This window comes from Euprymna scolopes, chromosome 46 (assembly GCF_053919585.1).
Source record: "Euprymna scolopes isolate OS-2025 chromosome 46, ASM5391958v1, whole genome shotgun sequence".
In the NCBI taxonomy this organism is placed as follows: domain Eukaryota; kingdom Metazoa; phylum Mollusca; class Cephalopoda; order Sepiida; family Sepiolidae; genus Euprymna; species Euprymna scolopes.
This window is the reverse complement of record NC_136527.1, coordinates 138,962,403-139,106,581: the sequence shown is the minus strand read 5'-3', so window position 1 is coordinate 139,106,581 and position 144,179 is coordinate 138,962,403. Positions and strand designations below refer to the sequence as shown.

At 32.0% G+C, this 144,179-nt stretch overlaps 1 protein-coding gene and 1 pseudogene across 3 annotated transcripts; both read left to right on the top strand.

The window, feature by feature from the left end:
* Nucleotides 1–1,723: 1,723 nt before the first annotated feature.
* Nucleotides 1,724–2,720, top strand: LOC145270531 (eukaryotic translation elongation factor 2 pseudogene; annotated as a pseudogene).
* Nucleotides 2,721–37,437: 34,717 nt separating this feature from the next.
* Nucleotides 37,438–126,989, top strand: LOC145271434 (uncharacterized). 3 transcript variants are annotated; one of them, XR_013865873.1, is made up of 6 exons: nt 37,438–37,529; nt 53,471–53,541; nt 59,403–59,472; nt 75,904–75,982; nt 123,964–124,034; nt 124,746–126,989. XR_013865873.1 is itself a non-coding variant. In XM_080126964.1 (3 exons), exon 3 carries the CDS (start codon nt 54,569–54,571, stop codon nt 55,364–55,366), a length of 798 nt encoding a protein of 265 aa, XP_079983090.1. In that variant the 5' UTR covers nt 37,438–37,529; nt 53,471–53,541; nt 54,478–54,568; the 3' UTR covers nt 55,367–55,762. The 3 variants fall into 3 exon arrangements, 1 of the variants encoding a protein (XP_079983090.1); XM_080126964.1 differs by lacking the exons at nt 59,403–59,472; nt 75,904–75,982; nt 123,964–124,034; nt 124,746–126,989 and adding an exon at nt 54,478–55,762; XR_013865872.1 differs by lacking the exons at nt 59,403–59,472; nt 75,904–75,982; nt 123,964–124,034; nt 124,746–126,989 and adding an exon at nt 54,171–54,310 and having other exon boundaries at nt 37,441–37,529.
* Nucleotides 126,990–144,179: the final 17,190 nt, after the last annotated feature.

Below are 144,179 nucleotides of genomic sequence, written 5' to 3'. Positions count from 1 at the left end.
CCTTGGACACACCTGGCTCTTATATAGATAGAGAATTGCATCAGCAGTGAGATATCTACTGGATCAATAGAAAGATCCCACCATTTTTCCAGCAGCCTTGGCAACAAATTTGATGTACGTGTTCCATTTAAAATCAGGAGTAATTGTCAAGCCCATTTTTGAGTCAACTAATAATAATTAAGGAAACCGTAGATTGAGTTTAGACCTGGATTCATGAAGAATTAACCGATTCTTCGTCAAAAACAGGATTAACCACCACCAATAACACCAAACGGAAAAGTGACAGTATTCTATGACAAAGATGTAGGCGGGCAGATACATAAAAGACAATATGTGGATGGCATTTAAACTGCCTACCACAATAATGTAAAAACGTTGAATGGGAGATCTGTGGAGAAATGCAGCTTAACAGATCGTCAAGCATCTAGGAAGATGAATTATCATCAATAAGATCAAACTAATTTATTCGCATTAGACTTGAAGACGGTCATGTTATAGGCAGCTGAGCAGCAACATCATGGTATTATGTCTCACACATGTCTAGGAAAGAACTTTTGTTTAGTTTTAGACGCAGATAGAAAATAAAGGTATTTGCTGTAGCTAGACAAGTAATTATTGGTTTCTGTAATAGTAGGAGCACTAGAAACAGTGCTCCCACTGTTATAGGTATTATTTTGATTTTCTTCATCTTCCATATCCCTTTCAGCTCTCTGACTAGCTCTGTGTATTTGCTCCGTTTCTCCGTTTCTTTGATATTCACCCTGTGGTCAGCTGGAACAACAAAGTCTACGATTAGACAGGATTTTTCTTTCTTGTTAATTATTATGACATCTGGTCTTCTTGCTTGGATGGGTTTGTCCGTTTGTATGTCCATGTCCCATAGGATTTTGTGATTCTCGTTTTCAAGTACTGTTGCCGGCTGATGTTTGTACCACTTGTCTGTGCGTTCGAGATTTTTTTTTTTTTTTTTTTACATAGGCGTCACCACATTATCAAGGCCAAGAGGCCACTCAAGGATAAGGGTTAAAGAGTGTACAGTAGAAATTGGACATTATAGTAATCACTAGTAATGAAAATTTGGTAAAGTTGATAACTTATATGGAACGGCTCATCAAGAACTTATTTACGTTAGACTTGAACACAACCATATTGTAGTCAGCCGGAAAGCAGGAAAACGGAAGACAATTCCATAGGCGTGCAGTTCTAAGAAAAAAGCTTTGTTCATGGAATCTACGTTTAGGTTTAGGCACAGATAAAGAGTGGGGGGAATTATTGATAGTGTTTACAGCTAGACGAGTATTTCTTGTGAAAGTTTGGCGAGGGGGGACCATAGATTGAAGCTCATTCGAACACTTTCCATGAAAATAACGATACATCAGAGACAAACTCGCAACATCTCTTCTGTGAGATAAAGGTTGTAAGGAAGAGAAAAGGACATCTCCTACGAGGCTACGAAGTCTATTTTGAACTCTATCAAGGCAGGCCAAGTCCTTTCTAGCAGCTCCTGCCCAGATGTGGCAACAGTATTCCATCCTTGGACGTACCTGGCTCTTATATAGATAGAGAATAGCATCAGCAGTGAGATATCTACCGGATCGATAGAAAGATCCCACCATTTTTCCAGCGGCCTTGGCAACAGATTTGATGTACGTGTTCCATTTAAGATCAGGAGTAATGGTCAAGCCAAGAAGTTTGTCAAAACTTGAGGCCTCCTGAAGACGAGAGCCAGTTGCAGTTGTTTGCATTTTCCCAGAAGTCCGCCATTTGGAAAGCCGTTGTCTAACTGCTGGCCTTTCAAATCAAAAGCAATCCAAGATGGTGAACTTCACAATCGACCAGATCCGTGAGATCATGGACAAAAAAACGCAATATTCGAAACATGTCTGTGATTGCTCACGTTGATCATGGTAAATCCACCCTCACCGACTCGCTCGTCAGTAAAGCGGGTATTATAGCCTCTCAGAAGGCGGGGGGAGATGCGATTCACGGATACACGAAAAGACGAACAGGAAATGAGTATCACCATTAAATCAACTGCCATTTCCCTGTATTACGAATTGCCAAAAGATGATTTGGAGCAACTAAACCAAGAAGTTGACGAAAGCAACTGTGCTTTCTTGATCAACCTAATTGATTCCCCCGGCCACGTTGATTTCTCTTCCGAGGTGACTGCTGCCCTTCGTGTCACTGATGGGGCTCTCGTTGTTGTTGATTTTGTCTCTAGGGTCTGTGTCCAGACTAAGACCGTCCTGCGACAAGCGATTGCCAAGAGGATCAAGCCTGTCCTCTTCATGAACAAGATGGATTTGGCTCTCCTCACCCTCAAATTAGAAAAGGAAGAAATGTATCAAACATTCCGGCGTGTCGTTGATGGCCCAATGGGTGACGTCATGGTTGATCTCCAAAAGGGTAATGTTGGCTTTGGTTCTGGTCTCAACAGTTGGACATTTACACTGAAGAACTTTGCCCAGATGCTCTCGTTGTTGTTGATTTTGTCTCTAGGGTCTGTGTCCAGACTGAGACCGTCCTGCGACAAGATGTATTCGAATGTGTTCAAGATCCCTGTACTTAAACTGATGAAACGATTGTGGGGAGACAATTTCTTCAATTCCAGTAAAAAAATCTCATCTATTTTTTTTTGTTTGTTTGTTTTACTCATGTTCACCCCTATAAACATAAGAGATGGCGTAATGAAGTGTAAGTAACCAAATTACTTATCCTTGAACAATTATTTGATACGTGTAATACCCGTCCTAGGGTAGGTAATCTCTTTTAATTAACTGAAGTCAAATAAAAGAAAAACGAAAGGGTACTTGAATTCCTAAATTTTCTAGTAAATTCCACGTTGACCTCCATTTTTATTATTTTTTTTTGTAAACCCACTTTGAGCGGAAGGGGTTTATATCTTAAACTCTGTTGATTAGGAGTTCAGATGTTTCATAAGATCATCAGGAATTGAGCCAAGCGCAACTATGTTTATTGGCATGATGGAAGTTTTCTTATTCCAACAATCTAGCAATCTGATAGTCCATTATGATAATATTAATAATAATAATATTAATAATAATATTAATAATAATAACTAGCAGACACATGGAAATTCTACAGGGGACTCCTTCGCATGTAATCTATTGATGTTGCCATTCTGTAGATGTTTAGCATGGAGAGATGCAGCTTGACAGATCATCCAACATCTGGGAACATGAACCACCAGCGATAACATCAAACGGAAAAGTGACTGTGTTCTGTGACAAAGACATACAGGCGGGCAGATACATAACAGGCAATATCTGGATGGTCTGCCACAACAAAGTTTGTAAATACCTTCATTGGAAGATCTGTGGAGAGATGCGGCTTGACAGATCATCAAATCGAAAAGAGGCAACATGGAACGTGATCCCCCATTGAGGAGTGTTAGAACTACGCTGAGGTACTCTGTATTCTCGGGTGATGCCAGATAACTCAAGGATTTAAGATAGAGAAGATAAATATACATATTTTATTTCATGTCAAAATAGATATTGTTTGGAAACCAGAGAAATATATTTTTACGGCTAAAAGTTGACGACAGGAAATTTCACTTAGAACCTTGTTTGGCCTTACATGAACCCAGGGTCGGGTGTCAGAATTGACATCTGTCCTTAAAATTGGTGAAAGAATTTCAGTGTGCGAACGGTGCCCACCCAGGGACCTGGGGCTTTCGATTTTGTGGAGATTTCGTGGCGAGATCCTATTGGCTGGGGAGAATTTCCAACCCCATCCACTTACCTTACTATATATACGACTTTCGTGCGAAAATTAATCAGAAGAGCGAGAAGAGTTGAGCCAGAGAGAGTTTCAGATCAGAGTAGAGGAGAGACGTGACCCCTCCCCACCTCATTCATCCGTCGGTCACTGTCTGTGAAGAAGTTCAGACTTTGAAAAGAACTTACAAAATCTGAATGAGAATTGTAAAAACGTTTGTACATAATTTTATGAGAATTAAGCTTTTATAGATAGACTACAATCGTTGTCTTTCTTCCTGCCTGCCGCTTCAATATTTGCTTTCAGCATACCAGATTATGTAATAACCTCCGAGGAGCCTAGACGACCATGTGCCGAGATCCAGTGAAATAAGAGTCCCAGCCATCTCCTCAAGGGAGGCGTTACAAACATCTATTCTCAAAAGATCCATTAGATGGCATAATAAAGTGTTAGTCCTCAATCTTTTTTTAATTAACAGAAGTAAAATATAAAAAAAATGAGAACTTTTCTTTTCTCTGCTCAGCCCATTTCTCTCACTGGGCATACACACAAAAAAACTCTTTGGCACTTCTACATGAAATTTTGGAAATTCTAAAACTGAATTTCACATGAAAACAATGGTATCTACGTAGTCCTCGTATTTTTAAGATGATTATATCCAAAAATTACGAAAATCGATAAGTTAGAAAATTATTTATTAAAGAAAATAAAAAATAGAATTTGACGAAAATGATCGTAAAAAACACAGGAGTGTTCAAAAGGAAGGTAATTTTCCGTTTCGATTTAAACAAGATGGTCGCAATTTTTCACCTGCTAACACGATTAAAGTTGTTTTTTTTTAATAATACAGTAATATTCAGGCAATTTCGTCTGCATAATTTGGAAACTAACATTGTAACTTATTAGAATTGACAAAAAAAAAATCAGTTGAAACCATTTTTTTTTATCTTAAAACTCGGGTTTGTATTACTGTACACATAGATTCGAAAAAGTTGTCAAAAAACAAATATATAACAAATAAATGTTACCAAAGGCAAAATAAGTTACTTTTCTACCTAACTGGATAATTTTTTTGTGTATTTATTTAATGTAACATGTTTATTCGACTCGAAAAACATACAGTGTTTACCGATGTGTTGGAAAAAGACGGTGGTGGACTCTATGTTGAAGATGTTAAGTTTGGAAAAATGAGTTAAAACTAAAAAAACTATACAAAATACATTTTTTTTCTGAAAACTCCATTTATCTACTACAAAATCTCGTCCCAGTAATGTAGATGCACGCAATTTTTTGTTCTCGGTCAATGGAGGAGAAATCCTTCACAACTGAGACAATTTTTATTTGTGTTCCTTTTCTCCCACTTTAAAAACCGACCCTGGTGTCTAACTCTGCTCTCGTGGGGAGGCAAGTAAATAGGAACTGCTAAACATAATTTGTAACTTATTAGAATTGACAAAAAAAAAAATCAGTAGAACCCATTGTTTTTTATCTGCATTTATCGACAACAAAATTTTTTCCTAATAGTGTAGAAGCGCCAACACTTTTTTTTTCTGTTTTTATTTTACGATGTTGTAATATATTTTATTTTATACATTTATATTTATTTTTTTATTCACATATATATATATATATATATATATATATATATATATATATATATATATATATATATATATATATATATATATATATATATACTAGCAGTTAAGCCTGGCTTTGCTCGGGGCTATATAACTTAATGTGCATATATATATATATATATTAAAAAAGTGTGGCCATATATGGCAATGCCTTTCTATATCAAAGCAAAATTCAAGAAATTTCATAAAATCTACTTGTATAGAATGAGCATTAAATGATCCTTTCGTATCAAATAGTTCTCAGCTATTTCATAGCAATTCCCTAGTTATCCCGTATAATCGAGATGAACCTCAAATTATACCTATTTACTATGCCTCCCCACGGGACAGAGTTAGACACCAGGGTCGTTTGTTAACGTGGAGAAAAGGAACAAAAATAAAAATTGTCTCAGTCGTGAAGGATTTCTCCTCCACTGACAGAGAACAAGAAATGGAAGTGCAGCATCTGAAGAACAGATGGTATTTATTTGCTCCCCCACCGAGCAAATTAGGCACAAGGCCGATTTTTAATGTGAGGAGTGAAGGGAGGGGAAAGGGAAAAAGGGGACCAGCTCCCGATAGGTTGGAAATGGGAGCTGGTTAAAGGTCAGGCATGTGGGGCTTCCCCCACATCTGGTCTTTGCTAGTCATAGCTTGCAGTATCTGCCGGAACAGATACTACACTTTGATCTTGTTTATATATTTTATTGCTTTTTAAACAATTTTGAAAACACTACACTTTGATCTTGTTTATATATTTTATTGAGAAAGAAAAAATTGAACATAAAAAACGTACAAAAAATTCAATTCAACAAAATTAGGCACAAGGCCCTACAAGAAATTGGGAGGGGGAGGGTACAGGGTCTTTTTGACTACGTAACAGATGAGACTTTGAAGTCTTACTCTTGACTGGCAACATTTACCAAAATACCTCAATCACTCTGTGGATCCTAATCTAACTAATAACCCCAGCGTTCAATGTAAAATTTAACTATGTACAATTTGTATATTCATTTCTGTATGTTGTGTGTGCATTTTTTTTTTTTTTTTTTTTTTTTTTTTTTTTTTTTTGTGTGTGTGTGTATGTGTGAGAAAATAAAGTTCGATTTCATTAGAAAGAGTTCTTGAATTAATTGGCATAAAATGTTCGTGGAGTGGGAAAAAACTAATGAAAATGTTCATTTCAAAAATAAGGAAAATCTACTAATGTGTTGTTAGTAAGACCCCCCCTGTACTATTCTATGTGGCTAGATCCCCCACTGTTTTCCGGGGAACCGAAAACAAGCAGAGCATCCCTAATGGGGTTTGGGGAAGTCGCCTTAATGGAGGTGGGAGAAAATAAAGCAACGGATGGAGGGGGTAGGAAGGTGACCTCTGAGTAGGGGGATGATCGGGGGCATCAGAAAATAAAGATGAGGAGCAGGGGGGGTTGGGCAGACTCAGAGGTTCTCTAATACCAAAAAATAAAATCAGGAACAGGATCTCATTTGTACCACCAGTCAAGAGTTACTTTACTGAACTTATAATGCTAACCTAGGCGGGATGGGTTCCGTAGGACCCAGCACCGCCCATGCCATGCCTAAGGAGGGAACACGTATTGAAACTTGGCTCCTCGACGGATGCACAAACTAGTGCTGTGCACCCACCTCTTGTCAAATTCCACTCTAGGCAACCTCTTCCAATCGCATCTGATCTTTACTTTAAGCAAATGTTTAAAGTAAACGATCAGATCCCGATCAGGAACAGATGTCCCTTCGTGGACCAACTTGAGGCGCGCGATCCAAATGGTCATGCGCGCTACTGCTAGGATCGCCAGGAAAACCAAACTTTCCTCCCTGGGGAACGGCGGCTCCATGTTGTACACAAAAGTTCCTACGTCGAGATCGAGCAGACACTCGGCATCGATGCGAGCTGTTACCCCCTCGACATACTTTAATAGGGGCTGTATCCGGCTGCAACTAAAAAACGCGTGCTCGATTGTTTCGGGCTCGCGTTCGTCACAGCACGGACAGAAGCGACTGGTATGTTCTTTATACCGGAAAAGTACGTCGAAGAGGGGCAGCGCATTTCGGACCAGTCGCCAAGTCAGGGAGAATTCCGAGTTATTCAGAACCTCCCGTCCCGGCGCCCAACGCCATTGAGAACGGACAACCTCCATCGACCATCCCATCCGCCTACAAAGTGGATCCTTCGCGGTCCCCTCCACTAAATCCCGATACAGTTTCTTCCTTGGCTGATCGAGGACATTGGTCCCCGGCAAAGCTCTAAGAGCGGTTCGGCATTCGGAGAAGAACTTGGACTCCCCCTTCGGTCTACGACGACCTTCTACCGAAGGGTTGGGTTTGAGATTGGGAAACGAGTTCTCAACCACAGGGACCCAAGGAGCGTCTCCTTCAAGCGAACGACTCAGGAAAGCCAATCTCTCGGCGTTTCTATGACACAAGAGACTGGGCTGACCCAGGCCTCCCTCGCTCGGATTTTGAACACAGACCTCTCTGCAGACATAATGCTTACCCTCGTTCCACAAAAGTGAATCGAGGCGCCCTTGTAAGCGGGTTAGTCGTTCTGCAGGGAGAGGAAGTACAGACAAACGGTAAAGGATGAGCGGAAAGACGTATGTAGCACACGCCTCCGCCCGACCCTTCAAGGACAATTTCCTTCCAATCCAAGTCTTTACTGACGATTTGACCTTAGACTGTACTTCCGACCAATTCTTTTCCAGCTGAAGTCCCGGTCCAAACCAGACACCGAGAATGCGGACCGGTCCATCGGTCCAGCTGAAAATACCTGGAAGCGAGTTTACCCCGGTCCAGGCCCCCAACCGCAGGCCAACAGACTTGCTACGGTTGAAGATGGCCCCTGTTACTTCTTCGTATCGAGCGAGCGCCTCGACCACCGCTTGAACGTCCGTGAGGCAAGACACGAACACGGTGACGTCATCGGCGAACGCGGAAACCCTGGCTCGTGTGCCTCCAGGGAGAGCTATTCCGCGCAGGACTGGTGTAGCCGCCTCGTCCCTTAACTTGCGAAGGAGGGGTTCCAACGCCAGGACATACAACAGAGGCGACAGCGGACAACCCTGTCGCACCGACCGAGAGACAGCGAATGACTCCGACAGCTTACCGTTGATCTGCACCGCTACCGTCGGCCTGTCATACAGAACAAAGATCCACTTGCGGAAGTCCGGATTAAATCCGGTAGCCTCTAGCACAGATCCTAGGAACCGATGGTCGACCCTATCGAATGCCTTGGACTGATCCAAACTGATCAGCGCGGCTTCGGCGTCGTCTTCTGTCCCCTCTATGATCGAGCGTATCAAGTGCAAATTGTCTTGAATCGATTTCCCCTTCACAGCATAAGTCTGGTCCGGTTCGATCAAGTCAGTGATGACAACCTGCAAGCGATTCGCAAGAATTTTTGCCAAAATCTTTAACTCTGTGTTTAGCAGAGTCAAGGGCCTAAAATCATCAAAGTTTTCCCTCCCACCATGCCGTTGACCTTTCCTCAGCAATGTGATCACACCCTTGGTCACCTGTCCAGGGATGGAACCCTGGGCAAACCAATGGTTGAACATATCCTTCAGAATAGGGACCAACATGGGCGACAGCCTCAAGTAAAACTCGTAGGGTAAACCATCAAGCCCCGGGGATTTGTTATAGCCGACCTGCTTCAACGCAGTAATGACCTCATGTTCAGTAATAAGACCATCACAGCTAGCCGCCCGAGCCGCCGTGAGGCGGGGCGAGTCAGCCAAATAGCTGCCAAACTCATCAACCCTGAGTCCGGGTAGTTGGGTGAAGCGCACCGATAGATGCTCCCGAAACCCCTCGCAGATCTCCCGAGTCGATACTAAGGGGTGTCCTTCCAGGTTATGTACTTTACGAATGTACCCATCCGAACCGCGCCTTAAAGCAGCCTTACGCTCAACAGCGTCAACATTCACAGCCTCGTTAGAAACTTTCTTTAACCTAGCCCTAACTACTTGACCTTCATACCGCTCGCTAGCCAAGCGGTTGAGATCTTGTTTAGCTAGTGCTAACTCTAGGGGGTCCCCCCCCTCCACCGCCCGGGTCAGCTTATCCTCTAAACGCTTCTTTGCCTTAGCCTTATCTATCGCGAGGCGTTGGCTATACTGGACAGAGAAGCGCCTAATTTTGGCCTTGAGACTAACCCACCACTTACTCCCTGTAACCGCCCCCACTAAAGCCCGCTGAATTAGCTCAGTGACCTTCAACCGGTAGTCCTCCAGCTCCAACAAGGTGCTGTTGAACTTCCAGTATCCGGCCAGTTTAGGCCTAGCACTTAAGCTCAAACGGGCCATAACAAGTTTATGGTCCGAGTGTCCTAGCAAGTGGAACGTGGGGCAAGATAGGAAGTCTACATCGCCTCTTCTAACTAACATCCGATCCAAGTAAGTGCTTGGATGGGAAGGCACTACAGGATGCCACGTCCACATCTCCCGCCCCGGATGATCCAGACGAAATCTGTCGACGAGATCGCACGAGGCCATCAGGTCAGACAGACTGCTGTCACACCACGCCGACCCGCTAGTCCCCCCGACCTTATCTATTTTGGGATCAAGGATTGCATTCCAATCCCCCATTAAAACTAACCGTTCCGGATCCACTAAGAAGCCCTCCAACCGTCGAAAAAAGGTTGCCCTCTCTACAGCAGCATTGGGAGCATAAACAGCAACAATCCGAAAAACACTACAATTAACAGCAACATCAACAACAAGCGCCCGCCCGTCCTCGCCTGCGTGAACAACATTCACCGACGCTGACAGGGTGCGACTCACTAGCAAGGAGATTCCACGACTATAGGTATTGCCATATGCTGAGTAGACATCGTAATCGTTTACCAGCACCTGACAATCCGCGTCACAAACAAAGTGGGTCTCCTGGATAGCGGCAATATCTACCTTGAGGGACACCAAGTCTCTCACAACGCGCGAGGCCTTGCTTCGACACCTGATGCCCCTCACATTCAATGTAGCCAAGTTCAAAGACATGATCACTTACCTCAAGCACTGTCACAGACGGGTCTGAAATCCCGGGCAGTGAGGACATGGCAGGCCTGGCCAAGGCTGCCGGTAAGTAAATCCGATGAAGGTGATCCATCCTTGGCCACGCCCCCCACGTCCAGGGGGAAGGTTAGTTTGAGTGCCCTGTATAGCGATGGGTGTACATACATGGGGATTCTACCCTCACATTTAAAGAAAATGTTGGTCAGTGAAGGATGGTCCCTATCCACCAGCTGCTGGCCTGGGATCGCATTCTTCGCTGCCTTAATCATTGCCCACATTCCTCCAGTCCTACCGTCCTTGTTGACCCTAACGAAAGTGGTCAACAAGGGAGCGTCCTTGAATTTAGTGGGGTCTGTTACTAGGTCTCCACCGACTTTTTCAAAGTTTTTGAGTTTATTGTACCGGACCTTCTGTTGTCCTTTAAGGTCCGGAGCCGGTTGGAGAGGGTCTGTTTCACAAATCCTGCTTCCTGGCAGGAAGGGGAGCTTTTTGGTCCGTTCAGTGCGGACTTTGGGAGTGGGGGAGGGGACCTCTTTTGGTTGATGGGGAGGCTGAGCGCTTGGGGAGGGGGTAGCTTGCTCATTTTCTTCTTTTTGGCTCCTGTCACGGGATGAGGGGCGGGAAGAGTTTCTTGGGGCCTTTATAGGAGAGGGGGAAGGTTGTTCGGGTTGCTGGGGTGTTGGGATCACAGGGGGCTCATCCTGTGTTGTTGTTGCGAGGGAGTCCTTCTCAGTCTCAGTGGGGGTAGGAGGGTTTGCAAGTGTCTTGCGGCTTTTCCTCCTCCTGGCCCTCCTGATCTCTGCGCTCAGGGCCATAGAGACTGTTGTTGTCTCTTCCTCTGCCTCTGATGCAGCCTCCTCCTCAGATTCTGGTAGTTTCCTCTTGTTTGAGGAGGAGGGTGTCTGTGTGTTCATTTTCTCCGTCTCGCTCTTCGGTTGTTCTTGGTCTTGGGTGACTGTCTGCAAGGATGGCTGTTTGTTGATCTTGCCTTTCTTTACGACCGTCACCCAGCCTGTCGGTGCCTCTGGAGGATTTGCGGCCGGCGCGGGAGCAGCGGCTTGATTTGTTGTCACGCTTGTTCCCGCCGCTTTTGTGGGCTTCTTCCCTCCATTCCTCTTTGGACAGTCCTTCGCCATATGCCCTTGTTGTGTACACAGCCAGCAATGAGGCCTCCTCCCTTCCACTATAAGGGAGAGTGTCCACTCTCCGAACTTGAGTGTGGCTGGGATGGCGTAGAATCCAGCCTTGTCCAGGACCATCTGTACTTTGTAGTCCCCGGTCATGATGTTTCTTAATCCGCGGACCGGGGTGACTTCCTCTACGTCTCCATACTGGCTTAGGATAGCCCCCAGTTGTTTGGCCTCCATATAGCAGGGGACGTTTAGAGCAGAAACATTTGCTCTCCTCTTGTTCATATAGATTGGTTGGAGCTTTATGTTCCTGCTCTGATGGCAGGTCCTGGACAGCCTGACTGCGTCTTCGGAGGTGGGGAGCAGAACATCCCACTGTGCGTAACTCCTTCTACAGATGTAGTTGGCGGGAATGTTCTGCTCCAGCAACACGTTCATCATGGTGTCCTTGTTGACGCCCGTCAGACCCCTTGTCTTGGTGTCTGAAGTTATCAGCGAGAGCACTCTTTTCTCCAGAACTTCCACTTGACCCGGGAGGGGTTAGATGTTGTTCCCCTGGGTATACTCCTTGTAAGTGGAGTCGAAGAGTGCTCTGTAGTCTTCGGGCGTCCACTTCCCTTGCTGCTCTTTGGGGCCCCCTGCCGGTCCTCCATCCTGGTGGGTGTCAGCTGGACTCGGGTTGGGGTGCGTAGCTGGTGTTGTGGGGCTCTCCATGGTCATGGGCATTTTTGGTTTCGGAACGGGGCCGTTACCAGGCAAAGTAGGCCATTGTGTCTTAGGCGTTGTTTCGTCCTGGCTTGGTTTGCTCTCCGGGCCGCTCCCCTTTCTTATTTTCTTCCTTTGCTGGGTGGCTGTCCCCTTGGGGGACGGAGGTGTCTCCCCTTCTGGTGCCGTGTTCCCAGCTGGAGCCTTGGTGGGTACTGTCAAGGGTGTCTCTCCTTCTAACTTGCTTTTGTTACCACTGGCCGGAGAGCCACCCCTTTTCCGTATTTGGTCCTCTTGGGGAGTGTTGGGGGGCCAATCACTGTCTTCCCCGCCGAATAGTGAGCAGATGGAGGCTATTACGTCTTCATCCAGCGCCTCGGTTTGGTCCGCGGTGCTGTTTTCCTCCTTTTCTGTTGGGGAGTCGCCCTTTGGGGGAGCGGGGGATGGGTTCCCCGGTCTTCCTCCCTTGGTTCTGCCGTCCTGGGGTGCAGCTGGTTGGCTGGGTTCTGCACTTTCCCCAGCTAGTGAGTTAACGGCAGCTTTTTCCGCTGGGTTGCCCTCGTGGGGAGCGGTTGCAGGTGCTTTTTGGGGGGTCGCCGCGGGCTGCGGCCCTACCCTCCCGCTTTCTTCCAAGGTCGCCGCGCGCCGGGGCCCTACCTTGTTTCCTAGCGCCGTCTCGCCGGGAGATGCATCAGCTCCCTCACATAGGGAGTTGTTAGCAGTTGAGATGCTGCGCATTTGGGGTGACGTACCCCTCCTGCCTGGCATCGTGGCGGTTGCACTGGCCGCTGGCGCGGACCAAAGTGTAGTGGGGGAAAAGAAAACCCAGGGGAATGGAGGGGGAGGAGGGGGAGGAGCGGACTTTGAAGAAATTAGAGTTTTTGACTTCCCCTCACGGGGATGTCGGGTTAGCAGCTCAGATCCCCCCGCGAGGGGGGAGAGCAGAGAAGAAAGACGCAGTGGGTGCTAGCGGGTCAGAGTGCCGCGTCGCAATTAAGAGAGAGATGGGATAGGCATCCCTGCCCACAGAGGGGAGCAGAAACGAAGCACCCGCCCTACCCCACGTCACCCTACCCACTAACTTACCCCAACGGAAGCGAGAAAGAGAACCCTGTCTGCTCGATCCACTGGGAGAGCAGCGAAGATAGACAAAGTTTGGGCCTGGCAGGTCAGAGTGCTGCTCAGGCAATTAAGTGTGGAGGAATTAGACCATCCCCTGTCTCTAGAGGGAAGAGACCGGAACGAAGAAAAAACGCATGCAAAAAAAAAACAACAAAAGCAGGTCTCAACTACCAGCTAGTGGTGTTGGTCCCGAGATTCCAGTCTCCCAAAAAAGGGGATCGGTTTCCGGGTCCAAGCTCCCACAAATGTGGAGTCGGTCCTTTAGGTCCTGACTCCCCAAAGGAGGGGGTCGGTCCTTGCTAACGAAAGTTAGTATGAAAACACCTTAACCTAGCCCGAAAGCCCGGTGGCGGAAAGTTTAGTAACTGAGAGAACAGATACTACACTTTGATCTTGTTTATATATTTTATTGAGAAAGAAAAAATTGAACATAAAAAACGTACAAAAAATTCAATTCAACAAAATTAGGCACAAGGCCCTACAAGAAATTGGGAGGGGGAGGGTACAGGGTCTTTTTGACTACGTAACAGATGAGACTTTAAAGTCTTACTCTTGACTGGCAACATTTACCAAAATACCTCAATCACTCTGTGGATCCTAATCTAACTAATAACCCCAGCGTTCAATGTAAAATTTAACTATGTACAATTTGTATATTCATTTCTGTATGTTGTGTGTGCATTTTTTTTTTTTTTTTTTTTTTTTTTTTTTTTTTTTTGTGTGTGTGTGTGTATGTGTGAGAAAATAAAGTTCGATTTCATTAGAAAGAGTTCTTGAATTAATTGGCATAAAATGTTCGTGGAGTGGGAAAAAACTAATGAAAATGTTCATTTCAAAAATAAGGAAAAAACTACTAATGTGTTGTTAGTAAGACCCCCCTGTACTATTCTATGTGGCTAGATCCCCCACTGTTTTCCGGGGAACCGAAAACAAGCAGAGCATCCCTAATGGGGTTTGGGGAAGTCGCCTTAATGGAGGTGGGAGAAAATAAAGCAACGGATGGAGGGGGTAGGAAGGTGACCTCTGAGTAGGGGGATGACCGGGGGCATCAGAAAATAAAGATGAGGAGCAGGGGGGTTGGGCAGACTCAGAGGTTCTCTAATACCAAAAAATAAAATCAGGAACAGGATCTCATTTGTACCACCAGTCAAGAGTTACTTTACTGAACTTATAATGCTAACCTAGGCGGGATGGGTTCCGTAGGACCCAGCACCGCCCATGCCATGCCTAAGGAGGGAACACGTATTGAAACTTGGCTCCTCGACGGATGCACAAACTAGTGCTGTGCACCCACCTCTTGTCAAATTCCACTCTAGGCAACCTCTTCCAATCGCATCTGATCTTTACTTTAAGCAAATGTTTAAAGTAAACGATCAGATCCCGATCAGGAACAGATGTCCCTTCGTGGACCAACTTGAGGCGCGCGATCCAAATGGTCATGCGCGCTACTGCTAGGATCGCCAGGAAAACCAAACTTTCCTCCCTGGGGAACGGCGGCTCCATGTTGTACACAAAAGTTCCTACGTCGAGATCGAGCAGACACTCGGCATCGATGCGAGCTGTTACCCCCTCGACGTACTTTAATAGGGGCTGTATCCGGCTGCAACTAAAAAACGCGTGCTCGATTGTTTCGGGCTCGCGTTCGTCACAGCACGGACAGAAGCGACTGGTATGTTCTTTATACCGGAAAAGTACGTCGAAGAGGGGCAGCGCATTTTGGACCAGTCGCCAAGTCAGGGAGAATTCCGAGTTATTCAGAATCTCCCGTCCCGGCGCCCAACGCCATTGAGAACGGACAACCTCCATCGACCATCCCATCCGCCTACAAAGTGGATCCTTCGCGGTCCCCTCCACTAAATCCCGATACAGTCTCTTCCTTGGCTGATCGAGGACATTGGTCCCCGGCAAAGCTCTAAGAGCGGTTCGGCATTCGGAGAAGAACTTGGACTCCCCCTTCGGTCTACGACGACCTTCTACCGAAGGGTTGGGTTTGAGATTGGGAAACGAGTTCTCAACCACAGGGACCCAAGGAGCGTCTCCTTCAAGCGAACGACCCAGGAAAGCCAATCTCTCGGCATTTCTATGACACAAGAGACTGGGCTGACCCAGGCCTCCCTCGCTCGGATTTTGAACACAGACCTCTCTGCAGACATAATGCTTACCCTCGTTCCACAAAAGTGAATCGAGGCGCCCTTGTAAGCGGGTTAGTCGTTCTGCAGGGAGAGGAAGTACAGACAAACGGTAAAGGATGAGCGGAAAGACGTATGTAGCACACGCCTCCGCCCGACCCTTCAAGGACAATTTCCTTCCAATCCAAGTCTTTACTGACGATTTGACCTTAGACTGTACTTCCGACCAATTCTTTTCCAGCTGAAGTCCCGGTCCAAACCAGACACCGAGAATGCGGACCGGTCCATCGGTCCAGCTGAAAATACCTGGAAGCGAGTTTACCCCGGTCCAGGCCCCCAACCGCAAGCCAACAGACTTGCTACGGTTGAAGATGGCCCCTGTTACTTCTTCGTATCGAGCGAGCGCCTCGACCACCGCTTGAACGTCCGTGAGGCAAGACACGAACACGGTGACGTCATCGGCGAACGCGGAAACCCTGGCTCGTGTGCCTCCAGGGAGAGCTATTCCGCGCAGGACTGGTGTAGCCGCCTCGTCCCTTAACTTGCGAAGGAGGGGTTCCAACGCCAGGACGTACAACAGAGGCGACAGCGGACAACCCTGTCGCACCGACCGAGAGACAGCGAATGACTCCGACAGCTTACCGTTGATCTGCACCGCTACCGTCGGCCTGTCATACAGAACAAAGATCCACTTGCGGAAGTCCGGATTAAATCCGGCGGCCTCTAGCACAGATCCTAGGAACCGATGGTCGACCCTATCGAATGCCTTGGACTGATCCAAACTGATCAGCGCGGCTTCGGCGTCGTCTTCTGTCCCCTCTATGATCGAGCGTATCAAGTGCAAATTGTCTTGAATCGATCTCCCCTTCACAGCATAAGTCTGGTCCGGTTCGATCAAGTCAGTGATGACAACCTGCAAGCGATTCGCAAGAATCTTTGCCAAAATCTTTAACTCTGTGTTTAGCAGAGTCAAGGGCCTAAAATCATCAAAGTTTTCCCTCCCACCATGCCGTTGACCTTTCCTCAGCAATGTGATCACACCTTTGGTCACCTGTCCAGGGATGGAACCCTGGGCAAACCAATGGTTGAACATATCCTTCAGAATAGGGACCAACATGGGCGACAGCCTCAAGTAAAACTCGTATGGTAGACCATCAAGCCCCGGGGATTTGTTATAGCCGACCTGCTTCAACGCAGTAATGACCTCATGTTCAGTAATAAGACCATCACAGCTAGCCGCCCGAGCCGCCGTGAGGCGGGGCGAGTCAGCCAAATAGCTGCCAAACTCATCAACCCTGAGTCCGGGTAGTTGGGTGAAGCGCACCGATAGATGCTCCCGAAACCCCTCGCAGATCTCCCGAGTCGATACTAAGGGGTGTCCTTCCAGGTTATGTACTTTACGAATGTACCCATCCGAACCGCGCCTTAAAGCAGCCTTACGCTCAACAGCGTCAACATTCACAGCCTCGTTAGAAACTTTCTTTAACCTAGCCCTAACTACTTGACCTTCATACCGCTCGCTAGCCAAGCGGTTGAGATCTTGTTTAGCTAGTGCTAACTCTAGGGGGTCTCCCCCCTCCACCGCCCGGGTCAGCTTATCCTCTAAACGCTTCTTTGCCTTAGCCTTATCTATCGCGAGGCGTTGGCTATACTGGACAGAGAAGCGCCTAATTTTGGCCTTGAGACTAACCCACCACTTACTCCCTGTAACCGCCCCCACTAAAGCCCGCTGAATTAGCTCAGTGACCTTCAACCGGTAGTCCTCCAGCTCCAACAAGGTGCTGTTGAACTTCCAGTATCCGGCCAGTTTAGGCCTAGCACTTAAGCTCAAACGGGCCATAACAAGTTTATGGTCCGAGTGTCCTAGCAAGTGGAACGTGGGGCAAGATAGGAAGTCTACATCGCCTCTTCTAACTAACATCCGATCCAAGTAAGTGCTTGGATGGGAAGGCACTACAGGATGCCACGTCCACATCTCCCGCCCAGGATGATCCAGACGAAATCTGTCGACGAGATCGCACGAGGCCATCAGGTCAGACAGACTGCTGTCACACCACGCCGACCCGCTAGTCCCCCCGACCTTATCTATTTTGGGATCAAGGATTGCATTCCAATCCCCCATTAAAACTAACCGTTCCGGATCCACTAAGAAGCCCTCCAATCGTCGAAAAAAGGTTGCCCTCTCTACAGCAGCATTGGGAGCATAAACAGCAACAATCCGAAAAACACTACAATTAACAGCAACATCAACAACAAGCGCCCGCCCGTCCTCGCCTGCGTGAACAACATTCACCGACGCTGACAGGGTGCGACTCACTAGCAAGGAGATTCCACGACTATAGGTATTGCCATATGCTGAGTAGACATCGTAATCGTTTACCAACACCTGACAATCCGCGTCACAAACAAAGTGGGTCTCCTGGATAGCGGCAATATCTACCTTGAGGGACACCAAGTCTCTCACAACGCGCGAGGCCTTGCTTCGACACCTGATGCCCCTCACATTCAATGTAGCCAAGTTCAAAGACATGATCACTTACCTCAAGCACTGTCACAGACGGGTCTGAAATCCTGGGCAGTGAGGACATGGCAGGCCTGGCCAAGGCTGCCGGTAAGTAAATCCGATGAAGGTGATCCATCCTTGGCCACGCCCCCCACGTCCAGGGGGAAGGTTAGTTTGAGTGCCCTGTATAGCGATGGGTGTACATACATGGGGATTCTACCCTCACATTTAAAGAAAATGTTGGTCAGCGAAGGATGGTCCCTATCCACCAGCTGCTGGCCTGGGATCGCATTCTTCGCTGCCTTAATCATTGCCCACATTCCTCCAGTCCTAGCATCCTTGTCGACCCTAACGAAAGTGGTCAACAAGGGAGCGTCCTTGAATTTAGTGGGGTCTGTTACTAGGTCTCCACCGACTTTTTCAAAGTTTTTGAGTTTATTGTACCGGACCTTCTGTTGTCCTTTAAGGTCCGGAGCCGGTTGGAGAGGGTCTGTTTCACAAATCCTGCTTCCTGGCAGGAAGGGGAGCTTTTTGGTCCGTTCAGTGCGGACTTTGGGAGTGGGGGAGGGGACCTCTTTTGGTTGATGGGGAGGCTGAGCGCTTGGGGAGGGGGTAGCCTGCTCGTTTTCTTCTTTTTGGCTCCTGTCACGGGATGAGGGGCGGGAAGAGTTTCTTGGGGCCTTTATAGGAGAGGGGGAAGGTTGTTCGGGTTGCTGGGGTGTTGGGATCACAGGGGGCTCATCCTGTGTTGTTGTTGCGAGGGAGTCCTTCTCAGTCTCAGTGGGGGTAGGAGGGTTTGCGCGTGTCTTGCGGCTTTTCCTCCTCCTGGCCCTCCTGATCTCTGTTGCGCTCAGGGCCATAGAGACTCTTGTTGTCTCTTCCTCTGCCTCTGACGCGGCCTCCTCCTCAGATTCTGGTAGTTTCCTCTTGTTTGAGGAGGAGGGTGTCTGTGTGTCCATTTTCTCCGTCTCACTCTTCGGTTGTTCTTGGTCTTGGGTGACTGTCTGCAAGGATGGCTGTTGGTTGATCTTGCCTTTCTTTACGACCGTCACCCAGCCTGTCGGTGCCTCTGGAGGATTTGCGGCCGGCGCGGGAGCAGCGGCTTGATTTGTTGTCACGCTTGTTCCCGCCGCTTTTGTGGGCTTCTTCCCTCCATTCCTCTTTGGACAGTCCTTCGCCATATGCCCTTGTTGTGTGCACAGCCAGCAATGAGGCCTCCTCCCTTCCACTATAAGGGAGAGTGTCCACTCTCCGAACTTGAGTGTGGCTGGGATGGCGTAGAATCCAGCCTTGTCCAGGACCATCTGTACTTTGTAGTCCCCGGTCATGATGTTTCTTAATCCGCGGACCGGGGTGACTTCCTCTACGTCCCCATACTGGCTTAGGATAGCCCCCAGTTGTTTGGCCTCCATATAGCAGGGGACGTTTAGAGCAGAAACATTTGCTCTCCTCTTGTTCATATAGATGGGTTGGAGCTTTATGTTCCTGCTCTGATGGCAGGTCCTGGACAGCCTGACTGCATCTTCGGAGGTGGGGAGCAGAACATCCCACTGTGCGTAACTCCTTCTACAGATGTAGTTGGCGGGAATGTTCTGCTCCAGCAACACGTTCATCATGGTGTCCTTGTTGACGCCCGTCAGACCCCTTGTCTTGGTGTCTGAAGTTATCAGAGAGAGCACTCTTTTCTCCAGAACTTCCACTTGACCCGGGAGGGGTTGGATGTTGTTCCCCTGGGTATACTCCTTGTAAGTGGAGTTGAAGAGTGCTCTGTAGTCTTCGGGCGTCAACTTCCCTTGCTGCTCTTTGGGGCCCCATGCCGGTCCTCCATCCTGGTGGGTGTCAGCTGGACTCGGGTTGGGGGGCGTAGCTGGTGTTGTGGGGCTCTCTCTTGTTATGGGCATTTTTGGTTTCGGAACTGGGCCGTTACCAGGCAAAGTAGGCCATTGTGTCTTTGGCGTTATTTCGTCCTGGCTTGGTTTGCTTTCCGGGCCGCTCCCCTTTCTTATTTTCTTCCTTTGCTGGGTGGCTGTCCCCTTGGGGGATGGAGGTGTCTCCCCTTCTGGTGCCGTGTTTCCAGCTGGAGCCTTGGTGGGTACTGTCAAGGGTGTCTCTCCTTCCAGCTTGCTTTTGTTACCACTGGCCGGAGAGTCACCCCTTTTCCGTATTTGGTCCTCTTGGGGAGTGTTGGGGGGCCAATCACTGTCTTCCCCGCCGAATAGTGAGCAGATGGAGGCTATTACGTCTTCATCCAGCGCCTCGGTTTGGTCCGCGGTGCTGATTTCCTCCTTTTCTGTTGGGGAGTCGCCCTTTGGGGGAGCGGGGGATGGGTTCCCCGGTCTTCCTCCCTTGGTTCTGCCGTCCTGGGGTGCAGCTGGTTGGCTGGGTTCTGCACTTTCCCCAGCTAGTGACTTAACGGCAGCTTTTTCCGCTGGGTTGCCCTCGTGGGGAGCGGTTGCAGGTGCTTTTTGGGGGGTCGCCGCGGGCTGCGGCCCTACCCTCCCGCTTTCTTCCAAGGTCGCCACGCGCCGGGGCCCTACCTTGTTTCCTGGCGCCGTCTCGCCGGGAGATGCATCAGCTCCCTCACATAGGGAGTCGTTCGCAGTTGAGATGCTGCGCATTTGGGGTGACGTACCCCTCCTGCCTGGCATCGTGGCGGTTGTACTGGCCGCTGGCGCGGACCAAAGTGTAGTGGGGGAAAAGAAAACCCAGGGAAATGGAGGGGGAGGAGGGGGAGGAGCGGACTTTGAAGAAATTAGAGTTTTTGACTTCCCCTCACGGGGATGTCGGGTTAGCAGCTCAGATCCCCCCGTGAGGGGGGAGAGCAGAGAAGAAAGACGCAGTGGGTGCTAGCGGGTCAGAGTGCCGCGTCGCAATTAAGAGAGAGAGGGGATAGGCATCCCTGCCCACAGAGGGGAGCAGAAACGAAGCACCCGCCCTACCCCACGTCACCCTACCCACAAACTTACCCCAACGGAAGCGAGAAAGAGAACCCTGTCTGCTCGATCCACTGGGAGAGCAGCGAAGATAGACAAAGTTTGGGCCTGGCAGGTCAGAGTGCTGCTCAGGCAATTAAGTGTTGAGAAATTAGACCATCCCAGTCTCGAGAAGTGAGACCGAAACGAAGAAAAAACAACATGCAAAAACAACAAATGAAAAAAGCAGGTCTCAACTACCAGCGATAGTGGTGTTGGTCCCGAGATTCCAGTCTCCCAAAAGAGGGGATCGGTTTCCGGGTCCAAGCTACCACAAATGTGGAGTCGGTCCTCTAGGTCCTGACTCCCCAAAGGAGGGGGTCGGTCCTTGCTAACAAAAGTTAGTAAGAAAAAACACCTTAACCTAGCCCGAAAGCCCGGTGGTGGGTCAAGTTTAGTAACTGAGAGAACAGATACTACACTTTGATCTTGTTTATATATTTTATTGAGAAAGAAAAAATTGAACATAAAAAACGAACAAAAAATTCAATTCAACAAAATTAGGCACAAGGCCCTACAAGAAATTGGGAGGGGGAGGGTACAGGGTCTTTTTGACTATGTAACAGATGAGACTTTGAAGTCTTACTCTTGACTGGCAACATTTACCAAAATACCTCAATCACTCTGTGGATCCTAATCTAACTAATAACCCCAGCGTTCAATGTAAAATTTAACTATTTACAATTTGTATATTCATTTCTGTATGTTGTGTGTGCATTTTTTTTTTTTTTTTTTTTTTTTTGTGTGTGTGTGTGTATGTGTGAGAAAATAAAGTTCGATTTCATTAGAAAGAGTTCTTGAATTAATTGGCGTAAAATGTTCGTGGAGTGGGAAAAAACTAATGAAAGTGTTCATTTCAAAAATAAAGAAAAAACTACTAATGTGTTGTTAGTAAGACCCCCCTGTACTATTCTATGTGGCTAGATCCCCCACTGTTTTCCGGGGAACCGAAAACAAGCAGAGCATCCCTAATGGGGTTTGGGGAAGTCGCCTTAATGGAGGTGGGAGAAAATAAAGCAACGGATGGAGGGGGTAGGAAGGTGACCTCTGAGTAGGGGGATGACTGGGGGCATCAGAAAATAAAGATGAGGAGCAGGGGGGTTGGGCAGACTCAGAGGTTCTCTAATACCAAAAAATAAAATCAGGAACAGGATCTCATTTGTACCACCAGTCAAGAGTTACTTTACTGAACTTATAATGCTAACCTAGGCGGGATGGGTTCCGTAGGACCCAGCACCGCCCATGCCATGCCTAAGGAGGGAACACGTATTGAAACTTGGCTCCTCGACGGATGCACAAACTAGTGCTGTGCACCCACCTCTTGTCAAATTCCACTCTAGGCAACCTCTTCCAATCGCATCTGATCTTTACTTTAAGCAAATGTTTAAAGTAAACGATCAGATCCCGATCAGGAACAGATGTCCCTTCGTGGACCAACTTGAGGCGCGCGATCCAAATGGTCATACGCGCTACTGCTAGGATCGCCAGGAAAACCAAACTTTCCTCCCTGGGGAACGGCGGCTCCATGTTGTACACAAAAGTTCCTACGTCGAGATCGAGCAGACACTCGGCATCGATGCGAGCTGTTACCCCCTCGACGTACCTTAATAGGGGCTGTATCCGGCTGCAACTAAAAAACGCGTGCTCGATTGTTTCGGGCTCGCGTTCGTCACAGCACAGACAGAAGCAGCTGGTATGTTCTTTATACCGGAAAAGTACGTCGAAGAGGGGCAGCGCATTTCGGACCAGTCGCCAAGTCAGGGAGAATTCCGAGTTATTCAGAATCTCCCGTCCCGGCGCCCAACGCCATTGAGAACGGACAACCTCCATCGACCATCCCATCCGCCTACAAAGTGGATCCTTCGCGGTCCCCTCCACTAAATCCCGATACAGTTTCTTCCTTGGCTGATCGAGGACATTGGTCCCCGGCAAAGCTCTAAGAGCGGTTCGGCATTCGGAGAAGAACTTGGACTCCCCCTTCGGTCTACGACGACCTTCTACCGAAGGGTTGGGTTTGAGATTGGGAAACGAGTTCTCAACCACAGGGACCCAAGGAGCGTCTCCTTCAAGCGAACGACCCAGGAAAGCCAATCTCTCGGCGTTTCTATGACACAAGAGACTGGGCTGACCCAGGCCTCCCTCGCTCGGATTTTGAACACAGACCTCTCTGCAGACATAATGCTTACCCTCGTTCCACAAAAGTGAATCGAGGCGCCCTTGTAAGCGGGTTAGTCGTTCTGCAGGGAGAGGAAGTACAGACAAACGGTAAAGGATGAGCGGAAAGACGTATGTAGCACACGCCTCCGCCCGACCCTTCAAGGACAATTTCCTTCCAATCCAAGTCTTTACTGACGATTTGACCTTAGACTGTACTTCCGACCAATTCTTTTCCAGCTGAAGTCCCGGTCCAAACCAGACACCGAGAATGCGGACCGGTCCATCGGTCCAGCTGAAAATACCTGGAAGCGAGTTTACCCCGGTCCAGGCCCCCAACCGCAGGCCAACAGACTTGCTACGGTTGAAGATGGCCCCTGTTACTTCTTCGTATAACCCAAACTCCAACCTAATATATAACCTTAAGTACCGCATGGGCTTTGTAACCCATAATATGTCAATTACTAAAATATATATGAGAAATCGAGCTATTGATACCAATGAACAAAACAATAAACAATTAAAACATTTAACTGCATAAATAACAAAAATACCAATTGATTTCGTAAAATAGGAAAATAACTTATGATTTAAACGTTCCTTATAAAAATAACCTAAACATTAACATCCTGAAATAATACATGTTTTTGGACGCACAATTAATACCAACATAAATATCATACTATAAGAAATAAGAATACTACCAAAATTTCCATTTCTACAATACCAAATTTGGGAGACATTATAATAAATTCTAACAATACGAAAATTAATCAGACCAAAAAGGTTACTCCGCTGAGCAGCATTAATTTCTCAAATTTCAACCGCAAAATCCTCCGTAATTGGCCTCTTAATAATGATGATTTGCACATCGAAGCCATTTATTCATGAACTGTGACAAAAATGCTCAATACTAATAGGCTTTCTTAACTACCATAGAGAGAAGTTGCTAGAGACTGCAGGTGTCGAATTTTTTTCAACTTTGACCGCTTAACATATATTGCTTTGGGCTCAAATTGAATTAAATGTTTGACACCTGTCCAAGTAACCTACATCTAAAATTTCAAGTGTTTAGACTCAAAATTGGCGGAGGAGTTTGGTAGAGTCTGCAAAGGTCAATTCTGTCAACTTTGACCTCTTGGCAGTCAAATCTTTGCCCCAAAACTGATTAATTAGCCTGCTGCATGTCTGAATACCCTTTATGTAAAATTTCGAATATTTAGATCCAAAATTAGCTAAATAGTTTGCTAGAGACCGCAAAGATAAAATCTTTTGAACTTTGACTCCTTGGAAGCACAATTTCTAGCAAAAAATCGATTAAAAAGCTTGCTCTATGCCTGAATACACTTTATGTAAAATTTCAAATGTGTAGACTCAAAATTGGGTGAGTAATTTGGTAGAGACCGCGGAGGTCCATTATTTTAAAACTTTAATTTCAATTATGACCCCTTAATATTTATTGTTTTGGGATCAAATCCAATTATAAAGTTAGAGCCATGTCCAAGTAACCTATATCTAAAATTTCAAATGTTTAGACCTGAAATTAAAGGAGGAGTTTTGGTAGAGTTCTTAACGGTAAAATCGTTGAACTTTGACCCCTAAACAGTCAAATTTCTGGCTGAAAACTGATTATAAAGATTTTCCCAAATCTCAATACCCCTTATGTCAAATCTCGAGTCCGTAAACTGAAAATTGACAGAGTAGTTTGTTAGGGAAATGTACACACACAGACATTAAATAACTTCCAATCTATCTGTACTCCTATAAATTCGTTTTTCTTTTGTGTGTATTGATATTCATATTAAAAACCCTATTTTCTATTTATTTAAAAAAAAAAATACAATTTTGTTATATATGGCTAGTGGAATTGCATTCACTAGCAAAAGATCTAGCTAATTTGCATATTTTTTTAAACATTCATTTCAATTAATTTCCTATTAGTTTTTTCGGTTTTCTTATGGGATTAACATCTTTAGTTAACTATTATATGTAATTATATTCATGCAGATATTCTACATGATTTATACTTGCATAATATTTGCGTAAAAAGTTTACAGTAAACACAAAATTGTTTTCATATATATTTATGTTTGCATATATATTTTTGTTTAATCTGTCTATCTATCTATCTATCATATATATATATATATATATATATATATATATATATATATATATATATATATATAACGTGAACGTATTTGTGCATCTGTATGTGTTTCTGTGTGTGTGTACATTTCCCTACACAATAACTCTCTCAATTTTTAGTCTACAGACTCGAAATTTGATATACAGGGTACTGAGATTTGGAAAAATCTATGTGATCGGTTTTCGGCCAGAAATTTGGCGATTAAGGGGTCAAAGTTCAACGATTTGACCTTTAAGAACTCTACCAAACTCCTCCGCCAATTTTCGGTCTAAACACTTGAAATTTTAGATATAGATTCTTTGACATGGAACTAACTTAATAACTTGATTTGAGCCCAAAACAATAAATTTTAAGGGGTCATAATAGGGGTCAAAGTTTTAAAAAATTGACCGCTTTTTTTTTTTTTTTGCTCAACATACACCTCCAAATACCTGGGCAACGCCGGGCACCCATGCTAGTATATCTATAAAAGTGAACGTGTCTGTGTGTGTACATTTCCCTATGCAATAACTCTGTTAATTTTAAGTTCAACGATTTGACCTTTGAGAACTCAACCAAACTCCTCCAACAACTTCGGGTCTAAACACTTGAAAATTGAGAGGTTCGTTAGACATGGATCTGCACGAGCCTTTTTCAAGTCTCACACAAAACACACATTCATATTTCAAGCTGTCATACACATACGCGCACACAAACATACGCGCCCACGTCCACACATGTACACATATTCACGTTCGCGTACATACACTCACATTCACGTATATATACACACACGTTTACGTATACACATGTACTCATACACGTGAACACGAACACACACATGGACAACGTCACTTCCGCTTTCTAAGGAAATACACATGCGCAAAAGACACTCCGGAAGCGAGTATAAAACATGGAGACAAGCTGTTTCTAACTCTTTTTAGGACTAGCTCTCGGCTAGAGAGGTTGGGCTAACCAACCGCCTCCCCTTCGGGAGGTGCACGCTCGCGCATCGTCAACACCCCTGCGACTATGTATGGGGCACGAGCTAAAGACTGTATGTATACATTCTCACTCTTTCTCTCTCTATCTACTACTGTTCCCTGAGAACACCTTCGCGTAGCTGATTACTAACTGATGACAACTCTAATATCCTCTTCTTTGTCTACATGCTGGACTATCATTCTCAATTTTCCTACAACATTTATTTCTCTTCCCACGCGCGAACAAACAATAGTGACCCGAACTTGAGATGAAAACACATTTCCTTTTCTTGCTACAACACCAGTCCTGTAACGAACATTGGTTACATACGCGCGGACATGTTATAACTAATGTTACAGAGAGAGAGAGAGAGAGGAGAGTAAACGTGGAGGTAGACACATTTACCAGAAGCGAAGGTCAGCTGACCAAATTACGTATGTATGATGTGATCAGCAGATCGGTGAGATTTGATTTGAGCTTTGAAGAAGACGGACGTTTTCCCGTGGTCTCCCCCTCTTAACTGGGGAGGGGGGAGACGAACGCTGACGTGTGTGAAGAAGAACCCACACAAGCAGATTTCACTTCCACCTGCTGCAGGACCTCTGGGGAAAGTGAAATAAAAAACTATAAAACACATTCATCATCTTGGAGTGATAAATCTTCGTCAAACAGGTATAAAGTCTCCCTCCAGGATGAGAAATTTCCAGATGGTCTGTTTTGAAGAAGCAGAGGTAGGTTCAGAAATTACATGTCACACACACGATTCCCTTTATGATAATCAAACGCACAACCATTTATATTAGAGACAATCATACGCACACGGAATCTTATTTGATGTTATACACCCAAACGTAAAAAGTGCCCTCAATGATTTAAATGGCGCCCCTAAATGAAGAAATCTTTATAACATATTCCTATGTAACAAAAGTTCAATTTGGTGCCCCTCTAGGATAACCTCGATGATAACGAATATATAACATATTCAATTTGATGCCGCAATTGACCAGACCACCTAGCAAGGGTGGGTTTAAAAGAAAAAAAAGAAGAAAAAAAAGGACTACGGTTGCCACGGGGGAAAAAAAAAGAAAAAAAAAGAGGACAAGAAAAACAATAAAATGTATGGAAAAAAAAAGAAAAAGAAAGAACAGTAGAAAAAAATACAAATCAACACACACACAACGTAGGATCCATTAAAACACTAGGCGAATTAGAAAAATAATTAAGAAAAAAAAAAGAAAAAAAAAGAAAAGCAATACACACGTACAACCTTTTCACGAAGAAAGAAAAGGAAGACATACAGACACACAGATGTAAAACTTTATATATAGAAAATAGTTTTAAAAAAATGTTTATCGTATTAGGAATTAGCTCGTTATGAACGAAGAAAAATATCACTTAATGTAAAAGTTAGAAGGGAAAAACAAAGAATGAGCCTTTCAGCTTACCAAAAAGATAAACACGTCAATCACAAATATGTGTTATGAATATTTTGTGTAATTTTTAAACTGTCCACTAAGTGTAACTTTTAAGGAAAAACAATATGTACTTTTGATGAAAAACAATGGATAGGTTCTGAAATGTGATTTTTTTTTCCTTTTTTTCACTAACTGTACGATTTTTTTTTTCTAAGGAATTTTTTTCTGACATGGACAATTTTAGTTCCATCGAGTGTTAGGATTGTCTGATAAGTGAGTCGTTTTATTTTATTTTAGAAACGATTATGTATTTTAATTGTAAATGTCTAGGTATTTTTTTTTGTAAACGACTGTGATTTTTCTTTAATTTTGAATTCTGTGGAATGGTAAAAGATGATGCACTATGCAGCCGACCTAGTTGATGACGTGGTCAAATGGGTTTCCACGAATCTGTGTTTTGTTATTTGTAATTTTGTTGTTAGTGAGATGGGACTTTGTGATTGCTTATAGGATATTTTTGTATTTTTTAATTTATTATTTTTATGTAATTGAGGTGTTGTCAAACGGTATTGGCAGAATTTTCTTGTTCTTTGACATGTATTTTTTTTTCGCAGAATGGGGAGGTGGAATCTTTGCTTGTGGGGTCTATTGAAAGAATGATTAATAAAGGAAAGAACGTGTTGTTAAGTAATTAATTAATAATCATAATGGTAATAATAAAATAAGGAAAAAGAGAAAGAAAGAAGATTTAAACAGTGTAATAAATAATAATAATAATAATAATAATAATAATAAAAAGTTTCGGAAGAGTCAAAGGTTCAGTCGGTATTAATTTGATTCACATTTGTCATCAATTGAAATGAATGGCTCTCGTCTTCAGGAGGCCTCAAGTTTTGACAAGGTTCTGGGCTTGACCATTACTCCTGATCTTAAATGGAACACGTATATCAAATCTGTTGCCAAGGCCGCTGGAAAAATGGTGGGATCTTTCTATCGATCCAGTAGATATCTCACTGCTGATGCTATTCTCTACCTATATAAGAGCCAGGTACGTCCAAGGATGGAATACTGTTGCCACATCTGGGCAGGAGCTGCTAGAAAGGACTTGTCCTGCCTTGATAGAGTTCAAAATAGACTTCGTAGCCTCGTAGGAGATGTCCTTTTCTCCTCCTTGCAACCTCTATCTCACAGAAGAGATGTTGCGAGTTTGTCTCTGATGTATCGTTATTTTCATGGAAAGTGTTCAACTGAGCTTCAATCTATGGTCCCCCCTCGCCAAACTTTCACAAGAAACACTCGTCTAGCTGTAAACACTATCAATAATTTCCCCCACTCTTTATCTGTGCCTAAACCTAAACGTAGATTCCATGAACAAAGCTTCTTTCTTAGAACTGCACGCCTATGGAATTGTCTTCCGTTTTCCTGCTTTCCGGCTGACTACAATATGGTTGTGTTCAAGTCTAAAGTAAATAAGTTCTTGATGAGCCGTTCCATATAAGTTATTAAATTTACCAAATTTTCATTATTGATGATTACTATATTGACCAATTTCTACTGTACACTCTTTAACCCTTATCCTTGAGTGGCCTCTGGGCCTTGATAATGTGGTGATGCCTTTGTAAAAAAAAAAAAAAATTTTAATTTTCGAAATGTAGAATAAATGTTCTATTCGACATGAGTGACGTTTTGACCACATAAGTAAGGTCGGAAAAAAAAGGATAAAAATAGGGTTAAATAAACTATATGAAGAAATGAAAGAAAAAAGTGGGGCGTGAATGGAATTTAATTTCTGTGGCAAGCATGTTAGAATTTTAGAGAGGTGTTGAATTACATGGGTAGTTATTAATTTCATTATTCTCGAGAAATGATTCGAATTTTATTTTTTTATCGTGATTTCTATTGATTTCGAGTAGAATCAACATGGAGCAACTTTGAGTACTTCATGTGTGGAAATCCGATGTTTTCCGTGAAGCTATGTGTCTTCAAGGCAGGTTGCGCTTACCGACTTTGGAAAAAAAAAAGTTTTTTCTGACATAGAAGTAAACGGAATGTATTCTGTCCAGCGTGAGCGGATCTAGTTGTAATCAACTTCAGGGAGCAAATGAAATGCCCTCTGACATGGTGTAAGGGGCAGAGGGGGTGCAATGGCTGACGTGGCCATTATGTTACGAATCGCTCAAGAGAAGATGAATGAAATATGTATGCAAGTACTTAGGAAAATAGAAGGCTACCCACCATATGGAATGTTAAGTGGTTTTTTGTTTCCCACAAAATACTAGTAATAAGAGTAGGCTTATGATGAATAGGATAAGGCTTGGGATGGAAAATTTTTTTTGTGTGTGCTACCTATGGGAAGAAAAGCTGATCTGTAAAGCCAAGGACGATGATAGTCGGTTGATTGCCGAGAATTTATCGATCACGCGTAGTGTCGACGGTAGTAAAGGATGCTCCTGAAATTCTGATTTAAGTTATGAAGAGACCATGGGGTCACAGGGAGTTGTTGACCTTCGAGGGCGCAAGGATTAGTGCCACATGGTATTATTTATTGATATTATGTTACTTAGTATATTGAATAAAGGTATGACAGTTTTCTTTGCCAGTGGGGTGAGCATATATATCCCATTCTTAGTAAATGTGGGAAGTAGAAAATGTATGCCTTCGCCATACATTTTGATAAAAAGGGGGGAAGGAATGTTACAGAGACAGAGAGAGAGAGGAGAGTAAACGTGGAGGTAGACACGTTTACCAGAACCGAAGGTCAGTTGACCAAATTACGTATGTATGACGTGATCAGCAGATCGGTAAGATTTGATTTGAGCTTTGAAGAAGACGGACGTTTTTCCGTGGTCTCCCCCTCTTAACTGGGGAGGGGGGAGACGAACGCTGACGTGTGTGAAGAAGAACCCACACAAGCAGATTTCACTTCCACCTGCTGCAGGACCTCTGGGGAAAGTGAAATAAAAAACTATAAAACACATTCATCATCTTGGAGTGATAAATCTTCGTCAAACAGGTATAAAGTCTCCCTCCAGAATGAGAAATTTCCAGATGGTCCGTTTTGAAGAAGCAGAGGTAGGTTCAGAAATTACATGTCACACACACGATTCCCTTTATGATAATCAAACGCACAACCATTTATATTAGAGACAATCATACGCACACGGAATCTTATTTGATGTTATACACCCAAACGTAAAAAGTGCCCTCAATGATTTAAATGGCGCCCCTAAATGAAGAAATCTATATAACATATTCCTATGTAACGAAAGTTGAATTTGGTGCCCCTCTAGGATAACCTCGATGATAACGAATATATAACACTAAAACGTTCATTTCTTTCAACAGCAAATAAACGACGTTTATCTTATCCGTTAATTGAGTCTTTGTTTCCTTCAATTCCCATTCGTTTCATTATTCTTTTGTAACGGGATTGGGGTATTTATATATCCTAGTCCCTACAGATCTATCTTAATAACTTGATTTGAGCCCAAAACAATAAACATTAAGGGGTCATAATAGGGGTCAAAGTTAAAGTCGAAAATTTTTAGTTACTTATATATAAATGTATGTATGTCTGCCTAAAACTTTAGTTACTTATATATAAATGTATGCATGTCTGCCTAAAACTTTTGACAGAGGCGACGGTTTTACCAAGATCAGTATCTTTTTAAAGTCCAACTTTTCAGACGACAAATATCGAAAAATTGGCTAAAAACATCTTCACATTCAACTGGGGGGGCGCTTTTTTCGCCGATATTTTTCAAAGACATCATCTCCATTCGATTGTCTAACCTTAATTTAAAAAAAATGTCACTTCCTGTTTTCTGGTGGTCGTAACAGCATAGACGTCAGGTTTTTCCCCGTTCTTTTCCTCCTTCGCGATATGAGTGCGAGCTTGCCTTCCTACTACCACTTTTTTTTTATTTTGCTTTTTTTTTTTTGCTCAACAGACACATCCAAACACCCGGGCAACGCCGGACTGAAATGCTAGTATATCTATAAAAGTGAAAGTGTGTGTGTGTGTGTGTGTGTGTGTGTGTGTGTGTGTGTGTGTGTGTGTACATTTCCCTACGCAATAACTCTGTCAATTTTACAGACTCGAAATTTGATATACAGGGTATGTAGATTTGGAAAAATCTTTGTAATCCGTTTTCGGCCAGAAATTTGGCTGTTAAGTGTCAAAGTTTAACGATTTGTCCTTTTAGAACTCTACCAAACTCCTCCGACAATTTTGTGTCTAAACATTTAAAATTTTAGATATAGGTTCCTTGGACATGGATCTAACTTAATAACTTGATTTGAGCCCAAAACAATAAATGCTAACGGATCATAATATGGGTCAAAGTTTTTAAAAATGTGACCACTTCGGTCTCTACCAAATTACTCAGACAATTTCTGGTCTAAACATTTGAAATTTTACATAAAGGTATTCAGAGATAGGGCAAGTTTTTTAATCGGTTTGAGTCGAAAATTTGAGTTACCAATATATGAATGTATGTATTTTTGCACGTCTGCCTAAAACTTTTGACAGAGGCAACGGATTTTTACAAGATCAGTATCGTTTTGAAGTTCGACCTTTCAGATGACAAATATCGAAAATTGGATAAAAACATTAATATCTTCACCTTCAACTTGGCACTTTTCTACAGGGAGGGGTCGCTTTTATGCCCATATTTTCGAAAGTCATCCTTGATTGTCTAGCCTTAATGTAAACCTACGTCACTTCCGGTTTGGCGGTGGTTGTAACAGCAAAGACGTCAGGTTTTTCCCCGTTCTTTTACTCGTTTGTGATACGGGTTTGAGCCTGCCTTCCTACTACCAAACAGAATTACTACAAGCTCTTCTTACTGTTGTGGAATGAGCGACGGCCGCTTGTCCGTAGACAGGTCTGCACTCAACGTCTTGAAGATGGTATTTATTTGCTCCCCCACTGAGCAAATTAGGCACAAGGCCGTTTTTAATGTGAGGTAAAAACCAGCTCCCCTAAAAGTAGGCAAAAAGGGGGCACTCTGGTTACCAAAAATAATAATTGTCCCAGTATAGAGGGTTTCCCCTCCATTGACTGGTACAAATTATCTTAAGTGCAGCATCTGCCGGAACAGATACTACACTTTGATCTTGACCCGAAGGCCGTCTTGAAGATGGGGGCCTGGGGATGCCTGACCTGGCTAGCTAAAAAAATGCTGAAAGGTTGGCGTTCCTGGGTAGAACTCTGATTGAGGAGTCTGATTGGGGTCCCGCGGTCGGTGCAGCTTCTCCCGACCTTATCATTTAATTGAATGCCAAAGAAGGCCGAGAGGGCAATCAAGATTCCTCAATGAATGCCGAAATGCGCTTTTAAACTTGTATGTAAATTTTAGTAAAGCAAAAAATCCATATTGCAAAGGATGTGTCATCTTCAGCTATTTGCCACTTTGGGCTGGTAACGTCCCCTAAGACATATTAGTTCGTCTTCGATAAAAGCTCCGCTGACGAAGAACTGCGCAGCTTGAAGAGTTGAGATATCTTCCAAGATGGATACTGCAAGTCGAGTAGCCTCTAACAGTCCTCTGTTGATTCAGTCCAATGGCGGACAATGACAGGTCAAACAGTAGACCTTAATTTCGTCTTTGACGACTTAGTAATAAGGAAAACCATTATACCAGTATATCTATATATATATAAGCGAAAATGTGTGTATGTATATATGTATGTATGTATGCATACATACATATATACATGTGTCAGGTCATGTCATATGCTACTGGTACCATGTAACCCAGTACTACCTGCCTCATGGTCGGGTCACTGGCGACTAAACTGGTTCCCCCACCAGACTTGTTTGGTGAGGAGGGCGGCTAGTCTCCCTGAAGGTTTAAAAACAAGACCTTCCAAAGGGCGAATGAACTCTTTTTCTGGGTCAACAGCCAACTAGCACCGTGTATATTTGTGTGTGTGTATATGTCTATTGGGGTGGAGAGGGCTCCCGTAAGCCGTGGTGAAGGCAACCTTTCTAGGAGAAGCAAATCTCTGATTTAAAAAAACATAAAGTGGGAGACCAGTACCCGTATTAAGCTGGTCTGCAGTTTAATTTGTTGCTGGCTATCTTGCTCTTGCTTGTTGCTGGATCTCAACATTTTGAACCGAGAGAGAGACTTAGCTGTCGTACAAAGCTAAGACTCTGTAACATCATCTTTGTATAGATACTCCCTCAGGCATTTGGGCTCATGGATTTTAAATGTCTTAGGGAGTGGCACTCGTCTGACAAGACGTTGCAATCATCATCATGTATGCATGTGTGTTCACTGTCTGTAAAAGGCTTTTTTCGCTGGACTTTTTGGTCGGCTCATTCCTTCTTAAAACTTTTTATATCACGTCTAAATGATAATATCTAAGAGTTATGAACGCGGGATCTCCTGTCTATTTGATTTGCCCGACTTTCACGCGTTATTTTTTCCAGATTTTAAGAGCGTCTCGTGTATCTTTCGCTTTTCAGTATAAAACAAGCGAAAACTGGCTTGCAGCCCTATCATGTTTCAAGGTCAAGCATCACGCGACATAAGGTTCTCGCACTTGTTCATTTCATTTTATAAACATTAAATCACGAAGCTTTTCATTTTTCTTCTCTCGTGGCCGAGATGGCTAGGTGCCAGGGTTTTTTTCCATTTTGTTTCCATCTCCACGTCAAAGGTTCGGGGTTCAAGCCTACTTTCCTACTAAAACTTTTTTTTTCTTTTACACCTCCAAACACCCGGCCAACGTTTTTTTTTAAAACAGGGTTGTTTTGATCACACCCCACCACACACACCTACAAACACCCGGGCCAGGCCGGGTTCCCCCTGCTAGTCTATATATATGAAAGCAAAATGTGTGTATGTATGTATGTGTGTTTGTATATCTCGCAAAAACTTTCGACACGGGTCACGGATTTTCGCCAGATAGGTATCATTTTTAAGTTCCAACCTTTGCCCAACAAATATCGAAAAATTAGCCAAAAACATTAATTCCATCACCCTAAAATCATCAGTTTTGTACAGGGAGGGGTGCCGATAAAATCGTTCCTTCATTTTCTCGGCTGCTGCTACTACGACAATGACGTCATGTTTGACCTAGAAAACGTTGATGTTAGTTTTAAACCACCTGCAAGTGTTTTTAAAGGTTTAATTTTATCCGTTCTCAGTTGTATGTCTCTTTGGCGTAGGGGTAACGTGTCGGGCATTTTTTTTCCGCCTTAGCTTCGATGTTTCGGGTTCAAACCTGTCTTCCTACCTAAACTTTTTTCCTCTTTTATACCATTTGTTTTTAACGTTTGTTCGCTGTTTTTCTTAACATCGTGTTTTTTTTTATAATATTAAAACAGGGTCACCCTCTCCTACATACACACCCCCAAACACCCGGGCAACGCCAGGTACCCCCGCTAGTATATATATATATAACTACATTATTTATTTAAAACAAAGCAAAGCAAAGTTCATACATTGGTGCATTAATTTGGTAGTTACATAAGGATGTGTGATTGTGGCTTGTACGTGTTGACCTCAAAAAAGAGGATATAGTTCATATTTTACACGAGTGCTATATAGCTTGATTACAACAGTCTTGGATTGTTCATATTGTATTAGCTCTACGTGTAAGCATCTTGTTCATACAAGAAAATATGCAAGCCTACCTCACATTTCTAGTTGCTGCTCTTCGAGTGCTTGTGGAGCGTGTGGGTAGGTGTATCAGAATTTTTGTAGGAATTTTTGACACCCCTAACACGAACTGCAAATAAAATATAAAAAACTCATAATTTCTCTTTTAAAAAAGGTTGTTTATTTTCTTTACGGATTATACTTCCAAAATAAACTATTAAAGTTGTATAAAAGTAATAGAAATATTATTTTTTTATTTTTAAAAAAAACAGTAATGAAATTAATAGAATTTTACGAGCTCAGTATTTTTCAATTCTTAAACTTTAAAAATCTATCAAAATTTTTCTATTTATTCTATTTTTACGATATTTTCAGGGTCAATGTGAAATTTTATGCTATTTCCAATAAACCGAATATAATATTTTAGGCAAACGTTTTTTTTTTTTAATTCACGCCCCCCCCCATTTTGAAATGTCTATTAAAAAGTAAATAATTAATTTACTCACCAAATTTTTACATATCACAAATTGAAGATAAAAGATCAATAAATAATATATTCAAATTTAAAACAAAAAAAGTAGTGTTTTTTTAGAAATTTACATGTAAAGTCCGAAGTTTAAAACTTTGTTTTAAAAAAAAAAAATACGTTCTTTTTGTTTTTTTAATTTTCTTTTAATGAAACCTGGGTCTTTGCTCCTTCAATTGAAAAAAAAATTAGGGTTTGAATTACATTTTTCGAGGAGTTATAAGCTTGGAAAGACAGGGGGTGGAATTATTCAACATTTTTCACGAAATTTCTGACACCCCTAGCGTGTGGTTTAATACATGTGTATTGCTTGGTGCCAAGCGAAAAAGAGAGAGGGATACAAGAAACAGGAAGTCACGTTGCTAGGTCACTCTCCGGCCACCAGAGCCAAAGGGCGGCAATCGAGCCGACCGGGTTGGGGGGGTTCAACTCTCACAACAGCGTGTAAAATTATACAATCTCGCCCGACATAAGGGCATTAGTGTTTGCAAATAATAACATTTCGCCCCACGCCCCACATTTGGGCATTAAAACGTCTCATAGTGACATGGTAATTTCAAGGTTTCGAGTCGTAAGTGAGAATTCAATGTTCATTCAAGCTTGCATCTTGTTGAATTCTGGTGATTTGAAAGGATAATTTTGGCGCCAAAAACATCCTCGCCAGTTAGTTATAACATGCAATCTGATTGGTTCAAACAAATCCGTGGACGGACAACTCGTCCAATAAAGAGCCTGCTTATTTATGTAGAATTTCTTACATGATATAGTATTAAAGTTGTATTACAACTGAAGGAACGAAATCTGACCTAACACCGTTTTCTGCGAACTTCGGGTCGGGGGTTCTAGTTTGCCGCAATGTATATAATTATTTTTTCGGGGGTGGAGATAAAATAAGACATTTTAATATTCAATTAATTCACTGTTCCACAAAAAAAAAATTCCTGTTTTATTAAGGGCCTCATAAAAATCTCACCTCCTACTCTGTGTAAATAAGACATTAATTTCTCCTTCATCCTGCTACTCCCTCTATTTACTCAGTATAAAATGTTACCTCCCGCTAGCACTCACTCTCACCCTCTCCACATTCATTTCCTCCTCATCCTGCTACTGGCACTCACTCCCACTCTCTCTATAAAAGACATTAGTTTCCTCCTCAGTAGAAAATGTTACATCTCGAGAACACTCACTCTCACCCTTCCTCATTCTGCGTTCCCCTATTTACTCAATATAAAATGTGACCTCTCACTAGCACTCACTCTCACCCTCTCTATAAAAGAAATTAATTTTCTCCTCATCCTTCTACTCCTCTATTTACTCAGTATAAAATGTAATTTTCCAATACACTTACTCCCACCCTCTCTTTAAAAGACATTAATTTTCTCCTTATCCTGCTACTCTCTATTTACTGAATATGAAATGTAACCTCCTACTAGCATTCAGTCTCGCTAGCACTCACTCCCACCCTCTCTATAAAAGATAGTAATTTCTTCCTCATCCTTATCCTACCTTTATTTTCTCAGTATAAAATGTAACCTCCCACTAGCACTTACTCTCACCCTCGGTATAAAAGACATGAATGTTCTCCTCATCCTTCTACTCCTGTATTCGCAATGCACACCTCCCACTACGTCATAACCATGTGTTTTTACACCAACGAAAATTTGATTATTTGATAAAATAGTTCATCGCAAACACATTGTCTTTCGTTTTCTATTTTGCAAATTAATTATCCTCTACCAAACACAGAACATTTATTGAGGTATGAACTTTATTATTTTAAAAAGGTTTATTTATTTATTTGGTGCAATTCCACTATAATAGCGAAATTTGAAAAAAAAAAAACCCAAAAAACGTATTTTTGCAGAATTTGACCCGGATCTTCGGGATTTTCCGTCAATTCTGGTTCGGGCTCCACTAGAAATCATCAGATTAAGATGGCTGCGTCACAATCGGTCTCATTAAAATTTGATTTGGTAAATATTACCTTACGCTACAACAGAACACCGACCACTTTAATTCGCAAATTTACCGTGTGCATGGTATGAACCCCTAGACCCTCAGTGGTCGTTTTTTACATGATGCATTCGTGTGCGCATGTGCATAGTGAAGTGACTTATCACACTGCGGAGGAATCTTTAGCAGACATTTGGAAAAACAAAAAAAAATTGTGGTTCATTTTTCTGTGTTACCTAGTTTATTATGCTTTTTTTATTGATCTAAAAAAATCAAGTTTTCACGAGTGGTTTACAAAAACATATTTTTATGTTTTTCGTTCATTTTTTTTTTTAGAAGGGGGGGTATTCAATTATAGAACTTGTATAGTTTTTTAACAGGTGCTCCTACAGTTTAATCAACCATTTTTGGCGTAAGTGCCGAGCCGAGCTGACATTGGTCGAGCAACGGAACCGTTTAACATTTCGCAAAAATTCTGTTTACATTGGGGAGGGGGAAGTGGAGGGGCGGGAGTGGTGTTGGTGTTGTGGTGCCCCCCCCCCAATCGCGTAATTAATCAAGACATTAAAAAAAAATGAAAATATCGAAAAAAGTTTGAATTGTACGTATCCGTTATGGAATGAAGTTCTTCGGAAAAAAAATTTCACTTAATTTCATCAAGTAGTTTTTTTGTTTTTACAGCGAAAAAACAATTCGTTATGCTACCCAGCAAAAGGGCATACAATCGACAAAAATGGCAGAACCCTTTATTTTTTCTAAAAAAAAAAGCACTTGTTTTTATAGTACAACTAGCAGGGCTACCCGGCGTTGCTCGGGACCGTATAAACAATGAAAAAACAAAAGCAGATATTGAACATATGTTTTATTCTTAGGGGAGAGGAATATTTTATCTCAAGTTTTAGCGTTACAAACAAACATTTGTCTTTTATATATATAGATAATGACAGGTTTTTTGGGGGCCCCCCTCGAAGATAACTGATCAGTTGACCAACTTCTAGTGGTCCGTTTGACGTGAAATTTCGATATTTGTCATCCGGGTGATGGGGCTTCGATATGATACCAAATTTGTCAAGTTTGGTTCCGTCTTTCAAAAGTTTTAGTGTTACAAACAAACATACATACATACACACAGACGTTTGGCTTTTATATATATAGATGAAATAAATAAACTTATTAAATAAATAAATTGACTTGTTTAATAAAGAGAATGTCGAAAAACACTCGGGGTTTTTTTTTTTCGTTTGAAAACAGACTTTAATAAGCGAACCTGAAAAACTTAGATGAAAATATACAACGTAAATCAATCAAGTGTTTTTTTTTTTTTTTTTTTTTTTTTTTTAAGAAAATCAAATTTTACAATTTTTAGGGCGAGGGGGTGGGGGAGGAAAAAAAATAAAACTCGCTCAATATATGTTACCGTGACATAGGCTGACATATATTCGACGGGTTTTTAACAGTATTTTGACTGTTTTTTTTTTATTTATAACTCATTTTCCCAAACTTACCGTCTCAAAGAGAGAGTCGGTCGCCATTTGCAATTTTTTAATACATCGGTAAACACTATGTTTTTCGAGCTGAATAAACATGTTAGGTTAAATAAAAACACTAAAAATATATCCAGTTTGGTAGAAAAGTAACTTATCTTGCCTTTGATAACATTTATTTGTTATATATTTGTTTTTTGACAATTTTTTCGAATCTATGTCTACAGTAATACAAACCCGAAATTTTTTTTTTCGGAGATCTTCAGTCCATAACAGATACGTACAATATAACCTTTTTTTTTTTTTTTTGATATATTATCGTTGCTGAAAATGAAATAAATAACAAAATAAACCAAACAACTCCAATTTCTTCTTAATACGACAAATAAACAAGATTTTTTTTTTCTAAACACAAAAATATTCGAAAACCAAAACATTTATTATATAAAAATATAATTCTAAAAACATTTATTGGTGCATGTCTATAAAAGGGCCAAAAAAGATTTTTTATAAGAAACGTTTGAAAAAAATCTTTATAATGCACGTACTTGTCACTGCATGAAGATGTCATATTCCAAAAATCGCGTAAATCGATCAATTGTTTTTTTTATTATTCAAGAAAATCAAATACTATCCCACGGTTTATCAGAAATATGCTGAACGCCATGTTGTCCTAGAGGTAACGACACTGACGACACCAGGTAGAAATCTGGTGCAAATATGTGATTTCCACCTGGTGTCGTCAGTGTCGTTACTTCTAGTAACGTATCAGTCGCAAACAAGATGGTGTGAATTGTCCTGCCTTGATAGAGTTCAAAATAGACTTTGTAGTCTCGTAGGAGATGCCCTTTTTTCTTCCCTGCAGAAGAGATGTTGCGAGTTTGTCTCTGCTTTATCTTTATTTTCATGGCAAGTGCTCGGCTGAGCTCCATTCTATGGTCTCGCCCTCGCCAAACATTCACAAGAAACACCCGTCTAGTAGAAAACACTGTCACTAGTTTCCCCCACTCTTTATCTGTGCCTAAACCTAAACGTAGATTCCATGAACAAAGCGTCTTTCTTAGAACTGCACGCCTATGGAATTGTCTTCCATTTTTCTGCTTTCCAGCTGACTACAATATGGTTGTCTTCAAGTTTTTGATGAGCCGTTCCATATGTTAAGAAATTTACCGAATTTCCATTATTAACGGTTACTATATTGTCCAATTTCTACTGTACACTCTTTAACCCCTATCCTCGAGTGGCCTCTTGGTCTTGATGATGTGGTGATGCCTATGTAAAAAAAAAAAAAGCAATTCTTTACTAGAATGTGTCATAATATTTGATTTTCTTAAATAAAAAAGAAACTACTTGATCGATTTATATGATTTTTGGAATATGACTTCATGCAGTGATAAGTACGTGCATTATAAATTTTTTTTTTTTTTCAGATTTTTCTCGTAAAATATTTTTTTAGGCCCAATCATAAAACAAGCACCATAATTTTTTGTGTGAAATTAAATAAACAATGCTTAATTCAATAATTCAATACCGGTTGTTTGAAAAATTAATTTTTCTCCGAGTTATATCGAATTCATTAATACGGACTTTAGGGGCTTTTATCGTAATGTTCCTGTAAAAATTAAAGAATTTTTTTGTTATAATTTCCAATACTTTATTTTTATTAAAAAAAGCAATAATAAATCAAATCATTTTTTTCTTTTACTACTGGAAAACCATAACTTTAGTAAAGGTTTGCGATTGTCGGAAATATAGGACGAACAAGGGCAGACAATCATCTTCACTAAGATTTAAATAAAAATACTGCAAGCAAGGAAAATATTAAAATCTTGCATAAAAAAAATCATACCAAATCTGTAATTTAAAATAAAAAAAGTAGAAATATTTTTTGCTATATAATTTTTTTGTGTGGAAATATTAAAAAAAACAGTAGTAACTTATAAATCTCCAAATATATAACTATAAAGTTATTTTTCCCGATTATTGTAAAAACACACTTGCAAGGGGGAGGGATCTATAGATTTTAGTTTTAATGATAGATTAATGTCAATAATTATTTTATTATTACTACAATTGCTTAATTCAATGGTAATATCGGTAGTTCGAGAAATTCAGTTTTCTTCGAGTTATATTGAATTCATTAATACAGACATTTTCGTAATGTTGTTGTAAAAATTATTATTGTTGAAATTTACGATGCTTTATTTTCCCATAAAAAGCAAAAATAAATTCATTAATTCAGTTTTTTTGTTGTTTTTTTTACATAGGCGCCACCACTTATCAAGGCCGAGAGGCCACTCAAGGATAAGGGTTAAAGAGTGTAAAGTACAAAGGACAATATAGTAATTGATAGTAATGGAAGTTCGGTAAATTTGTTAACTCAAGTGTAACGGCTCATCAGAAACCTGTTCACGTTGGACTTGAAGACAACCATATTATAGACAGCTGGAAAGCAGGAAAACGGAAGACAATTCCATAGGCGTGCAGTTCTAAGAAAGAAGCTTTGATCATGGAATCTATGTTTAGGTTTAGGCACAGATAAAGAGTGGGGAAAATTATTGATAGTGTTTTCTGCTAGATGGGTGTTTCTTGTGAAAGTTTGGCGAGGGGGGGACCATAGATTGAAGCTCAGTCGAGCACTTTCCATGAAAATAACTATAAAACAGAGACAAACTCGCAACATCTCTTCTGTGAGAAAGAGGTTACAGTGAAAAAGAAAGGACATCTCCCACGTGGCCACAAAGTCTATTTCGAACCGTATCAAGGCAGGACAAGTCCTTTCTAACATTTCCTGCCCAGATTTGATGTACCTGTTCCATTTAAGGTCAAGCCCAGAAGCTTGTCAAAACTTGAGGCCTCCCTAAGACGAGAGCCATTCATTTTAATTGATGCCAGATGGGGATCAGAACGTTGATGATGTAAAGATAGAAGCTTGGTTTTAGATGCATTAAAAGTAACTAGCCACTCCTTTCCCCATTGTACAACGTGATCAAGATCAGAGGAGAGAGAATCAGAGAGAACTTGGTCGTTTACTGTCTTAGATGTGCTATCATAGATGGTAAAACTATGTATAAATGTTATGAAAAACTTTGGCTACGTACAGGAGTGAGGCCTGCATTGCGAATTACTAAGTCATTTCACTGTAAGAAAGCATTACTGAAGGTGGCGAAATGGCACAAAATCGTCCCAGGGTCCAGGGGTTCTATGCCATGCAAACAGTAAATTTGCGACGGGTTTGATTATCAGATTTGGTACTTGTACAGTTTAATCAAGACATTAAAAAATGAAAATATCGAAAAACATTATATTGTACGTATCCGTTATGGAATGAAGTTCTCCGGAAAAAAAATTCACTTAATTTCATCAAGTAGTTTTTTTTTGTTTTTTACAGCAAAAAAACAAACAGTTTGTTATGATACCAAGCAAAAGGTTCGATTTTTATGAAGAAAAGCTAGAATTAAAGATGGGGAGGGAGTGTCGGTGTTTTAAACTGAGTTATCTCCCCGTGGCGTGTTCAAAAGATTCAAAGATGCCTACCTTCAACGTGCTGTCATAAAAACGTGTCTTTTCGCTGTAAAAAAAAAAAAAAAAAAAAAAAATTACTCAATCAAATTAGGTGAAATTTTTCCGGGGACCTTCAGTTGTATATTTATCTAATAAGGGGGAACGTCGTGTGATCGTCTAGTGGTCCAGTCTATTTGTTCATATGCTTTTGTTTGTGTGTGTGTGTGTGTGGGGTACATGTATTTTTGGGCATACCTTCATGCGTCGTGGATGTTGGTCCACCTGAATTCATCTCATGTCTTGGAGGGAGACTGGTACCTGTTTTGGGACAAAGATTTATTCACTCCAAACGATGAATTGGTTTTATAGTTTTTTATTCACCTTCCAGATGTCGACCGCAGAAGGATGGAAGTGAATCTCTGGCTTGCGTGGTACACGTCAGCGGTTCCCCCCCCCCCTCCACATTTAAAGGGAGAGAACGACTGTTAAGCCGTCCGTCACCTTCTATGTCTAAAACCAATTTCTTCGATCCAGCTAACCTGATCACGTGACTCACACGCAAATCCGATCAGCTGACCCTCACTTCCTGTAAACGTGTCTACAATATAATTTACACACTTCCCTCTATTTCTCGATCCATTTCCTAACACTTCATTCCAAAATGGATTCGGACAATATAACCTTTTTTTTTTTTTTCGATATTTCCATTTTTTAATGTCTTGATTAAACAAGTACTAATATATTTTAAATATTAAAAAAAAATATTTATAGAAATGTAAAAAATAAAAGTTGACTATTTTTTACTGTCTCATGCTAAAACAAGAATTAAAGATGGGGAGGGAGTGTCGGCGCTTTAAACTGAGTTATCTCCCCATGGTGTGTTCAAAAGATTCCAAGATGGCTGATTTCAATGCACTCTCATTAAAACGTGTTTTTCTGCTGTAAAAAGAAAACTACTCAATCAAGTTAAGTGAAATTTTTTTTCGGAGTACCTCAGATTCCTTGTCAGCAACCTCAAATACCCCTAAAAAAAACAAATTAGAGTGGTCGGTGTTCTATTGTAGCATAAGGTAGTGTTTATCTTTGATTTTCCTCTAAAAAAAAAATACTTGATCAAAATTAAGCAGTACTTTTTTTTTTTCGTAAGAACTTCATCCCATGTACTCCAGAGATCTTTCAGTGGTAAATGTTTTAACTGTAGTTAAAATCAAGTGTAAAAAAATGGATATATGCACAAGTTGCAAATATAAGAATTTTTATGCAATAGTAAAATTTTGGCAACATAAAGATTTAAGTAGGAGTTTTCTAGTTGAACATGGAGTATTGCCCAAAATGTTCATCTAATTATAAATTTTTCTAGTGTGTGTGTGTGTGTGTGTGTGTGTGTGTGTGTGTGTGACGCGGTTTATCTCAGCCTACAGGCAACCTAGGTGACAAAATGAAGCTTATGACCCAGCAGATGTTTTAGCAATATTTATATCCATGTTTGGCGTATGGAAATGCAGTTATCCTGACGCTCCGCACTTCTTTATTGACATTGGAAGTTACGTCACACAAATAATAGCGTTAAAAAATAGCTCGGGTCGTAAAGTGCAGGACTGCAGGAGTACCTATACAATGCATAATACAACATTTGGTTATCTGACGCTCCGCACTTCTTTATTTACATTGAAAGTGACGTCACACAAATCTTATAATACGGATGGCTACAATTGTAAAAATAATTTGTTTTATTTTTCTTTCATTTTGAGCTCCTTTTTTCTCCCGTTTGTTTTTGTTTTCTACAATTAATAAACCAGTTTACAAGTAAAAAATAATTTGTTTTAGCGAATTTAATTTTTTTTTTCTCTCTCATTTGTTATATTGGTATTTGAGCGGAGAATCTAACATTTCTTTTCATTTTGAGAATTTGTTTTAGTTTTTAATTACTAACACAGCGGAGAATTTAACTTTTTTTTTTTTTTTTTGAGCGGAGAATTTATTTTATTTTCATTTTGAACTCTTTTTCCAATCCGGCGTTACCTTTTATAGGTACTCCTGCAGTCCTGCACATTACGACCCAAGCTATTTTTTAACGCTATTATTTAGAAACCTATTATTTAACATGGGGAAGGGAGGGTGTATTGTAACTATTCTGTACTTTCACCTAACAATTCAATTAAAAAAAAGGTAAATATGAAGAATTACTCCGCCCTCAAATTCCTTTAAAATTACCACTCTTAAAGGTTTTCGGGGTCGCTGAAAATGAAAATAACGTTTAAAATTACGGCAAACGAGTAGTTTCCAAGATTGAATTTACTTGTAAACTGGTTTATTTATTGTAGAAAACAAAAAGCAAACGGGAGAAAAAAGGAGCTCAAAATGAAAGAAAAATAAAACAAATTATTTTTACAATTGTAGCCATCCGTATTATAAGATTGGTGTGACGTCACTTCCAATGTAAATAAAGAAGTGCGGAGCGTCAGGATAACCGGAAATGCAAAAAAAAAAATGCAAAAAATGCCATAAAATAACGATTTACTAAACGTTTTATTTACTGGATATTTTTCCGGTATTCACCGAAAGTTATTATCTCCCTTAGTAAGTTTGATTTACTGTGTGTGTGTGTGTGTGTGTGTGTGTGTGATGTGATGCGGTTTATCTCAGCCTACAGGCAACCCACCGGTGGGCTGAGATAAACCGCATCGCAAGTTAGGTACCGGAAATAAGCTGGCAAGTTAGGTACCGAAATGAAGCTTATGACGGAGCGGATGTTATAGTGATATTTATATCCATGTTTGGTGTATGGAAATGCAAAAAAATAACGATTTACTAAACCACGTTTTATTTACTGGATATTTTTTCGGTAAAAGGACTCAGCTGTGCAAACTCAGGTTCTTGTATGTCTAAAGTGCCAAATTCTGAAAGCCGTTCTTAACATGGAGAGGTTGTGGGGTGTCTATTGGAAAGTGTTCGACTGAGCTTCAGTCTGTGGTCCCCCCTCACCAAACTTTCGCAAGAAACACTCGTCTAGCTGTAAACACTATCAATAATTCCCCCCCAACTCTTTATCTGTGCCTAAACCTAAACGTAGATTCCATGAACAAAGCTTCTTTCTTAGACCTGCACGACTGTGGAATTGTCTTCCGTTTTCCTTTTCCTGCTTTCCGGCTGACTACAATATGGTTGTGTTCAAGTCTAACGTAAATAAGTTCTTGATGAGCCGTTCCATATAAGTTATCAAATTTACCGAATTTTCATTACTAATGATTACTATATTGTCCAATTTCTACTGTACACTCTTTAACCCTTATCCTTGAGTGGCCTCTTGGCCTTGATAATGCGGTGATGCCTATGTGAAAAAAAAAAAGAAAAGGTTGAAGAGTTGAGATATCTTCCAAGATGGATACTACAAATTGAGTAGCCTCAACCACTATTTTTCGCCATTTTACTGCCTTTGTTAACGTTGCATGCTAGCACATGGTAGTGTTTTCTTACAAAATGCGTTTGCATGTGCACATGCATGGAAAAGTGACTTTTCACATTGTGGAGGAATCTTCATTGGACATTTCAAATAGCAAGGAAGGGTAAAACTTGCGGAGATGCTCTGTTTCATGGTTGCTGTAAAAATGGAACGGAAATTTAAATTTCGTTCCGTTTTAAATTTGGTACATTTTTACATTACGTCCAACTCATCGTTCACATTTGACATGCCAACTTTTATAAGTTTTCAGGTATGCTGACAAGGTTGGGGGTGTCTATTCCGAAAGTCGTTCTTAATATGGGGAGCTTTGCGGTGTCTATTTCGAAAGTCATTCTGAGCATAGGAAGGTTAAGAATGTCTATTCTGAAAGCCTTTCTTAACATGGGGAGGTTGGATGTGTTTACTCCAGAAGCCGTTCTTAACATAGTGAGGTTCGAGGTGTCTATTCTGAAAGCCGTTCTTAGCATAGGGAGGTTGAGAGTGTCTATTCTGAATGCTGTTCTTAACATGGAGGGGGGTGGATGTGTCTACTTCAAAAGCCGTTCGTAACATGGGGAGGTTCGGGATGGCTATTCCGAAAGTCGTTCATAACATGGGGAGGTTGGATGTGTTTATTCCGAAAGCCGTTCTTAACGTGGGGAGGTTGAGGGTGTCTATTCCGAAAGCTGTTTTTAACATGGGGAGGTTGGGGGTGTCTATTCTGGAAGTCATTTTTAACATGGGGAGGTTGGGGGTGTCTATTCCGAAACCCATTCTTAACATGCGGAGGTTCGGGGTGTCTATTCTGAAAGCCATTCTTAACACAGGGAGGTTCGGAGTGTTTATTCTGAAAGCCGTTCTTTGCATACGGAGGTTGAGAGTGTCTATTTCAAAAGCCATTCTTAATATGGGGAGGTAGGATGTGTCTACTCCAAAAGCCATTTTTAACATGGGGAGGTTGAAGGTGTCTATTCCGAAAGCTGTTTTTAACATGGGGACGTTGGGGGTGTCTATTCTGAAAGCTATTTTTAACATGGGGAGGTTGGATGTGTCTACTCCAAAAGGCGTTCTTAACATGGGGCGGTTCGGGATGGCTATTCTGAAAGCCGTTCTTAACATGAGGAGGTTGGCAGTATCTATTCGGAAAGCCGTTCTTTACATGGGGAGGTTGAGGGTGTCTATTCCAAAAGCCATTCTTAATATGGCAAGGTTCGGGGTGTCTATTCTGAAAGCCATCCTTAACATGGTAAGGTTGGATGTGTCTATTCCGAAAGCCATTCTTAACATGGGAAGGTTGCGGGTGTTTATTCCGAAAGTCATTCTTAACATGGGGAGGTTGGCAGTGTCTACTCCAAAAGCCGTTCTTAACATGGGGAGGTTTGGGGTGCCTATTCCGAAAATCATTCTTAACATGGGAAGGTTAGGGTGTTTATTCGTTGTAAGCATACCCGAAAACCTATAAAAGTCGACATTTCCAATGTGAACAGTAAGTTGGACTTATGTAAAAAAAAAATACCAAAAAACGTGTGAGAAATTTATTCTTGCATAAGTGAGGAAAAATTGTCACAACAATGAAAAGCCCACTTACCAGGTTGATACAGCTGGTTGAGTCTTATCATTTGCAAAAGTGCTCTGTGTCATTCATGCCGCTCTTTCGATCCTATTAGGAAAACTTTTGATGACATGGTAGTTTTTTTCTTCTTTTATGAGGGCTTTTGTGGTTTCTTGATTAGAGTCCAAAATTTACATGTTTTTTTCACCGTGCCGATATTCCATAGAAGTGGGGATCCCAATATCAGCATAGTTGCCGATTGTAAAGATGGTATTTTTTCTGGAAGAAAAACCTAATGTCGGCTTAAATTCTCTGCTCTGGATTAAAATTTTAATCAACCAATCAGAAAGGCTGTAATAAAATAAGGCATACATTCATATCAACCAATCGGTGTCTATCTTAACAGCTGTGCTCAGCTTGCCTCTAATCAATGCTCTGATCCCCATCTGGCATCAATTGAAATGACTGGCTCTCGTCTTGGAGAGGCATTAAATCCGTTGCCAAGGCTGCTAGAAAAATGGTGGGAGCCTTCTATCGATCAAGTAGATATCTCACTGCTGATGCAATTCTCTATCTATATAAGAGCCAGGTACATCCATGGATGGAGTATTGTTGCCACATTTGGGCAGGAGCTGCGAGAAAGGACTCATCCTGCCTTAATAGAGTTAAAAATAGACTTCGTAGCCTTGTAGAGGATGTCCTTTTCTTTTCCCTGCAACCTCTTTCTCACAGAAGAGAGGTTGCGAGTTTGTCTCCGCTTTATCATTATTTTCATCGCAAGTGCTCGACTGAGCTCCAATCTATGATGCCCCCTCACCAAACTTTCAAAAGAAACACCCATCTAGCAGAAAACACTATCAATAATTTCCCTCACTCTTTATCTGTGCCTAAACCTAAACGTAGATTCCATGAACAAAGCTTCTTTCTTAGAACTGCACGCCTGTGGAATTGTCTTCCGTTTTCCTGCTTTCCAGCTGACTACAATATGGTTGTCTTCCAAGTCTAACGTAAACAAGTTTTTGATGAGCCGTTTCATATAAGTTAACAAATCTACACAAATTCCCATTACTAACGATTACTATATTGTCCAATTGTTTACTGTACACTCTTTAACCATTATCCTCGAGTGGCCTCGTGGCCTTGATAAGTGGTGATGCCTATGTAAAAAAAAACAAAAAAAAAACAGTAAACCTCTGGCTGGCTTTGGGTAGGATTGAAACCACTATCCTCAGATAATCTCACCGAACGTGAGTATAAGCTAGCGTGGTGACCATCTTACTCCCATTTGTTTCCATCTGCGGTACTCACACAAATTTTATTTATCATGCTACAGATCTGCTGTTGTCGATACACAGACACACACACACACACACACACCCATGACAACACGTAAACCCAGAAATACAGGGGTGGTTTACACCATGTTGTGATTGTTGTTGTTATTGATCCGCGGTGACAGGTGTGTCTCCGGCACCGAGATAGGCACTATTTTCTTGGGAGACAGTTTCTTAACAATTACACAAGTTGACCGTCTGGTATCGTAGCACTGCAAACTCTATCACAGGAGCATTAAGTAAAAACTCCAGTCGTTAGCTATCGCTTTTTACAACAGATAGCTATTATTACAAAGTTATAACAACATAACACTGAACAAAGAACACGCATATATACTGTAATAATTGCTTCAGAGTCCAATATCTCTAGCTACTGCACCAAGGACGAACAAGGTTGGAGTGGATAGAGACGTTGAATAAAAAAAACAATGAAACAGGACCGGCAATCATCGTATTAAGCCAAGTAAACACTTCATCAAATCTCCACACTAACGTAATGTACTTGCAATAACCCTTATCCCTGAGTGGCTTCCGGGTGATCAATGTGTAAAAAAAAAAGAAAAGTTCTTTGAGGGAAGAAACTATTCGAGCAGAAAGCTTTCTGGCATTTAAGGACCTCAGTAGTGAACAAGTGAGATTTTGTTGATAAGCAAGTTTGTCAGGTATATGTACATCAAGGGGGCACAAGTGCCACGAGTTCATCAGAGCACATTCCATTAAAATATTTGTAAAACAGGCACAGAGATGGAACATTGCAGCGATGGGACAGTGGCTGGAGCTTAGTGGACAAAGTGGGACCTATTAGATTGAAAACTCTTTTTAGACCCTATCCAAGAGGGAGAGTCTAATGGTAGATGCCCTCAACTCAGATGTGGCAACAATACTCCATGCATGGGCGAATAGTAGTTTTGTAGAGGTACAGGATACTCTCAGGTGTGAGTAGTTTTCTAGCTCAATAGAGGGAACCCACTTTCTTTGCAGTAGCCTTTGCAATATCCTTAATGTATTTGTTCCAGTTTATATTGGCTGGAAATCTTAAGTTTGGAGGTAGAATTCTTTATCATGGATATCGGTGGTTGAAGAAGCGTCTTGTAATTGTTAAAGGACAACAGCTTAGTTTTACTAAAATTAAATGTAACCATCCATTTGCGGCCCCATGCCACTATAGTCTGAAGATCAGGTTGGAGTGGATAGAGACGTTGAATAAAAAAAACAATGAAACAGGACCGGCAATCATCGTATTAAGCCAAGTAAACACTTCATCAAATCTCCACACTAACGTAATGTACTTGCAATAACCCTTATCCCTGAGTGGCTTCCGGGCATTGATAAGTGGTGTAAAAAAAAAAAGAAAAAAAGTGCAGTAACAGATGCAGACTAATTTCAAAACAAACAAACCAGAAAAAAACAGAAATATAAAAAAATAATAAAGAACTAAAACCTAATTTTTTTTTTTATGTAAATAATTCTTTTTTTTTCTTCTAGTTTAAATACTTTCAGAAAATGAAAAAAATATTTTAATTCGTTTTAATCTAAATATAATTTCATTCATTTTTTTTTTTGAAGGTTAAAGAAGTTAAAAAAAATAAACAAAAAAATAAATCATTTAAACACTTATCCTCTATTTTATAATAAAACCACTTCGTCGAGCACTCTATGGAAGCTTACTATGATAGTAATATCTTCCTTTTTTATGGTATAACTGTTTCATGCATCAAAGATGACATAAGTTCAAGGTTCAAATCCTGTAACTGATAGTACAGTTATATCTTGCCACACTGATGAGTGTTAATTAAGATGAAACATAGATAATAAAACCCTACCGTATAGTGACTGAATATAAATGTTTTGATTTATGTAAATAATTTTTTCTATCTTTCTTTAGTCCTAGTTTTAATACTTTCAGAAAATTCTTTTTAATCTTAACATAATTTCATTTTTTTTTTTTTTTTTTGCAGGTTAAAGAAGTTAAAAAAAAATATGAGCGGCCATAGAAATCATTTAAACACTTATCCTCTATTTTATAATAAAACCACTTCGTCGAGCACTCTCTTACTATGATAGTAATCTTAACATAATTTCATTTATTTATTTTTTTTTTTTTGCAGGTTAAAGAAGTTAAAAAAAATATGAGCGGCCATAGAAATCATTTAAACACTTATCCTCTATTTTATAATAAAACCACTTCGTCGAGCACTCTCTTACTATGATAGTAATCTTAACATAATTTCATTCATTTATTTATTTATTTATTTTTTGCAGGTTAAAGAAGTTAAAAAGAAAACGTATTTTTAATCCGCTAAAACCACGAAAAAGAAAGCCTGGAAAGCTATAAACATTTCTTTTTCGAATAACCCTGCAAAGACAATCAGAAAAGATAGCCACTTATCAAGGCCCGGAAGCCACTCGAGGATAAGGATTAATAAGCGTACAGTGGGTCAATGGGACAATGTCGTAATAATCGTTAGTGGTGGAAATTTGGTAAACTTGTTAACTTAATGGGAACGGCTCATCAAGAACTTGTTTACATTGGACTTGAAGACGACCATATTGTAGTCAGCTGGAAAGCAGGCAAAAGGAAGAGAGTTCTACAGGTGTGCAGTTCTAAGAAAGAAGCTTTGTTCATGTAATCTGCGATTAGGTTTAGGCACAGATAAAGAGTGGGAGGAATTATTGATAGTGTTTTCAACTAGACGAGTGTTTCTAGTGAAAGTTTGGCATGGGGGACCATAGATTGGAGCTCAGACGAGCACTTGCCACGAAAATAATAATTTTTTCTGACAGTTTCCAGGTTTAAATATATTCAGAAAATGAAAAAAATGTTTTTACTAATAAATAATGTAAAGTCATTCTTTCTCTTCTTTCCTTCTAGTTTAGATATTTTTTTTTACACAGGCATCACCGCATTATCAAGGCCAAGAGGCCACTCGAGGATAAGGGTTAAAGAGTGTACAGTAGAAATTGGACAATATAGTAATCATTAGTAATGAAAATTCGGTAAATTTGATAACTTATATGGAACTGCTCATCAAGAACTTATTTACGTTAGACTTGAAGACAACCATATTGTAGTCAGCTGGAAAGCAGGAAAACGGAAGACAATTCCACAGGCGTGCAGTTCTAAGAAATAAGCTTTGTTCACGGAATCCGCATTTAGGTTTAGGCACAGATAAAGAGTGGGGGGAATTATTGATAGGGTTTTCAACTAGACAAGTGTTTCTTGTGAAAGTTTGGCGAGGGGGGACCATAGATTGAAGCTCAGTCGAACACTTTCCATGAAAATAACGATACATCAGAGACAAACTTGCAACATCTCTTCTGTGAGATAGAGGTTGCAGGGAAGAGAAAAGGACATCTACGAGGCTACAAAGTCTATTTTGAACTCTATCAAGGCAGGACAAGTCTTTTCTAGCAGCCCCTGTCCAGATGTGGCAACAGTATTCCACTCTTGGACGTACCTGGCTCTTATATAGATAGAGAATTGCATCAGCAGTGAGATATCTATCGGATTGATAGAAAGATCCCACCATTTTTCCAGCGGCCTTGGCAATAGATTTGATGTACGTGTTCCATTTAAGATCAGGAGTTATGGTCAAGCCCAGAAGCTTGTCAAAACTTGAGGCCTCCTGAAACGAGAGCCATTCATTTCAATTGATGCCAGAATGTTGATGATGTAAAGAAAGAAGCTTGGTTTTAGATGCATTAAAAGTAACCAGCCACTCCTTTCCCCATTGTACTACGTGCTCAAGATCAGAGGAGAGAGAATCAGGGAGAACTTGGTCGTTTACTGTCTTAGATGTGTTACCATAAATGGTAGTGTCGTCAGCATAAATGTCTACAAATGATGTAAGGATGTGATTTGGAAGATCATTAATGTAGATCAGGAAAAGAGTTGGGCTCAGGATGGACCCCGTAGGGACACCAGCATTAATACTGTGAGCTTCTGATTTTTGCCCCTCAACTACTACTCTTATGAACCTATCAGAAAGAGATGATTTAATAATTGAGAAGACATTTCCAGCTATACCATAGCTAGATATCTTGTGAAGTAAACCTTTACGCCATACACTATCAAAGGCCTTAGATATGTCAATAACAATTGCCCTAGAAAGGTTGCCTCCATCGATATTTTCAGCAAATGAAAAAAATATTTTAATTCGTTTTAATCTTAATATAATTTTATTATTTATTTTATTTTTTGTGCAGGTTAAGGAAGTTAAAAAAAAAAACGTATTTTTAATCCGATGAAACCCAGAAAAAGAAAGTGTTTGGTTTTCGAATAACCATGCATAGCAATCGGAAAAGATAGCTTTCGCTTGCGATATTTGCAAGTCCGTATTTTCCCACAAATCCACCTTTAAAAAACACAAGCGAATCCACCGTAAATCTGTTTTGTGTTGTCCTTAAATAAAATAAATTATTAATTTACAGGTAACTAAACCCTTGGCTATCCTGCAGTCGACTTTGTCTACGCGTGCTGCCCTTGACAGAATACTGCCCAAGTAAGGCTTCTTTTATTTCTCCCTCTATACATACAAACTTAACTTTATATATAGAACTTGGATGCCTACTGGAGAGAACTTGAATGCCTACTAGACACTGTCCTCGAGTGTCTAAGGTCTCTCTGTACAGGGGTTTGTCAGTAAAACCTGGCATGAGGATACTTTTTCCATAGAAGTAAACCCTGACCAAATATTCAAAATCTCAGAGTATTCGCTGCCCAAATACGTTATTGCTACTGCTAACCGACATTATATATAATTTTTTTTTTAAGGTTAAAGAAGTTAAAAAAAATATGAGCAGCCATAGAAATCATTTAGACATTTATCCTCCATTTTATAATAAAACCACTTCGTCGAGCACTGTATGAAAAGGCGTTGAACAGAAGTAAAAAATGACATAAGTACAGGGTTCGAATTCTGTAACTGATTGTACAGTTATATCGAGCCACACTGATGAGTGTTGATTGCGATGAAACATTATAGAGAATAAAAACCTACCGTATAGTGACTGAATATAAATGTTTTGATTTATGTAAATAATTTTTCATCTTTCTTTACTTCTAGTTTAAATATTTTCGGAAAATTCTTTTAAATCTTAAGATAATTTCATTTATTTATTTATTTAACAGGCTAAAGCAGTTAAGAAAAGTATTTTTAATCCGATGAAACCAAGAAAAAGAAAGCCTGGAAAGCTATAATCATTTCTTTTTCGAATAACCCTGCAAAGACGGAGAAGATAGCCACTTATCAAGGCCCAGAAGCCACTCGAGGATAATGATTATTAAGCGTACAGTGGTCAATGGGACAATGTCGTAATAATTGTTAGTAGTGGAAATTTAGTAAATTGGATTACTTAAGGGGCAACGGCTCATCAAGAACTTGTTTACATTGGACTTGAAGACGACTATGTTTATTTTATTATTTCTTTTTTTGCAGGTTAAAGAAGTTAAAACGAAGTATTTTTAATCTGGTGCAACCAAGAAAAAGAAAGCCTGGAAAGCTATAAACATTTCTTTTTCAAATAACCATGCATAGACAATCAGAAAAGATAACTTTCACTTGCGATATTTGCAAGTCCGTATTTTCCCACAAATCTGCCTTTGCAAAACACAAGCGAATCCACCGTAAACCGTATCCGTGCGAAGTCTGTGATTCCGCATTTTCTGAGAAGCGTCAACGGGAAATCCACATGCGGAAACACACAGGAGAGAAACCATATCCATGCGAAATTTGTGGGACTCGATATTCACAGCTGGTCAACCTAGAGTCTCACGTGCGGACACATACTCAAGAAAAACCGTATTCTTGTGAAGTCTGCGGTTCTGCTTTCACTCGAAAAGATGAACTTAATATCCATATGAGAACTCACACAGGTGTGAAGCCATATTCATGTGAAGTATGTGGCTCTAGTTTTTCCCATAACCAGCATCTTAAGGCACATATTCGGACCCACACTGGCGAACGTCCATATTCCTGCGAAATTTGTGGCCGGACGTTCTCACAGAATTCTAATCGTAAATCGCATATGCGTTTACACACTGGAGAGACACCATATTCCTGCGGCATTTGTGATTCCTCGTTTTCTCGAAAAGATCTTCTTAGAGTTCATGTCCAGAAACACACTGGACAGAAACCGTATTCTTGTGAAGTGTGTGGTTCTCAATTCACCGTTAATTCAAGTCTGACAAAGCATATGAGAATACACACAGGAGAGAAACCATATTTTTGTCATATTTGTGACTCTGCATTCTCACAAACGGCTGAACTGAACGCGCATATCAAGACACATAAGGAAGAGAAGAGCCTGAACGTCTATCCAATCTAGAAGACCAGGAAAAATGCAAATATCTTGGCATAGAAGGGAATGCTTTAATTCAGCCAGATAATATACTGCAAAATCACATTCGCCAGTTACCCATCTGATAATGACCAAGTTCAATGTTGGTTAACTTTGATGGTCTACATAGGGCATTCGGTATTCCGAAGTAGTCACCCATCTGATAATGACCAAGCTCAATATTGCTTAACTTGGGTGATGTACATAAATAATTTGTTATCCCAAGTAGTCACCCATCTGATAATGATCAAGCTCAATGTTGCTTAACTTTGATGATCTACATAAAGCATTTGTTATTCCCAAGTAGTCACCCATCTGATAATGATCAAGCTCAATGTTGCTTAACTTGGGTGATCTACATAAATAATTTGTTATCCCCAAGAAGTCACCCATCTGATAATGATCAAGGTCAATGTTGCTTAAGTTTGATAATCTACATAAAGCATTTGTTATCCCCAAGTAGTCACCCATCTGATAATGACCAAGCTCAATGTTGCTTAACTTGGGTGATCTACATAAATAATTTGTTATCCCCAAGTAGTCACCCATCTGATAATGACCAAACTCAATGTTGCTTAACTTTTATGATCTACATAAATAATTTGTTATCCCCAAGTAGTCACCCATCTGATAATGATCAAGCTCAATGTTGCTTAACTTGGGTGATCTACATAAATAATTTGTTATCCACAAGTAGTCACCCATCTGATAATGATAAAGCTCAGTGTTGCTTAACTTTGATGATCTACATAAATAATTTTTATCCCCAAGTAGTCACCCATCTGATAATGACCAAACTTACTGTTGCTTAACTTTGATGATCTACATAAATAATTTGTTATCCCCAAGTAGTCACCCATCTGATAATGACCAAACTCAATGTTGCTAAACTTTGGTGATCTACATAAATAATTTGTTATCCCCAAGTAGTCACCCATCTGATAATGATCAAGCTCAATGTTGCTTAACTTTGATGATCTACATAAATAATTTGTTATCCCCAAGTAGTCACCCATCTGATAATGACCAAACTCAATGTTGCTTAACTTTGATGATCACATAAAGCATTTGTTATTCCCAAGTAGTCACCCATCTGATAATGATCAAGCTCAATGTTGCTTAACTTTGATGATCTACATAAATAATGTTATTCCCAAGTAGTCACCCATCTGATAATGATCAAGCTCAATATTGCTTAACTTTGATGATCTACATAAATAATTTGTTATCCCCAAGTAGTCACCCATCTGATAATGACCACGCTCAATATTGCTTAACTTTGATGATCTACATAAATAATTTGTTATTCCCAAGTAGTCACCCATCTGATAATGATCAAGCTCAATGTTGCTTAACTTTGATGATCTACATAAAGCAACATTGAGCCTGGCCAGTACCAGATCGGTACTGGCCAGGCTCAATGTTTGGGAAGGTGAGACACTGTATGTACGATGAGGTAAAATACCAAGTTGAGAAACTAGCATGGCCTATCCTTCTCTCAAGGATAGATGGGACTCTCTTAAGCCGTGGTAGGCACCCCATCTAGAGATGGCGTCACGATAAAAAATACCCTTGAAAGCCCTGGTGAAGCATCAAGTACTCAGCTACCGACAAGATTTGAATTGTACTACAAACTCGTGTAGTGACTTCAGTCCCGACTACAGCCATGCTGGTTATGCCAAGGTGAGAGACAAAATTGGCAGAAAATATGTGCCGTGTAACGCACATGTTCGGACCCACACTGAGAACTGGAATGCCTACTAGACACTATCCTCGAGTGTCTAAGAACTTAGTATATGTACGTCGAGGGGGCACAAGTGCAACAAGTTCATCAGAACACATTCCATTAAAATATTTGTAAAACAGGTACAGTCATGCAACGTTGTGGTGATGAGACAGGGACTGGAGCTTAGTTGATAAAGTGGGACCGATTAGATTGACAACTCTTTTTTGGACTTTATCTAAGAGAGAGAGGCTAGTGGTAGATGCGCCAGCCCAGATGTGGCAACAATACTCCATGCATGAGCAAATGGTGGCCTTGTAGAGGTACAGGATACTCTTAGGTGTGAGTAGTCTTCTAGCTCGATAGAGGGAACCCATCTTCTTTGCAGCAGCCTTTGCAATGTCTTCTATGCATTTGTTCCAGTGTTCATATTGCCTGCAAATGTTATGCCGAGGTGATTTTTACCTTACATTATCATAAGAATATTTTCTGTAAAAACTTGACAACTCTTTTTTTGGACCCTATCAAAAGAGGGAGAGACTAGTGATAGATGCACCAGCCCAGATGTGACAACAATACTCCATGCATATGTTAGCATAAGAATATTTATTGTAAAATCTTTTTTTATAATAGAACCAGTTATTATTGAATATCATTTTATCTGTTTTGTGTTGTCCTTAAAAAATAAATTTTTCATTCTCCTTTCTAGGAATAACTGAATAACAGGTGGTGACGCACTCTCTACTCCTTTTTTTTTTTTACATAAGAGTCACGATTTATCAAGGCCCAGAAGCCACGCGATAAGGGTTTAACTCCTCATAAGGTCCATTTGAGATCACATACATGTGTTACATGATAAGGGCTGTCCCCTTTTCATGTAAGTATAAAAATGGAGAATTTAGTTTAAAATGAAAATGAAATAGCAATAGACAAATTCGAACCTCGTAATTTAGTTTAGAAATATATTATGTGTGAGAATTTAAAAATGTAAAACAAACATTTGTTTAGAATATAGATAAATATTTCAAGGAAAGAATGTGAACTCTCAAGTTTGTTATGAAATTTTTAATTGAAAGAATGCAGCTTATAAGATAATGTTTTTAACATATTGGATAAATAGGTTACTGAGAAATAGGAAAAGTTTTGAACACGTATGTCCAGAACACGTGAAAGAAGGCACATGTTTTAACATGTGTATGACGTCACGGAAAATAGAAAGTTCTAGGAATAGAGAAAAACTTTAGAGTTAGTCAGTCAGTGAGAAAACTCGGAGAGAGACAGTCAGGCGTCTAGGAGCGAGACGTCACTTCAAGGAAAAAAATGTGAGACTTTGAATTCTTGGTGCTGGAAACACGGCCGTGTAACAAAATAAATCATCAAGTATTTTTTGTAAAGCTCGTCTTGTGTCTTATGATTCTTACCAAAAAGGTAAAGTGGAATTGTATTATATATTTGTGTTATATGTCTTTACATACACGTCTCAACATCATCATGTCCGAACTGTCTGAACACTATGTCCTCACTCAAAGAGCTTCTTCTTCCATTCAACACAATTAAGGAGTGAACATTTTAATATATAAGAATCGTTATAAACGAACAATCTCTCTAAGTCACTTACAACAAACATCTCTCTCTCTCTCTCTCTCTCTCTCTCTCTCTCTCTCTGAGTCTTACAACATCCCTCACTGTAATAAGACTCTTTCTAAGCATCTCTCACTAAGACTCTCTCAATGAAACCCCTATATATAACACATGCTGTAAAAAGAAACTAGAATCTTAGAGAGATATCAATCAAAATTTGTTGTATATTTAGAATTACACTTATTTAAAAAAAAAAAAAAAAGAAAGAAAAAAGAAAACTCTTTATGATGTACATACTGGTCACAGAACGAAGATGTCATATTCCAAAAATCATGTGGGTTCGACTAGTAACTTTTCTATTTGGCTAGTAAACGAAAATATTTAGTTGTCAAAGGTCAACTAAAGATACGTTTGTCCCTAGAGCCCTGCACTCTTTAACCCTTATCCTCGAGTGGCCTCCGGACCTTGATAAGTGGTGACTCTTTGTAAATTAGAATGTTTATACCTTCAAGTATCAACATAAAATTTGTTGTATATTTAGAATTACACTTATTTAAAAAAAAAAGAAAGAAAAAAAAAGAAAACCCTTTATGGTGTACATACTCGTCAAAGAACGAACATGTCATATTCCAAAAATCATATTAATGAACCAATTATGATTATTGGATATCATTTTTGTCTGTTTTGTATTGTCCTTAAAAAAAAATTATTCATTCACAGGTAACAATAAAACTATCCGGCAATCGACTTCATCGTCCATGTGTACTGCTCTTGACAGAATACTGCCCAAGTAAGTCTTCCTTTTATTCTCCATAGATACATACAAACACATAACATACAAACTTTATATATAGAACTTGAATGCCTACTGGACACTATCCTCGATTTTCTAAGCTCTCTCTGTTCAGGGGTTTGTCAGAACAACCTGGTGTGAGGATATTTTTCCCTAGAAGTAAACGCTGACCAAAATTCAAAATCACATAGTATTATCCGCCCACATAAGATCTCCTTTCTAGCAATAACTGAATAACAGGTGGCGACGTACTTTCTACTTCCTTTTTTTTACATAAGTGTCACCATTTATCAAGGCCCAGAAGCCACTCGATAAGGGTTAAACTCCTCGTGAGGTCCATTTGCGATCACATACATGCTATAAAAAGAAATTGGAATCTAAAGGGGGATGTCAATCATACCAGTTATTACAGGTGCCACAGGGCTTATGAAGAAGAACCTGAAGTCCTACCTAACTAATATTCCTGGTGAACCAAGTGCAAAAGAGATCCAGACAATTGCACTCAAGGGAACAACGAGGATACTAAAAAGAGCTCTCGGTTCGTTTCAATAAAAAGCAGGGCAATGTTGGCAGGTGGTTTGGCTGTCCCATACCCATGTTGCTTAACTTGTCCCATACCCATGTTGCTTAACTTGGGTGATCTACATAAATAATTTGTTATCCCCAAGTAGTCACCCATCTGATAATGACCAAGCTCAATATTGCTTAACTTTGATGATCTACATAAAGCATTTGTTATTCCCAAGAAGTCACCCATCTGATAATGACCAAGCTCAATATTGCTTAACTTTGGTGATCTACATAAACCATTTGTTATTCCCAAGTAGTCACCCATCTGATAATGACCAAGCTCAATATTGCTTAACTTTGATGATCTACATAAAGCATTTGTTATTCCCAAGTAGTCACCCCTCTGATAATGACCAAGCTCAATATTGCTTAACTTACGTTAATCTTCAACGGAAAAAAATCTAAATAAAAAAAAGAAAGAGAGAACTTGAATGCCTACTAGACACTGTCCTCGAATGTCTAAGGTCTCTCTGTACAGGGGTTTGTCAGAACAATCTGGCATGAGGATACTTTTCCCCTAGCAGTAAACCCTGACCAAATATTTAAAATCACATAATATTCATGGCCCAAATAAGATCTCGCTACAGCTAACCCACATTAGCTTTTACAAGGAATGGTGCATCTTCTCCAAGATGTGTAACTCAAGTAATAACACGGAGCTGGATACTCCACCAGACTAGAATCTCCTAACTGCATTCTCAGCAATCACTGCCATCCGTGGTGAGACGACAACAACTACGGATGGCAGTGATTGCTGAGAATGCAGTTAGGAGATTCAAAGTTCCTATTTGTCGCGGTTACCACCTGATGAAGGCCAGAGGAATAGTTGGCCGAAACGTTGTGAATAAAACAAACCAATAAAGATGAAAAACAGCAACTAATAAAGATGAGAATGATAGTCCGAAATAAAAATAAATTAATATATATAATGATCATCTCAAAACTGAATTCCAATTAAGGAATAATATATATACCAATCGGTACGGACCTGACTATGGAAGATCAGATAATAAATAAACGTAGATTTATAAGATCAAAGAATCCAACCTTGATCGCCCTTCGGGGCCCGTGGCGCAATTGATACAGACGTTGAATCTCTACAGTTCCAGATGAACATTGTCTGAAGATAGCGGTTTCAATCCCACCCAAAGCATGCCAGAGGTTTACTTGACCAAAACGTGGTGAGACGACAACAACTATGGAAGGCAGTAATTGCTGACAATGCATTTGGGAGATTTGATGTTCCTATCTGTCGTGGTTACCACCTGACGAAGGCCAGAGGAATAGCTGGCCGAAACGTTGTGAATAAACAAAACCAATAAAAGATGAAAAACAAGAACTAATAAAGATGAGAATAATAGTCCGAAATAAAAATAAATTAATATATATAATGCTCATCTCAAAAATGAATTCCAATTAAGGAATAATATATATAGAACTGCTAGACTGTTAGGGATTATTTTGCAGCAAGATGGGAATTTATCTAGTATGCTCTCTGTTGATGGCAAGAAATAAGACAATCACAAAGCAGTAAACCCTACCTGTAAAATTCATAACAAACTTTATTGGTATTAATTTATTTTTATTTCGGACTTTGTTTTCATCTTTATTGGATAGGAACTTCGAATCTCCTAACTGCATTCTCAGTAATCACTGCCATCCGTAGTGATTGCTGAAAATGCAGTTTGGAGATTCAAAGTTCCTATTTGTCGCAGTTACCACCTGATGAAGGCCAGAGGAATAGTTGGCCGAAACGTTGTGAATAAAACAAACCAATAAAGATGAAAAACAGCAACTAATAAAGATGAGAATGATAGTCCGAAATAAAAATAAATTAATATATATAATGATCATCTCAAAACTGAATTCCAATTAAGGAATAATATATATACCAATCGGTACGGACCTGACTATGGAAGATCAGATAATAAATAAACGTAGATTTATAAGATCAAAGAATCCAACCTTGATCGCGCTTCGGGGCCCGTGGCGCAGTTGATACAGACGTTGAATCTCTACAGTTCCAGATGAACATTGTCTGAAGATAGCGGTTTCAATCCCACCCAAAGCATGCCAGAGGTTTACTTGACCAAAACGTGGTGAGACGACAACAACTATGGAAGGCAGTAATTGCTGACAATGCATTTGGGAGATTTGAAGTTCCTATCTGTCGTGGTTACCACCTGACGAAGGCCAGAGGAATAGCTGGCCGAAACGTTGTGAATAAACAAAACCAATAAAAATGAAAACAACAACTAATAAAGATGAGAATAATAGTCCGAAATAAAAATAAATTAATATATATAATGCTCATCTCAAAAATGAATTCCAATTAAGGAATAATATATATAGAACTGCTAGACTGTTAGGGATTATTTTGCAGCAAGATGGGAATTTATCTAGTATGCTCTCTGTTGAGGGCAAGAAATAAGACAATCACAAAGCAGTAAACCCTACCTGTAAAATTCATAACAAACTTTATTGGTATTAATTTATTTTTATTTCGGACTTTGTTTTCATCTTTATTGGATAGGAACTTCGAATCTCCTAACTGCATTCTCAGTAATCACTGTCATCCGTAGTGATTGCTGAAAATGCAGTTTGGAGATTCAAAGTTCCTATTTGTTGCGGTTACTACCTGACGAAGGCCAGAGGAATAGTTGACTGTAACATCGTGAAAAACAACAACCAATAAAGATGAAAAAAAAACAACAACTAATAAAGATGAGAATAATAGTCCGAAATAAAAATAAATTAATATATATAATGCTCATCCCAAAAATGAATTCCAATTAAGGAAGAATATATATAGAACTGCTAGACATTTTAAATTCCCTTCCGAATTCCTGCTTCCCCAACTGTATTGACATGGAGAAGTTCAAGTGTAATGTGAACAAACATCTTGCTGCTAAACTCCCTACATAAGTACACCTGCAACTTAGGTCCCTGATAATAGCCCCTCACATCAAATTAGCAATATGCCTTGTTAGGCGGAATTAAAAAAGTTCACAGTTCTGCTGCCCTGCCTGATTTGTTTATAAATAAAACAGTTATTGGAATTTATTTTGTGCTTGAAAATAAAGCAGTTATTTAAAATCATTCCGGCCTGGACCTCCGTGGCCCCGGCATCAAAGATCAGTGTAATCACGCTTTCTTCGATTGCCACGAACTCCGCCGGTACTGGTCGTAAGTCAGCGAGGTGACGGCTCTCCTTGATCCTGAGCATCCTCGCCCGATGGAACCCTAAACACATACTTAAATCATTCGTTGACATCTATGCTGATGACACGACCATCTACGGCACATACAAAGGCTGTAAATGACAAAGTTCTCTCTGATTCTCTCTCCTCTGATCTCGAGCGCGTGGTTCAGTGGGGGAAGACGTGGCTGGTTACCTTTAATGCATCCAAAACCAAACTCCTATCCTTTCATCATCAACGCTCTGATCCCCAACTGTTGTTTTACATATATTTTGTTCCACTCCACGGGTATCATTTCAGCAGGCTGGAGTGGACTAGCGATCTTGGCATGCGGGAAAATTATTGCCCCCTTTTTGAGGACACCTTGATACTTACATCTTGTTTCTTTCATGTCTAGCAATCAATTCAACTAAAATTAACTAAATTTCTTAAAACCGGAACCCCTGATACGTCAGATCCAGTCCCCCATCTACCTAGCTTCGGGGCAGCCACATATACATATATTTATCACACATTGTTTGACCATGCCTCTGACTGTTACACAAAGGGCCCGGTCTAAGCTGGGTTGACATGCTAGTATATATATATGTGTATAAGTGTATATATATATATATATGTATTTCCATGCCATGGAGGAGCGCTGTCCACAAAGGTGCTGCGCTTTATAGTAGTGACCTAAATAAAGCTGCTGAGGATAGGCGCAAGCACAGAAAGGACAGATTATTAACCAGACACACCCAACCCCACCCCACCACCACTACCTTTATCTGCCCAAATTGCACAAGACAAATTGGGTCTAGGATTGGGCTCTATGCTTACCTGAGGACCCACAGAAGCCACAACGGAGGACAGTCTTACTCGGACACGAGTGACCGCCGATGATGATGATATATGTATTTATATGGATAAAAATGTGGCACGCGTCTGCGGATGGAATGTAGGAACATGACAGCTAAATCAGAATTGTTTCAATATTTCTCATGAATGTAAACAAAAATTGTTATTGTTTGAGAAAGAATGTAGCAGTTAAAGGGAATCTGGTTATGTTTATGTGGATGTTTTTGACAGAAAAGGTGAAACGAAAAAGATTTGGAAGATGGAGATTTGATTTGTCAACCAAGTCGATGCAATGACATCCCTCTCTCTGTCGCCCTCCTACTCTCTCTCTCTGTCAACCATAACCAAGAAACATCGACCAGGTCATTCAGTTTGACATATCTTACAACATCGCCCCCTTTTTGAGGACACCTTGATTCTTGCATCTGGTTCCTTTTGTGTCTAGCAATTAATTCAACTAAAATTAACTAAATTTCTCAAAACCGGAACCCCTGATACGTCAGATCTGGTCCCCCATCTACCTAGCTTCGGTGCAGCCGACCAGGTCATTCAGTTTGACATATGTTACACCATTGACCTCTTAACCTTTCTGCACTTGTAGTGCTTGCTGGACTATCATTTCCCATGATTCAACTATTGTCATTCTCAGCTAGAGAAAAATTGGTATTAAACCGATAAATGGATATATAAACCCGATTCTGAATAATTATTTTCTTACTGGCGTTGTCCGGCTATCACATGTTAGAGAATGGATCGAGAGAGAAGGAGGTGTGTAAATTATAGTGTACCTATTTACTATGCCTCCCCATGGGACAGAGTTAGACACCAGGGTCGTTTTATAACGTGGAGAAAAGATACAAAAATAAAAATTGTCTCAGCCGTGAATGATTTCTCCTCCACCGAAAGAGAACAAGAAATAGAAGTGCAGCATCTGAAGAACAGATACTACACTTTGATCTTGTCCCGAAGGCCAATGTAAATTATAGTGTAGACATGTTGACCGGAAGTCAAGATCAGCTGATCGGATTGCGTGTGAGTCACGTGATCAGGTTAGCTGAATCGGGGAGATTTGGTTTGGATTTAGAAGAGGACAGACGGCTTCCACGTTGTCTCCTCCCCTTCACTGAGGGGAGGGGTCGAACGCTGACGTGTATAGCAACGAGACCAAAGTACTGCACAAGCCAGAGATTCATTTTCCATCTTCTGCGAGACATCTGGAAAGTGAAACGAACTATAAAACCAATTCCTTATCTTGGAGTGATTGAATCTTCGTCCAAAACAGGTACCAGATCTCCCCTCCAAGACGATATGAGTCCAGATGGACCAACATCCAAGAAGCAGAAGGTATGTCTGAAAATATATGTACCACACACACAACAACATATGAACAAATAGACAGAACAACTAGACGATCACACACAACATTAAGGCTGACTAGACGATCACATACGATACAACAAATATATAATATACTTCATCTCTTCAATCTCCATTATTAGCGATAACAACGCAACACACATAGCACTTTTGGTCCACTTGAGAATTTCATCTGTTGTTTTGTTGTATATTTATCTAATAAGAGGGAACGTTGTGTGATTGTCTAGTGGTCCAGTCTATTTGTTCATATGCCATTGTGTGCGTGTGTGTGTGTGGTACATGTATTTTTGAGACATACCTTTATGCGTCGTCAATGTTGGTCCACCTGAATTCATCTTGTGTCTTGGAGGAAAACTGGTACCTGTTTTGGGACGATGAATTGATTTTATAGTTTTTTTATTCACCTTCCAGATGTCGACCGCAGAAGGATGGAAATGAATCTTTGGCTTGCATGGTACATGTCAGCGCCCCCTCCCACCGTCCGTCTAAAACCAATCACTTGGATTCAGCTAACCTGATCACGTGACTCATATGCAATCCGATCAGCTGACCTCCCTCTCTCTCTTGATCCATTTTTTAACACTTTGATGGAAGCTGGAACCTGCTGGACGAAGGTATTTCAAATCCCAAGAGGATGATTGATTTTATGGAGCTTTTATTTTTCTCCCCAGGTGTCATTCGCAGAAGAATGAAAAGTGTGTATCTCTTGTAGGTTTCTCTTAGTCTCTGTTTTGAAACAGGTCACCTCTCTGTGTCCAGCTAACATGTGGCAGACGATCATCTGTTTAAGAGCTTCCGGTGCAACTTGACCAGTTTACAGGTTTGACAACTTTATCAAAATATAGTTCCATATCTAGTGTTTATTTCCAATTAGATAGATAGATAGATAGATAGATAGATTTGTTTGACCACGCCTCTGACTGTTACACAAAGGGCCCGATCTAAGCCGGGTTGACATGATAGTATATATATGTGTATAAGTGTATATGCATAAATGTACTTATATGGATAAAAATGTGGCATGCATCTGTGGATGGAATGTGGGGAACATGACAGCTAAATCAGAATTGTTTCAATATTTCTCACGAATGTAGACAAAAATTGTTATTGTTTGAGAAGGTATGTAGCAGCAATTAAACGGAATCTGGTTATGTTGATGTTTGTAAAAGTTGACAGAAAAGGTGACACAAAAAATATTTGGAAGATGGAAATTTGATTTGTCAACCAAGTGGATGAAATGATATCCCTCTCTCTGTCCACCATAACCAAGAAAGAATAAGGAATAAAAACGGACTGTTGTTTACAAATGTGTTGTTGTGTAATTGAATTCTACAAAAAGGGTCGTAATATAGCATGACGTCATCAAGAAAGATTTTCATATTAATATATTGAGACAGACAGATAGATAGATAGATAGATATATAGATAGATAGATAGAAAGGGTGAGATATTTATCCAAGTGGATGAAATGATATCCCTCTCTCTGTCCACCATAACCAAGAAAAAACAAATGTGTTGTTGTGTATTTGAATTCTAAAAAAGGTTTATAATATAGCATGACGTCATCAAGAAAGATTCTCATATTAATATACTGAGATAGATAGATAGATAGATAGATAGAAAGGGTGAGATATTTATAATTGTGAAAGGTAAATGTATTATGTGTCCACTCCACAAAAACACATTTACTTTTTCCTTTTGGTGGAATGACGACAGACGAAGACAGCAGTTTACAAATATGGATGATACTTTATTCATACCAGCCGGATGATTGATGATTGTCAGGGATTCAAGCCTTTACTACAACATGGTCTCCTCTTCCCCTTTCGCTTCCCAGGGGCATGAGCTCTCACTAAGTCTCTATCCGACTCTCGTCTATAGCTGACTCGAACCCATCTCAATATGTTGGGAATCTCCTTTCTTGATGACATCAGAGGCGATAAACGAAGAAAAAAGTTTACAAATATAGATGATTCTTTATTCATGCCATCTGGTGATGATGATGGTCAGGAATTCAAGCCTTTACGACTACATGGTCTCTTCTTCCCCCAGTCTTCTCCTCCCAGATTATGGCCCTAATTAGTAGAGGCATGCAGAGAGGGGTGCCACAAACATCTGCCCCTTTTATATCTGTTTTAAAAGTGTTGTTGTATAGTCGGGGTGGGGGTCAATAAGTTAAAAGAATGTATAAATGTCTCTCTCAGATGGACGTGTTCTGAAAACGAAAACAAAAAAACACAGCGCCAAACAAAACGGGGGGATGGCATAAATAACCCTTTGATTCACTTAAATCCAATGGTGCGTTTTACCCAGTCCATTCCAGTTTTTTTTAAATCAACTACAAAACGAAATAAAGCGAAATAAAAAATGGCATAAATAAACGTTTTATTCGCTTAAATCCAATGGTGCGTTCACTTCCCCCCCCCTTCAATAATGAAAGGAGATTCTCAATATATTGAGGCAGGGTTCGTAGTTAAAGTGCGAGAATCACAGTCACAATCCCCATTATTTCAATAATGAATTCACATCTCCTATGTGTTATAACCATGAATTGTGTGTGTAATGTATATAAATATCATTTACATATGTGCAAAAGGAACAGGTAAATTAAAACGTGATGAAGGAAGGAGATTCTCAATATATTGAGACAGGGTTCGTAGTTAAAGTGCGAGAATCACATGTTACATACTGGGTGTTATTTTAGAAGGGATGACGTGTATATTCGTTGTGAGTGTTCATATTGTGGAGAGATCATATTTGTGAGAGATAGATATATTAGAGACAGAGACATGTAATTCAATTCAGATGAGAGAGATATATAGATAGAAGGGATAGAGAGACGTTGCCATTTATACTGTTTGATAGTTCTGTAATACACAATGAGAGGGAGATATAGATATATAGATAGATAGACCAAGAGATAGAGCGATTGAAGAGAGATTGACGTTTATATGTTTGACAGTTCTGTGAATGGGAGTGTTTCTATAACATTGACACACATATTTCTTTACCTATTTTTGAGATGAGGATTCCAGTCTTTTATAATAATGAAGGAACATTCATCATTTATAATAGCTGAGGCGGGGGACGCATTCTTAAGATGATAGAGACACATTCTTAAATGAGTTTATACGCAGTCTTATAAATACAGATGAGTGGAACACAAGTCTTATAATTCAAATTCACAATGCCTTTCTGTTGTTCAAAGATGCAGATACAAAATTATGAAGTTGTTCGCTTATTCCATTCGACCGGTCAATGGCTTTGCATCAAGGAATTCAAAGTCTCTACATGATTTCCTTCTTCTCCCCTTCGCTTCCAAGGTTCGGTGTCAGTTCTGTCTGTCCGACCTCTGACTTCTCTCTTCTCCCCTCTGACTGACTGATTTACTGACCTATGCTTTATTTATTCAAGTAATGATCACAAGAGCAAATAACATGCTTTATTTTTTCAAGTAGTAGTGATTACAGGGGCAGATAACTTATGCTTTACTTATTCAAGTAGTAGTGATCACAAGGCTAGACAACCCATGCTTTACATATTTAAGTAGTAGTGATCGCAGAAGCAGACAATTCATGTTTTACTAATTCAAGTAATTGCAGGGGCTAACAACCCATGCTTTACTTGTCAAAATCATCGTTTTACTAAAAATTAAGCACCAGATTATAGAATGTTTGTTTTGAAAAACCGGTTTTTAAATGTAAAGTGTGGATTTGGTTTGTTATGCAAATCTTACTTTAAAAGACAACAACTCTGGAATTGATATTTCCTCGTACTTGAATCTTATTTTTTTGTTTGTTTTTTCGTCTTCAATTACTATATCGATTTTGCAACAAATTTTCAGACGATGAAAACAACATTTTGGAGAGAATCTTGTAGGAATCCGCATCTCGGACTCATGAGTTTATACGCAGTCTTATGAATATAGATGAGTGGAACACAAGTCTTATAATTCAAATTCACAATACTTTTCTGTTGAATAACATAACACGAAGATGCAGATACAAAATTATGAAGTTGTTCGTTTATTCCATTCGACCAGTCAATGGCTTTGCATCAAGGAATTCAAAGTCTCTACATGATTTCTTTCTTCTCCCCTTCGCTTCCAAGGTTCGGTGTCAGCTCTGTCTGTCCGACCCTGTCCGACCTCTGACTTCTCTCTTCTCCCCTCTGACTGACTGATTTACTGACCTAAAGCTCTCTATATTGAGAACCCATGACGTCATTGCATGACCAAACACGTGCATCTCGGACTCATGACCTGACATTCCTTCATCTCTAAGCATGCATTGTTCCTCACGTTTCTACAAAGCCGATTTCTCCTAATTTTCGATTAACCCACTTTACAAATAAGTATAACATTTTCCATTGTCCGTTTTTAAATTCCTTATTTTAATTTCATTTCCTTAACAGAAACGAAATACATCATCACATTCCTTTTTCAATAAACAGATATCTAACTATTTTATGTGAACTAAACAATGGTTAATTCTACATTCCATTTTCAATAACATTCTGTTTTATTTATTTTAACTTATGATCGGAATTCTCTATTCCAATCCTAGCTTTGCTGGTTCGAATCCTCGGCTATCCTATCTCATACTTACTTACAAGAACAGGCGACTTGTTCTTATAACACCTCATCACCATCGTAAATCTGTACCCCATCCTATTTCTTAATATGAAACCCTCGGCTATATAACATTGGCCCATACAAATTAACCGATCACAGGCTGCCCACAAGAAATGTGCGTAGATGGCTTAAAACATGAAAATGGTATTGTAACTCGAATTTCTCACAATGCATAGAAATAAATGAAGTAGGAAAGTAATGGACCTTTTTAATACATTAATCAAATTGTGGGCAAACAAACAAACAGACAGACAGACATGAATACGAATTGATCTATATAGACAGCACAAAACGTTAACACAAAAACATGCATTAGATGACAGCATTGACTCCACAATAGCACACCCATTATCTGCATGAAATACTGCTGTATGCATTCTCAATTCCAATCCTATTATTGGCGTCAATTCTCCTCCCCCTAGCCAACCCCCCCTGCCCCACCCCAACACACCCGACATACAACCTCCACGACTTAACACGGAAATTGTTTACATATAACTATGTGGATTTACACCTGCACAGGTAAGTGCACATGGAAATGTACAACCAACCGATGCCTCAGGCACACATGACACCCCAATATAGCCTTCCACCTAAACTGATAAAAAAAAATGCCCCAACTTAGAACAATAACTACAGCACTCAATCCCTATATAAACCACCCCAAACTCCTCCCCAAAATCTGTAAACATGGCTACCTAGGACCACTATCCCGGGTACGTGGGCGCTTATTATTATTACGGTATGTCATGCTATATACCCATATGTATATGCATGCATATATATCTGTGCTTGAGGGAGTGTGGGCATGTATCTTTGCAGATGTGTATAACGAGAGCATATGCGTGTGCATATGTTTATGCGTGTATGCATGTATATCTGTGTACATGCATGCATGTGGGAGCGTGCTTCTATAGGTTATATTTGTATGTGGAGGAGTACACCAGTGTGCCCATGTGCACCAACATCTAACCAAAAAAAACCCACTAATGAAAATGAAAACATTATGTATAGAAGAGGGTGAGAGAGAGAGGAGGTAGAGAGAGAGAAGAGAAAGAGGTAGAGAGAGAGAGAATAGGGTGTGAGAGAGAGAGAAGAGGGTGAGAGAGAGAGAGAGAAGAGGTAGAGAGAGAAGAGAAAGAGGTAGAGAGAGAGAGAGAGAAGAGGGTAAGAGAGAAGAGGGTGAGAAAGAGAAGAAGGTGAGAGAGAGAGAAGAGGGTGAGAGAGAGATAAGAGAAAGAGGTAGAGAGAGAGAAGAGGGTGAGAGAAAGAAGAGGTAGAGAGAGAGAAGAGAAAGAGGTAGAGAGAGAGAGAAGAGGATAAGAGAGAGAAGAGGGTGAGAGATAGAAGAGGGTGAGAGAGAGGAGGGTGAGAGAGAGAGAGAAGAGGGTGAGAGAGAGAAGAGGTAGAGAGAGAGAGAGAGGAGGGTGAGAGAGAGAGAGAAGAGGGTGAGAGAGAGAAGAGGTAGAGAGAGAGAGAGAAGAGGGTGAGAGAGAGAGAGAGTAGAGGGTGAGAGAGAGAAGAGGTAGAGAGAGAGAAGAGGTAGAGAGAGAGAGAGAAGAGGGTGAGAGAGAGAGAAGTGGGTAAGAGAGAGAAGAGGGTGAGAGAGAGAAGAGGGTGAGAGAGAGAAGAGTGTGAGAGAGAGAAGAGGTAGAGAGAGAGAGAGAGGAGGGTGAGAGAGAGAGTGAAGAGGGTTAGAGAGAGAAGAGGTAGAGAGAGAGAGAAGAGGGTGAGAGAGAGAAGAGGTACAGAGAGAGTGAGAGAAGAGGGTGAGAGTAAGAGAGAGAAGAGGGAAAGAGAGAAAAGAGGGTGAGAGAGAGAGAAGAGGGTGAGAGAGAAGAGGGTGAGAGAGAGAGAAGAGGGTGAGAGAGAGAGAAGAGGGTGAGAGAGAGAGAAGAGGTTGAGAGAGAGAACAGAAAGAGGTAGAGAGAGAGAGAAGAGGGTAAGAGAGAGAAGAGGGTGAGAGAGAGAAGAGGGTGAGAGAGAGAAGAGGTAGAGAGAGAGAAGAGGGTGAGAGAGAGAAGAGGGTGAGAGAGAGAAGAGGGTGAGAGAGAGAAGAGAAAGAGGGTGAGAGAGAGAGAAGAGGATGAGAGAGAGAAGAGAGAGAGGTAGAGAGAGAAGAGAAAGAGCTAGAGAGAAAGAAGAGGGTGAGAGAGAGAAGAGGTAGAGAGAGAGAGAAGAAGGTGAGAGAGAAGATGTAGAGAGACAGAGAGAAGAGGGTGAGAGAGAAGAGGGTAAGAGAGAAAAGAGGGTGAGAGAGAGAGATGAGGGTGAGAGAGAGAAGAGGTAGAGAGAGAGAGAAGAGGGTGAGAGAGAGAGAGAAGAGGGTGAGAGAGAGAGAAGAGGGTGAGAGAGAGAACAGAAAGAGGTAGAGAGAGAGAGAGAGAAGATGGTGAGAGAGAGAAGAGGGTGAGAGAGAGAAGAGAAAGAGGTAGAGAGAGAGAGAGAGAAGAGGGTAAGAGAGAGAAGAGGGTGAGAGAGAGGAGAGAAAGAGGTAGAGAGGTGAGAGAGAGAAGAGAAAGAGGTAGAGAGAGAGAGAGAAGAGGGTGAGAGAGAATGGCAATTAATTTATGCTCCTATCTATGTCTGCATCGAACAAACCTATAAATGAACTTAGATTAAAATCTATCCAGACGAATATGTCTATACCAATAACTGTCTGTATAACTGCGTATGTATATGTGTGTATGCATGCAGGTGTACATCCACGTGGGCGTCCGTATGTACACAGGGTACCGATGTATAAGTGCACGTACCTGTGTATGCGTGTGTGGATGTGAAAGTATATGTGCCCACTGCCTGCCGTCAACATAGTGTGTGTGAGCGTGCGGCTGTGTGTATATATGTCGATGTATGTGTTTACGAGTATTAGTATCTGCATGTGCGCATACGCTTGCATGTATGCATGGGGTGCAAGTATGCCTGAATCAATATGAGCCTGTATAATCGCTTCCTTGGGGCAGGGGCGTCGATGTATGTATGTATCTATCTGTATATGAGCGCATCCATGCCAACGCACGCGTACCCAATTTTAGCACCTTAAAGAAAATTTTACGTAAGTGAGAGCAACACGGGTGTCTACGCATGCAGGCGTACATGTGTGCATATATTTGCACATCAGGGCGGGGATTTATATGTACATGTGATCGTTTCTTTTAAGTATACATGCGTGTACATGCGCATGTACGTACCCGTGCCTGCGACCGCTAACTAACCCTCTCCAAACAATTAACAACAAAATAAAAAATAAAAATAAATAAACCGAATCATAGCGCTCCCCCCCCCCGCCTCAAAATATAAGCGAACACCCAAGAGGTCAAGACATACTTACCAAGAAATCACCTCACCAACGAGACGCTAAAAACTTTAACACTAAGACTGGAATTTTAAAGTAACCCTCCCTCCTCCCACCCCCACATATTCCCCTTCCCCTCACGTATCCCTATGCCCTCAGCCACACCAGAAATGAACTTCCCAGACCCTCCCCCACAAGTTCCTTAAACCCCCAAACTAAAACATTATCGACATACCAAGCGCCCCCCACCTTCCCCCTTGTCCTCTTCCTCTATCTCTTCCGCCCTCCTTCCACCCCCCTGACCTCATTCCCTCTTTCACTCTCTCATCCCAAAATGACGAACATTTCTGTAAAAGTCTGAGGATGCTACAAACGGCCAAAAAAACGGCCAAGTAGCTGAAACAATAATGTACCTATTTACTATGCCTCCCCACGGGACAGAGTTAGACACCAGGGTCGTTTTTTAACGTGGAGAAAAGGTACAAAAATAAAAATTGTCTCAGTCGTGAAGGATTTCTCCTCCACCGAAAGAGAACAAGAAAATGAAGTGCAGCACCTGAAGAACAGATACTACACTTTGATCTTCACCAAAAGGCCAAGATGTCTAAACAATAATGTAACTTAACAGAAAGATACGGTAAAAAAAAATAAAACGTATATATATATATATATATATATATATATATATATATATATATATATATATATATATATATACATGCATAGTAATTGTCTGTATTTATATGTATATATATGTATAGTAATTATATGTATATATATGCATAGTAATTGTCTGTATTTATATGTATATATATGTATAGTAATTATATGTATATATATGCATAGTAATTGTCTGTATTTATATGTATATATATGTATAGTAATTATATGTATATATATGCATAGTAATTATATGTATATATATGTATAGTAATTATATGTATATATATGTATAGTAATTATATGTATATATATGTATAGTAATTATATGTATATATATGTATAGTAATTATATGTATATATATATGCATAGTAATTGTCTGTATTTTTGAGATGAGGTGTTTTAATTGATTGAAATTGTCGGACTGACTTCCTCATCTTGGTTGTTATAGTCACAACGTTTCGGCCGTTTTGCCCTCCGGCCTTCATCAGGTGTTTTGTATCGAACTGGGGAACCGTTTGTAAGGAGTCTCGAACCCAACCCTTTATTATGATTATAGGCTCTGGGACATAGTTGCTGATTCTCACCCAAAGGTGCTGAGTTCAATCCTGAACGAAGGCAGTGAAAAGTAACATTCAAAAACAGAGAATCAGCAACTATGTCCCAGAGCCTAGCTGGAGTCCGAACACGGTGCCCCTCAAATAATAATAATAAAGGGTTGGGTTCAAGACTCCTAACAAATGGTTCCCCCAGTTCGATACAGAACACCTGATGAATTATTTGCTTTCTCACCAAAACAAAATGTGACACAAGGTCGTTTTTAAAGTGGGGTTAAACCAGCTCCCCGAAAAAAAGAGAGGGAAAAGCTAGTTGGGTCCAAAAATAGTAATTGCCGCAGTATAGAGGATTTTCCCCTCCATTGACTGGTACAGATTATCTTAAGTGCAGCATCTTCAGAACATATACTACACTTTGATCCTGGCCCGAAGTCCAAGAACTACAGGGTATTTATTTGCTCCCCCACCGAGACCGATTTTTACAGTGAGGAGTGAAGGGGAAATGGGGACCAACTCCCCGGGGAGTAGGGGAGCTGGATAGTGACAATTGGTATGAAGGGTTGCCCCTACATTGACCAAGGTCTTATATGTGGGGTCGCCCCTACATATGGTCTTTGCTTGCAGTATCTGCCGGAACAGATGGTATTTATTTGCTCCCCCACCGAGCGAATTAGGCACAAGGCCGATTTTTAATGTGAGGAGTGAAGGGAGGGGGAAGGGAAAAAGGGGACCAGCTCCCGAGAGGTGGGAAATGGGAGCTGGTTAAAGGTCAGGCATATGGGGTTGCCCCCACATCTGGTCTTTGCTAGTCATAGCTGGTCTTTGCTAGTCATAGCTTGCAGTATCTGCCGGAACAGATGGTATTTATTTGCTCCCCCACCGAGCAAATTAGGCACAAGGCCAATTTTTAATGTGAGGAGTGAAGGGAGGGGGAAGGGAAAAAGGGGACCAGCTCCCGAGAGGTGGGAAATGGGAGCTGGTTAAAGGTCAGGCATGTGGGGTTGCCCCCACATCTGGTCTTTGCTAGTCATAGCTAGTCATAGCTTGCAGTATCTGCCGGAACAGATACTACACTTTGATCTTAGTCCGAAGGCCAAGAACAACAGAAAACATGCAACCCGGTCTCGTTCAATGGCGGAACATTTTTAGGCCGATGTCAGATTTTTTACTTTACACCGGTTTTTAGTTGCAGCAGGACTTATTCCGTTATTTATTTATTTATCGATTTATTTACCGATTTATTTATCAATTCATTTATTTATCGATATATTTTACTTTTTATTTTTTTTTTTTTTAAGTTTTCTGCGAAGCTGCTTTCTGGTCGCCATCTTGAATTTTCAACTCGGCTGTCAACGAAAATACAGCAATAATACGTAAGTAAGTATAAATACTTGAATTTATTCGTTTCTACCATTTTGTAAAAAAATTCATTTTGCCAGTTTGTAAGTAATTTCGGGTTTGTTTTACTCTACACATAGATTCGAAAAAGTTGTCAAAAAACAAATATATAACAAATAAATGTCATCAAAGGCAAGATAAGTTACTTTTCTACCAAACTGGATGTATTTTTTGTGTTTTTATTCAATGTAACATGTTTATTCAGCTCGAAAAACCATACAGTGTTTACCGATGTATTGGAAAATTCAAGATGGAGTCTGATTCTCTCTTTAACACGGTAAGTTTGGAAAAAGGTGTTATAAATAAAAAACTATACAAAATACTATTAAAAACCCGCCGAATATATGTCAACCGGGTTTGTATTACTGTACACATAGATTCGAAAAAGTTGTCAAAAAACAAATATATAACAAATAAATGTCATCAAAGGCAAGATAAGTTACTTTTCTACCAAACTGGATGTATTTTTTGTGTTTTTATTCAATGTAACATTCAATGTAACTAGGTAGGTAGAAGAGTAATTTACGGGTTTGTATTACTGTACACATAGATTCGAAAAAGTTGTCAAAAAACAAATATATAACAAATAAATGTTATCAAAGGCAAGATAAGTTACTTTTCTACCAAACTGGATATTTTTTTCGTGTTTTTTTTTATTTTTATTTAATGTAACATGTTTATTCGGCTCGAAAAACATATAGTGTTTATTGATGTATTGGAAAGTTAAAAATGGTGCCCGGCTTTCTGTTTAACATGGTAAGTTTGGGAAAAGGAGTTAAAAATAAAAAACTATACAAAATGCTGCTAGAAACTCACTTAATATATGTTCCGTGACATAGGCTGACATATATTCGGTGGGGTTTTAACAGTATTTTGCCTAGTTTTTTATTTTTAACTCCTTTTTCCAAACTTACCATATCAAACAGAGTGTCGGTCGCCATTTTTAACTTTCCAGTACATCGGTAAACAATGTATGTTTTTCGAGCTGAATAAACATGTTACATTAAATAAAAACACTAAAAACCTATCCAATTAGGTAGAAAAGTAAATTTTCTTGCCTTTGGTAACATTTATTTGTTATATATTTGTTTTTTTGACAACTTTTTCGAATCTATGTGTATAGTAATACAAACCCATAATTTCAGTTTGCCATTTTGTAAATAATTTCATTCAGAATACTGAAATAATAATGTTAAGTTTTGGGTTACCCGGCGTTGCCTGGGTGATCGGCCCCCTTCCCACTCCGAGGGACAAAATTTCAGAAAATGTAAAAATTACGAAAATCGATAAGGTAGAAAATTATTTATTAAAGAAAATAAAAAATAGAATTTGATCGTAAGACCAAGGAGAGTTCAAAAGGTAGGCAATTTTTTATTTTGATTTAAACAAGATGGCGGCAATTTTTCATCTGTTACCACGATTAAAGTTGTTTTTTTTTTTTGGTACTTGTACAGTTTAATCAAGTCAGTAAAAAATGAAAATATCGAAGAAAAAAAAAAAAAAAGGTTATATTGCACGTATCCATTATGGAACAAAGTTCTCCGAAAAAATTTCACTCAATTTCATCTTTATCTGTGCCTAAACCTAAACCTAAACGTAGATTCCATGAGCAAAGCTTCTTTCTTAGAACTGCACGCCTATGGAATTGTCTTCCATTTTCCTGCTTTCCAGCTGACTACAATATGGTTGTCTTCAGGTCTAACGTAAACAAGTTCTTGATGAGCCGTTCCATATAAGTTAACAAATTTACCAAATCTCCATTACTAACGATTGCTATATTGTCTAATTTCTGCTGTACACTTTTTAACCCTTGGCCTTGATAAGTAGTGATACCTATGTAAAAAAAAAAAATTTTTTTTTTTTTTTTTTTTTTTTTACAGTGAAAAAACAATTTGTTATGATACCGAGCAAAAGGTCTGATTTTTAGAAAGAAAAACTAGTTATAAAGATGGGGAGGGGGTGTCGGCACGTTAACTGGAGTTATCTCCCCGTGGCGTGTTTAACAAATTCCATAATGGCTGACTTCAATGCGCTCTCATAAGAACGTGTTTATTCACTTTAAAAAAGGTACTACTGGATCAAATAAAATGAAATTTTTTTTTTGAGATCTTCAGTCCAAAACGGATACGTACAATATAACCTTTTTTCGATATTTTCATTTTTTAATGTCTTGATTAAACTGCACAAGTACCTTTTTTTTTTTAATAATACAAAAATATTTAGGTAATTCCGAATTCATAATTTGGACGCTACCATCGTAATTTATTAGAATTGACAAAAAAAAATGTTTAAAACCATTGTTTTTTTTTTTATCTGATAACTCCATTTATCGACAACAAAATTTCGGCCTAATAGTGTAGAAGTGGCAAGGTTTGTTTTACAATAGACATAGGTAGGAAAACGTTAAGAAACAAAGCTTCTCTCTTTTCGTTATAATCGCTCTGAAACGCAATTTGTCCTAATTGAAACGAATGGCTCTCGTCTTGGGGAAGTTCTATGTTTTGACAAGCTTCTGGGACTGACCTTCAATCTTGATCTGGAATACATCAAATCTTTTGCCAAGATCGTTGGAAAAACGGTTGGATCACTCTACTGCTCCAGAAGGTATCTCACTGCTGATGCTTTTCTCCTCCTTGCAACCTCTATCTCACAGAAGAGATGTTGCGAGTTTGTCTCTGATGTATCGTTATTTTCATGGAAAGTGTTCGACTGAGCTTCAATCTATGGTCCCCCCTCGCCAAACTTTCACAAGAAACACTCGTCTAGCTGTAAACACTATCAATAATTTCTCCCACTCTTTATCTGTGCCTAAACCTAAACGTAGATTCCATGAACAAAGCTTCTTTCTTAGAACTGCACGCCTGTGGAATTGTCTTCCGTTTTCCTGCTTTCCGGCTGACTACAATATGGTTGTGTTCAAGTCTAATGTAAATAAGTTCTTGATGAGTCGTTCCATATAAGTTAACAAATTTACCAAATCTCCATTACTAATGGTTACTATATTGTCCAATTTCTACTGTACACTTTTTAACCCTTATCCTTGAGTGGCCTCTTGGCCTTGATAATGTGGTGATGCCTATGTAAAAAAAAATTTTTTTAGGTAGGAAAACGTAAAGAAACAAAGCTTCTCTCTTTTCGTTATAATCGCTCTGAAACGCAATTTGTCCTAATTGAAACGAATTGCTCTCGTCTTGGGGAAGTTCTATGTTTTGACAAGCTTCTGGGACTGACCTTCAATCTTGATCTGGAATACATCAAATCTTTTGCCAAGATCGTTGGAAAAACGGTTGGATCACTCTACTGCTCCAGAAGGTATCTCACTGCTGATGCAATCCTCCATCTGGATAAGAGCTAGGGGTAAAATAGAGTGCTGGGCAGGAGTTTCTTGGTGCACCCTATGTTATATAGGGGTTTCATTAAAGAGAGTCCTAGTGAGAGACTATTATAAGGGATGCTTTTTCTTGTGAGAGTTCTTGTCTTATTACATATGATGTTGTATCTTTAGAGAGAGAGATGTTGTTGTAAGAGAGATTGTTCGTTTATAACTATTCCTATATTTTAAATGTTCATTACTTAGACGTGTAGATACGAAGAAAGCTCTTAGAATGATGAGATAGTGTTCAGCAGTCTTAGTGTAGATATGATGTAGATTCACATTGTGGATATGAGATGTCGAAACGTGTATGTAATGACATTTTATAACACAGACATATAATAACAATACAATTTACCTTTTTGTAGAAATCACAAACACAAAGATGTCACATTTTAGTTTCTGAAGTGACGTCTCGCTTCAGACGTCCGCCTGTCTCTGAGTTTTCTCACTGACTGTCTCTCCTGACTGTCTCTCTGACTGTCTCTGTGACTGTCTCTGTGACCAACTCCCACTTCCTATATTGAGAAATCCATGCATCCCGGCCACGTGAGCAAAATTCACGTGTTTCAACATGCGCGACTTTGCACGTTTCCGACATTGATTTCCCAATAACCTATTTTTCTTGTGTTGTTTCCACAAAGGAATTTAACCTACATATCTAATTTATTTAACCCATATTTTATTATCCACATTCTTTTAACAATTGAATAGTTTATTTATTATTTATTTCATCCGAATTAACAATTTACTGGACATTCCATTTAAACCTATTGTTCTTTAAAACTTATGTCCAGGGTTCGATTTCTGCTTTCTCTTATTTTCATTTTAACTAATCTCTCTATTTTTATACTTACATGAACAGGGGACAGCCCTTATCATGTAACATATCTACAAAAACTAAAATGCAGAATTACCCTGAAAAATCTCATCAGTATGCCCTGTATTTGAGAATTCAAGTGATTGCTCATCTCTTTCACAAGAAACACTCGTCTAGCTGGAAACGCTATCAATAATTCCTCCTACTCTTTATCTGAGCCTAAACCTAAGCGTAGATTCCATGAACAGAGTTTCTTTCTTAGAACTGCAGACCTGTGGAACTGTCTTCTATTTTCCTGCTTTCCAGCTGACTACAATATGGTTGTCTTCAAGTCCAACGTAAAAAAGTTCTTGATGAGCCGTTCCACTTAAGTTAACAAATTTACTGAATTTTCATTACTAATAATTACTATATTGACTACTGTACACTCTTCACCCTTATCCTCTGTGCGTTTATACATATTTACAAACATTGTTGGCTACACATGTGCATACATGTTTCTGCTGCAACTAATTTAAAGAAGCAGCAGATTCAGGTCAAAATTTCTTTTACTATAATTTATGGTCTGCTTGTTATTGAGCACTTGATGATAAACACTGATGACACGACCATCTACAGCAACACATCAAAGGCTGTAAATGACAAAGCTCTCTCTGATTCTCTCTCCTCTGATCTCGAACGAGTGGTTCAGTGGGGGAAGACGTGGCTGGTTACCTTTAATGCATCTAAAACCAAACTCCTATCTTTACATCATCAACGCTCTGATCCCCATCTGGCATCAATTCAAATGGATGGCTCTCGTCTAGGAGAAGTCCCATGTTTTGACAAGCTTCCGGGCTTGACCTTCACTCCTGATCTGAAATGGAACACGTACATCAAGTCTGTTGCCAAGGTCGTTGGAAAGAAAATGGGATCCTTTTACTGCTCCAGAGGATATCTCACTACTGATGCAATTTTCTATCTATATAAAAGCCAAGTACGTCCAAGGATGGAATACTGCTGCCATATCTGGGCAGGAGCTGCTAAAAACAGCCTATCCTGCCTTGACAGAGTACAAAATAGACTTCGTGGCTTAGTGGGGGATGCCCTTTTCTCTTCCCTGCAACCTTTCTCCCACAGAAGAGACGTTGCAAGCCTATCTTTGTTTTATCATTATTTCCATGGTAGGTGCTCGTCTGAACTCCAATCTCTGGTCCCCCCTTGCCAATCTTTTACAAAAAACACCCGTCTAGCTGAATCCACTGTCAAAAACTTTCCCCACTCTTTATCTGTGCCTAAATCAAAACGTAGATTCCATGAACAAAGCTTCTTCGTTAGAACTGCATGCCTGTGGAACTCTGTTCTGTCTACCTGGTTTCATCCTGACTACAACTTGGATGCCTTCAAGTCCAACGTAAACAAATTCCTGATGAACCACCCCCTTAAGTAGACACTTTAAATATCCACACTAATGTACTTTACTTACAATAACCCTTATTCCTGAGTGGCTTCCGGGCCTTGATAAGTGGTGACCACCTTGTAAAAAAAAATCCTCTATTGAATATATATATATATTACTGGATTCCAGGACTAGAATATGTGTGTGTATGTATGTGTATATTGATATGTGTGTTTATACGTATCTGTAACTCTGTCTTTACTATTATATAAAAGTCATTTTGTGTGTGTGTGTGTGTGTGCTCCTCCTTCATAGGTTCTGAGACGGCTGAGCCTATCTTTTGTAAATTTCACACAAAGGTAATTTATATATCTGGCAGTGTTCTTAAATATGTTTTGTACAGAAATTCATTCAATAAGTATAAAAAATCGAAAAAGTAGTCTTTCTCTCTTATAGATAAAAATATTCTACAGGGGGAATATTTTATGTTAAACAAACTAAGGGAGATAATAAAATCTATATATTACAAGGAATCTTTGAATGCGTCTTCAAGGTTTTGATTCCAAGCAAATTTGGAGTTTTGTTTGACGAGGTCCCGAAAAGGCACCATAACTGGACCCAGTGAATATGCCCAGGCTACTTGGTTGACAAGCCCAAACCATGATCTGGCATCAGTAATTGTCTTTGGGACTGGAAAATCCTGTATCGCTTGTATCATGGACTCAGAAGGGGTCACTCCTGAAGAAGTTATCTGGAGGCCTCCAAATTGTACGACATCCTGACAGAATTGGAATTTGTCGGTGTTGAGCACAATTCCATTCTTAGCACATTGGAGCAGAAAATCGAAGGTATGATAAAGGGCTCCGTCAATGCTAGAGTCATATAGCAGGGTATCGTCTACTATCTTCACCTTGCGTGGGATATCTTTTATTATCTCATCGTATCTACGAGTGTAAGCATCCCCAGATGCGACATATCCTTGAGGCATCCTAAGATACATGTATCTTCCCCACTCAGTTATGAAGGTGGTTAATGGTTGAGATTCTTTGTCTAAGAGAATCGAGTGGTATCCATCAACAGCGTCTAGGACTGTTTTCTTTGTTCTAGGTGGCACTTGCAGTGCCAACTGGAATGGCGACCCAGTATGGTGGGTTTCTCGCTTGCATTGAGAGTTAAGGTGTTGGTAATCTATTGTTCTCCTTGGATTACCATTCTTTTTGGCAGTTATTACCATAGTACTGCACCAATCAGTAGGCATACCCACGGGTACTGGAGCTATGATACCTTTTTCCACATCTTTCCAAAGGGCTTGTGTTACTGGTTCCTTGAAGTGGAAGGGTACAGGAATTGGGTTATGCCTGGCTTTAGGGATTGTAATAAAATCTATATATTACAAGGAATAATTTACTCGGTGGACTGTATCTGTATATTGATATGTGTGTTTATACGTATCTGTATCTCTATCTCTACTATTATATAAAAGTCATTTTGTGTGTGTGTGTGTGTGTGTGTGTGTGTGTATGTGTGTGTGTGCTCCTCCTTCATAGCTTCTGAGACGGCTGAGCCTATCTTTTGTAAATTTCACACAAAGGTGATTTATATATCTGGCAGTGTTCTTAGATATGTTTTGTACAGAAATTCATTCAATAAGTATCAAAAATCGAAAAAGTAGTCTTTCTCTCTTATAGATAAAAAAATTCTACAGGGGGAATATTTTATGTTAAACAAACTAAGGGAGACAATAAAATCTATTACACGGAATATTTTATGTTAAACAAACTAAGGGAGACAATAAAATCTATTACACGGAATATTTTATGTTAAACAAACTAAGGGAGACAATAAAATCTATTACACGGAATATTTTATGTTAAACAAACTAAGGGAGACAATAAAATCTATTACACGGAATATTTTATGTTAAACAAACTAAGGGAGATAATAAAATATATTACACGGAATATTTTATGTTAAACAAACTAAGGGAGACAATAAAATCTATTACACGGAATATTTTATGTTAAACAAACTAAGGGAGACAATAAAATCTATTACACGGAATATTTTATGTTAAACAAACTAAGGGAGATAATAAAATCTATTACACGGAATATTTTATGTTAAACAAACTAAGGGAGATAATAAAATCTATTACACGGAATATTTTATGTTAAACAAACTAAGGGAGACAATAAAATATATTACACGGAATAATTTACCCGGTGGACTGTATGTGTATATTGATATGTGTGTTTATACGTATCTGTATCTCTATCTCTACTATTATATAAAAGTCATTTTGTGTGTGTGTGTGTGTGTGTGTGTGTGTGTGTGTGTGTGTGTGTGTGCTCCTCCTTCATAGCTTCTGAGACGGCTGAGCCTATCTTTTGTAAATTTCACACAAAGGTGATTTATATATCTGGCAGTGTTCTTAGATATGTTTCTGAAAGTTCTTTTTTATTAAGTCAGTTGCTCCCATCACAACCGGTATAATGTTTATGTCTTTCAGAGACCATGTTGTTTTTAGATCATTTTTTAGTTCCTGACATTTTGTTATCTTTTTCTGTTCAGCTCTATTAAGGCCAGAGTCATTTGGGACTGTGATGTGAATAATGAGCACAGTTCTTGTGGACTTGTTACATATTACAGCATCTGGTTTGATGGCCTTGTCTTTTATGTATCTGCCCGTCTGTATGCCTTTGTCGTAGAACACAGATGACGTCATGACCTGATTTATTTTAAATGCAAAACTTAACAAATTTCATGTACGTCGCGTTAGGCAGTTGATTAGCATGTTCGTTCATTATCTAAATGTTTTGGGTTTGAATCGTGGTGTGAGATGTCTTTTTTTTTTTTTCGATTTTTTAAATTTAAATATTGAACCAGTGTTATTTAAGCCATTTTTCACATAACGTTCGTTTTTCTGGGTTTTTTTTTAACTTCGCTGATCCACCCCCGACCACACACCCAAAAATACCCAGGTACTCACCGATTTTTAAAATTTTAATATTAAAACAGGCTTATTTACGCCATTTTTCACGTGTTTGTTTTTCTGTTTTCATCGTTCGTTTTTTTTCCTGCTTAAGTGTTAACGTTGTTTTTTTTTTTACTTCGTCGTCGTAACGCTCGACGACTTTCGGCCGCGCACCTGTCAATTTTGTTCTTAAATAAATTCAAACATCTTTCACTAACTCATTCTGGCTGGCCGTTTTTATTTTCACACTTCGCCTCAGGTCTTCCGGTTCGATCCCCCCCCCCCCCCCCGGGTTCTTTTTTATTTAACACCACACACACCTTCAAACACCCGGGCAACGCTGGGTACCCCCACTAGTATATATATATATAAAAGCGAAAATGTGTGTTTATGAGTGTGTACGTTTTTGTGTATGTCTGCAAAAGGCTTTTTTTTCTGGGAAGCGATCAGTCAGCTTGCTCCTTCTTAAAACTTTTTATATCATGTCTAAATCGTAATATCTCCGAGTTAACGACAGGGATCGTCTGTCTATTTAATTTGGCCGACTTTGAAAAGCTAAGTATTCCACATTTTTGAATCGCCACGTGTGGATTTGGCTTATTCGTATAAAACCAAAACAAATTCGAAGCTTATATAAAACATCATTCCCGGAGCGATCACTAGGAACGTCCAAAAGCAATCAGCTTTGATAAATGCTGAGTTTCTCCTCATATCAGACAATTGCTATTCATTTGGACAATCCCCTTTTTATGGGGAGCTGGTTCTTTCCCCCCCCCAAACATCTTGGGGAAACAAAATAAAACAAAAAAACTGCCCCGCAGTAAATTAAAAACTGCCCGGCAGTGAAATCTGACCTCATTAAGTATGGGCACCTGCCAATTCTTAACACTTAAATAAATTAAAACATCTTTCCGTTACGATTTCTTGCTGGCAAAGCAGTTAATGTCGCACGTTTTTTTTTTTTTTCACACTTTATTTTCCAAGTTTGCCTCGCCGGGTACCCCTACTAGTATAATATATTTTTGCTTTAATAAAATGGAAACTTGGAATCTTTTAATGTTTAAAAAAACTTTTTTCTAAAACTTGAATAGCAAATTACGAAATATATTCATTAAAAAATTAAAATAGATTGAATTTCAATGTTTACTAATATAAAGTCTTGCTTTTTATTTTCATATAATTTATTTTTGTTTTTTATCTAAGCATATTGATTAGAAAAATTACAAAACATATTGATTAGAAAAATTACAAAACATGTATATTAAATATATAAAAAACATATTCATTAGAAAAATTACTAAACATATTCATTAGAAAAATTACAAAACATGTTCATTTGAAAAATTACTAAACATATTGATTAGAAAAATTACAAAACATGTTCATTAGAAAAATTACTAAACATATATATTACAAAATTTCTAAACATATTCATTAGGAAAATTACTAAACATATATATTAGAAAAATTACTAAACATATTCATTAGAAAAATTACTAAACATATTCATTAGAAAAATGACTAAACATATTCATTAGAAAAATGACTAAACATATTCATTAGAAAAATTACTAAACATATTGATTAGAAAAATTACTAAACATATTCATTAGAAAAATGACTAAACATATTCATTAGAAAAATTACTAAACATATTCATTAGAAAAATTACTAAACATATCCATTAGAAAAATTACTAAACATATTCATTAGAAAAATTACTAAACATATTCATTAGAAAAATTACTGAACATATTCATTAGAAAAATTACTAAACATATTCATTAGAAAAATTACTAAACATATTCATTAGAAAAATTACTAAACATATATATTAGAAAAATTACTAAACATATATATTAGAAAAATTACTAAACATATATATTAGAAAAATTACTAAACATATACATTAGAAAAATTACTAAACATATTCATTAGAAAAATTACTAAACATATATTTTAGAAAAATGACTAAACATATTCATTAGAAAAATGACTAAACATATTCATTAGAAAAATGACTAAACGTATTCATTAGAAAAATGACTAAACATATTCATTAGAAAAATTACTAAACATATTCATTAGAAAAATTACTAAACATATATATTAGAAAAATTACTAAACATATTCATTAGAAAAATTACTAAACATATTCATGAGAAAAATTACTAAACATATTCATTAGAAAAATGACTAAACATATATATTAGAAAAATTACTAAACACATATATTAGAAAAATTACTAAACATATTCATTAGAAAAATGACTAAACATATATATTAGAAAGATTACAAAACATGTTCATTTGAAAAATTACTAAACATATTGATTAGAAAAATTACAAAACATGTTCATTAGAAAAATTACTAAACATATATATTACAACATTTCTAAACATATTCATTAGGAAAATTACTAAACATATATATTAGAAAAATTACTAAACATATTCATTAGAAAAATGACTAAACATATTCATTAGAAAAATGACTAAACATATTCATTAGAAAAATGACTAAACATATTCATTAGAAAAATGACTAAACATATTCATTAGAAAAATTACTAAACATATATATTAGAAAAATAACAAACATATTCATTAGAAAAATTACTAAACATATTCATTAGAAAAATTACTAAACATATCCATTAGAAAAATGACTAAACATATTCATTAGAAAAATTACTAAACATATTCATTAGAAAAATGACTAAACATATATATTAGAAAAATTACTAAACATATTCATTAGAAAAATTACTAAACATATTCATTAGAAAAATTACTAAACATATTCATTAGTAAAATTACTAAACATATACATTAGAAAAATTACTAAACATATTTATTAGAAAAATTACTAAACATGTATATTAGAAAAATTACTAAACATATTCATTAGAAAAATTACTAAACATATTCATTAGAAAAATTACTGAACATATTCATTAGAAAAATTACTAAACATATTCATTAGAAAAATTACTAAACATATTCATTAGAAAAATTACTAAACATATATATTAGAAAAATTACTAAACATATATATTAGAAAAATTACTAAACATATACATTAGAAAAATTACTAAACATATTCATTAGAAAAATTACTAAACATATATTTTAGAAAAATGACTAAACATATTCATTAGAAAAATGACTAAACATATTCATTAGAAAAATTACTAAACGTATTCATTAGAAAAATGACTAAACATATTCATTAGAAAAATGACTAAACATATTCATTAGAAAAATTACTAAACATATTCATTAGAAAAATTACTAAACATATATATTAGAAAAATTACTAAACATATTCATTAGAAAAATTACTAAACATATTCATTAGAAAAATTACTAAACATATTCATTAGAAAAATGACTAAATATATATATTAGAAAAATTACTAAACATATATATTAGAAAAATTACTAAACATATTCATTAGAAAAATGACTAAACATATATATTAGAAAAATTACAAAACATGTTCATTTGAAAAATTACTAAACATATTGATTAGAAAAATTACAAAACATGTTCATTAGAAAAATTACTAAACATATATATTACAAAATTTCTAAACATATATATTAGAAAGATTACTAAACATATATATTAGAAAAATTACTAAACATATATATTAGAAAAATTACTAAACATATACATTAGAAAAATTACTAAACATATTCATTAGAAAAATTACTAAACATATATTTTAGAAAAATGACTAAACATATTCATTAGAAAAATGACTAAACATATTCATTAGAAAAATGACTAAACGTATTCATTAGAAAAATGACTAAACATATTCATTAGAAAAATTACTAAACATATTCATTAGAAAAATTACTAAACATATATATTAGAAAAATTACTAAACATATTCATTAGAAAAATGACTAAACATATTCATTAGAAAAATGACTAAACATATTCATTAGAAAAATGACTAAACGTATTCATTAGAAAAATGACTAAACATATTCATTAGAAAAATTACTAAACATATTCATTAGAAAAATGACTACACATATATATTAGAAAAATTACTAAACATATTCATTAGAAAAATGAGTAAACATATTCATTAGAAAAATTACTAAACATATTCATTAGAAAAATTACTAAACATATATATTAGAAAAATTACTAAACATATTCATTAGAAAAATTACTAAACATATTCATTAGAAAAATGACTAAACATATTCATTAGAAAAATGACTAAACATATATATTAGAAAAATTACTAAACATATATATTAGAAAAATTACTAAACATATTCATTAGAAAAATGACTAAACATATATATTAGAAAAATTACAAAACATGTTCATTTGAAAAATTACTAAACATATTGATTAGAAAAATTACAAAACATGTTCATTAGAAAAATTACTAAACATATATATTACAACATTTCTAAACATATTCATTAGGAAAATTACTAAACATATATATTAGAAAAATTACTAAACATATTCATTAGAAAAATTACTAAACATATTCATAAGAAAAATGACTAAACATATTCATTAGAAAAATGACTAAACATATTCATTAGAAAAATGACTAAACATATTCATTAGAAAAATTACTAAACAGATATATTAGAAAAATTACTAAACATATTCATTAGAAAAATTACTAAACATATTCATTAGAAAAATTACTAAACATATCCATTAGAAAAATGACTACACATATTCATTAGAAAAATTACTAAACATATTCATTAGAAAAATTACTAAACATATTCATTAGAAAAATTACTAAACATATTCATTAGAAAAATTACTAAACATATACATTAGAAAAATTACTGAACATATTCATTAGAAAAATTACTAAACATATTCATTAGAAAAATTACTAAACATGTATATTAGAAAAATTACTAAACATATTCATTAGAAAAATTACTAAACATATTCATTAGAAAAATAACTGAACATATTCATTAGAAAAATTACTAAACATATTCATTAGAAAAATTACTAAACATATTCATTAGAAAAATTACTAAACATATATATTAGAAAAATTACTAAACATATATATTAGAAACATTACTAAACATATACATTAGAAAAATTACTAAACATATTCATTAGAAAAATTACTAAACATATATTTTAGAAAAATGACTAAACATATTCATTAGAAAAATGACTAAACATATTCATTAGAAAAATTACTAAACGTATTCATTAGAAAAATGACTAAACATATTCATTAGAAAAATGACTAAACATATTCATTAGAAAAATTACTAAACATATTCATTAGAAAAATTACTAAACATATATATTAGAAAAATTACTAAACATATTCATTAGAAAAATTACTAAACATATTCATTAGAAAAATGACTAAACATATTCATTAGAAAAATGACTAAATATATATATTAGAAAAATTACTAAACATATATATTAGAAAAATTACTAAACATATTCATTAGAAAAATGACTAAACATATATATTAGAAAAATTACAAAACATGTTCATTTGAAAAATTACTAAACATATTCATTAGAAAAATTACAAAACATGTTCATTAGAAAAATTACTAAACATATATATTACAAAATTTCTAAACATATATATTAGAAAGATTACTAAACATATATATTAGAAAAATTACTAAACATATATATTAGAAAATTACTAAACATATACATTAGAAAAATTACTAAACATATTCATTAGAAAAATTACTAAACATATATTTTAGAAAAATGACTAAACATATTCATTAGAAAAATGACTAAACATATTCATTAGAAAAATGACTAAACGTATTCATTAGAAACATGACTAAACATATTCATTAGAAAAATTACTAAACATATTCATTAGAAAAATTACTAAACATATATATTAGAAAAATGACTAAACATATTCATTAGAAAAATGACTAAACATATTCATTAGAAAAATTACTAAACATATTCATTAGAAAAATTACTAAACATATATATTAGAAAAATTACTAAACATATTCATTAGAAAAATTACTAAACATATTCATAAGAAAAATTACTAAACATATTCATTAGAAAAATGACTAAACATATATATTAGAAAAATTACTAAACATATATATTAGAAAAATTACTAAACATATTCATTAGAAAAATGACTAAACATATATATTAGAAAGATTACAAAACATGTTCATTTGAAAAATTACTAAACATATTGATTAGAAAAATTACAAAACATGTTCATTAGAAAAATTACTAAACATATATATTACAAAATTTCTAAACATATTCATTAGGAAAATTACTAAACATATATATTAGAAAAATTACTAAACATATTCATTAGAAAAATTACTAAACATATTCATTAGAAAAATGACTAAACATATTCATTAGAAAAATGACTAAACATATTCATTAGAAAAATGACTAAACATATTCATTAGAAAAATTACTAAACATATATATTAGAAAAATTACTAAACATATTCATTAGAAAAATTACTAAACATATTCATTAGAAAAATTACTAAACATATCCATTAGAAAAATGACTACACATATTCATTAGAAAAATTACTAAACATATTCATTAGAAAAATTACTAAACATATATATTAGAAAAATTACTAAACATATTCATTAGAAAAATTACTAAACATATTCATTAGAAAAATTACTAAACATATTCATTAGAAAAATTACTAAACATATACATTAGAAAAATTACTGAACATATTCATTAGAAAAATTACTAAACATATTCATTAGAAAAATTACTAAACATATATATTAGAAAAATTACTAAACATATTCATTAGAAATATTACTAAACATATTCATTAGAAAAATTACTGAACATATTCATTAGAAAAATTACTAAACATATTCATTAGAAAAATTACTAAACATATTCATTAGAAAAATTACTAAACATATATATTAGAAAAATTACTAAACATATATATTAGAAAAATTACTAAACATATACATTAGAAAAATTACTAAACATATTCATTAGAAAAATTACTAAACATGTATTTTAGAAAAATGACTAAACATATTCATTAGAAAAATGACTAAAAATATTCATTAGAAAAATGACTAAACGTATTCATTAGAAAAATGACTAAACATATTCATTAGAAAAATTACTAAACATATTCATTAGAAAAATGACTAAACATATTCATTAGAAAAATTACTGAACATATTCATTAGAAAAATTACTGAACATATTCATTAGAAAAATTACTAAACATATTCATTAGAAAAATTACTAAACATATTCATTAGAAAAATTACTAAACATATATATTAGAAATATTACTAAACATATATATTAGAAAAATTACTAAACATATATATTAGAAAAATTACTAAACATATACATTAGAAAAATTACTAAACATATTCATTAGAAAAATTACTAAACATATATTTTAGAAAAATGACTAAACATATTCATTAGAAAAATGACTAAACATATTCATTAGAAAAATGACTAAACGTATTCATTAGAAAAGTGACTAAACATATTCATTAGAAAAGTGACTAAACATATTCATTAGAAACATGACTAAACATATTCATTAGAAAAATTACTAAACATATTCATTAGAAAAATTACTAAACATATTCATTAGAAAAATTACTAAACATATTCATTAGAAAAATTACTAAACATATTCATTAGAAAAATGACTAAACATATATATTAGAAAAATTACTAAACATATATATTAGAAAAATTACTAAACATATTCATTAGAAAAATGACTAAACATATATATTAGAAAAATTACAAAACATGTTCATTTGAAAAATTACTAAACATATTGATTAGAAAAATTACAAAACATGTTCATTAGAAAAATTACTAAACATATATATTACAAAATTTCTAAACATATATATTAGAAAGATTACTAAACATATATATTAGAAAAATTACTAAACATATATATTAGAAAAATTACTAAACATATACATTAGAAAAATTACTAAACATATTCATTAGAAAAATTACTAAACATATAATTTAGAAAAATGACTAAACATATTCATTAGAAAAATGACTAAACATATTCATTAGAAAAATGACTAAACGTATTCATTAGAAAAATGACTAAACATATTCATTAGAAAAATTACTAAATATATTCATTAGAAAAATGACTAAACATATATATTAGAAAAATTACTAAACATATTCATTAGAAAAATGACTAAACATATTCATTAGAAAAATTACTAAACATATTCATTAGAAAAATTACTAAACATATATATTAGAAAAATTACTAAACATATTCATTAGAAAAATTACTAAACATATTCATAAGAAAAATTACTAAACATATTCATTAGAAAAATGACTAAACATATATATTAGAAAAATTACTAAACATATATATTAGAAAAATTACTAAACATATTCATTAGAAAAATTACTAAACATATATATTAGAAAGATTACAAAACATGTTCATTTGAAAAATTACTAAACATATTGATTAGAAAAATTACAAAACATGTTCATTAGAAAAATTACTAAACATATATATTACAAAATTTCTAAACATATTCATTAGGAAAATTACTAAACATATATATTAGAAAAATTACTAAACATATTCATTAGAAAAATTACTAAACATATTCATTAGAAAAATGACTAAACATATTCATTAGAAAAATTACTAAACATATTCATTAGAAAAATGACTAAACATATTCATTAGAAAAATTACTAAACATATATATTAGAAAAATTACTAAACATATTCATTAGAAAAATTACTAAACATATTCATTAGAAAAATTACTAAACATATCCATTAGAAAAATGACTAAACATATTCATTAGAAAAATTACTAAACACATTCATTAGAAAAATTACTAAACATATATATTAGAAAAATTACTAAACATATTCATTAGAAAAATTACTAAACATATTCATTAGAAAAATTACTAAACATATTCATTAGAAAAATTACTAAACATATACATTAGAAAAATTACTAAACATATTCATTAGAAAAATTACTAAACATATTCATTAGAAAAATTACTAAACATATATATTAGAAAAATTACTAAACATATTCATTAGAAATATTACTAAACATATTCATTAGAAAAATTACTGAACATATTAATTAGAAAAATTACTAAACATATTCATTAGAAAAATTACTAAACATATTCATTAGAAAAATTACTAAACATATTCATTAGAAAAATTACTAAACATATATATTAGAAAAATTACTAAACATATATATTAGAAAAATTACTAAACATATACATTAGAAAAATTACTAAACATATTCATTAGAAAAATGACTAAACATATATTTTAGAAAAATGACTAAACATATTCATTTGAAAAATTACTAAACGTATTCATTAGAAAAATGACTAAACATATTCATTAGAAAAATTACTAAACATATTCATTAGAAAAATGACTAAACATATATATTAGAAAAATTACTAAACATATTCATTAGAAAAATGACTAAACATATTCATTAGAAAAATTACTAAACATATTCATTAGAAAAATTACTAAACATATATATTAGAAAAATTACTAAACATATTCATTAGAAAAATTACTAAACATATTCATTAGAAAAATTACTAAACATATTCATTAGAAAAATGACTAAACATATATATTAGAAAAATTACTAAACATATATATTAGAAAAATTACTAAACATATTCATTAGAAAAATGACTAAACATATATATTAGAAAAATTACAAAACATGTTCATTTGAAAAATTACTAAACATATTGATTAGAAAAATTACAAAACATGTTCATTAGAAAAATTACTAAACATATATATTACAACATTTCTAAACATATTCATTAGGAAAATTACTAAACATATATATTAGAAAAATTACTAAACATATTCATTAGAAAAATGACTAAACATATTCATTAGAAAAATGACTAAACATATTCATTAGAAAAATGACTAAACATATTCATTAGAAAAATGACTAAACATATATATTAGAAAAATTACTAAACATATATATTAGAAAAATTACTAAACATATTCATTAGAAAAATTACTAAACATATTCATTAGAAAAATTACTAAACATATCCATTAGAAAAATGACTAAACATATTCATTAGAAAAATTACTGAACATATTCATTAGAAAAATTACTAAACATATATATTAGAAAAATTACTAAACATATTCATTAGAAAAATTACTAAACATATTCATTAGAAAAATTACTAAACATATTCATTAGAAAAATTACTAAACATATACATTAGAAAAATTACTGAACATATTCATTAGAAAAATTACTAAACATATTCATTAGAAAAATTACTAAACATATATATTAGAAAAATTACTAAACATATTCATTAGAAAAATTACTAAACATATTCATTAGAAAAATTACTGAACATATTCATTAGAAAAATTACTAAACATATTCATTAGAAAAATTACTAAACATATTCATTAGAAAAATTACTGAACATATATATTAGAAAAATTACTAAACATATATATTAGAAAAATTACTAAACATATATATTAGAAAAATTACTAAACATATACATTAGAAAAATTACTAAACATATTCATTAGAAAAATTACTAAACATATATTTTAGAAAAATGACTAAACATATTCATTAGAAAAATGACTAAACATATTCATTAGAAAAATGACTAAACGTATTCATTAGAAAAATTACTAAACATATTCATTAGAAAAATGACTAAACATATATATTAGAAAAATTACTAAACATATTCATTAGAAAAATGACTAAACATATTCATTAGAAAAATGACTAAACATATTCATTAGAAAAATGACTAAACATATTAATTAGAAAAATTACTAAACATATATATTAGATAAATTACTAAACATATTCATTAGAAAAATTACTAAACATATTCATTAGAAAAATGACTAAACATATATATTAGAAAAATTACTAAACATATATATTAGAAAAATTACTAAACATATTCATTAGAAAAATGACTAAACATATATATTAGAAAAATTACAAAACATGTTCATTTGAAAAATTACTAAACATATTGATTAGAAAAATTACAAAACATGTTCATTAGAAAAATTACTAAACATATATATTACAACATTTCTAAACATATTCATTAGGAAAATTACTAAACATATATATTAGAAAAATTACTAAACATATTCATTAGAAAAATTACTAAACATATTCATTAGAAAAATGACTAAACATATTCATTAGAAAAATTACTAAACATATATATTAGAAAAATTACTAAACATATTCATTAGAAAAATTACTAAACATATTCATTAGAAAAATTACTAAACATATCCATTAGAAAAATGACTAAACATATTCATTAGAAAAATTACTGAACATATTCATTAGAAAAATTACTAAACATATATATTAGAAAAATTACTAAACATATTCATTAGAAAAATTACTAAACATATTCATTAGAAAAATTACTAAACATATTCATTAGAAAAATTACTAAACATATACATTAGAAAAATTACTGAACATATTCATTAGAAAAATTACTAAACATATTCATTAGAAAAATTACTAAACATAAATATTAGAAAAATTACTAAACATATTCATTAGAAAAATTACTAAACATATTCATTAGAAAAATTACTGAACATATTCATTAGAAAAATTACTAAACATATTCATTAGAAAAATTACTAAACATATTCATTAGAAAAATTACTGAACATATATATTAGAAAAATTACTAAACATATATATTAGAAAAATTACTAAACATATATATTAGAAAAATTACTAAACATATACATTAGAAAAATTACTAAACATATTCATTAGAAAAATTACTAAACATATATTTTAGAAAAATGACTAAACATATTCATTAGAAAAGTGACTAAACATATTCATTAGAAAAATGACTAAACGTATTCATTAGAAAAATTACTAAACATATTCATTAGAAAAATGACTAAACACATATATTAGAAAAATTACTAAACATATTCATTACAAAAATGACTAAACATATTCATTAGAAAAATGACTAAACATATTCATTAGAAAAATGACTAAACATATTCATTAGAAAAATTACTAAACATATATATTAGATAAATTACTAAACATATTCATTAGAAAAATTACTAAATATATTCATTAGAAAAATGACTAAACATATATATTAGAAAAATTACTAAACATATATATTAGAAAAATTACTAAACATATTCATTAGAAAAATGACTAAACATATATATTAGAAAAATTACAAAACATGTTCATTTGAAAAATTACTAAACATATTGATTAGAAAAATTATAAAACATGTTCATTAGAAAAATTACTAAACATATATATTACAACATTTCTAAACATATTCATTAGGAAAATTACTAAACATATATATTAGAAAAATTACTAAACATATTCATTAGAAAAATTACTAAACATATTCATTAGAAAAATGACTAAACATATTCATTAGAAAAATTACTAAACATATATATTAGAAAAATTACTAAACATATTCATTAGAAAAATTACTAAACATATTCATTAGAAAAATTACTAAACATATCCATTAGAAAAATGACTAAACATATTCATTAGAAAAATTACTGAACATATTCATTAGAAAAATTACTAAACATATATATTAGAAAAATTACTAAACATATTCATTAGAAAAATTACTAAACATATTCATTAGAAAAATTACTAAACATATTCATTAGAAAAATTACTAAACATATACATTAGAAAAATTACTGAACATATTCATTAGAAAAATTACTAAACATATTCATTAGAAAAATTACTAAACATATATATTAGAAAAATTACTAAACATATTCATTAGAAAAATTACTAAACATATTCATTAGAAAAATTACTGAACATATTCATTAGAAAAATTACTAAACATATTCATTAGAAAAATTACTAAACATATTCATTAGAAAAATTACTAAACATATATATTAGAAAAATTACTAAACATATATATTAGAAAAATTACTAAACATATATTTTAGAAAAATGACTAAACATATTCATTAGAAAAATTACTAAACATATTCATTAGAAAAATGACTAAACGTATTCATTAGAAAAATTACTAAACATATTCATTAGAAAAATGACTAAACATATATATTAGAAAAATTACTAAACATATTCATTAGAAAAATGACTAAACATATTCATTAGAAAAATGACTAAACATATTCATTAGAAAAATGACTAAACATATTCATTAGAAAAATGACTAAACATATTCATTAGAAAAATTACTAAACATATTCATTAGAAAAATTACTAAACATATATATTAGAAAAATTACTAAACATATTCATTAGAAAAATTACTAAACATATTCATTAGAAAAATTACTAAATATATTCATTAGAAAAATGACTAAACATATATATTAGAAAAATTACTAAACATATATATTAGAAAAATTACTAAACATATTCATTAGAAAAATGACTAAACATATATATTAGAAAAATTACAAAACATGTTCATTTGAAAAATTACTAAACATATTGATTAGAAAAATTACAAAACATGTTCATTAGAAAAATTACTAAACATATATATTACAAAATTTCTAAACATATATCTTAGAAAAATTACTAAACATATATATTAGAAAAATTACTAAACATATATATTAGAAAAATTACTAAACATATACATTAGAAAAATTACTAAACATATTCATTAGAAAAATTACTAAACATATATTTTAGAAAAATGACTAAACATTTTCATTAGAAAAATGACTAAACATATTCATTAGAAAAATGACTAAACATATTCATTAGAAAAATTACTAAACATATTCATTAGAGAAATGACTAAACATATATATTAGAAAAATTACTAAATATATTCATTAGAAAAATGACTAAACATATTCATTAAAAAAATGACTAAACATATTCATTAGAAAAATTACTAAACATATTCATTAGAAAAATTACTAAACATATTCATTAGAAAAATTACTAAACATATTCATAAGAAAAATTACTAAACATATTCATTAGAAAAATGACTAAACATATATATTAAAAAATTACTAAACATATATATTAGAAAAATTACTAAACATATATATTAGAAAGATTACAAAACATGTTCATTTGAAAAATTACTAAACATATTGATTAGAAAAATTACAAAACATGTTCATTAGAAAAATTACTAAACATATATATTACAAAATTTCTATTAAACATATATATTAGAAAAATTACTAAACATATACATTAGAAAAATTACTAAACATATTCATTAGAAAAATGACTAAACATATTCATTAGAAAAATTACTAAACATATATATTAGAAAAATTACTAAACATATTCATTAGAAAAATTACTAAACATATTCATTAGAAAAATTACTAAACATATCCATTAGAAAAATGACTAAACATATTCATTAGAAAAATTACTAAACATATTCATTAGAAAAATTACTAAACATATATATTAGAAAAATTACTAAACATATTCATTAGAAAAATTACTAAACATATTCATTAGAAAAATTACTAAACATATTCATTAGAAAAATTACTAAACATATACATTAGAAAAATTACTGAACATATTCATTAGAAAAATTACTAAACATATTCATTAGAAAAATTACTAAACATATATCTTAGAAAAATTACTAAACATATTCATTAGAAAAATTACTAAACATATTCATTAGAAGAATTACTGAACATATTCATTAGAAAAATTACTAAACATATTCATTAGAAAAATTACTGAACATATTCATTAGAAAAATTACTAAACATATTCATTAGAAAAATTACTGAACATATTCATTAGAAAAATTACAAAACATGTTCATTAGAAAAATTACTAAACATATATATTACAAAATTTCTAAACATATATATTAGAAAGATTACTAAACATATATATTAGAAAAATTACTAAACATATATATTAGAAAAATTACTAAACATATACATTAGAAAAATTACTAAACATATTCATTAGAAAAATTACTAAACATATAATTTAGAAAAATGACTAAACATATTCATTAGAAAAATGACTAAACATATTCATTAGAAAAATGACTAAACGTATTCATTAGAAAAATGACTAAACATATTCATTAGAAAAATTACTAAATATATTCATTAGAAAAATGACTAAACATATATATTAGAAAAATTACTAAACATATTCATTAGAAAAATGACTAAACATATTCATTAGAAAAATTACTAAACATATTCATTAGAAAAATTACTAAACATATTTATTAGAAAAATTACTGAACATATTCATTAGAAAAATTACTAAACATATATATTAGAAAAATTACTAAACATATATATTAGAAAAATTACTAAACATATACATTAGAAAAATTACTAAACATATTCATTAGAAAAATGACTAAACATATATTTTAGAAAAATGACTAAACATATTCATTTGAAAAATTACTAAACGTATTCATTAGAAAAATGACTAAACATATTCATTAGAAAAATTACTAAACATATTCATTAGAAAAATGACTAAACATATATATTAGAAAAATTACTAAACATATTCATTAGAAAAATGACTAAACATATTCATTAGAAAAATTACTAAACATATTCATTAGAAAAATTACTAAACATATATATTAGAAAAATTACTAAACATATTCATTAGAAAAATGACTAAACATATTCATTAGAAAAATTACTAAACATATTCATTAGAAAAATGACTAAACATATATATTAGAAAAATTACTAAACATATATATTAGAAAAATTACTAAACATATTCATTAGAAAAATGACTAAACATATATATTAGAAAAATTACAAAACATGTTCATTTGAAAAATTACTAAACATATTGATTAGAAAAATTACAAAACATGTTCATTAGAAAAATTACTAAACATATATATTACAACATTTCTAAACATATTCATTAGGAAAATTACTAAACATATATATTAGAAAAATTACTAAACATATTCATTAGAAAAATGACTAAACATATTCATTAGAAAAATTACTAAACATATTCATTAGAAAAATGACTAAACATATTCATTAGAAAAATGACTAAACATATTCATTAGAAAAATTACTAAACATATATATTAGAAAAATTACTAAACATATTCATTAGAAAAATTACTAAACATATTCATTAGAAAAATTACTAAACATATCCATTAGAAAAATGACTAAACATATTCATTAGAAAAATTACTGAACATATTCATTAGAAAAATTACTAAACATATATATTAGAAAAATTACTAAACATATTCATTAGAAAAATTACTAAACATATTCATTAGAAAAATTACTAAACATATTCATTAGAAAAATTACTAAACATATTCATTAGAAAAATTACTAAACATATTCATTAGAAAAATTACTGAACATATTCATTAGAAAAATTACTAAACATATTCATTAGAAAAATTACTAAACATATTCATTAGAAAAATTACTAAACATATATATTAGAAAAATTACTAAACATATATATTAGAAAAATTACTAAACATATATATTAGAAAAATTACTAAACATATTCATTAGAAAAATTACTAAACATATTCATTAGAAAAATGACTAAACATATATATTAGAAAAATTACTAAACATATTCATTAGAAAAATGACTAAACATATTCATTAGAAAAATGACTAAACATATTCATTAGAAAAATGACTAAAAATATTCATTAGAAAAATTACTAAACATATTCATTAGAAAAATTACTAAACATATATATTAGAAAAATTACTAAACATATTCATTAGAAAAATTACTAAACATATTCATTAGAAACATTACTAAATATATTCATTAGAAAAATGACTAAACATATATATTAGAAAAATTACTAAACATATATATTAGAAAAATTACTAAACATATTCATTAGAAAAATGACTAAACATATATATTAGAAAAATTACAAAACATGTTCATTTGAAAAATTACTAAACATATTGATTAGAAAAATTACAAAACATGTTCATTAGAAAAATTACTAAACATATATATTACAAAATTTCTAAACATATATCTTAGAAAAATTACTAAACATATATATTAGAAAAATTACTAAACATATATATTAGAAAAATTACTAAACATATACATTAGAAAAATTACTAAACATATTCATTAGAAAAATTACTAAACATATATTTTAGAAAAATGACTAAACATATTCATTAGAAAAATGACTAAACATATTCATTAGAAAAATTACTAAACATATCCATTAGAAAAATTACTAAACATATTCATTAGAAAAATTACTAAACATATTCATTAGAAAAATGACTAAACATATTCATTAGAAAAATGACTAAACATATATATTAGAAAAATTACTAAACATATTCATTAGAAAAATGACTAAACATATTCATTAGAAAAATTACTAAACATATTCATTAGAAAAATTACTAAACATATATATTAGAAAAATTACTGAACATATTCATTAGAAAAATTACTAAACATATTCATTAGAAAAATTACTAAACATATATATTAGAAAAATTACTAAACATATTCATTAGAAAAATTACTGAACATATTCATTAGAAAAATTACTAAACATATTCATTAGAAAAATTACTGAACATATTCATTAGAAAAATTACTAAACATATTCATTAGAAAAATTACTAAACATATATATCAGAAAAATTACTAAACATATTCATTAGAAAAATTACTGAACATATTCATTAGAAAAATTACTAAACATATTCATTAGAAAAATTACTAAACATATTCATTAGAAAAATTACTAAACATATATATTAGAAAAATAACTAAACATATACATTAGAAAAATTACTAAACATATTCATTAGAAAAATTACTAAACATATATATTAGAAAAATTACTAAACATATACATTAGAAAAATTACTAAACATATATATTAGAAAAATTACTAAACATATTCATTAGAAAAATTACTAAACATATATATTAGAAAAATTACTAAACATATATATTAGAAAAATTACTAAACATATCTATTAGAAAAATTACTAAACATACATATTAGAAAAATTACTAAACATATATATTAGAAAAATTATTAAACATATACATTAGAAAAATTACTAAACATATTCATTAGAAAAATTACTAAACATATATATTAGAAAAATTACTAAACATATATATTAGAAAAATTACTGAACATATTCATTAGAAAAATTACTAAACATATTCATTAGAAAAATTACTAAACATATTCATTAGAAAAATTACTAAACATATACATTAGAAAAATTACTAAACATATTTATTAGAAAAATTACTAAACATATATATTAGAAAAATTACTAAACATATTCATTAGAAAAATTACTAAACATATACATTAGAAAAATTACTAAACATATTCATTAGAAAAATTACTAAACATATATATTAGAAAAATTACTAAACATATTCATTAGAAAAATGACTAAACATATTCATTAGAAAAATGACGAAACATATTCATTAGAAAAATTACTAAACATATATATTAGAAAAATTACAAAACATATTCATTAGAAACATTACTAAACATATTCATTAGAAAAATTACTAAACATATTCATTAGAAAAATTACTAAACATATTCATTAGAAAAATTACTAAACATATTCATTAGAAAAATTACTAAACATATTCATTAGAAAAATTACTAAACATATTCATTAGAAAAATGACTAAACATATTCATTAGAAAAATGACTAAACATATTCATTAGAAAAATTACTAAACATATTCATTAGAAAAATTACTAAACATATATATTAGAAAAATTACTAAACATATTCATTAGAAAAATTACTAAACATATTCATTAGAAAAATTACTGAACATATTCATTAGAAAAATTACTGAACATATTCATTAGAAAAATTAGTAAACATATTCATTAGAAAAATTACTAAACATATTCATTAGAAAAATTACAAAGCATATATATTAGAAAAATTACTAAACATATATATTAGAAAAATTACTAAACATATTCATTAGAAAAATTACTAAACATATTCATTAGAAAAATTACTAAACATATTCATTAGAAAAATTACTAAACATATTCATTAGAAAAATTACTAAACATATTCATTAGAAAAATTACTAAACATATTCATTAGAAAAATTACTAAACATATATATTAGAAAAATTACTACACAAATATATTAGAAAAATTACTAAACATATTCATTAGAAAAATTACTAAACATATATTTTAGAAAAATTACTAAACATATTCATTAGAAAAATTACTAAACATATTCATTAGAAAAATTACTAAATATATTCATTAGAAAAATTACTAAATACATTCATTAGAAAAATTACTAAACATATATATTAGAAAAATTACATAACATATATTAGAAAAATTACTAAACATATTCATTAGAAAAATTACTAAACATATATATTAGAAAAATTACTAAACATATATATTAGAAAAATTACTAAACATATATATTAGAAAAATTACTAAACATATACATTAGAAAAATTACTAAACATATTCATTAGAAAAATTACTAAACATATTCATTAGAAAAATTACTAACCATATTCATTAGAAAAATTACTAAACATATTCATTAGAAAAATTACTAAACATATTCATTAGAAAAATTACTAAACATATTAATTAGAAAAATTACTAAACATATTCATTAGAAAAATTACTAAACATATTCATTAGAAAAATTACTAAACATATTCATTAGAAAAATTACTAAACATATTCATTAGAAAAATGACTAAACATATATATTAGAAAAATTACTAAACATATATATTAGAAAAATTACTAAACATATATATTAGAAAAATTACTAAACATATATATTAGAAAAATTACTAAACATATATATTAGAAAAATTACTAAACATATATATTAGAAAAATTACTAAACATATACATTAGAAAAATTACTAAACATATTCATTAGAAAAATGACTAAACATATTCATTAGAAAAATGACTAAACATATTCATTAGAAAAATTACTAAACATATTAATTAGAAAAATTACAAAACATATTCATTAGAAAAATTACTAAACATATTCATTAGAAAAATTACTAAACATATTCATTAGAAAAATTACTAAACATATTCATTAGAAAAATTACTAAACATATTCATTAGAAAAATTACTAAACATATTCATTAGAAAAATTACTAAACATATTCATTAGAAAAATTACTAAACATATTCATTAGAAAAATTACTAAACATATTCATTAGAAAAATTACTAAACATATTCATTAGAAAAATTACTAAACATATTCATTAGAAAAATTACTAAACATATATCTTAGAAAAATTACTAAACATATTCATTAGAAAAATTACTAAACATATTCATTAGAAAAATTACATAGCATATATATTAGAAAAATTACTAAACATATTCATTAGAAAAATTACTAAACATATATATTAGAAAAATTACTAAACATATTCATTAGAAAAATTACTAAACATATATATTAGAAAAATTACTAAACATATTCATTAGAAAAATTAGTAAACATATTCATTAGAAAGATGACTAAACATATTCATTAGAAAAATTACTAAACATATTCATTAGAAAAATTACTAAACATATTCATTAGAAAAATTACTAAACATATTCATTAGAAAAATTACTAAACATATTCATTAGAAAAATTACTAAACATATTCATTAGAAAAATTACTAAACATATTCATTAGAAAAATGACTAAACATATTCATTAGAAAAATTACTAAACATATTCATTAGAAAAATTACTAAACATATATATAAGAAAAATTACTAAACATATATATTAGAAAAAAGTACTAAACATATTCATTAGAAAAATTACTAAACATATTCATTAGAAAAATTACTAAACATATTCATTAGAAAAATTACTAAACATATTCATTAGAAAAATTACTAAACATATTCATTAGAAAAATTACTAAACATATATATTAGAAAAATTACTAAACATATATATTAGAAAACTTACTAAACATATATATTAGAAAAATTACTAAACATATATATTAGAAAAATTAATAAACATATATATTAGAAAAATTACTAAACATATTCATTAGAAAAATTACTAAACATATATATTAGAAAAATTACTAAACATATATATTAGAAAAATTACTAAACATATATATTAGAAAAATTACTAAACATATTCATTAGAAAAATGAATAAACATATTCATTAGAAAAATTACTAAACATATATATTAGAAAAATTACTAAACATATTCATTAGAAAAATTACTAAACATATATATTAGAAAAATTACTAAACATATTCATTAGAAAAATTAATAAACAGATATATTAGAAAAATTAATAAACATATATATAAGAAAAATTAATAAACATATATATTAGAAAAATTACAAAATAAACATATATATTAGAAAAATTACTAAACATATATATTAGAAAAATTACTAAACATATTCATTAGAAAAATTAATAAACATATTCATTAGAAAAATTAATAAACATATATATAAGAAAAATTACTAAACATATATATTAGAAAAATTACAAAATAAACATATATATTAGAAAAATTACTAAACATATATATTAGAAAAATTAATAAACATATTCATTAGAAAAATTAATAAACATATATATTAGAAAAATTAATAAACATATATATAAGAAAAATTACTAAACATATATATTAGAAAAATTACTAAACATATTTATTAGAAAAATTAATAAACATATATATTAGAAAAATTAATAAACATATATATTAGGAAAATTACTAAACATATTCATTAGAAAAATTACTAAACATATATATTAGAAAAATTAATAAACATATATATTAGAAAAATTAATAAACATATATATTAGAAAAATTACTAAACATATATATTAGAAAAATTACTAAACATATATATTAGAAAAATGACTTAACATATTCATTAGAAAAATTAATAAACATATATATTAGAAAAATTAATAAACATATATATTAGAAAAATTAATAAACATATATATTAGAAAAATTAATAAACATATATATTAGAAAAATTAATAAACATCTTCATTAGAAAAATTACAAAACATATATATTAGAAAAATTACTAAACATATTTATTAGAAAAATTAATAAACATATATATCAGAAAAATTAATAAACATATATATTAGAAAAATTCCTTAACATATTCATTAGAAAAATTACTAAACATATATATTAGAAAAATTAATAAACATATATATTAGAAAAATTAATAAACATATATATTAGAAAAATGACTAAACATATATATTAGAAAAATTACTAAACATATATATTAGAAAAATTACTAAACATATTCATTAGAAAAATTACTAAACATATATATTAGAAAAATTAATAAACATATATATTAGAAAAATTACTAAACATATTCATTAGAAAAATTACTAAACATATATATTAGAAAAATTAATAAACATATATATTAGAAAAATTAATAAACATATATATTAGAAAAATTAATAAACATATATATTAGAAAAATTACTAAACATATATATTAGAAAAATTACTAAACATATATATTAGAAAAATTAATAAACATATTCATTAGAAAAATGACTAAACATATTCATTAGAAAAATGACGAAACATATTCATTAGAAAAATTACTAAACATATATATTAGAAAAATTACAAAACATATTCATTAGAAACATTACTAAACATATTCATTAGAAAAATTACTAAACATATTCATTAGAAAAATTACTAAACATATTCATTAGAAAAATTACTAAACATATTCATTAGAAAAATTACTAAACATATTCATTAGAAAAATTACTAAACATATTCATTAGAAAAATGACTAAACATATTCATTAGAAAAATTACTAAACATATTCATTAGAAAAATTACTAAACATATATATTAGAAAAATTACTAAACATATTCATTAGAAAAATGACTAAACATATTCATTAGAAAAATGACTAAACATATTCATTAGAAAAATTACTAAACATATTCATTAGAAAAATTACTAAACATATATATTAGAAAAATTACTAAACATATTCATTAGAAAAATTACTAAACATATTCATTAGAAAAATTACTGAACATATTCATTAGAAAAATTACTGAACATATTCATTAGAAAAATTAGTAAACATATTCATTAGAAAAATTACTAAACATATTCATTAGAAAAATTACATAGCATATATATTAGAAAAATTACTAAACATATATATTAGAAAAATTACTAAACATATTCATTAGAAAAATTACTAAACATATTCATTAGAAAAATTACTAAACATATTCATTAGAAAAATTACTAAACATATATATTAGAAAAATTACTAAACAAATATATTAGAAAAATTACTAAACATATTCATTAGAAAAATTACTAAACATATATATTAGAAAAATTACTAAACATATTCATTAGAAAAATTACTAAACATATTCATTAGAAAAATTACTAAATACATTCATTAGAAAAATTACTAAACATATATATTAGAAAAATTACATAACATATATATTAGAAAAATTACTAAACATATTCATTAGAAAAATTACTAAACATATATATTAGAAAAATTACTAAACATATATATTAGAAAAATTACTAAACATATATATTAGAAAAAGTACTAAACATATACATTAGAAAAATTACTAAACATATTCATTAGAAAAATTACTAAACATATTCATTAGAAAAATTACTAAACATATTCATTAGAAAAATTACTAAACATATTAATTAGAAAAATTACTAAACATATTCATTAGAAAAATTACTAAACATATTCATTAGAAAAATTACTAAACATATTCATTAGAAAAATTACTAAACATATTCATTAGAAAAATTACTAAACATATTCATTAGAAAAATTACTAAACATATTCATTAGAAAAATTACTAAACATATTCATTAGAAAAATTACTAAACATATTCATTAGAAAAATTACTAAACATATTCATTAGAAAAATTACTAAACATATTCATTAGAAAAATGATTAAACATATTCATTAGAAAAATTACTAAACATATTCATTAGAAAAATTACTAAACATATATCTTAGAAAAATTACTAAACATATTCATTAGAAAAATTACTAAACATATTCATTAGAAAAATTACTAAACATATATATTAGAAAAATTACTGAACATATTCATTAGAAAAATTACTAAACATATTCATTAGATAAATTACTGAACATATTCATTGGAAAAATTACTAAACATATTCATTAGAAAAATTACTAAACATATTCATTAGAAAAATTACTAAACATATTCATTAGAAAAATTACTAAACATATTCATTAGAAAAATTACTAAACATATCCATTAGAAAAATTGCTAAACATATTCATTAGAAAAATGACTAAACATATTCATTAGAAAAATTACTGAACATATTCAGTAGAAAAATGACTAAACATATTCATTAGAAAAATTACTAAACATATTCATTAGAAAAATTACTAAACATATTCATTAGAAAAATTACTAAACATATTCATAAGAAAAATTACTAAACATATTCATTAGAAATATTACATAGCATATATATTAGAAAAATTACTAAACATATTCATTAGAAAAATTACTAAACATATATATTTGAAACATTACTGAACATATTCATTAGAAAAATTACTAAACATATTCATTAGAAAAATTACTGAACATATATATTAGAAAAATTAATAAACATATATATTAGAAAAATTACTAAACATATTCATTAGAAAAATTACTAAACATATATATTAGAAAAATTAATACACATATATATTAGAAAAATTAATAAACATATATATTAGAAAAATTAATAAACATATATATTAGAAAAATTACTAAACATATATATTAGAAAAATTACTAAACATATATATTAGAAAAATGACTTAACATATTCATTAGAAAAATTAATAAACATATATATTAGAAAAATTAATAAACATATATATTAGAAAAATTAATAAACATATATATTAGAAAAATTAATAAACATATATATTAGAAAAATTAATAAACATCTTCATTAGAAAAATTACAAAACATATATATTAGAAAAATTACTAAACATATTTATTAGAAAAATTAATAAACATATATATCAGAAAAATTAATAAACATATATATTAGAAAAATTCCTTAACATATTCATTAGAAAAATTACTAAACATATATATTAGAAAAATTAATAAACATATATATTAGAAAAATTAATAAACATATATATTAGAAAAATGACTAAACATATATATTAGAAAAATTACTAAACATATATATTAGAAAAATTACTAAACATATTCATTAGAAAAATTACTAAACATATATATTAGAAAAATTAATAAACATATATATTAGAAAAATTACTAAACATATTCATTAGAAAAATTACTAAACATATATATTAGAAAAATTAATAAACATATATATTAGAAAAATTAATAAACATATATATTAGAAAAATTAATAAACATATATATTAGAAAAATTACTAAACATATATATTAGAAAAATTACTAAACATATATATTAGAAAAATTAATAAACATATTCATTAGAAAAATGACTAAACATATTCATTAGAAAAATTACTAAACATATTCATTAGAAAAATGACTAAACATATTCATTAGAAAAATTACTAAACATATTCATTAGAAAAATTACTAAACATATATATTAGAAAAATTACAAAACATATTCATTAGAAACATTACTAAACATATTCATTAGAAAAATTACTAAACATATTCATTAGAAAAATTACTAAACATATTCATTAGAAAAATTACTAAACATATTCATTAGAAAAATTACTAAACATATTCATTAGAAAAATTACTAAACATATTCATTAGAAAAATGACTAAACATATTCATTAGAAAAATTACTAAACATATTCATTAGAAAAATTACTAAACATATATATTAGAAAAATTACTAAACATATTCATTAGAAAAATGACTATACATATTCATTAGAAAAATGACTAAACATATTCATTAGAAAAATTACTAAACATATTCATTAGAAAAATTACTAAACATATATATTAGAAAAATTACTAAACATATTCATTAGAAAAATTACTAAACATATTCATTAGAAAAATTACTGAACATATTCATTAGAAAAATTACTGAACATATTCATTAGAAAAATTAGTAAACATATTCATTAGAAAAATTACTAAACATATTCATTAGAAAAATTACATAGCATATATATTAGAAAAATTACTAAACATATATATTAGAAAAATTACTAAACATATTCATTAGAAAAATTACTAAACATATTCATTAGAAAAATTACTAAACATATTCATTAGAAAAATTACTAAACATATATATTAGAAAAATTACTAAACAAATATATTAGAAAAATTACTAAACATATTCATTAGAAAAATTACTAAACATATATATTAGAAAAATTACTAAACATATTCATTAGAAAAATTACTAAACATATTCATTAGAAAAATTACTAAATACATTCATTAGAAAAATTACTAAACATATATATTAGAAAAATTACATAACATATATATTAGAAAAATTACTAAACATATTCATTAGAAAAATTACTAAACATATATATTAGAAAAATTACTAAACATATATATTAGAAAAAGTACTAAACATATACATTAGAAAAATTACTAAACATATTCATTAGAAAAATTACTAAACATATTCATTAGAAAAATTACTAAACATATTCATTAGAAAAATTACTAAACATATTAATTAGAAAAATTACTAAACATATTCATTAGAAAAATTACTAAACATATTCATTAGAAAAATTACTAAACATATTCATTAGAAAAATTACTAAACATATTCATTAGAAAAATTACTAAACATATTCATTAGAAAAATTACTAAACATATTCATTAGAAAAATTACTAAACATATTCATTAGAAAAATTACTAAACATATTCATTAGAAAAATTACTAAACATATTCATTAGAAAAATTACTAAACATATTCATTAGAAAAATGATTAAACATATTCATTAGAAAAATTACTAAACATATTCATTAGAAAAATTACTAAACATATATCTTAGAAAAATTACTAAACATATTCATTAGAAAAATTACTAAACATATTCATTAGAAAAATTACTAAACATATATATTAGAAAAATTACTGAACATATTCATTAGAAAAATTACTAAACATATTCATTAGATAAATTACTGAACATATTCATTGGAAAAATTACTAAACATATTCATTAGAAAAATTACTAAACATATTCATTAGAAAAATTACTAAACATATTCATTAGAAAAATTACTAAACATATTCATTAGAAAAATTACTAAACATATCCATTAGAAAAATTGCTAAACATATTCATTAGAAAAATGACTAAACATATTCATTAGAAAAATTACTGAACATATTCAGTAGAAAAATGACTAAACATATTCATTAGAAAAATTACTAAACATATTCATTAGAAAAATTACTAAACATATTCATTAGAAAAATTACTAAACATATTCATTAGAAAAATTACTAAACATATTCATTAGAAATATTACATAGCATATATATTAGAAAAATTACTAAACATATTCATTAGAAAAATTACTAAACATATATATTTGAAACATTACTGAACATATTCATTAGAAAAATTACTAAACATATTCATTAGAAAAATTACTGAACATATATATTAGAAAAATTAATAAACATATATATTAGAAAAATTACTAAACATATTCATTAGAAAAATTACTAAACATATATATTAGAAAAATTAATACACATATATATTAGAAAAATTAATAAACATATATATTAGAAAAATTAATAAACATATATATTAGAAAAATTACTAAACATATATATTAGAAAAATTACTAAACATATATATTAGAAAAATTAATAAACATATTCATTAGAAAAATGACTAAACATATTCATTAGAAAAATGACGAAACATATTCATTAGAAAAATTACTAAACATATATATTAGAAAAATTACAAAACATATTCATTAGAAACATTACTAAACATATTCATTAGAAAAATTACTAAACATATTCATTAGAAAAATTACTAAACATATTCATTAGAAAAATTACTAAACATATTCATTAGAAAAATTACTAAACATATTCATTAGAAAAATGACTAAACATATTCATTAGAAAAATTACTAAACATATTCATTAGAAAAATTACTAAACATATATATTAGAAAAATTACTAAACATATTCATTAGAAAAATGACTAAACATATTCATTAGAAAAATTACTAAACATATTCATTAGAAAAATTACTAAACATATTCATTAGAAAAATTACTAAACATATATATTAGAAAAATTACTAAACATATTCATTAGAAAAATTACTAAACATATTCATTAGAAAAATTACTGAACATATTCATTAGAAAAATTACTGAACATATTCATTAGAAAAATTAGTAAACATATTCATTAGAAAAATTACTAAACATATTCATTAGAAAAATTACATAGCATATATATTAGAAAAATTACTAAACATATATATTAGAAAAATTACTAAACATATTCATTAGAAAAATTACTAAACATATTCATTAGAAAAATTACTAAACATATTCATTAGAAAAATTACTAAACATATATATTAGAAAAATTACTAAACAAATATATTAGAAAAATTACTAAACATATTCATTAGAAAAATTACTAAACATATATATTAGAAAAATTACTAAACATATTCATTAGAAAAATTACTAAACATATTCATTAGAAAAATTACTAAATACATTCATTAGAAAAATTACTAAACATATATATTAGAAAAATTACATAACATATATATTAGAAAAATTACTAAACATATTCATTAGAAAAATTACTAAACATATATATTAGAAAAATTACTAAACATATATATTAGAAAAATTACTAAACATATATATTAGAAAAATTACTAAACATATACATTAGAAAAATTACTAAACATATTCATTAGAAAAATTACTAAACATATTCATTAGAAAAATTACTAAACATATTCATTAGAAAAATTACTAAACATATTAATTAGAAAAATTACTAAACATATTCATTAGAAAAATTACTAAACATATTCATTAGAAAAATTACTAAACATATTCATTAGAAAAATTACTAAACATATTCATTAGAAAAATTACTAAACATATTCATTAGAAAAATTACTAAACATATTCATTAGAAAAATTACTAAACATATTCATTAGAAAAATTACTAAACATATTCATTAGAAAAATTACTAAACATATTCATTAGAAAAATTACTAAACATATTCATTAGAAAAATGATTAAACATATTCATTAGAAAAATTACTAAACATATTCATTAGAAAAATTACTAAACATATATCTTAGAAAAATTACTAAACATATTCATTAGAAAAATTACTAAACATATTCATTAGAAATATTACATAGCATATATATTAGAAAAATTACTAAACATATTCATTAGAAAAATTACTAAACATATATATTAGAAAAATTACTGAACATATTCATTAGAAAAATTACTAAACATATTCATTAGAAAAATTACTAAACATATTCATTAGAAAATTAGTAAACATATTCATTAGAAAAATTACTAAACATATTCATTAGAAAAATTACTAAACATATATATTAGAAAAATTACTAAACATATATATTAGAAAAATTACTAAACATATTCATTAGAAAAATTAGTAAACATATTCATTAGAAAAATTACTAAACATATTCATTAGAAAAATTACTAAACATATATATTAGAAAAATTACTAAACAAATATATTAGAAAAATTACTAAACATATTCATTAGAAAAATTACTAAACATATATATTAGAAAAATTACTAAACATATTCATTAGAAAAATTACTAAACATATTCATTAGAAAAATTACTAAACACATTCATTAGAAAAATTACTAAACATATAAGAAAAATTACTAAACAAATATATTAGAAAAATTACTAAACATATTCATTAGAAAAATTAGTAAACATATTCATTAGAAAAATTACTAAACATATTCATTAGAAAAATTACTAAACATATATATTAGATAAATTACTAAACATATATATTAGAAAAATTACTAAACATATTCAGTAGAAAAATTACTAAACATATATATTAGAAAAATTACTAAACATATTCATTAGAAAAATTACTAAACATATATATTAGAAAAATTACATAACATATATATTAGAAAAATTACTAAACATATTCATTAGAAAAATTACTAAACATATATATTAGAAAAATTACTAAACATATATATTAGAAAAATTACTAAACATATATATTAGAAAAATTACTAAACATATTCATTAGAAAAATGACTAAACATATTCATTAGAAAAATGACTAAACATATTCATTAGAAAAATTACTAAACATATTAATTAGAAAAATTACTAAACATATTCATTAGAAAAATTACTAAACATATTCATTAGAAAAATTACTAAACATATTCATTAGAAAAATTACTAAACATATTCATTAGAAAAATTACTAAACATATTCATTAGAAAAATTACTAAACATATTCATTAGAAAAATTACTAAACATATTCATTAGAAAAATTACTAAACATATATCTTAGAAAAATTACTAAACATATTCATTAGAAAAATTACTAAACATATTCATTAGAAAAATTACATAGCATATATATTAGAAAAATTACTAAACATATTCATTAGAAAAATTACTAAACATATATATTAGAAAAATTACTAAACATATTCATTAGAAAAATTACTAAACATATATATTAGAAAAATTACTAAACATATTCATTAGAAAAATTAGTAAACATATTCATTAGAAAGATGACTAAACATATTCATTAGAAAAATTACTAAACATATTCATTAGAAAAATTACTAAACATATTCATTAGAAAAATTACTAAACATATTCATTAGAAAAATTACTAAACATATTCATTAGAAAAATTACTAAACATATACATTAGAAAAATTACTAAACATATTCATTAGAAAAATGACTAAACATATTCATTAGAAAAATTACTAAACATATTCATTAGAAAAATTACTAAACATATATATTAGAAAAATTACTAAACATATATATTAGAAAAAAGTACTAAACATATTCATTAGAAAAATTACTAAACATATTCATTAGAAAAATTACTAAACATATTCATTAGAAAAATTACTAAACATATTCATTAGAAAAATTACTAAACATATTCATTAGAAAAATTACTAAACATATTCATTAGAAAAATTACTAAACATATATATTAGAAAAATTACTAAACATATATATTAGAAAACTTACTAAACATATATATTAGAAAACTTACTAAACATATATATTAGAAAAATTAATAAACATATATATTAGAAAAATTACTAAACATATTCATTAGAAAAATTACTAAACATATATATTAGAAAAATTACTAAACATATATATTAGAAAAATTACTAAACATATATATTAGAAAAATTACTAAACATATTCATTAGAAAAATGAATAAACATATTCATTAGAAAAATTACTAAACATATATATTAGAAAAATTACTAAACATATTCATTAGAAAAATTACTAAAAATATATATTAGAAAAATTACTAAACATATTCATTAGAAAAATTAATAAACAGATATATTAGAAAAATTAATAAACATATATATAAGAAAAATTAATAAACATATATATTAGAAAAATTACAAAATAAACATATATATTAGAAAAATTACTAAACATATATATTAGAAAAATTACTAAACATATTCATTAGAAAAATTAATAAACATATTCATTAGAAAAATTAATAAACATATATATAAGAAAAATTACTAAACATATATATTAGAAAAATTACAAAATAAACATATATATTAGAAAAATTACTAAACATATATATTAGAAAAATTAATAAACATATTCATTAGAAAAATAAATAAACATATATATTAGAAAAATTAATAAACATATATATAAGATAAATTACTAAACATATATATTAGAAAAATTACTAAACATATTTATTAGAAAAATTAATAAACATATATATTAGAAAAATTAATAAACATATATATTAGAAAAATTACTAAACATATTCATTAGAAAAATTACTAAACATATATATTAGAAAAATTAATAAACATATATATTAGAAAAATTAATAAACATATATATTAGAAAAATTAATAAACATATATATTAGAAAAATTACTAAACATATATATTAGAAAAATGACTTAACATATTCATTAGAAAAATTAATAAACATATATATTAGAAAAATTAATAAACATATATATTAGAAAAATTAATAAACATATATATTAGAAGAATTAATAAACATCTTCATTAGAAAAATTACAAAACATATATATTAGAAAAATTACTAAACATATTTATTAGAAAAATTAATAAACATATATATTAGAAAAATTAATAAACATATATATTAGAAAAATTCCTAAACATATTCATTAGTAAAATTACTAAACATATATATTAGAAAAATTAATAAACATATATATTAGAAAAATTAATAAACATATATATTAGAAAAATTACTAAACATATATATTAGAAAAATTACTAAACATATATATTAGAAAAATTAATAAACATATTCATTAGAAAAATTACTAAACATATTCATTAGAAAAATTACTAAACATATATATTAGAAAAATTAATAAACATATATATTAGAAAAATTACTAAACATATTCATTAGAAAAATTACTAAACATATATATTAGAAAAATTAATAAACATATATATTAGAAAAATTAATAAACATATATATTAGAAAAATTAATAAACATATATATTAGAAAAATTACTAAACATAAATATTAGAAAAATTACTAAACATATATATTAGAAAAATTAATAAACAGATATATTAGAAAAATTCATAAACATATATATTAGAATAATTAATAAACATATATATTAGAAAAATTACTAAACATATTCATTAGAAAAATTAATAAACATATATATTAGAAAAATTACTAAACATATTCATTAGAAAAATTACTAAACATATATATTAGAAAAATTAATAAACATATATATTAGAAAAATTAATAAACATATATATTAGAAAAATTACTAAACATATATATTAGAAAAATTACTAAACATATATATTAGAAAAATTACTAAACATATTCATTAGAAAAATTACTAAACATATTCATTAGAAAAATTACTAAACATATTCATTAGAAAAATTACTAAACATATTCATTAGAAAAATTACTAAACATATTCATTAGAAAAATTACTAAACATATTCATTAGAAAAATTACTAAACATATATATTAGAAAAATTACTAAACATATTCATTAGAAAAATTACTAAACATATATATTAGAAAAATTACTAAACATATTCATTTGAAAAATTAATAAACATATATATTAGAAAAATTACTAAACATATTCATTAGAAAAATTACTAAACATATATATTAGAAAAATTACTAAACATATTCATTTGAAAAATTAATAAACATATATATTAGAAAAATTACTAAACATATTCATTAGAAAAATGACTAAACATATTCATTAGAAAAATTACTAAACATATTCATTAGAAAAATTAATAAACATATATATTAGAAAAATTACTAAACATATTCATTAGAAAAATTACTAAACATATTCATTAGAAAAATTATTAAACATATATATTAGAAAATTACTAAACATATTCATTAGAAAAATTAATAAACATATATATTAGAAAAATTACTAAACATATTCATTTGAAAAATTACTAAACATATTCATTAGAAAAATTACTAAACATATATGTTAGAAAATTACTAAACATCTATATTAGAAAATTACTAAACATGTATATTAGAAAATTACTAAACATGTATATTAGAAAATTACTAAACATATATATTAGAAAAATTACTGACCATATTCATTAGAAAAATTACTAAACATATTCATTAGAAAAATTACTAAACATATTTATTAGAAAAATTACTAAACATATTCATTAGAAAAATTACTAAACATATTCATTAGAAAAATTACTAAACATATTTATTAGAAAAATTACTAAACATATTCATTAGCAAAATTGCTAAACAGAATTATTAGAAAAATTACTAAAGATATATATTAGAAAAATTACTAAACATATTCATTAGAAAAATTACTAAACATATTCATTAGAAAAATTACTAAACATATATATTAGAAAATTACTAAACATATATATTAGAAAAATTAATAAACATATTCATTAGAAAAATTACTAAACATATATATTAGAAAAATTAATAAACATAGATATTAGAAAAATTAATAAACATATATATTAGAAAAATTAATAAACATATATATTAGAAAAATTAATAAACATATTCATTAGAAAAATTAATAAACATCTTCATTAGAAAAATTACTAAACATATATATTAGAAAAATTACTAAACATATATATTAGAAAAATTACTAAACATATATATTAGAAAAATTACTAAACATATATATTAGAAAAATTACTAAACATATATATTAGAAAAATTACTAAACATATTCATTAGAAAAATTACTAAACATATATATTAGAAAAATTACTAAACATATATATTAGAAAAATTACTAAACATATATATTAGAAAAATTACTAAACATATTCATTAGAAAAATTAATAAACATATTCATTAGAAAAATTACTAAACATATATGTTAGAAAAATTACTAAACATATATATTAGAAAAATTAATAAACATATTCATTAGAAAAATTACTAAACATATATATTAGAAAAATTAATAAACATATATATTAGAAAAATTACTAAACATATATATTAGAAAAATTACTAAACATATTTATTAGAAAAATTAATAAACATATATATTAGAAAAATTAATAAACATATATATTAGAAAAATTACTAAACATATTCATTAGAAAAATTACTAAACATATATATTAGAAAAATTAATAAACATATATATTAGAAAAATTCATAAACATATATATTAGAAAAATTAATAAACATATATATTAGAAAAATTAATAAACATATATATTAGCAAAATTACTAAACTTATATATTAGAAAAATTACTAAACATATATATTAGAAAAATTAATAAACATATATATTAGAAAAATGATAAACATATATATTAGAAAAATTAATAAACATATTCATTAGAAACATTACTAAACATATATATTAGAAAAATTAATAAACAGATATATTAGAAAAATTAATAAACATATATATTAGAAAAATTAATAAACATATATATTAGAAAAATTGATAAACATATATATTAGAAAAATTACTTAACATATATATTAGAAAAATAATAAACATATATATTAGAAAAATTAATAAACATATATATAAGAAAAATTAATAAACATATATATTAGAAAAATTACTAAACATATTCATTAGAAAAATTACTAAACATATATATTAGAAAAATTAATAAACATATATATTAGAAAAATTGATAAACATATATATTAGAAAAATTACTAAACATATATATTTGAAAAATTAATAAACATATATATTAGAAAAAATAATAAACATATATATTAGAAAAAATAATAAACATATATATTAGAAAAATTACTAAACATATTCATTAGAAAAATTAATAAACATATATATTAGAAAAATTAATAAACATATATATTAGAAAAATTAATAAACATATATATTAGAAAAATTAATAAACATATTCATTAGAAAAATAAGAGATGTTATAACTAATATAACCTGTTTTTGTTTTGGTTCAGGTCAGAAGTAAAGGTCAAGCCCAGAAGCTTGTCAAAACATTAAGCCTCCCCAAGACAAGAGCCATTTATCTCAACTGCTGCCAGATTGGCATCAGAGCATAGATTATGTAGAGATAGAAGCTTGGTTTTAGATGCATTAAAAGTAACATTCCACCTCTTTCCTCATTGTACAACGTGATCAAGATCAGAGGAGACAGAATCAGGAGAACGTTGTCATTTACGGTCTTTGATGTGCTACCATAGATTGTAGTATCGTCAGCATAAATGTCTACGAATGATGTAAGGATCTGATTTGGAAGATCATTAATGTAGATCAGGAAGAGAGTTGGGCCCAGGATGAACCCCTGGAGGACTCTAGCATTAATACTGAGAGTTTCTGATTTCTACCCATCAACCACTACTCTTATGAACCTGTCAGAGAGAAATGATTTAATAGTCTCAAAATTTGAAATCCATTTCTCCCTCGCTTGTCCAATCACAAGCAAACTCTCAATCATATGACCGAGTACATAAAAGTACATAAAAGGTAAAACCGAGAACACTCTCCCTCTTACACACTTTTGCAGCAGACATTCGCCTGGGGCTGCAAAATTAATATTGAACTAGCAGATAGAAAGTAATTGCTGACTTGAAATAAAATTAAAAAACAATGAGCCTTGTTTGAGGTGAAAAACAACAAAAAAACATTATTCTGTGTTCATGACGACGACTTTTAGTTAATGATGAAGATAACGAAAAGAAGTCTTATTTTAACATTTGATAAACAGCTTTATTTCTTATCTTCGTCAGTATTCATGCATGCTTGTATTTATTGTAATAGTGCAAAGATTCCCTGATGTGTGGACGAAGATTAGATTATTTTAAATATTTTATTAGATCTACTAATATATTTATTAAAAAAATAATTAAATAATAATTGATAACAATTTGATAATTAATATGAAGTCTTTTGTTTATTTAAATATAATTTTTTATTTTTTAATCTTACAGCAGATAATTGATAACTAATATTAATTTATTAAGTAGTTTATATTAGTAATTGTTGTAAATTAATCTACTTTAATTATTTTTAATATTTAAATCTTAGATCTACTAATATATTTATTAAAAAAATAATAATTAAATAATAATTGATAATAATAATATTATTTAATTATTATTTTTTAATAAATACAGGGTGTTTCAAAAGTCTTGGGAACTTAACGATTTTTAATAACTTGTAATGTTAATTGATAATAATTTTTATAATTAATATAAAGTCTTGTTTATTTAAATATCATTTTTTATTTTTAATCTTACAGCAGATCATTAATAACTAATATTAATTTATTAATATAAACTCTACCAATATATTTATTAAAAAAATAATAATAAAATAATAATTTATAACAATTTGATAATTAATATGAAGTCTTTTGTTTATTTAAATATAATTTTTTATTTTTAATCTTACAGCAGATAATTGATAACTAATATTAATTTATTAAGTAGTTTATATTAGTAATTGTAATTAAATCTACTTTAATTTTCTAAGAAATATATTTCGTCATAAAATTAAATTTCTATTCCAGTTTCAGAAAAATATTAATTATAAATTACATCTGAAATCAAAAATAAATAATATAAAAAATGAACAGAGTTTATATTAAACTCTGTTCTATTTATTTTTGATTACAGATGTGATTTATAATTAATATTTTTCTGAAACTAGATCTACTAATATACAGGGTGTTTCAAAAGTCTTGGGAACATAACGATTTTTAATAACTTGTAATGTTCCCAAGACTTTTGAAACATCCTGTATTTATTAAAAAAATAATAATCAAATAATAATTGATAATAATTTTTATAATTGATATAAAGTCTTGTTTATTTAAATATCATTTGTTATTTTTAATCTTACAGCAGATAATTGATAACTAATATTAATTTATTAATATAAACTCTGTTTATTTTTTATATTATTTATTTTTGATTACAGATATTATTTATATGTCTAGTTGAAAACACTATCAATAATTCCCCCCACTCTTTATCTGTGCCTAAACCTAAATGAAGATTCCATGAACAAAGCTTCTTTCTTAGAACTGCACGCCTGTGGAATTGTCTTCCGTTTTCCTACTTTCCAGCTGACTACAATATGGTTGTCTTCAAGTCTAACGTAAATAAGTTCTTGATGAGCCGTTCCATATAAGTTATCAAATTTACCGAATTTTCATTAATAATGAATACTATATTGTCCAATTTCTACTGTACACTCTTTAACCCTTATCCTAGAGTGGCCTCTTGGCCTTGATAATGTGGTGATGCCTATGTAAAAAAAAATCTAAGCTAGAAGGGAAGAGGACAAAGAAGGACTTTACATTATTTATTAGTAAAAACATTTTTTTCATTTTCTGAATATTTTTAATATTTTAATCTTAGATCTACTAATATATTTATTAAAATAATAATTAAATAATAATTGATAATAATTTTTATAATTAATATAAAGTCTTGTTTATTTAAATATAATTTTTTGTTTTTTAATCTTACAGCAGATAATTGATAACTAATATTAATTTATTAAGTAGTAATTGTAATTAAATCTACTTTAATTTTCTAAGAAATATATTTCGTCATAAAATTAAATTTCTATTCCAGTTCCAGAAAAATATTAATTATAAATCACATCTTAAATCAAAAATAAATAATATCAAAAATGAACAGAGTTTATATTAAACTCTGTTCTATTTATTTTTGATTTAAGATGTGATTTATAATTAATATTTTTCTGGAACTGGAATAGAAATTTAATTTTATGACGAAATATATTTCTTAGAAAATTAAAGTAGATTTAATTACAACAATTACTAATATAAACTATTATAACCCCAAGCAATGAAAAGGAAAACCTGGAATTTTAATATTAAGTGTATTTTAACAGCCAGGCAACACTTGCCGTTGTCCTTCGACTTCATCTCGCTTCTTTCGCTTCTCCGACGTTTGTTCTTCATTGCGTTCCGTTTTCACTTCTGTAATCGGTTTTCTTATTTCCTTTTTTCCTTTTCTTCTTTATTATTATCTTTATTCTATAACCCAGTTTTGGTTCCAAGCGTTCTTTTTTTTTTGTGTGTGTGTGTGTGTGTGTGTGTGTGTGTGTGTGTGTGTGTGTGTGTGTGTGTGTAGTTTTGTTCTCTTCGTTGGTGCCATATTTTATTCAAAGACTGCCGGAGTTCCTTTAATCTTCCATATTGATCGATTTCTACCTTTCCATCAAGGTGTCATATCATATTACTTTAAAAAGCGTCGTGTTTTATTTTTCCAGTTTTGTTTTAAATTAGTTTTGTGTTGTCCTTAAATAAAATAAATTATTAATTTACAGGTAACTAAACCCTTGGCTATCCTGCAGTCGACTTTGTCTACGCGGGCTGCCCTTGACAGAATACTGCCCAAGTAAGGCTTCTTTTATTTCTCCATCTATACATACAAACTTAACTTTATATATAGAACTTGAAATCCATTTCTCCCTCTCTTGTCCAATCACAAGCCAACTCTCAATCACATGACCGAGTACATAAAGTACATAAAAGGTAAAACCGAGAGCAGTCTCCCTCTTACGCAGCAGACATTCGCCTGGGGCTGCAAAATTAATATTGAACTAGAAGATAGAAAGTAATTGCTGACTTGAAATAAAATTAAAAAACAATGAGTTTGAGGTGAAAATATCTGTATTATAATAATAATGTTGAATGTCATTGGGGCAATTGTGCCTGGTGTTTCTTAGCTACTGCTGCAATATATGGGTGAATATGGAAATCATTTTATTTCTGAATTTCAACACTACAAATAATCATTCATTTAATTTTTTAATTACTAACAGCAGTTACAATGCATTTATTCAGAAGATAATCTAATTGCTAATGTATACATTTACCTTGAAATTGACTTTATTGTCTTACAACCTTTTTGGTATCGAAATTGGATTGTAAAATGTAATAAAAAAACAAAAAAAAAACATCATTTTTCTTTTTCTCTATATTTTACACCGATTCTTCTCTTGTCACAAGATTTACCACATCCGTCTTTGCCACACTGATTATGTAAAACGCATTTATTTACACGCGCCATGATTTAGTTTTAATATAGTTTATTCTTTCCTTTCAGATGCCACCTGAATGAAGAAACTGACTTTATTGATTCTGTAAAAGTTATTGCTTAGTTTTATCATTATTTTTCTGGCAAGTGCTCGTCTGAGCTCCAATCTCTGGTCCCCCCTCACCAATCTTTCACGATAAACACCTGTCTAGCTGAAACCACTGTCAATAATTTTCCCCACTCTTTATCTGTGCCTAAATCAAAACGTAGATTCCATGAACAAAGCTTCTTTGTTAGAACTGCATGCCTGTGGAACTCTCTTCCGTTTGCCTGTTTCCCACCTGACTACAACTTGGATGTCTTCAAGTCCAACGTAAACAAATTCCTTATGAACTGCCGCTTTAAGTAAGACACTTTATCGAATCTCCAATACTATCGATTACTACGACACTATCCCATTGATTACTGTACATCAATAACCCTTTTCCCCGAGTGGCTTCTGGGCCTTGATAAGTGGTGACCTCCATGCAAAAAAAAAAGTATTTTTGGAAGTCTGTTGAAACATGCAAGAACCTTCTGAGCAATCCGTGTTTTCGTGCGAAGAATGTAAATCCATATTTGCTGACAGATCCGAACTCATGAAACATGTGCAGGCACACAGAGTCGATAAAACATTCACGTGTACAGTTTGTGGGAAAGAATTCCCGCAGAGGGCTGCCCTGACGAGGCACGTCCGAACGCACGCGATAATAAAACCATATTCTTGCAATATTTGTGCAAAAGAGTTCTCGGTGCCGGCCTATTTGCGACAGCACATGAGAACACACACAGGGGTGAAACCATATCAGTGCACGTATTGCAGTTGTGCCTTTTCTCAAAGTCACCATTTAAAAACACACATAAAAAGGCACACTGGCGATCGTCCTTATTCTTGTGGTGTGTGTGGCACATCCTTCTCGCACCGAGACACGTTGAAATCTCACATGAGAATCCACACTGGTGATCGACCGTTCGCTTGTGAAGTTTGTGGACGATGTTTTTCACAGGATTCAAACCTGAAATCGCATATTCGAATTCACACAGGTGAAACGCCATTTTCTTGTGATCTTTGTGATTCCTCGTTTTCGCGGAAAGACCTGCTAAAGATTCACCGGCAAAAGCACACGGGTGTGAAACCATATTCTTGTAAAATTTGTGGAAAGAATTTCTCCCAGAATTCTCACCTTAACAGGCACCTACGATTACACACACCTGGTGAATAAATGTATTGCAGGCCACTAAACTGCAGTTGTACCAGTTTGATTACACAAATCTATCATGATTCTGAACAACTCCGGCGAAATGACCAGACATGATTTTGAACAACTCCAGCAAAAATGACCCGACACAGCCCTGAACAACTGTCGAAGTGATCCGACACGATCTTTAACAACTCCGTCAAAATGACCCAACACAATCCTGAACAACTCCGTTAAAATGACTAGACACGATCCTGAAAACCTCGGTCAAAATGACCTAATACAATCCTGAACAAATCCATCAAAATGACCCGACATGATCCTGAACAACTCCGTCGAAGTGATCCGACATGATCTTGAACAACTCCGTCAAAATGAATCAACATGATCCTCAGCAACCCGTTAAAATGACCAAACACAATCCTCAACAACGCTGTCAAAATGACCCGACACGATCCTGAACAAATCTGTCAAAATGACTCGACATGAACCTAAACAATTCGGTCAAAATGACCCAACACACATCCCGAACAATTCTGTAAAAATGACACAATCCTGAACAAATCGGCTGAAATGACCTGACACAATCCAGAACATCTTCGAAGTAATCAAACATGTCGAAATGACCCGACACGATTCTGAACAACTCTGTCAAAATGACCTGACACGATTGTGAACAACTCTGTCGAAATGACCCAACACAATCCCAAACAACTTTGTCAAAGTCATCCAACACAATCGCAAACAACTTTGTCAAAGTGATCCGATATGATTCTGGACAACTCTGTCAAAATGACCCAGCACAATCCTGAACACCTCCTGCAAAACCACCAGACACGATTTCAAACAACTCTGAAATGACACAGTACTCGAGCAATCGTGGCAGTTACTTGCTAAACGACTCTATAGCCTTTGAGGAACTCATTTTCACCATAGCTATGCCAGACGAATTCAATTCTTGAATGCTGTCACGCATGTTCATAACTTTGACAAAAACATGAGAAACCATATTGTCAAAGTTTTTTGTTTTTTTTTTACTTGCCTCCCCATCAGGGCAAAGTTAGACACAAGGTCGGTTTTTAATGTGGGGGAGGGGAACCAGCTCCCCAAAAAGGGGCACTCTGGTTAGCAACAAAAATAAAAAATGCATCAGTAATGAAGGGCCTCTCCTCCATCAACCGAGACCAAAAAAGTGAAGAAAAAGTGAATAGAAGAAAGGGTTCTTGGCCTTTGGGCCAGGATCAAGGTGTGGTATCTGTTCTGATGTTGCTTGTTGGCTTGTTTCACTTCACTTATCAAAGTATATTTAATCGTATGCTATTAGGTCCAATCCGTATTTTTTTTAAAAACCATGATGAAGCTAATTTTTAGCGAAATATTGAAATGAAACAACAAAAAAGTAAAAAAAATGACATTTAAAGATTTCTATTTATCTTCAAATTCTATTCAAAATTAATGTCTTCTTAAGTGTGTATAAAATGACGTGATAATTTCTTTATCCAATCCATGGCATTTTTTCAACTAAAAAGACGAATGCTGTTCCTCTTTTATCTTCCTAATTTTCGTTTACTTAAAGTGCGAGAGTGGATGGTGATATGGTATTCGTATGACGATTTCTGAGTTAAAGATTTTCCACACTGCGAACAATTAAATAAACTTTTCCCCATATGAGTGCGGGCATGCCGCAGTAACAACTGCCGAGTGCTGAATGACTTGCCACAGTCGATACAGCTGCACATTATTCTAGCACTTTCCTGTGGCATGCTGTCACTATTATTAACAGTAGTAGTAGCAGTAGTAGTGAGAGCGGTATCAGTAGTTGTGGCGGATACAGTGGGCGTAATTTTTGCATGGACAGTTATAATATGGTCGCGTAGGAGGGTGGCTTGCGTGAAGATCTTAGAGCACTGGAGATACTTAAAGGTCTCGATTACAGCCAGACTCTCCACTACTTCCTAATTTTCGTTTACTTAAAGTGCAAGCGGGTCGAAAATCTGACATCTACTCCATGATGTGACTGGAAGTTCGGACGTTAAAAGTAGGCAAAGTCAATCCCACTGATACGATGACTTGCAAAAATTGCTTACAAAAAATCGACCCCTTTTAGCCAATTTTTCAATATTTGTCGTCCGAGACGGCGAGCTTCAAAATGATACCAATCTCGTGAAGATCTGTCACCTCTGTCGAAAGTTTTAGGCAACAAACATACATACATATAAAGATAAATTAGAAAGCTTTAAATTTCATCTATATATATAAAAGCGAAAATGTGAGCATGTATGTATGGATGTATGTATGTATGTCCACTTTTTGTGTATGTCCGAAAAAGGCTTTTTTTCCGAAAAGCGATCGGTCAACTCGCTTCTTCTTAAAACTCTTTATATCACGTCTAAATCATAATATCTACCAGTTAACAACGAGGGTCACCTGTCTATTTAATTTGCCCGACTTTGAAAAGATAGATATTCAACATTTTTCGCTCGCTGCATGTGGATTAGGCTTTTTTGTATAATAAAACTGGAACTAATTCTGATTCTGACAGTATTTTTCCAGTCGGTCGTGATCGCAAGAAATGTCCAAAAGCAATCAGCTTTGATCAATGTGGAGTTTCTCCTTATATCAGACAATTGCTATTCAATTTGGACAATCACCTTATTATGGGGAGCTGGTTTCCCTCCCAACATCTTGGGTAAACAAAAAAAAATAAATAAAAAAAAGCATTCCTGCAGTAAATAAAATACTACCCCGCAGTCAAAGTTGACTTCATTAAGTCATTAAAACGGGCACCTAAATAGTTAAATAAATTCAAACGTGTTTCCGTTAGTAAGTCGTGGCGGCCCAGTGGTTAACGTTGCACATTTTTTTTTCACACTTTAATTTCCAACTTTGCCTCAAGGGTTTGGGTTCGATCCTCATACTTACCTACCAAAACTTTTTTTTTTTATTTTAACCCCCCCCCCCCCCCGCCCGACATAAACACCTGGATGACCACACACATCTTCAAACACCCTTAGCTTAAGGTTTTTAAAGCTTTCTAATTCATCTTTAAATTCTTTTCAAAATAAATGCCTTCTTAATTGTGTAACTACTTTTCACGTCATATTCATGCCCGGAGCTGGGGCAATACACGTGTTAAAATAACTGACAGCACGTGCATTTAAATTTTTCTGCTCCAAGGATTATCTTCTCCTCATAACAACAAAATGAAGAAAAAAAAATATGGACTGAACCTAATTTTTTAGGGAATTATTGGAATAAAACACCAACAAAGTAAATAAAAATGATTTAATCATTTTATGACATTTAAAGTTTTCTAATTAATATTATTGACTTTATATTTAATGTAATTATAATTTTACATTTTATTTATTTATTTTATATTTAATTAAAATATTTAATATTTCATTTAATTATTAGTTTTTATATTTTATTCAATTAATTTTGTATTTAATGTAATTATAATTTTATTTATTTATTTTATATTTAATTTAAATATCAATTTAATATTTCATTTAATTATTAGTTTTATATTTCATTCAATTAATTTTATATTTAATGTAATTATAATTTTATATTTTATTTTTTTATTTTATATTTAATTTAAATATTAATTTAATATTTCATTTAATTATTAGTTTTATATTTTATTCAATTAATTTTATATTTAATGTAATTATAATTTTATATTTTATTTTTTTATTTTATATTTAATTTAAATATTAATTTAATATTTCATTTAATTATTAGTTTTATATTTAATTCAATTAATTTTATATTTAATGTAATTATAATTTTATTTATTTATTTTATATTTAATTTAAATATCAATTTAATATTTCATTTAATTATTAGTTTTATATTTAATTCAATTAATTTTGTATTTAATTTAATTATTAATTTTATATTTAATTCCTAAGAACATTTGCTATTTTTATCCCATTAATAAAGCATGATTCTTGAATTTATTTTATTATTTTATATTTAATTTATTTTGTATTTAATTATTAATTTTATATTTAATTCAACTATTTTTATAAAATTAAATTAATAACATTATATTTAATTCATTAATTTTATATTTAATTTAATTATAATTTTATATTTCATTTAATTATTTTATATTTAATTTAAATATTAATTTAATATTTCATTTCATTATTAGTTTTATATTTAATTTAATTATTAATTTTATATTTAATTCCTAAGAACATTTGTTATTTTTATCCCATTAATAAAGCAAGATTTTTGAATTTATTTTATAATTTTATACTTAAATTAAATAATTTTATAATTAATTATTTTATATTTAATTTAATGAATTCTTTTAAATTAAATAATTTTATATTCTAGTTAATTATTAATTTATATGTAATTTAATTATAATTTTATATTTTATTTAGTTATTTTATATTTAATTTAAGTAATAATTTTATATTTAATTTCCAATAACATTTGCTATTTTTATCCCATTAATAAAGCAAGAGTCTTGAATTTATTTTATAATTTTCTACTTAAGTTAATAAATTTTATAATTAATTAAATGTTTTATAGTTAATATAATGAATTTTTAAAAAAAATTACTTAATAATTTCATATTTTATTTAATTTATAATTTGGTATAATAATTATAATGGTATATTTTATTTAAATATTAATTTAATTATTAATTTATTTAATTTAATGAATTTAAAAAAATTAATTAATAATTTCATATTTTATTTAATTATTAATGTGGTATAATAATTATAATTTTATATTTTATTTATTTATTTATTTCATATTTAATTTAAATATTCATTTAATTACAAATTATTATTAATTTATTTTTTAATTGCATGAATTTTTCATTTAATTAAGTATTAATTTATATTTAATTTAATTATTAATTTTATATTTTATTCCTATAACTTTATATTTAATTCCTAAGAACATTTCCAATTTTTATCCATTATTTCAAGATTCTTGAATTTATTTTATACTTGATGTAATTAATTTTGTATTTAATTCAATCAATTTCTTCAAATTTTATTAATATTATATTTAATTTATTTATTTTATTTTTTATTTATTTATTTTATATTTAATTTAATTATTAATTTTATATTTAATTTAACTATTAATTTTATATTTAATTTAATTATTTATTTTATATTTAATTTAACTATTAATTTTATATTTAATTTAACTATTAATTTTATATTTAATTTAACTATTAATTTTATATTATTTTATGTTAATTATTAATTTTATATCTTAATCCATCATTTTCAGAATCCATCCCATTTTTTACTCGTGTCACCCCTTACAAAGCATATCGCTACTTGGACGTATGGGCTACTAGTTGTGGTCATGTCTAGAAACAATTAACAAGATATTTAAAATGCATTTTTAGAAAGCAAGAACAATGCATATAAGTTGAATTTCTGGTAGGCAGTTTTAAAGTTATTTGGGGGGGGGCGACAATAATTCAATCTATTTCTTTAAATGTAATTAATATTTAATTTAATTAATTTATTTTATTTTATTTTTAATTAAAATATTAATTTAATTTAATTCATATTTAATTTAACTTAGGAAGCAAGAACAATGCAGGAATGTACGGTCGTTGTGAGATGATAAATAAATAATTCAATATTTTATTTATTTATTTATCTATTATATATATATTATTTTTAAATATATATTTATTCATTTTTTATTTTTTTATTTATTTATATATATTATTTGTAAATATATATTTATTCATTTTATTTATTTATATATATATATTATTTGTAAATATATATTTATTCATTTTTTTATTTATTTATTTATATATATATTATTTTTAAATATATGTTTATTCATTTTTTTATTCATTTGTTTAGTTATATATATATATTATTTGTAAATATATATTTATTCATTTTTTATTTATTTATATATATATTATTTTTAAATACATGTTTATTAATTTTTTTATTTATTTATTATATATATTATTTTTAAATATATATTTATTAAGTTTTTTATTTATTTATTATATATATATTATATTTATTCATTTTTTATTTAATTATTAATTATGTATATTATTTTTAAATATATATTTATTCATTTTTTATTTATTTATTTTTATGCATATTATTTGTAAATATATATTTATTCATTTTTTATTTATTTGTTATAAATATATTTTTAAATATATATTTATTCATTTTTTATTTATTTATTACATGTATATATTATTTTTAAATATAATTTTCATTTTATTTATTTATTATTTATATATTATTTTTAAATATATATTTATTCATTTTTTTATTTATTTTTATTATATATATATTATTTTTAAGTATATTTTTATTCATTTTTTTGTTTATTTTTTTTTATATATATATTATTTTTAAATACATATTTATTAATTTTATTTATTTATTTATTATATATATTATTTTTAAATATGTATTCTTTTTATTTATTTATTATATATATATTATGTTTAATATATATTTATTCATTTTTTTTATTTATTATATATATATATGATTTTTAAATATATATTTATTCATTTATTTATTTATTTATTATATATATATGATTTTTAAATATATATTCATTTTTTAAATTTTTTTTTATTATATATATATTTTTAAATATATATTTATTCATTTATTTATTATATATATATTATTTTTAAATATATATTTATTCATTTTTTTATTTTTTTATTACATATATATTATTTTTAAATATGCATTTATCCATTTTTTTTATTTATTTATATACTTATATATAATTTTTAAATATGTATTCTTTTTATTTATTTATTATATATATATATATTATTTTTAAATATATATTTATTCATTTTTTTATATATATATATATTATTTTTAAATATATATTTATTCATTTATTTATTTATTTATTATATGTATTATATTTATTCATTTATTTATTTATTTATTATATATATATATTATATTTATTTATTTATTATATAAGTATTTTATTTTTAAATATATATTCAGTTTTTTATTTATTTTATATATATATATATATTATTTTAAAATATGTTATATTCATTTATTTATTTATTTATTATATATATTATTTTTAATTTGTTCAGTTTTTTTATTAATTTATTCATTATGTATATATATTATTTTTAAATATGCATTTATACATTTTTTATTTATTTACATACTTATATATAATTTTTAAATATGTATTCTTTGTATTTATTATATATATATTATTTTTAAATATATATTTATTCATTTTTTCTTATATATATATTATATTTAAATATATATTTATTCATTTATTTATTTATTTATTATATATATATTATTTTTAAATAAATATTTAGTCATTTTTTATTTATTTATATATAATATATATTTATATTATTTTTAAATATATATTTATTCATTTTCTTTATTTATTATATGTATTATATTTAATCATTTTTTATTTATTTATTATATATATATTATTTTTAAATATCTATTTATTCATTTTTTTATTTTTTTATTATATATATATATTATATTTATTCATTTATTTATTATATATATATTATTTTTAAATATATATTTGTTCAGTTTTTTTTATTTTATATAATATATATTTATATTATTTTTAAATATATATTTATTCATTTTATTTATTTATTATATGTATTATATTTAATCATTTTTTATTTATTATATATATATTATTTTTAAATATCTATTTATTCATTTTTTTATTTTTTTATTATATATATATTATATTTATTCATTTATTTATTATATATATATTATTTTTAAATATATATTTATTCAGTTTTTTTATTTCATATATATATTATTTTAAAATATATTTTATTCATTTTTTTTATTTATTATATATATATTATTTTTTAATATATATTTTTTTATTTTTTTATTTATTATGTATATATTTTTTAATATATATTTGTTCATTTTTTTTATTAATTTATTTATTATATATATATATATTTTAAAATATGTATGTATTCATTTTTTTATTTATTTATTATATATATATTATTTTTAAATATATATTTATTCATTTTTTGTATTCATTTATTTTATATATATTATTTTTAAATATATATTTATTCACTTTGTTATTTCTTTATTTATTATATATATATATTATTTTTAAACATATATTTTTTCATTTATCCACCTGAATTTTAACTGCGGGTGAATTCCAAAGGTTCTATCGGGTAATAATCCATCGTCAGTGGAGAAATGAATCCTCTCTCTAGGGTTTTAAATGTAAAATGGCTGTTTTATTTAGATTTAAATCCAAACGCTCAAAGATTAATTAATGCCATTAAATGTTCAAGGCAAGTAATTCTTTTTTTTTTTCTTTTTTTTTTTGTGTGTGGTTTTAAATTCAACCGGTCAAAAAAGATTAATTCATTCAGTTATGTTCAAGGGAGGTAATTTATTATTACGTCTACAGGTGTTTTGATTCAGGGGAAGTAATTCATATTCTATTATGTGCTTATAAACTGTCATTGTTTAAATTATTATTTTCTTTTGCAATATTTTACTTCAAAATTCTGTTTGATATGGTTATAATTAGTCGCTGTCGTTTAAAAGATTTTGTAAGATATTATACGCTCTAGAGCTTCAATAATTATGTTAAGCCGTTATTTATATATATATATATATATATATATATATATATATATATATATATATATATATATATATATATATATATATATATATATATATTTTAAATATGTATTTATTCATTTATCTACCTGAATTTCAACCGTGGGTGGTAGTTAATTCCAAACGTCCTTTCAGGTAATAACCCATCGTCAGTGGAGAAATGAATGCTCTCTCTAGGGTGTAATATGCAAAATGGCTGTTTTATGTAGATTTAAATCCAAACGCTCAAAGATTAATTAATACCAATAAATGTTTAGGGAAAGTAATTCTTTTTTTCCCCTTTCTTTTTTCTTTCTTTCTTTTTTTTTTTTTAAGATCAAGGGACGGAATTCTAATTTTGCTTGCTATGTTTATAACTGGTGTTGTTTAAATATTTTTGAAAGTTTTGTTGTTTTTTTTTTTTATGTGTGTATTTTAAATTCACCCGGTCAAATTCATTGAGTTATGTTCAAGGGAGGTAATTTATTTTTACTTGTCTACAGGCTTTCTGAACCAGGGGAAGTAATTCATGTTCTATTATATGCTTATAACCTGTCATTGGTTTAATTATTATTTAAGGTGAGTTTGCAAATCTTGTTTTTTTTTTCTTTACATACACCATTTAAACCGTCCAATCTGATTCGAAAAATACTGTGCCAGTGCATGAAAACAATCAGCAATTTTTTCATGTTTAGACTGCACGCTTAAAATGAAATGATGCCCTGCTTCCTGGCTATCAGACGGTAATCATAATATACTTCTTGTTTTAGAGTTCTTGATTTTTGCATTAAATTTATAATGCAAAATTGATCCAGATTTTATAATTGAAATGTTTTTTTTTTGTTTTTTTTTAATTTTTAGTCATTTCTCTTCTCTTTCTTTCTCCCCTCTCTCTTTTTATACAGTGCCATCTTTCTGTTTCCCCCCCCTCTCTTTCTCTTTCCCTTCCACTTTCTCTCTCTTTCTCTTTCTCACCTGCCAGCTCTCTCCCTCTTTTTTCTTTTTCAAAGCCCCCCCCTCTCTCTCTCTCTCTCTCTCTCCCCCCTACGCTCTCCATCGCTTTCTCTTTCTCACCTTCACTCTCTCTCTCTCTTTGTCTTTTTCTCTTTTTCTTTCTCTCTCTTTCTTTCCCCTCTTTCCTTTTCTTTTTCCTCTCCACTCCCTCTCTTTTTCTTCTGTCTACGTTCCCATCACAACCACAGAGGCGAACACACAATAACAAATGACGTGAGTTAATTTTTGTTTATGACTCTCTCTCTCTCTATATATATATATATATATATTATCTCTCTTTCTCTTCCCCTCTCTCTTTTGTCTTTTTTATTAGCAGCATTTTACAAAACGTTATCCGATTTCTTTAGTTGGGATAATGATGGTGACGAAAAGTTAGGGTTTTTTATAGAATACATTTGAATTGGATAAAGGAAGCCTAAACTAGTGTTAACACAGTGTTAGTTTTTACGAAAGAACGTTTTATATTTTTAAAGAGAAAATGTATTTCTCAATTTTATGAATCACAATTTTTTCCACAGGCGAACTTACAGTTTTGTTTTTAAAGAGAGAATAAAGAAAGAATCATCTTGCGATCACCGCCACGTTTTAGAGTCATGATTAGGAGAAAAGAACTAAGCACCTATCCTCTTCATAAATCTATAAGGCTAGTATCACAAATTGCGGGTTTGTAGACACATCATGGGTACAAAGTGATCGAAAGACCAATTAAACAATGTAATTGCTTGTGTTAAAAGTGATGGACATTGTTGTATGCGCAAATGGGTCTATTTTTGGCTTAATTAATATACTCACTATGCCATTGCGGGTTTGTATTACTGTACACATAGATTCGAAAAAGTTGTCAAAAAACAAATATATAACAAATAAATGTTATCAAAGGCAAGATAAGTTACTTTTCTACCAAACTGGATATATTTTTCGTGTTTTTATTCAATATAACATGTTTATTCAGCTCGAAAGCCATACAGTGTTTACCAATGTATTGGAACATTCAAGATGGCGTCTGATTCTTTCTTTAACACGGTAAGTGTGGGAAAAGATAAAAAACCGGATAAAATACGGTTAAAAACTCGCTCAATATATGTTACCGTGACATAGGTTGACATATATTCGGCGGGTTTTTAATAGTATTTTGTATAGTTTTTTATTTATAACACCTTTTTTCCAAACTTACGGTGTTAGAGAGGGTGTGAGGAGACGCCATCTTGAATTTTCGAATACATCGGTAAACACTGTTTTTCGAGCTGAATAGATATGTTACATTGAATAAAAAAACCCAAAAAATATATCCAGTTTGGTAGAAAAGTAACTTATCTTGCCTTTGATAACATTTATTTGTTATATATTTGTTTTTTGACAACTTTTTCGAATCTATGTGTACAGTAATACAAACCCGCCATTGCTAGTTATTACATATACTGCCCCAAGGTCATAGACAACGCTATTTGAAATACTCCGCATACAATTTCGGTGTGTCTAATGTTTATTAAGTGATGTTTAATAACTGCTGTGAACATACCACGAAATTTGAAGGTATTTTAATTTTTTCAAGCATAGTCTTTGAGGCATTTCCCACATTTTTATAAACCTTAACAAATACCACAGAATATATAAGTTTACGTCTGTCAGTTGTGTTATCAAATTCATAATAATTAACGTAAATTGACTAAATTTATTTAGAGAGCTATTATTAACCTGTGTATTTGTAATCTTGTCGACACAGAATAACTAACAAATAATAAACTCGCGGGAACTGATTCATACGTAATATATTGATGTTGGCATTCTGTAGATGTTTTGCGTGAATGGAGATGCCTAGATATTATTGTACCTATTTACTATGCCTCCCCACAGGACAGAGTTAGACACCAGGGTCGTTTTTTAACGTGGAGAAAAGGTACAAAAATAAAAATTGTCTCAGTCGTGAAGGATTTCTCCTCCACCGAAAGAGAACAAGAAATAGAAGTGCAGCATCTGAAGAACAGATACTACACTTTGATCTTGTCCCGAAGGCCAAGAAAAGCCTAGATATTATTGTAGCTCTTTTGTTAAAACTTCAAAAGTATTTATCCAAGCTAGCAGGGACGCCTGACGTAACCTGGTCGTAAAGTACGTTTAAATATGATATTTTAATGTTGCATACATTCATTCATTCATTAAAGTTGCAATTTCAAAAATGAAAATGTATATCTATGAGTTTGGTGCAACAGTTTGAATTGAAACCAAAACCAAAACCTACAAATAATATAAATATATATAAATATATATATATATATATATATCTATATATATATATAGTAAGTTATAAAATATATATGGCGATTAAGCTACACTGAATATTCCACGTTTCATCCACTCTAGGACTCTTAAGGCGCATAAGTAAATACTTAAAGTTTACGCATAAATCTATACTATCGTATATTAATTTTATGTGAGTAAATTAAGTAGTTATATATATACACACACATAATTTGAGTTCCTTCAGTTATAATCGAAACCAAAACTTATGAAGAATTTTTGGTAAAATTATTTATATTATAAAACTCAGATCAGCTTGCTTGGGCGTTTAAATCGTTCATCTGATTTGCGCATACGTAATTACATGAAAACAAAGCCATAAAAGCAATTTTTTCGCGTTTAAAATATGCAAATAAAAACTAAATCCCTTTTGCTTTTTTTTTTCATCGGCCTTTTATGAATTTTATTTGTATTTTTCATTGCAAGTTGGAATCGTTTTCAAACAGTTAAAAGAAAAAAAAGCAAAGTTTATAACATTAGATAAAAGTGCTTCAAAGGACCAACTCAAGATTTGTCTTTTAAAACTTGATTTTTTTACCTAATGTTATAAACTTTCTTGCAAACAAATAATTTTTTATTTAAAAGAAACTATAATAAAAGTATATATATATATATATATATATATATATATATATATATATATATATCTTCTATAATATAAAGCTGAATGTCTGTGTGTGTGTCTGGTCACAAACAGGCTCCTATATGGTTGACTATTTTAAAAAACTGATTATATATAATGATAGAAGATGTATCGAGACACAGAAATGGATATGTTTGATCTGGCAGAACGGTGGTTCATTAAAATTGTGGGGCCTGTGTTCGCGCCTGGTCCATAAAATATGGAAATAAATTTAAAATAAAATAAAAAAATGTTTGCAAGTGTTTTTGATAAGTATGTTTTATCTTAAATAGGGATGGTATAATAAAATTGTGGGGTCTGCGGTCGCGCCTGGCCTCCATAGAAATTTTAAATGCTCGTTATTGATATTAAATAATTAAATTAACAATGTTTGTTTGTTTTTTTGGTTTATTTTTTTAAAGATAGGGGTAGCATAGTTTTTATCATAATTTTTTGTAGGTTTCCGACTACTTTTTGATTGTATTTCAAAGATTAACAACTAAACAGGATAGATAGATAGAACTAAAATATATAAGTAAATATATAAATAAAACTATCGTATGTCTGTGAAATTTTTTTTGGATAGACGGCGAACGGACAAAATGTCAACACTCTCGTCGTTATACAGCAGTTTTCGACAAGACAGCGAACGGAGGAGACGTCACCCTTCCCGCCGCACCATATGGCAGCCTTTGCCTCAAGATATTCCCCACGAGGGGATTTTAAAAACCCTAAAAAATGGGTTTAATTAATTTTCGGACTTGTTTGTCCAACAAGGCATGAGTGAACCGTTATGATGAAAAATCTAAGTTAAACGTGTTTCAGCGTGTCGATGTTAACGAATCATTTTTAGACGAAAAGTCTAAGTTAAACATTTCTCAACTTGTCGACAGTGACGACTTACGTTGAAACGAGAAGGAGATGGACTTTAACTCTGGATAAACTGTTAACTCTGTAAATCGAACTCTGATACTCCCAAGGGAACTTTTGGATCATAAGATCCTATTATACCCGAGCCAGTTATGTGCAGCTGAAAAAAGTGTAGCATTTTTTTTTTGCAACCTCGAGGATTACATTAATAAAGACGTCTGTTCAATTTTAAGGTAATTTTGTTGTTTGCTTATATTTTTTCATGCACTGCTAGGCGCCCCCAAAAAAAGGGCTACATGGAGGGAATGGAAATATTAAGGTTTTAAATAAATAATCTAAAATAGGTAGTTAGTAGGTACGAGCAATAATGGCGAAAAATATTGAAAATTAACATTTGTTTATTATTTAATTTGAAAATGTTACGATTTAGGCTTAATTATTTCAAAAGGAAAAACGAAAAAGAATTGTTTAAAATATATTATATTTCAAGTCTCTGCAGTGAATTTAAACATTTGTTTTATCTTTTTTAATTTGTTTTTCTATTAGGTTGGTGCAAAAATAATGGCATTTTTTTTACGTTTAAATGAACGGCAAAAAAACATTATTTTTGCACCAACCTAATATTTCACATCAAATTCTATTTGAAATTTTTTATTAAAATATGGTAATACTCTAGTTTTATATTAAAACAAACAAACAAAAAAAAAAAAGAAATAGTCCATACAATTTTATTCTTTACGATCCCGCATTTTGCTAATTCCTATCCACTTATTAAGTGTTTCCTTTTTAACATGTTTTATTATTGCTCTTATACTAGTGATGGGACGATTTTCCATTCATATATATATATGTTTATATTCACTCATTGTGTTCGTTCGCAAATTCGAAATAAATCAGAGTCCATTTTCTGTAGGCTGCTTTTGAACCCAGTCAACAATGGGTACTTTTGCTAGTATATATTAAAAAAACCGTTTACAAGTGTTTTGGATATAGATGTACATAATAATACTTTGATAAGTATGTTTTAACTTAAATAGGGATGGTGTAATAAAATTGTGGGGTCTGCGTTCGCACCTGGCCTCCAAAGAATGGAAATAGGCACAAACTTTAATAAAGACTTTTCATATCAATCTGCGTAAGTATACTTTGATAATTATGTTTCAGTTTGAAGAAATATGGTATAATAAAATTATGGGGTGTTCGTTCGCGCCTGACCTCACTAGAATGGGAATATGTCACAAAGTTTAACAAGGTTTTTTAATATAGATCCACAGAATATTGTGATAAGTGTTTCAGTGTGAACAGGTATGGTATAATAAATTATGGGGTTTATCTATTTTATTTTTACTTTCATTATATTTTGCTTTGGTTTTGATACGCCCAAGCTCGAAGCTATCTCTTTACAACCCTTCCTTTTCATAACCTATCATACTTTAATAAATCAGAGTCCATTTTCTGTAGGCTTTTTTTGAACTCAGTCAACGACGGGTACTTTTGTTAGTGTATATATATATATATATATATATATATATATATATATATATATATATAATTATAATAATATTTGGTTTATAAATAATTATTATTAATTCAGTGATAAAGTTTGGGAATATTTCAATCGATGAGTTGTTGTAAGGGGATTCAAGCAGTTAGTGTGCGTATGTGTGTGTGTATTTCACGCATGAGCGTGCGAGTGAACATATGTACAATTACGTGAGTTGAGGATTGAGGCGACTAAGGAGACATAGTACTGTCTGAATTTTTGGTCTCAACTGTTTATTCAAAGAAAATCTGGGCCTTTTAAAGGGTTTCGGCGGCTCCCAGAAAAGACCAATTCGAATAAATTCAGGAAGCTTTCTGATTGGTCAAAATATAATTATTTCTCTTGTTGCTCTTGAGATATCAAAGGCTTTTGATAGGGTATGGCATAAAGGTCTACTCTACAAGATCTCCTGCCCGGATGTGGCAACAATATACAGAAATGAGAGACATTCTTTATTTGTTATCTTCGTTAGTAGCATTAGTACAAGAGAGAAAGGGGTTAGTCGTGAAATAAACAAGCGTATGGTTGCAAGAAAAATACAAACCATTTAGGATGTGCTTTGGTTATTGTCTCTATGGTAGTTCATAGTTCATTAATTAGCCAACGCATGATCTGTCTCTCTGGGAATAGATAACGATATGAAACCAGATTAAAGGGAATGTTTATGTTTTCTTTTATGTCTATGAATTTATGGCGCAGATTAAAGCTGGCCACTCTCAGGCAAAAATATACAGGAAAGGGGAGAAGGAAGAGGGGGTAAGAGAAAAGGGGGAGAAGAGGAAGGGAGAGGGAGGGGGAAGTAGAAGTGGAAAGGGAGAAAAGGAAAGAGAAAGAGTAATTAAAAAAAGATAGGTGTTACAGTTATTTCCAAAGATTCAGGAAAAGAGAAATTAAAGAATTTCCAGCTTTGTTATGAATCAGATGCCCCTCCATTGCCCCCCCCACTTAAAGAAAAGAAAAAAAATCTCAACCAGCATCATTATTTCCATCATAAAACCAAACAGTAATAGAGACAAAATTGAAAATATTTGATATTTTGAGTAGACAAAAAGAAAACAAAGTCTGGACTAATAAATCTGCAGTAAACCTATTGTCTGCTGTCACACAATTATGACAATAATAAATACATTGCACGGCAAGAGAAGGAATTGCAATTTCTGTTCGCCAAATATTTCCTTTTCCCTTTTTTCCTTTCTCTCTCAAGCTATGATTTAAAAATACTGCTATTTGTAGGAACATATTCCAATCAATAGCTAGTTTTATTAATTTTGACTGTTATGAGAGAGAGGAGGGATAGATAGATAGATAGATAGATAGATAGATTAAATACCATGTAAATGAGGGAGGGTAAGAAAGTTATAGACGTAAACTTCATAAAAGATGGATCACTTAGTAAGTTAATTGCAAATTCCGGTTGATTAAAACAATTAAAATGGAATTTGTTGAAAATATAACTCACTCACAAAACTAAGGAATATTTTCACATATATTTTGTATGATAAGAATATATATGAAAAAATCAAGAGAAGGAATTGCAATGATGCATAATATGCACCCAACAGTCGCAGACAATTTACAGGTTATTTACGTTTTTTTATTAATTTATCAAATAAATTAACCTCACATCAATAATGAATGGATTAGCTTGAACAAAGTAGTCGTATGCAGTTGACAACCTTTGATCAATAATAGATTTAAACTTTGTCAAAAAGAAAGTTGTCCCACACGTTCATTTGGTCATATAGGTTTCATTAATCCATCAATCATTAACATTTTGCAAAATTTAGCAGATTTAACAACTTATCAAGGCCAATAGGCAACTCGAGGATCAACTCGACGATGAGAGTTCAAACGTGCACAGTAGTCAAATTTGGGAAAGAGGATGGAACAACTTTCTCTTCTGCCTCTCTCTCACGCTCTTTATCTTCTCTCTCACTCTCACCCTGTTTCTCTTCTCTCTATATTAGCACTTATCAAGGCCAATAGGCAACTCGAGGATCAACTCGACGATGAGAGTTCAAACGTGCACAGTAGTCAAATTTGGGAAAGAGGATGGAACAACTTTCTCTTCTGCCTTTCTCTCACGCTCTTTATCTTCTCTCTCACTCTCACCCTGTTTCTCTTCTCTCTATATTAGCACTTATCAAGGCCAATAGGCAACTCGAGGATCAACTCGACGATGAGGGTTCAAACGTGCACAGTAGTCAAATTTGGGAAAGAGGATGGAACAACTTTCTCTTCTGCCTCTCTCTCACGCTCTTTATCTTCTCTCTCACTCTCACCCTGTTTCTCTTCTCTCTATATTAGCACTTATCAAGGCCAATAGGCAACTCGAGGATCAACTCGACGATGAGAGTTCAAACGTGCACAGTAGTCAAATTTGGGAAAGAGGATGGAACAACTTTCTCTTCTGCCTCTCTCTCACGCTCTTTATCTTCTCTCTCACTCTCACCCTGTTTCTCTTCTCTCTATATTAGCACTTATCAAGGCCAATAGGCAACTCGAGGATCAACTCGACGATGAGAGTTCAAACGTGCACAGTAGTCAAATTTGGGAAAGAGGATGGAACAACTTTCTCTTCTGCCTCTCTCTCACGCTCTTTATCTTCTCTCTCACTCTCACCCTGTTTCTCTTCTCTCTATATTAGCACTTATCAAGGCCAATAGGCAACTCGAGGATCAACTTGACGATGAGAGTTCAAACGTGCACAGTAGTCAAATTTGGGAAAGAGGATGGAACAACTTTCTCTTCTGCCTCTCTCTCACGCTCTTTATCTTCTCTCTCTCTCTCACCCTGTTTCTCTTCTCTCTATATTAGCACTTATCAAGGCCAATAGGCAACTCGAGGATCAACTCGACGATGAGAGTTCAAACGTGAACAGTAGTCAAATTTGGGAAAGAGGATGGAACAACTTTCTCTTCTGCCTCTCTCTCACACTCTTTATCTTCTCTCTCTCACCCTGTTTCTCTTCATCAAAGAATATACTGTGTTACCAAAAGACAAGTTTTTTTAAAAGCTTTCGTTTAAGGGGAGGGGGATTCAAGACTGGATTGACAATTCCCAAAATTATAGGATAATGGAAAATTGAACCGAACCGAGCGAGTTTTTGAACAGCCTTCCTTTGAAAGAGGAAGTTTCATGGCAAATTCATGCGCGATCTCAAATCTCTTGCATATTCGACTATAGGTTTTTCAGTTTTTGCAGGGTCATGTATACCTCCTCCTATATACAGTAATATATATATATATTTTATTTCTC

What these genes read in the sequence shown, in the direction of transcription:
- LOC145271434 (XM_080126964.1), top strand. Translation starts at nt 54,569, where the DNA reads ATGCATAGACAATCAGAAAAGATAACTTTCACTTGCGATATTTGCAAG.